The sequence below is a fragment of the Anguilla rostrata genome, chromosome 16, assembly GCF_018555375.3.
Source record: "Anguilla rostrata isolate EN2019 chromosome 16, ASM1855537v3, whole genome shotgun sequence".
In the NCBI taxonomy this organism is placed as follows: Eukaryota; Metazoa; Chordata; class Actinopteri; order Anguilliformes; family Anguillidae; genus Anguilla; species Anguilla rostrata.
Window position 1 is genome coordinate 15,274,475 of NC_057948.1, and position 144,179 is coordinate 15,418,653.

General features: G+C 41.9%; 1 protein-coding gene and 1 long non-coding RNA gene across 3 annotated transcripts; one reads left to right on the top strand and one right to left on the bottom strand.

Moving 5' to 3' along the window:
* Positions 1-11,634: 11,634 nt before the first annotated feature.
* znf507 (zinc finger protein 507) lies at positions 11,635-30,192 on the bottom strand. Of its 2 annotated transcripts, XM_064312279.1 has the most exons (7): positions 29,918-30,059; positions 25,116-27,454; positions 24,583-24,703; positions 24,074-24,185; positions 21,310-21,414; positions 17,929-18,063; positions 11,635-17,361 (listed from the first exon to the last, which is right to left on the bottom strand). In XM_064312279.1, the coding sequence occupies exons 2-7, from the start codon at positions 27,450-27,452 to the stop codon at positions 16,965-16,967; spliced, it is 3,207 nt and encodes a 1,068-aa protein (XP_064168349.1). In that variant the 5' UTR covers positions 27,453-27,454; positions 29,918-30,059; the 3' UTR covers positions 11,635-16,964. The 2 variants fall into 2 exon arrangements, with proteins under 2 accessions (XP_064168349.1, XP_064168350.1); XM_064312280.1 differs by lacking the exons at positions 11,635-17,361; positions 17,929-18,063; positions 21,310-21,414 and adding an exon at positions 21,474-22,000 and having other exon boundaries at positions 29,918-30,192.
* Positions 19,846-96,441, top strand: LOC135241698 (uncharacterized). Its single transcript, XR_010326088.1, has 3 exons — positions 19,846-20,297; positions 81,446-81,668; positions 95,775-96,441. It is a non-coding gene; the product is annotated as an uncharacterized LOC135241698 (long non-coding RNA).
* Positions 96,442-144,179: the final 47,738 nt, after the last annotated feature.

Below are 144,179 nucleotides of genomic sequence, written 5' to 3' on the forward strand. Positions count from 1 at the left end.
AGGTCATAAAAAAAATCAATCTTGTATCACAGTTAGACTTTTCCGGAAAATATAGGAATATTTATTTTTTTGGGATGGCATCAGTAACAGTGCCTGTAAATCTGCTTTGTTCGAATGGGATAGAGCTCTGCTGTGACCAAGAGGCTGACTGAGTCTACCCCTCATTCCTACAATACCTACACCTGTCTTTCACTGTGGGCCATTTGATTCCCATAATTCAATGCTAATTCAAATTTAATGTGCCAAAATTTTAGAATTCTCTATGGTTCTGTGATGCAGTGTCCCATTGCACTTCAGAATGTCTATGGTATAACTCCCAGGGCTAATCACCACATCTGTGATAAGTAACTATGAAATGCATTTGGTCTTTGACCTGTGCAGGGTGGGTCATGGGGTATTCTGGTCACTCAGGGTCACTAAACATGGATAATTACTGAATATTTTAGCAGGATCCTCTAGACCAAGCTGATTTACATCCAATTTTAGATATATTCTGCTATGCAAATGTCATTGTGTGTTGCCCTGCACCCCAGTGACATTATAAAACTTGATTACTGTCATTAATATTCCAGAAGAGAAGTTTTGCGCTGTGGGTAGTCACATATCTGTATTCATCTGTGAAACCACAGAATGAGACAACTACTGTGAAAGTCTATGGTTAACTTCTGATATGGACAATTCACCTGGACAATTCACCTGAATGACAAGTACTTTGTTGTCACATTATATGGTGGGGATTTCAGTCAGAATGTATCTGAATCTGTCAGCGATGTTGTGAAATTCATATTGCAAAATTGTAAGACTTGTTAGTCAGTTCACAATGCTTAGATTCCCAAGGGACCATGGTAAATTCAGGGACTGCAGTTAGTACAACATATCTAATTTGCCATGTATTCCACACACATGGCCCTTAAAGAAGAGCTGACACCAGCCAATAGATCTTCCTCATCTTTCTCACACAAATAAAATCACTGGGGATAAGAATTAAATGCAGTTTTCCTCCTTTGGTAAACCCACAAAGTATTTTTGCCCGATCTCAGCATTTGCAAGGCTACAATTGTGTGTGTGTGTGTGTAGGTGTTTGTGTGTATGTGTGTGCATAGATGTGCAACACCAAGGTCATCATGTGCAACACCAAGGTAATAATAATGTATCTTACATGCTTTCTATTAATTACAGCATCTAACCATGTTTGAAACACGCAATACAAACAGTGCAACTATATTCTTTTATTGCGTTAGGTGTTAAGTATACGAGACTTCTCGGGGAGAGAAGCTTTTCCATTGCACAAATGAAAGAGAAATATGTAACGCTGTTGAAGCAACAGTAATTAGCATGGAAGTAAAAACGGAGGACGTGAAGTCGTTGACAACATAATAATGCACATAAAGCTCATGAAAAAGCCTTTGTTCAGGCGCCAAATGTAAAAGACCAGCAACTGCATTCCATTTCCCTGAATGTCCCAGAGCAAACAAAAGACTTATTTGTCTTCATTATTCAAGAACAGGGCCGCACTTTTCAGAATTACTTGGCTTTTATGTACTATAGGCAACTGTGGCAATTTTCATAACTGAACAATGGAGTAGCAATGAATTGCATGGCAGGTAATGTTCAACATTTTAAGGGAAGATAACAATGCTTCAGAATTTTTGACAAAGACATAGATCACATTGATACTGAAAATTCCCGAATATCTGAAGTTCAAACAGACCCACGTCACTTAGTAAGCTCACCACTTTAGCTTAATTAAGCAAATAAGCAGTACACTATCATTTTGTACACTATTATCTTGTACACAGAACTAACATGAGCTACATATGAAAACAAGAAGAACTAATTTGTGAAACATGACCTTTGCTTAATTCGGCTGTTATCGTAATTATGATTAGAAGGGAAAAGAGGGTTAATCCGGATGCACCCGTGAAGGCTGGGTGACACTCTAATCTGTCTCGCAAATTGGATTTTCTTTCGGAGAACCTGTGTAATTTCACAGTGCCCCCCTGCCATTCCTCTATACATAACTCTCACAATGAAAAGTACGCTGGGTCAATTCACCTCAATCTCGAATCACATAAATCCAATGTTATTGGAACAGGGCTCCACAGTACACTGAACCACTGCCAACTGCTGGGCTGTTCCTAAACACTGATGCTCATGCTCAGAAATGGAATCTATACTTATTGTAAGTGCTCACCGGCAGCTGCATTAAGCATGGAATTTGATCTTAAAAAGGAGGTGATGTAAAATATAGGAGCTCACACAATTTTCAGGAGGATGTGACGCACTTCCATGCCCTAGTCTTCAGCTCCTCGGTATCTGGGTCACAGAATTCCAGGGGTTTTAAAATGGTGTCCGTGACTTTGGGCCAGAATTGTGGAATCGGAGTACTGGGGAAAAGGGCTGCTCCTGGCACCAGACACTGAGAACAGATTAGCATTGAGATTAGAGATGTGATGAAAAAAACAAAAAACACAAGAATACATGCATATAGCAATATTATCATAAACTCTATACATATGTACAGTACTTGGGCCATTATTTTTACATCTCTTAGGATTCATCACAGTAAGCCATTCACAGAAATAATAATATATGATAATTTGATAAATCTCTTACGGAAATATTACCAATACATTTATCACAATTATCATGTATTTAGACAGCATACTAAGAAGGCCCAACCTTTTTAAATGCTGTATCTGGTAAATTTAAGTGATATTACTATGATAAAAAAAATTAAAATACAAAGATTAATTCAAATCCTCAACATTGCATTTCAAAAGGCCTTTGATTGTTACCACATCCCCACCTAGTGGAGATGCTTGGTGTGATGTTTAGTTTGTTTCCTCAACAATTGCATAAATCTATATTCATGGGGATCATTTCACCAATATTCAGAGTTTATTTTCTCATTCACCATGCATTTCCATACTAAAATAAAGGTAAATGAAGTCATACTTTGTATATTAAGAAAAAACTAGTGGCATTTACATCAATTAATTAATAAACTTAAGCTTAACTAATAAAGAGTTTTTCATTGGCCAGGACAGAAATGATAATATCAATACCTGAAAATAGGCTATGATGATTAGTATATATGGGGCAAATTTATGGCTGTGGGCACTCCCACGGGTATACATGTCAGGTGTGAATGTGGAAAAACCTCTCCCTGCCACTTCACTGCACCTTGAATGAGAGAAACCAACTGTTGGCAATGCAAATATCACAACTGCTGACCGTTCCAATGCAAAAAAGAAAACCTAGTGTTAATTATTATATAGGATTTAAAGCATGTTTAGTCAAAAATAATGATAAAGAGTAATCTTTGACATCTTTGCACAGGCATGTTCCAGGTAATTTTTCTGTGTCAAGTGGGAGGATCGGGGGAGGTGAATGCGTCTGTTTGGCTGCTTCTTACCACAGACCGCTAAATACAGTACACTGCAAGAGAAGCTCAGTTATGCCCAGTCGTGCTACTGCCCACATTACCAGAGGTGCATTTGCACTGCCAGTGTTTCCACCAGGCACTCGAACATGTCCAGTATCAGCAGAAAGCAGACAAAGGTGGCCAGGGAAACAGACGGGAGACACAAGGCAAAAGGTGGTTGGTCAGGTCAGGTCACATAGACTGCTAATGGGACTCACTTAAAATGAAACATTGCCTCATTAGTCACATTAAGAAGGACCAAATAAACAAGTTAATAATGAAATGTACTTGTGAAATTGTCATTATAAACCTTGCCAAAATAAATGTCACAAAAACCTGGCTCATCTCCATGCCAAACTTTTTCTTCACAAACATAAAGACATCACAACTCAGCAGGGGTACTTTCTGTAGCTCAGCCAATTAAAGTGACAAAAATTGAAAGACAGAGGAAACAGAGGAAATTCTTTCGACATTTACAGTTTGGAGATTCAGTATTTGGTGTACCAAGCGTATATCACCGTTCTGTTGCAGGGAGGTGATATTTAATGTACAATCCCAGAGGTATCCGTCGTTGGGAGTGACAGAGGATACTGACTAAAGAAGCAGGGCTTACCTTTGTTAAATAATTCATAGTGAACACCAAACTGTGGATAGACAGGGAGTAGAGGGACAGCTCGTCAAACTTCACTAAGGCACTTCTTGTTTAACATTTTCCTTGTAAATAATGCACCAGCACTTACTTTTTTCATAAGCTTCATAACTATGAAGCATGATCGACAAAACTTTTTGATTAAAAGCAAATACAGAGTTTAAAAAACTAATTTACAGGAGCCTGAGACAAAGGTCTAGAAGGACCACTTGAGATATTATTATTCATCATTTTCTGTCATTTCAAGATCTTTCTTTGTACAAAATTAAATTGGTGCAGTATCTTCTTGTTTTGCTGTTCATTTATGTCCTAGAAAATCTTGTTTTGAATGAATGTTTTTCAAAATATTATCCTTTCCTTAAATAAATCATTATTTGATTGTATGCGAGCAACAGAACTGGTAAAAAAGAAAAAGAAAGAAAATGACAGCCCACGGATGAGGTAAATGCCTACCTGAGAGTACTTTGATATGAGCACTCACCCCCATACCAGGCTCACTGGGTTACATAAACAGACACTCACATATCTAGAGGACTACAACCAGGTACAGAGATATTACTCACAGAGTAGCACCACAAAGACCTTTCTGACATAATAATAAGTTCAGAGAGAAAAGTACATCTGTAATTAAAAAAAAAATGAATTAAAAGAATTACCAGTTTCCATTCGCTGTCTTAAAAGAACACTTTCCTTGAATATTTGCTCTTAATTATTTCCATTCCTCATATAAACAGATTGACTTCTATTGGAGTAACCACACTGAAATTTGATCTACAGCAGTACTGCCACCTTGTATTCAAAGTATAAGACATTCATTAGACACAGCAAAATAGAGCAGGAGAGACAGAGAAGGTGGCTCAATATCTGGAGGCATGCAGTGTTATCACTGAGGTCTCACCACTGGTGTCCAGCCTTCTCCTTGTTTCCTTGGTTCATTCATCTCTGGGTAAGATGGACCCTGAACGCTAAGAGAAAGAAATTATTCACACATAAAACTGTTCAGCCCTCTTTCAAACTGTGCCTTTCTCCTAAGCAGACCACAGGGAGGCTGCAGGTTTCAATTTCATCATGATACTGTAGTACCTTCACGCTGCTGTGTAATTCAACTGATATACATCCAGTTGTAAACTGATGAAACTGCATTAAGATTGTAGGTGCTTAAGTTACATGTAAGGTAGTCTGCTTAGGAGCTAAAAAGCTGTCCATACTGTATGCTAAAATAGAAACATAACTTTTTTATAGTGGAAGCTGCTGACAAATATTTTCAGTTGAAGATGGAGTCTTGTATTTTGTAATAGCTTTCACTCACGAATGCTTATACAGACAGTGCGCAGTGAGGAAGTGCTAAATTTTAGCAACAACAAATGTATTATAATGTGTACTCCACTTTCCCTGCCATATAGTATCACCTTTTAATGAGGCTGTTAAAATGCTTTTACTTTATAAAATGTAACTCTTTGCATAGGCTGTACAAAATTGGCAACTCGTAGCAATGTTTCCACTAAAATCAATATTCCTTTGCAAGATGGACACAGATAAATTCAAATTCAAATTTGACTATCTAGTGGGAAGCTAGGTTGTGTCTCCCCTGTGAATGCAGTCACATTGCAGTGTGAAAAAATAAGATTTGTTAAGCAGCCTGAAAAAAAAAGAAGATTAACCAAGTATGAAAACACCCTGCGTTCATCCCTCTGGCTAAAAGAGTGTTGATTATGAAGCCTGGCAGGAATCAGCATTTATTTTCACCAGCATCATTAGCCTTTCAGTTGCCATTGCAGTCTAATACTAGTAATTACTTCAGGTCACACATATTCACCACTGCGTCTCTAAGGACCTCTTGATATTACCTTCAGTCAGGCTTATGAGGGAAAATGTCATTGGATTCTTGATGAAAATACAAAAGTACGCAAAAAAAAAATAAACCCATCCTCATATGAAATGTGCAACTTCTTATTGTGTTTTCCTAGTTAACTATACAAACCTACATTTTGAAAAAAAAGCTTACCTTGGCTACAGCACATAGAGTTCGTCTAATAACATTTTGATTTCGGGAGCACTGGTACTGAATCAGAGATAAGATCAGATACAGTCCATTGGAGTATGTATGACGGGGGTGGGGGGGGGGGGTGTTTGGTTTTCTCATTTTAAATGAGAAAACCAGATTAAATAATTGTTCACCCTAATTTATAATTTATTTATCAGGACTCAGACTTAATAACCTAAACAAAATAAACCCTCTGATCTATATGGTCATTGAAACATGTGAAACCTGCTCTGCATTAACAGTGTTTTGGGGGTCACATTTTGAAGTCTGCATCCTCCACATAGCTCACCAATTATAGATTTCAACGTAGGAAATTTTTTAAGGGCAACTCGACATCATGACGCAAACAAGAACAGTGCATGCGGGGGGTCTTCAGGACGTGCAGCAGATTGTGAAGTAGCAGACGCTACAAAGTCCACCATGAGGAAAGAGAAAATGCCAGCAGCTACCGAACAGCCCAACATAACCAGAGAAGCGGCAGGAAATGTAATACCAGCAAGTGCAAAAACAAAACGCCCTACAGGCTTTCATTGCAGTTCAACACTTTCATCTATTTATATCTCCAACACATGAAGCTAAACCTTGCAAAGGTTCAGTTTCTTAGTTGTGACGTTTGTGGTTTTTTATTTCACTTCTTGTTTTTTTTATTTATTTAATTTTTCAGTTTTTCCAGGTGTATATTCAGAGGCAATGCCTGGGATATTTTGGTAAACCCTCTCCCAAAAAGTTTACTTCATTTTAAAAGGTTTTATCATTCATACATATTCATGTAAAATCAGAAGATGACTCAGAGGATCGTACACCTTTCTGAAGGTTATTTTTGCTTCGCAGCTTCAAGTTCAGGGGCTCTGGTGTTTTACACCCCATGTGTGATAAACTACACACAAGTCATACAACACATACATTGATCTATGAATTATAAGTTTATATTTTTGAAAAAAGCAGTGGCTGATCTTAGACCCCAGTGAGAGGGGGGACAGCAGACAGCTCTACAGGAAGCCTGGAGCAGAACAGAGGCTATGCCCAAAGATTTAACTCGCATGATGAAAGCTAAACTTGACAAAATCAAAACAAATATGGAACAGATTTCTTGAAGCCACCATTGCAGTGAGCAGGTTAGAGGGATAGAGTGAGACAGAAATACAGTCCTGTTGCAAGTTTTAAATTGTACAAAAATAATCGCTAACTGATGTTAAGCAAAGCTGGTGCTGGCTGAAGTTTACTTCTTATAATTACAATTTCAAATGAGGAAACTTGTACTTTCTCCTTCAATTAAGCTGCAGGTTTGCTTTGAATATGTGTTATTATGACTTTGTGAAAAAGATCTATTTTTAACAAACACACTCACACAGATACTTTCAACATAGAAAAAGCCTGAAGAGATGTTTCAAAATGAGAAAAGGCAAAACAATAATTATACAGAACTGCCTTCAAGCACATACGTTCATCCTGAACTCTTGAAATAGTATAGCTTTCAACTCTTTTTTGCTGTTTGCAAAATAATCCTGATAAAACCCTTCTGTGTGACAGAGTGACACATAGTTTGCAGGAAGCCATGTAATCCATTTGTTTGGGACAGCTTGCGTCCACATGCGGACACACAAGAGATTGGTTATCTTCTTATGTTTACATTTTACGCATTTAGCAGACGTCTTTATCTAAAATGACTTACAAAGTGTACATTACTTTATAAACAATCTCCTTTATACAGCTGGATATTTACTGAAGAAATTCAGGTCAAATACCCCTCTCAATGTACAATGCCGTTCCCGCCTCATAATCAACCCTACCTCTTTGGAGTTGCGAGCCAATATTTTGCTACACTTCTGCCCCTTATTCTTATACTTCTTACCAAGGTTAGTGTCCTCCTCACACTAATTATCCTCCCCCATGTCAGAATGTTGTACCATAGTTTAGACTATTCACTGTACATGTGAGTCCAGAGATGCAGACTTCGGGTTGCTCTGATCTGCCTGGTGGGGTGTCACCTGACACGAACACGTGTTTGTGGGTTTCACATGTGGAACACATCCTTAACAAGCACACAGCATCCAAAGAAACCTGCTATGATTTCCGCTGGTAAACGCTGAGCATCATTTTGCAATAACATTGGCAGAATAGTAATTCTGTAATTACAGGTTGTGTTTCAATTCTTTGAGCTCCTACCTGCACCTCTGTGGGACACCTCTGAAACTCACTTCTTTCGCCAGCACATGGATTCTTTTTCAAATCTGTGTCTCTCCTGAATGAACTCCTTGTAGGCTACACAATCCAGAGACATGTCCATGTATACCAAGATAGATAGTGATCTGTATAGAGCCACACTACTTCTGGAAAGAGACTATAGGCCCTCATCCGCAGTCTCCTCCTGTGTAGCACTGTTAACACAGAGGAAAGATTTAAAGATTATTTTAGAGTCAGATAATCGAGATAACATCAAATTAATCCCATTCCGGTAGCAACAGAAAAGACCACAGGCTTCTTCATCACTCAAATTTACTTCTGCAATTTGATGTGTCTGAAGGGATTCTTATATCAATAAGCAAATATTTTTAACATGAAGATCTGTTTCATTTAAATATATTTTTTGGCCTCACTTTTCTTCTCTTATGCTCACTATTATGCTTATTCACCTTGTATTGTTTGCTCAGATGCCACCTAGGAATGGAAGCCTGCTCATGTTCAGAGCACTAGTGTGGAAGAATAATGAAAATAATGGAGCCTGCAAGCCAGCGCTACACCTCCCTATTGAACTATTTTTTTCAAGTTATACATCGTTTATGTCTCCTTGGCTACAAATCTCAGCATTACAGCCTTCAGAATGTTTCAGCCTCTGTGAAAAAGACTTTGATTTGAATGGCCACATCTGATACAAAGCTACAGCCCTAAAGTGTAGTTAATTCCCCAGAATGACCACTTTTAATAACAACAAAATGGGAACATATCAATTATTTACCATGGCCACAGTTTAAAGGCCTACATATTGTTTAAAGGTGCTGTGCAATTTGTCAGCCTAAAAGGAATTCAAACATTACTTGCGCATGTATTTCATTATATGTCGCCAATGGTAAAGACCATATTGAATGCCCACTAGATAATAAATTTTGCGGGGACGAGGGAAAAATCTCTTGGTGACTGGATGAAAAAAATTCTACAGCTGACATGAAAGGGCCGTAGATTATCAAAGGGACTGAAGAAAATAAATTGGCTGGCAGATCACAGGAGAAAGGGATTGAGGAGGGAAGAAGAGTATAAATGTTTAATGGCTTTTCTTGGAAGGAGCTCATTTGTCTTGATTACTTCTCAATAAGTCCGAAGAAAGTAGGCTGTGGCTGTCCTTTGCCGATGCTTGTTATCACTGGCAAGTATGAACTGAAAAGTAGGACTGTTAGTAAGGGCCTGTGGCCTATTACTGTTAAGCCGAGATTTGCCTGAGAAGAATGGAATGGAATCCTTGCAGCTGACAGAAATGCCTTGTCATTTTTTTACTTAAAAGGTTTTAAATTTGGAGTGCTACAACATTAGCTGCAATAATTGTTAAAGTTATAGAACGACTTATTAATAATTATACATCCTTTCACTTTGTAATTTTTATTTTGTTCATCACTTATTTTTTAAATCTCCACTTCAATGTACTGATTTTTCTTGTTCACACAATCAATGGCTATCCAGTATTTTACTGTGCTGACAGCACTCACTCATGAAGGTGCCAGTAACTGTTTGAACAAGCGGCTGTCAAATACTCCACAAGTAAATCAATGAACAAACTGAAAGAACTGAGGAAACAGGTCCAGTTTTTTGTGAATAAATCAGTGAAAGAATAAAGAATTCTTTCTGGAATAAAAGGTTGTCAGCAACCTTCTTGTTGTCATTACGTGGCTGCAGAACATTTCAGTTGCAGGCTACAATGTGCACTTTTTTTCCTTTCCACACGTGGAAACTAAACAATGCATGCGCCTTTATATTACATAACAGTCACTAAGCAGACGCTCTTATCCTGGAATCTAACTTGCAGCTTTTAGGTTATGCACCCAGTTCCCTAACCATTGTACTACACTGCTTAACAATTCATAGTTATCAAACTTGGCCATGTTTCAATCTAAAGTTATCATGAGGTCAAAGTGTCAAAATATGGCTTGCTAGCATATTTGAATTGTAGATTGCTTTGAATAGTGAGGTGCCAGGAAGGGTAAGAGGAGTAGCCTCACACTCATATCTGCTCTGCTGTCTGTTGAGCACCTCAGGTGTTTCAGTGACCTCGGAAAACCGCAGGCCCATGGCCAGCGCTGGGCCCACTTACAGGCTGGGAAGCAGCTGTAACTATTTACCAATCAGGGAAGCCTAATCACTGGGCTTTATACCAGCCCTAAAGACAGACCTCTGTTTTTCCACCATGAGGGCTGAGGTGTAACTTTCGAGTCTGCTGTTTTTCCTTTTTTGCTATCAGTGCACTTTTGTTGATATTTTTATTCAATGGAGTATATTGTTGTTCAAGTTGAATAAAAGGTGGTAAGTGGATCATTTTGTTGTTCACTGTGCCTGTTTGCCACATGCTACAGTGCTCACCCCCTGCACTGTGCTGCAATTGTTATAATTCCATACTGGCACTGTTTCATGGAGCCTCAACTTGTCTGATCTGCTTAAAATGTTGTACTTTTAAAATAAGAAATTTAATTAAATGCTTGGGTAGACTGAAGTGTTGCATGGATCAAAGTAACATTATTCTGTACTATGCAAAATTTGGAGATTCTACTCTGCATAATATTGGTGTATACTATGGAGGGTATTCAAAACCAAAACCTAAGTTTAGCCAGTGGATTTAACTACTAGTCTTAACAATATGCTATTGAAGGCTCATGTGCAAATGCAATGGGTATTTTTAAATGTATGCACAAAAACTGATCACAACACAGTTAAGTGAAATGGTTGCCACAATTTAGCTTGTGGCACAGCCTTTGCTGCTGTAGTTGCTGAATGAGTTTGCGCTGTATGAGTCTTTTGTAAAGGAGACTAAGGGAGTATAACAATCTAGAGTGCGTGGGGGGTATTACTGAGCAGGATTATTGAATTGAGTAAAACCTGGAATGGCACTTTCAGTCCATGTTCCACATTTGGGAGGGTTCCAGGTTTCACAAACTAACTAATTTTGTAATCATGCTCTGTGAAACAGGGCTCGGTCAGAATCCAGTCCTGGAAGGCTGCAGTGCGTGCTGGCTTGCTGTGTTTCTGCACCAGTTATTAATTTAAGATGCTGATTGGCTAAAGAGTCAACACACATAAATCTCAAGGTCTTAATTGGCCGCTTAATGAAATGAAAGCACAAAAATTGGCAGACACTGGCCCTCCAGGACTGGAGTTTGACACCCCTACTTTAGTGAACTGAATCATGACTGGAATGCCTCATTTCTGTTAACTACTACATTCAACATTTGGTAAGTGATTTAAAGGTTAGATTTTACAAACTTGGACTGTACTAATCACCACTCCTTTTCCTCCAGAAATGATGCAAATGGATAATTTTTTTGTTTGTCTTTATTACCAATGAAATGTCATAACAATAACCGAAGACAGTCTATGCAAAATAAATAAATCTAACATCACAAACTTGAAGGCAGTTACAATATCTAAAAGGGTAGATTACTGGGTAAAAGATGTGATCAAGTCTTTCTTCACTGCTTTGGCATTAAGGCATGCAGCTTAATATGCTGAATTTAATTATAAATATAAACTGTTCAAGTTGCAGTGGGTATTTAAGCCTGCCATAATGGTTCTACACTTTGGCTAAAAAGCATTTGTTTTTTTTTTTGTTTAAATGTTCTTAGTGTTTTTACAAGACATTTTTAAAAATAGATTTTCTTTAAAAAAAAAAAAAAAAAGAAAGTTTCCAATAATATATACATTTTTATATAAGCAATCCTGTATAAATCCTTATAGTACCAGATAGGTTGGTGTACATCACAAAATCAATGACTGTCAAGTTTGAACAGAGTACATACAGTAAGTGAAAAGCAGACCTTGTGATATAAAACTGAAATGCTGGAGCAGGACATTCCTGCTTTGAGGCGTACTTACATATTCACTTTATGGGCATTCAAAAGGACATTCTTATGAAAGTCAGCATAAGAACATACAAAGGCACACAAGTGAAAACATTTCATTCACTACAATGTTCCTACTACATATGCTTGAATTTTAGTTCATTGTGATACAAATGGACTTGTCCATTAGCGATGAGGTTTGAAAATGAACTCAAAACAGGAAATGACACCAAGCGTTTTATCAAACCGCCCAAGCTATTGGATGCAGCTCCCTCAAATTACTCACACCCTGGATAAAGACGTGCAAAGAAGACTTTATAAAATACAGTTCATGACTTATTTTGTTTGGCCAAAAAGGGAATTTATGCCCCCCAATAAAACTTAAAATCCAACAAATATTGATGTCAGTCATGGGGAACTATACTGTGGCCTCACATGGCTTTGTGTTACTGGGGTATAGACATGATGGCGCAAGTGTAAACTCTGGTGGGTCATGACCATAAGGAAAAGCAAAGACCTCTAAGAAACAAGACAAAGGGTTATTTCCCTCGAGTCAGATGGTTTCAACAAATATAACCACTTTCAGGTAAATTCAGTTTAAAAACAGTGATAAATGTGCCTGGTGAAGGACACAATCGTATCTTCAGGTGAAAATTCAATATCACAGTTCGAGACCACAAAAATTGTTTAGATCTTGGAGACACAGCCTACAAATCTACCACCAGACATCACCAAGGTTTTCTTTTGTTTTTTAAAATAATAATTTTTTAAAAAGACAACAGAAGATGATTCCGTAATGTTTTCCTTATGAATAGAGGGTGCACAAAATACTGAAAAGGGTTTTTTGGGGAGGGGGAAATCTATAATTTCAGAAGTGTAACTTTGGTTCATTTCACAGAATCAAAATAAAAAAATGTTCACTTTTTTCATTTAAATACAGTTTGGTACTTTTCGCAGCAAAATGTAGTCTTTTTGTTCATCTCTATCAAGGGTGTAAATAATTTGAGGGCACTGTAAATTTTCTCTGGTTGACATATCCTAAATTTCATAGGCATTTTAACATGCTGTAACATTGTACAGGACCCATGCAAACTTTCATGAGAGCTTTGCATTTGATTATCGTACCTAGGATATATATCGCAACACTGACCCCTCATCTATCTCTCCAACTATACCTACTAAAACCTAGAATCAATCATATTCTACCACACTCAGAGCCACAGCCGTAACAGGAGGCACAAAGCTCTGCTTTAAAGATCAAAGGTGATATAAAGTGTAGGTTCCTAGACATGGATATTCATTTTCCACACACTTTACAACGCAGTCTAAAATCGAAACTAAATGCCCACAAAAATGGTCTAAAGTAAAGTCCCCCCCCCCCCCCCCAAACAGGGTCATTACTATGCCAGGTGTGCCACAAGGAGAAATTGTGGTTTGCACATGTCTGATTGTGTTGTGAGTGTTGAATTACAAAATGATGACCATTATAAATAACTATATAGTTATATTATTCATTCTTGGCCAAAAACTAAAAATCCAACATGAACAGACAGCAGAAGGTTTTGATTGATTTCCTACGATGACGTTTAAGGTTTTTTGAGTCTTCTGCATAATTAGATCAAAAATCAAATATTTTACATTTTCAGAGGTGACACAAAGGGCTAAAATAAAAAACATATAAAACATTCAGCATAAATGTAAAGATTTTCAAGGAAATTCTAATTATATTTCTATCTCCTGCCCATGGCAATGACTGGGGCTAAAGATGGTTTGAAAAACTGAAATATACCAACTTTCCTATGGAAGCATTCTAAATTACAAGGACAGTTAGCGTTTGGGAGCCTAAGGTTTTTATTCATTTGACGGTTTTTCTTGTCTTTAGCCAAATTTCAAAAGGACTTTCAAAAATTCAAACATTTTTAAACCTGCAGCATGACATCCCACAATGCAAAATGTTATTCCAAAATCTGTGATGGAAGAAGCTCAAAATCTGGCACACTAGGCAAGGAATGATTGAACACTGTTTACAACAACCATAGAGGGTACACGCTGCTCAAATGGCATACTCAAATAATCAAATGTTGTACAGGATTGCAACCACAGATTATAAAGCTTGTTATTTATTGAGCTGCATGGACAGGCAGGCAGGCAGGCATTTGCATTATATTCTGACACAACCATGAGGTATACCCGTGGCTTCTGTCTATACATATAGACACATACAATATCCCATCATTCTACAGAAGCCTTGCCATAAGCTGGCACATTACCATGCACGACAACACTGTCTGAGGCAGGCTGAAATTAGCTATTCTACTCTTCAGTCAGGATTTCAATCTGTTTGTGCATCGTTTTTTTTTTCCGTATTCTGCAACTGAGCATCTTAATGAATATTGCACTTCACATCTATGGTTGCATTCCTGTTATACAAAAACAAGAATCCTCCAATTAATTCCACGTATTTTCTTTATGTCCAGAAAGGTAACAAAGTCAAACGACACACACATGAATATATTCTGCTGCACTACAGTACACCCACTGCAAAAATAACATTAAATCAGTGATATCTACATAGATTTTTAATTTGTTGGTGACATAAGTGCCATTACAAGAGATCGGGAATATCCAACGCACAATGCCTGCAGAAAATGGCATAGACATCAACTTTCAGATTCCATTCAGTTTTTATGCGCCTATGAGGTCATTCAAAAATGCATAAAAAAGCTATAGGAACAAGTAAATATGCAAGTGTGACATAAAGTCAAGCTGTTTCACCCTGTTCTAAATTGTAAATTAAATAGGAAAAATAAAAATCAGCTGGTATTTTACTTATATTGTTTGCATGCCAAACAGATAACAATATTTCAATGCAATGCAGAAACCACCAAAGTATATCAGTCATTTTAACCCCCGTTGCTTGACCAAAAACAGTACAGGTATGCAAATGAACTAAAGAATATATTTCAGCATAAATAAGACTGAGTGTGCATTAAACTACATGGGGAGGTCATGTTTTACTACTTTGAACAGCCAACGCCCCTCACAAAAAAGTAAAAATTCCAAATTAATGTCAGTTAAATGATTTACAATGCAATTTAATTAGAAAATACATTCAAGTGAATCCAACAGCTGTGGAATATACTTATGCTTAGACACGCTAAATCGCGCACACATACATGCACACACACCAGACCCACTGATATCTGACCACAATTTTTAGATAAAGGGTCTACAATGTCAGACTCGCAATCCCACCACCAGTTTGTCCAACAAATGTTCCCTGCAGCAACAGCGTGTTTTTAAAGAGATCTTTAGCAAAAGGTTGACAGAAATAGTAATGTCAGTCATAAGTAAGCAGCTTAATAAAAATGATACAAATGTATTCTTTTTAAAATCTATCAGAACTGAAATGCTTTTGGTTGAGTTCAGACACTCGATAGCATTAACTGAGAATATGCTAAATATAAATAAATTCTAAAAAGACATTAATACCTTAATTATGAAATGATATAAAGATCACCTTTTTGGTTTTGAGATAAAATAAGCTATTTTGAAATCATTTGGGCTGGTAAGGTATCACTCTGAGCTATAAAGTAGCAAATGAATTGAAATATCAAGGTGACTCATATTTAATAATATACAGTACAAAACGCCTAATGAGAAACACTAATAGCTACCAATTACTTCCTCTGTAAAATAACCACTTGCGTATGATTGTACAAAATCAAACTTAATATAAAGTTATATGTTGTCACTTAGCGCTTGCCATTTCAAATTGTACCAAGATTACCTATTAGCCTGTCAGTCTGAGAGAACTACAAATGTACTGGTACGAATGTTGGACCACAGACCATGAGAATGTCACCGTTACATTACGTAGATGTGGTTCATGACACAAACCTACAAAAATGAGAAGCCATACACCTTCTAAACCGTTTATCCCACTCTTGTAGGATATATATGACACATTCCTTGAGTTACTTATGTGAACCGAGAACTTTTAGCATTTTACAGCTTAACAGTTCAATAGCACCATGCACACAATGATGTTTTATGCATGTCCTTTGTGCAGAAGTATCATAAAATGACACGTATAAACATAAATTAAATAAATATTAACGAAAATATAAATTGTGACTCATACTGTGGCAAGCGTCTAGTTTCCTACCAAGCTTAAAGGGGTGGAACCTTAAATATTGAATATAAATGCACGTGTGTGTGTGTGTGTGTGTTTATAGATTAAATATTACAGTGAAGAGTGATTCATAAGAGAAGCTGCCTTCTTACCATTCATACCATTTATGCCCAGTATGACGGGCTGAACACTATTTCTACTCAGAAATACTGGTTTAATGAGGTATTTGACTGTCTTAGCCAACGGAGATCCAAAAATGTATGCAACTGTTATTTTCTAAAAAAAATATTTAAGATTCCTTTGAAAATGAAGGTTCTGATGGCCTAGTTTTCCCGTTCGTTAGTTACAGACTGACCATCATTTGTCATCCATTCTATAAAAGGATGATCAAATTTTCAAGAGGAAAGGCAACGTAAAACCGACAGTCATTTGTGACTGTTAAGAGAGATGGACATAGAGAGGAAGGAGGGGACGAGTGAGAGAGAGACAAAGGGACTGTTAGAGAGGGAGAGAGTAGCAGAGATGGGACACACACGTACATTTCCATAGTGATACTCTCAGAATAAGTGTGGGTATATAATCCTGAGGGACGGTGGGGACCTTGGGGGAGGAGCATGGGGGCAGTGCAGGTTGCCATTGGGTCTGTGGGATGGGGAGGGGGCGAGGTTTCCTCAGTGGCCCGTGCCAGGGGCAGCTGCCTGGACTCCCTGCTGCTGCTCCTTGTTCAGGATGATGCTGATGATCTCCCCCTCATGCTCCTTCATGTGCTCCATCAGCCGCTCTTTACTGGGGGACTCGAAGCCGCAGATGCAGCAGCAGAACAGCAGCACGCAGTACTCCATGCCCACCCTGGGGTGAGCGGCCCCCTTCTCGGGGGCACTGGGGGTCCCTCCGGCCGGGGACGAGTGCTGGACGACCTCTGCCGATGTCACAGGCGCGCCCGCCCCACCCGTTTCCAGAGAGGTCGCAGCCGGAGGGTCCAAACTGGGCGTGGCCCTTTCCGTTCCGCTGGAGAGCGCGCACGCCTGCTCCAGCACGGCAGTGGATTTCTGAGGCATGCTGGGAGACCTGCACCAGAGCAGAAGCTGCAATGCACTGCCCCAGTAGCCTCCCTGTGTCTACAGCCATGAGCGTACACACTGTCTGACACACGCACCAACAACGTGGTCTACGCTAAAGTCTGCACACACATAAACACGTAAAATGTGCTCTATGCTAAAGTCTGCACACACATAAACACGTAAAATGTGCTCTACGCTAAAGTCTGCACACACATAAACACGTAAAATGTGCTCTATGCTAAAGTCTGCACACACATAAACACGTAAAATGTGCTCTATGCTAAAGTCTGCACACACATAAACACGTAAAATGTGCTCTATGCTAAAGTCTGCACACACATAAACACGTAAAATGTGCTCTATGCTAAAGTCTGCACACACATAAACACGTAAAATGTGCTCTATGCTAAAGTCTGCACACACATAAACACGTAAAATGTGCTCTATGCTAAAGCCTCCATGTGTCTACAGCCATAAATACCAGCACATGCACACACACACACACACACACCGTGCCTGGTCTGTGCTGAAGTATGTGCAACAGCAGAGGACTCCAGAAAGGGCTGGTGCTTACCTGCTGCTCTGCGATATGGCCTCGTTGATGGCTTTGTTCACCTGCTCGTAGTTGTAGTTCTGGTCACCCGCGTGCTTCCACATGTGCGACTTGAGAGACGGAGGATGACTGCACACGTAGCCACACATGGAACACCTGCAGGCAGTGGGAGCGCACTGGGTTAAAATCCAAACAAACATTTCCGTGTGCGCAAACAATTTTGTGTCATGGCACCAGAAATCAGAAAACCACTGTTCTGTATGGGCCCAATAGACTCATTTTCCAGAATCAATGTCACACAGCGCATGGGCAATGTCAATGGCGAGAGGCATAGGTGCACTGGGCGTGGCTAGTGAATGCTGGTATTTTCGGGGCCATAGGTGTGCGCAAAGCGCGTGGTGCACCTGGAAATTTTTTTTTTAAATTTGAGTCTGAACGAATCTCATAAATTCTTCCGTCAGACTTAAAACATTCCCTACATGTTTATTAAGGGCCAGATTTAATTTCCCATTAAACCTGCAGCTAAACAGCCTAAACAAACTATGCAATAACTAAGAAATAATGACAACAGTAGCTTGAAGTTTCAATTTAATTTCAATTATTAAAAAATAAAATAAAATAAAAAAAAAAGCTAAATGATCTTGCCTCTGGGATTTATATCAAAGTCAAATTGGGTCTCACTGTCTATAACTGTATATCAGCGCACACTAAAGATTTTGGTTCTTCATTCCAGACAATCCCTGTTAATTAAAATAATTGAATGAACATTTGAAGATGCTGCCAAGAAGAAATCACACCTTGTTTTGCGTTTCTGCTTTGAAAATCTAAACCGTCGCACTGCAGCCACATCGCAAATCGAGTTTTTCATGTAAATATTCAGCATTAATGAAGTGAGTGTGAGTTAGAAAGTGAGCTATTAAAACACAGGATAACAACTGATATTACTACACATCACTTCGCATAATTATTGGGGGGAAAAGCAACCGGCAATGATACAAACATTTTATGAGTTCAGATATGAAGTGGAAGACCCCTTGAGTTACTTTAATTGGCTATACAGCAGGTAGGTGGATATCTCACATGTGAAGGTGAGAACTTCACACCTTGAGAGCAACTGCTCAGGTGGTTAAGGCTGTTTACCCAGCGGTACAGTTCATTTTCAGCAGTAAATGCATTTAAAAAAAAATAAAAAATCAATCCGATATCGCTTTTTTGAGAACAATGGCGTTTTTATTTTCTGTAGCCAAATCCCCTTATCCTCAGGAGACAGCGGATTCACAACATCCCTGCGCTTATAAATAAAATGCATCATCTGCCAGTGCCACCATATTCCGACGAAGTCATGCAGTGGTTTTCTCAAGAATAATATTAAAAATAGCTCTGCTATTCAGAGGCTTCACCCAGCCCTTCAGCATGGGTTTCTCTGCATCCGTTGTTTTCTCGAATTTGGACGGTGTTCTCACATCTTGTTTCAGTGCCAAAAAGAACACAATTTGCTAAAGACTGGCTTAAATCTAAAGTGTCGCCATAATGTTACTTTAAATGGCTTGGTTTATTACCATTTGTTTGAACTGATTTACCATCGATAACATTCCGGATTTTCTATTCTATACACCAATATTTTATCAATCTGTCATTGCTCCACTTAATCAATCTTTCAAAGGCAGTGCCACAAATTAATAAAGAAAATGCAGTTATCTGGAAACTAATGAAAATAACATCTTTAATATAAATTATTATTACTTCATTGCACACATATTCATCTATTATGACATATGATCGTCTTGACCATCACCTGTAAAGGTGGGTAAAACCTGAAACATCGCATGCCTGTAGTAGGATTAAGCACACGATCGGAAAGGCTTTATTTTATGTCTTTGATTTGTGTGGGCTGTACGTATGCCTATTGCCTCCCCCCCCCCCTTTAAAAAAAAAGAAATTATGTCCAGTGGTTTTTCCCCTTATCCACCTGACCTAACGGGTCATAGGGCAACGAATACAGTGGCGGGAAATTGTTAAATGAAAAACAGGGAGGACGAAACTTACATGACAAGAAGACGTTGTAGAAGACTTGTGGAGAATCTTGTTTTTGCAGCTATCGTTTCAAAAAGGTCGGCTACAGAGTTAGAACCGTTTTGTATTGAGTGTCTCACCGTCTATTTTGTTTTTGGAATCTTGCGTATATCCCTTGTGTTTGTTGTGCTTGTTCACCGCTGAGGGAATCTCATTTATTTGATTTTTTGTTTTGCGTGTTTAAAAAAAAGCATTTGAACAACAAAGCTGGACAGAAAACAAACAATCAAACACGGCACCGTAGCCTGAATCTTGGGCAGGCCCAGAACAATCGCCATGCTTGCCGCTTCATGGCTGGATTCTTCCCACCGCCACTGGTGAGTGCGTTGGTTTTGTTTCAGGGTTTCTGGGGAGTTGGGGACCACCTCTACAGCAGTGCTTTTATTTAATGTACTAATAATAACAACCATCGCATCACGCTTTTAGGTTCTAACCCTTCTTAGTAAGTTTCCCAACCCTTTAGTTAAATGAGCCAAAGGATAAATTAAGTGGAGCTCGAGTCTAGGATTGAATTAGTTTATCTGACGTTAATCTTCCTGGCTGTTTCAAGATGTAGCGCTTCTGTATTTAATAAATTCATGAAATTAATGTGTATAGCTAATGTAATTGTCTCTTTGATCATCTATGATTTTCTGTATGGAGAATGCCTATCGGTTTGCTCTTGTGTTTAGCTGGTTTGGTAGCTTAAAGAGGAGTAACGTTATGGCTATCGGTTCGTTTGTTTTCGCTACAATAGCTCAACAGCGCGTCTCCTTTTGCTGTGTCGGCCTATCTTTATCATGACTTGATTCGAGGTTACAATTCATGTGAAGGGTAGCGAAGTGAACTGTGGCATACGAATTGGTATTGGCTAGCTAAATAAAAGCAAATTGATTGAACTGGCAGACTAACTGATATACAATGTCCGACAGACATCAGTAAAGCGAAGTCTGCATTTACTTTGAGTACGTGGCGAACTGCGTGCAATGGTGTGAAGTCTGCACGTTTTTTGTACAGTGTGTGTTAGTCTTGACGCTACCCAATCGGTGGATTATAACTTTGTGAAAACAGCCGCTCAGACTCATACCGGAGGTGTATCCTCAGCGGTTGCGAATCCTCCCCTCCCTCCCTACCTGTACAGCGCACAGCAGCTCCTTTCTCCCTACCTGTATAGCGCACACGTGCCCCTCTCCCTACCTGTAGCGCGGACACCTTCCGTGCTCCACTCTGTCCTGCTCCTCCCTGTACAGAGCCTGTTATTCTCACATCTGTGCAGTACAGGTGTCCTGCTCCTGCCTGTACAGAGCCTGTTATTCTCATAGCTGTGCAGTACAGCTGTCCTGCTCCTACCTGTACTGCTCCAGCAGCTGCACAGCCTGGTGTTCCTGGGGGTGCCTCCTCATGTGACTCTTCAGGCTGTTCATGTTGGTTGTAGCAAAATCACAACTGCAGCACCTGTGAGATACACAGGCAGAGGGGAGATCAGAGACCAGAAGCTCTCTGCCCCGACAGACATCACAATCCTATCCCATCAATGGGGGGTGGGCACGCTGGGTTTAGCAAATGATGCATGGGGTGTGCCTTAAATCAGACTTCCGAGAAGTAAAACTTGGGTGTGCTAGAAAAACCTTCATAAATAATTAGGTACGGCCGACTGAGCTGAACAGTGTTTCTGTGTTTGCGCACAAAAGGTGTGACTGGCATTTTTCCAGGGCCATTTATCGCGAAGCTCAGACCAAGCAATGCCCACAGGGTGAGCAGTGCAAAGGCCTCCAGACAAAACATTCAAACTGGCTTAATGGAGAACCCGCCACCCGGCTGCACTGTCTGACACTTCTGGAGTGAAGCCTACTGATTGCGACACAGACACAGGGGTGGACAAAATGGCTGGTATCTGGGACCACTGCTTTCTGGCTCCAAGCAACTGAAGTTGTTGAGAACTGCTTGCCTGGTAGGCAACCAGCAAAGGTTGTTGAGGCCTGGCATTTTCCCCCCCGCAATGCCTCTTCTTTTTCTCCCAGCCCTAACTGCACCTGCACAACTGGTCAAAAATAGTTGTTCAATCTGAGTTTATTTGTGAAAGGCGCAAGGAGCTTTTTATTGGCTGCCCCCTCTCCTCATTCGCAACCCGCACTCACGTGCCAATGGTGCTGGGGAGAATTTCTCTGGCACCTCAGCGCTACTCTGACAGTGGACAGAGCTCGTTCTGTATATCACAGGATTAACTCTGAGGCAAGACATCGTTCGGTGTATTAAGTAAACCATGTATGTTTCAATATTTGAGGCATATATTAAATGGGGAGAACCTGGGTTGTTGCATTAGCATCAAGTAGATGGATAATCTATTTGCAGCTAATATGGGTCGCTAGCTAAATTAGCCGGTTGACCTGACTATATCTAAAGGTGAAAAGATTTTCAACTAACTTTATGAAGGAACTTTTAAACGGACACTTTTTTAATTAATGGAAATTTTGGCCACGAGCAGAAGGCCTGCTGCTGCTTGTGACGAGCACGCTGCTGTAATATGGATTTGGAGAAAGGGGAGAGTCGCCAAGTGCTGCAGGAAACCCTGGATGCCGCACCCAGGCTGCATCAACAGCGTCCAGCGGAGCGGGGGAGAAGAGGGGCCACAGCACAGACAGCCACTGTTAATTTCAGCTACTGTTGCACATTGGTGATTGTCAGAGAAAGCAGGAAATTAGTTGTGTAAATACTTGCTGTCTTTAAAATGGTCTTGTATAAATTCTTTGCAAATAAACTGCAGTAACGTGTTTCTATTTTATTGTCTTCATGCTTGTAGAGTAGTGCTTGGTGTGGCCAACTGAGGGGTAAACCTGGGCAACCAGATTTGGGATATTGGTTGCCCAGTGGACAGCCATACGAATTCAACATTTATCCCCTCCTGAGACGATACTCCTGTGTAAGTGGCCAGAATGTAGTGCGTGCATGAAGAGCTCTGACTGAATGGTACAAGGATGCAGTGCAGTGTGAGCCCATAGGTGAGATGTAGCACTACTGCCCTCTGCTGGCAATTTGTGTTACATGCTTGCACCTCCAAAGCTGTCTAAATCTAGCTGACCATAGGCAAGGAGTGACTAGAATCTTCCATACAAATAACCATTTCTGTTAATGTTAGAGGCTGTAAAGGCTGAATAATTGTGCATAAGCCAAACAACTGATTTTCAGAACTGGTTTGCTTTCAGTTCTGTTATTTTTGTATTTTTTAAAGTCATGAATGGTTGAGGTGATGTCAGTATTTTTCTGTAGTGGGGGGAAGCGGTAGTGTAGTATGATGTTTGGGGAACTGGGCCTGCAGCTGAAGGGTTGCAGGTATTATTCCCAGCTGAGGTGCTGCGGTTGTATCTGAACAAGGTATTTCACCTGAATTGCATCAGTAAAATATTCAGGTTTATGAGTAGATTGTATATAAAGGAAAAAAAAAACCATAAGCAAAGCTATACAGAAAGTCAACAGAGCCTGTAGACTCTTAACTCAATAGTTTGACGTGCAAATACATTTTTATATTTTTCAGACTTAAGTTGACACCTGTGGGCATCTACTTCTGTGACTGTGGAAACTTGGTTTTGGTTTGCATTTGTGCTATAATGTAATCCAGGGTGTTAATATATGGCCAGCCAAATATTGGCTACTGATATTGGCTTTAGAAGTTGCATACCTTGTGTTCCTAGTTATGCACGTTACATGACCTTGGGGTAAACGCATCTATTTAACAGACTTTTAAAGGGCCCAATTAAATGCAATGTAAAGGTTCTCTATTACTGTTCAAGGGTTGCACCTGTGGTTGGAACAAAAAACCAGCATACAGAGGATACAGCTTGCATTCCTGAATCTGAATGGAGTAGCCTACATCATGCCCCTTGAAATGCTTCCATCTGCTAGGACCCCTTGGCCAGTTACACACCTGTTTGGAGAAACTCCTCTCTCCTGTGGTCACACACCGTAGTGTGATTAGAGGGGTGACTCCAGGAGCTGTGTACCCAGCTGTACAGTCAGTGTGTGTGAGCACGCTCCTGCAGAGGACTGGGCCCCACAGTCCACACCAGGGCCTCACAGGCCTCAGCCTGTTTTAAAGGGGCTCGGGCTCCGCCCGTACCTGTAAGGCTTGTCCGAGTTGTGGACCCTCCGATGATTACGGACCCCGACGTACGTGGAGCTGCTGTAGTCGCACACGTCGCACTTGTAGATCTTCTGCACGCTGCAAGCATCTGGAACGAAGACGTGAAGCGGGACCGAGTTTGACTGCGTTCAACTCCAATAGTCAAAACCGATTAAAAAGCTGAGAAGCAAATTTAGCCTTTTATTACAGTGGATTCTGTTGGAAGTCCTTGACTGAATGAAGGAAAGAATGGAAGGAAAACCTCAGTCTAAATGCATGCACGCTAATACTGAATAATTACATTCATAGCAGTGCATTCATATTACTTGCTGATGCTGTGAAATCGTTACTGTGGAATTTTTCTGAATGGTTTGAAGGGCGCTTCCACGATTTGTGTGAAGACACGCCCACGCTGAATTAGTTTTGTTGCCGATCTGTAACGGTCATATCAACCACCCCTATACCGTGTGACCGCGTCTGTGCATGACCACGCCTGCGGTCCTTACCCTCATCTGCGGCCTTCTCCTCAGACTCCTCCATGGCAGCCGTAGTTTCGGTGACGGGGATCAGCGTTGCCGTGGAGTCACCCAGCCCGTGCTGGTCCCTCTCGTGGTTCCTCAGCTGACTCTGAAGCATGAGGAAAACCGTGATGGAGCGAGCTCTGCACAAATAACTTTCCCGCAAGCGGAAATTAAACTCACGCACTTTCAAAGTGGAGAATTTCATTTTCACAAATAGCCTGGCTGCCGTCATGCCGAAATTTCAACAGACGTTCTTGGACTGCACGTACTAAAAACCTTGCGCTGCAGTGTAGCAGGCTCTCGTGAAAACCTTTTGGTTATAAAAAATAATAATAAAAATTGTCTCGCTGATGCTTTCAGACGGTTTATTTTGTCTTATCTTTATGACGAGGACTGGCGCAATAAAGAAGCAATCGCTCAACAACTCTAACCCTGAACGGCTGTTTCCCTCTGCAGCTCACAGCAGTACGTCTCTGTTGGTTTTCACTGCAGGTGAAGTAAAGAGTGGGATTCCTCACCTTGTAGTAGAAGGTGTCGGCGCACTGCTTGCAGTGGTACATTCGGGTCTTGCAGTGGTTGATCATGTGGCTCTCCAGGTCCTTGCTGTCCTGGGCGATGTGCTCGCAGATGGGGCACTGGTACGGCTGCCTCTGGCGGTGCACGCGCAGGTGCTGCTTGATGTAGCCCTTGTTCCCACTGCTGTAGCGGCACAGACGGCAGCGGTAGGGCCTGTCGCTGTCAGGGACGAACTCCACCAGGCCGGCGTCGGGCGCGGCGCCCTCTCCGCCCGGCTGGCTCTGGGCGTTGTCCTGGAGCTCCTTCAGGATGTCCTCGTCGGAGGCGTTCTGGTCGGTGCGCTCGCGCAGCTTCTCGATGACGGTCAGCAGGGACACGCTGATGCCCGCCTTGGCCGGGCCCTCGCCTGCCGCCGCCGCTGCACCGCTGTCCCTGCGCGGGGAGGCCTGCAGCTCCAGGCCCACCAGCGCCGCCGCGCCCCCCGCCACGTCCTCCACGCCGGCCAGGCCCTCGCCCGCGGAGGCGATCTCCACGAAGCGCGGGCCGGCGCCGGGGCCCTGCGCGCTCAGCTCCACCACGCCCTTGATGCCGGCCTTCATCAGCTCGGGCATCCGCGTCGGCATGGCGACCAGGGCCTCCGCGGCCAGCGAGTGCAGCCTGAGGGACTCGGAGTGGGTCCTCCTCCGGGCCGGCGGGACGTTCTCGTCCGCCGCCGGGTCCTCAGGGGACTCGGCCCCGCCCTGCTGCGGGTCGCCGTGACACCAGCCGATCACCACCTCCTCCTCGTAGTACACTGGGTGGGCCTCCTCCACCAGTAGCCTCTTGCTGGCCTGCGTGTCTGGGCTCATGAGGAAGGGCTTGCATGCCTGCGTGTCTGGGCCCATGATAATGGGCTTGCTGGCCTGCGTGTCTGGGCCCATGATAATGGGCTTGCTGGCCTGCGTGTCTGGGCCCATGATGAAGGGCTCTCTGGCCTGCGTGTCTGGGCTCATGACGAAGGGCTTGCTGGCCTGTGTGTCTGGGTCCATGATGGGCTCTCTGGCCTGTGTGTCTGGGCTCATGACAAAGGGCTTGCTGGCCTGCGTGTCTGGGCCCATGATGAAGGGCTCTCTGGCCTGCGTGTCTGGGCTTATGATGAAGGGCTTGCTGGCTCCGGGTTCCTCTGCTCCAGGCAGCCGCTCCACGATGACATTGACGTGGCCTGCTCCATTGGAGCTGCAGCTGATGATCTTCTGCGCGGAGGTGAGGAGGCTGTCCATGCTGGAGGACTCCTGTTCCTGCTCCTGTTCTGTGGTGACCTGCACCTCCACCACTGGCTCCTCCGCCTCAGGGACCTTGGGGGCGTTGGCCTCCTCCGGCTCCTCGGCAGGCTTCTCCTGGCAGTCGGCCGGCACGGGGCAGAGGCTGATCTGGAAGGAAGGGGCGTGGTGCAGGGCCTCTGGCGCGAGAACCACCACGGCTTCCTCGGCAGGGGCCGGGACCTGCGCGGAGGGCCTCTCTGACTCGTCCTCAAATATGGGGTAAGAGCAGTCGACCAGGCCGGCGTGCTTCCAGGCGTGCGTCTTGAGCATGCGCTGCTGGCCGCAGACGTAGCTGCAGATCAGGCAGCGGTACATGCCGTACTGCTCGTAGCTGTACCACTTCTTCCCGGCGGGCTCTCCCTCCGCGGCGCCATCGCGGCCAGCTTTGGCCTCCCCGTCCTCTGCGCTCGCTCGCGGGCCACTGGCCTCCTCCCCGAAGAACTCCGCCCCCTTCCCCGTGCCACCCCGCAACTCCGACGCGTCGTCTTTAACGCAGTCCTCGCCGCCCAGGTGCTCCCTGATGTGCGCCTCCAGCTCCTCCTGCTGGCGAGAGGTGAAACAGCACTCGGAGCACACGAGGATGATGTCGTTCTGCTGCTCGTCGTGCTGCTGAAGGTGCTCTTTGAGCTGGGACAGCGCCGGGGACGTGAACCTGCACAGGCTGCACTGGTAGCAGGTGACCGTCCTGTGGCCGCACGCCTCCTGCGCGCCTCCTGGCTGGAGACGGTCCTCCCCGGAGGCCCCGTCCGCAGGCCCCTCGCCGCCTCTGGCCTTTTTGGAGGGGGCGTCCTCGCCCTCCCCCCTGTTGTCCTGCGGCGGGACGGAGGCGCAGGGCAGGTGGGGCCTCTTCCTCCCCGACAGCGTGCAGCGCCTGGGCCTCTTCTCCACGATCTTGCTGAGCTTCTCGATCACCTGGATCAGGGAGTCGGCGGCCTGCCTCTGCGCCCCGATGGCGGCCCCCAGCTCCGGGGCGAAGGCTACGTCCTGCTGCTCCCGCGTGTGGGGGACCAGGAGCGCCACACTGCTGGTCTCCTCCATGCCTAAGGGCAGAAAACGCAATACAGCTGAGTGCGTATTCTGTATGTTTCTGAGACTTGAACGTAACCTTGGTCATGAAGACCGCACTATTTCAAACTATCATGTAGCAATTGGAAAGTTAAACTAAGTTCTGTGTGGCATGACAAGGTTTTCTGCTGACCACTATCTGGGTTTCCAGCAGGCATATTTGCCCTCCCCAGCATGCCAGAACCGACTCCTCATGCCATAATTAGCATTTTTATTTTTTCTTGCACCTTATACTGTGCCTGACTAGGCCTGTCGTTCAGTTAGCCCAAAGAAACGCTACTGTAAATCTGATACTGTAAAGCTGCATTTCCTGTAAATGTAGTTTATACATGACCCTCCCAGTCCTACACCCAGACAAACCTTTCCTTCGAGGAACTACAGTGTTTGCAGTGTGGGGCCAGAACATGGTCTCTACAGCCTTGCGTAGTCAAGGAGACCTCAATAAACAGAAACCATGATCTCCAGCCATAGTGTGCTACAGGAAATACCATCACACCTCCACCTCAGAACCAGTCCACCTGTGCATGCTGGGTTCTTAATATCACATCCGCAGTACATACCCTGCCTACCATTGTGCTAGAACACATCAGCTTACCACTGAGCATATCAAATAGCCTATTCTTCCCAGGCCTAATGTGCTCCCCACACTTGTTATTTAGCACCAAGTGTACAATAGGATAGGATGACTTCATCCTGGAGAATTTGCATTGTTGGATCACAGCAAACCCCAGGCATTTCTGTGCATTTTGATTGCAGGAAGTTCTCTGAGGTCTCCAGGGTCACTTTACCATTGTAGATGCTGGAGGGCGTAGTCCCCGTTCAATAGAGATGAACTTCCCCCCACCAAAACAATAACAGTCATCCTGATGAGCAGCACTAAGCCCCTGGAGTCCCCCCCCCCCCCCCCGAGTTATGTTCACTATACGTTTACCCCAGCTGTAAGCAGAAGCCGGGATCCTCCAGGACTGCACTGACATTTAAATGTATGTAAACCATTATATCATATATATTAAGTGGTTTGGAAGTACAAATTATTTGAAAATTAAGAATTGAATGGTTTGCACAGGTAATTTCGGAATATTTATGGGGAGGAAATGAGCAGGGATATAGGCCTACATACGTGTGCATGCACATGCATGTGTATTTTACATAAAATATTAATTCTGTCACAGATTCAACTACCCCTTGAACTGTAATTGCTGTACACATTATCCACAGATGAACTCGCATAGCATAACCTATGGTTACTCTTTCCTGCTCCTTCTCCAAATTGGAAGCTAAAAATGGTACCAAGTCTATTTGCCTAGGGTGTTGTAATATGTACTTCCTTTTCCAACATTGTCTTCCTCTTGCTGCCAAATTTAGCCTATCTTTAGCATGTATACAAGCTAATGAAACTTTCATCATAGTTTTTGGCGAATCCACATCATGAAGCAAGTGGATTCATCAGAGCAATCGTCTGAGGAAACGCTTTGGATTTCCTATGATTAAAGTTCTTATCCGCGAGGTTAAATTATTTTACACTTTCGACCACAAACCATGTTCCCGTTTTTATACTTTCTCTTTTTTGTTGAATGCGGCTTACTTTCCATTAAAAGACTGGATCAAGACTATTTTTATAAACATGATCATATCACTTCCCTATTTGAATTCACATTACTACAAGTAATCAACCTGTGATTTCGAAGACTGCCCTCTCGATCTAAAGCAGGAAAAAAAAGCTAATTGGAGCTCTCTGGCTTGCTATTCGTATTAACCAATTACTTAATCATCTTTACCTTGGCAGCTGGAGATGTCTGTATCCTATCAAACAAAACATACTGTACATGTGAACTGTCTGGCAATACAGAAGGAAGCCTAGCGCTCGCAAACGCCATCTAGATCTCGAACATGGGGAGAAAACGCTCGTTACCTACGGAGTACTAAGGTAACGTTAGCGCATCACCCCTTGTAGCTAGGTAACAACAGACAGCCAACTTACGATTTAAAGAAGCGAAATCGGCAGCCAGCAACCTCCCTGAACAGCGCGCCCAAAGAATATTTTAGCATAGATATGAGCAGGGGGCGTCGGCGGGCTGAACAGATTATTCTAAAAATACAATATCCTTAAATGCAGCTGACCAGCGAGTGTGCCTATGATCTTTCAACATATTCACTCCTGATAAGGCTTGTTACCCTATACCATACAACTGCTCAACAGTCATTAGAAGCTAGCTATATAAGATTTAACGGGGCATTGGGGTCCATGGAAACGCCAATGTTAAAGGGGGCAGAAGCATGGCATGACAACTGCATTGCCAACCATACAGAAGTCCATACTCTAGCAAGCTAGCTACCAAAAACACACCGAATATCAGCGCAATAAATTCGTTTTCCCACCAAATTACCAGAGATCCGAGGTGATACGCCTTTTATGTTTTGGGTCGGTGACTACTTACTGGTCCAGCAATTCTCAATGATCTTTGGCCTCAGCACATGAAAGACTTTGAGCTTTTTCCTTTTGCAGTAAAAGTGATCTCTTTCTCTCACGCTACACTCAAAATGGCGAGGATGGAGCAGTAATCACGTGACTCTGTGAAACGGGTCAGGTGACCAGAATTGATTTTATTGCAGTAGCCTCGATTTCATAAGCCGACTCGTTAACAGATGCCGTAGACAGTTGGGACGTATCGTTATATTTTCCTGTAAGAAGTCACTGCAGATAAGCGTGCTTATTACCCGGTTTTACGGTAAAAAAAATAATAGTCTCTTTGGTTCCTACAGTGAACCTATTGGGGGCTTCTGGGCACCTACGCTGGAATGATACCGTTGTAAAATTAAAATTCAACTGTTTTCAGGCTATTCTATTGCTTGTTTAAGGCTCTTTGAAACTGGAGATTTAGATCTAATTTACTTTGTAAACGAACACGTTTTAAATACCCGTTATCTATTGGTGATAAGGAAAAGCTTGACAATCGTACAGCTAACACTAGCCTACTATATAAAGTATTGATGGGCTATATGGAATTGATCATTTAGTTTGTCAGTTTGACGTGAATATTTGCTGACTTCGACAGGATTCTGAACTTTCAACTAAACTTGTGTCATTGTTCCACTTAATTTGAGTAATTTTAATCGTTTTTCTGACTGCAAAAAAGAAAAAGAAAAAAAAGACTGCATTAAGTGTGCAACTCTTTTTCTTTCCTATAGAATTCCTACTTATGCGGATGCTTTCATGACCCCTCCTTAATTTGAAAATCTGCAGTGACAGATGGCAGGATGAAACCTATATGTTAAACAAAGTGTTGATTATTCTTCGCTATATGTGCTGAGTAGACTTTTGTCCTTTACCTTATGTTCATGTGCTTTAAATGGGAGAGCAGGTTGTGCACGTTTAATTTTACATAACATTATGCAAGACGACTCCGAAAAAAATAAGTGCAAATTACCCCCTGAATCCACAGGTTAAGCCTCGGTTGGAAAGGCTTGCAGTTAACCCACAGTATGGTATTTGCACAGAAATTCAAAGAAAGGAGGTGCTCTGCTTATGCAAAAAGCTGCTTGACTCTTGACAGCGATGTACTGACCAAATAAAGAATGGCTTTTGTCACTGAGGCCCAATAAATGGCACCCATATACCCCCCCCCCCCCCCATTTAATGGCTTGATCAAACTGAAATGAGAGAGACTCCCAGAGACATGGGTGACTACCTTACATCCAGTCTAAGCACCATTATATGTATATATACCCTGTAGTATATGTCCGCTTTCCCCTTAAAATGTCTACTGCAGGTAGGTAACTGAACCTGTAATTCTAAACCAAGCACATTCTGGTTTGCAAATACAGTAGCAGCAAGTACACTGTCAAAGAAAATGTTAATTCAGTTACAAATAAATTAAAATGGAAAAAAGTAATGTAAAATGAAAAAAATAATATAAAATTAAGTGAATTTTTAAAAGCCAAGTGAAAGTGCTCCAAGTGTTATGTAGAGGAGGAATCAGCCTTAAAGGGCGTGCACCTTCCACAGTCAAAAGGACACGACTGGTTAGTAAGTAAATGAACTGCTTACCGGTGCGCTCCCTATGGCAGTGTAGCCCTGTCCAATCTGCTGCCTGACACTATATACTTTACCTGGATTGCTTCAGTAAAAATACTCCCAGAACATGCGAGATATCAGTATGTTAGAATGGTGAGTGAGCGTGAATATCTAGTGGAACAGTATTGTACTGTATTTAATCAATGAACTAATGTAGCATTCACGAAGGCTCTGTGGGGTCTGCACTGGCTTGGTCATTTTGCCACTGCAGCCTGGCTCAAAGGGGTGGAATTGTCCTTGTTTCCACCCTTTCCTCTCTCTCCTCTTGATATGGAAGTAATGATTGTTCAAACAGCCTTACATTTTATATAACACATACAAGGAATTCTTAATGTGTATTGATTTTTTATTTTATTTTTTATTTTATAAATCACTGTACTTTGATTCAACTTTAATTCAACAACCCCAGAGTCTTGCGTAGGCTGACTGACTTGGCCTTGCTACAAAACATAACCACACTGCTAAAGCATACTGCAAATAAATCATAAAAGTGGGTTGGGGGAGGGGTGGGGTGTGGTGACAGGAAACTATTAAGGAAGGAAAAAAGCTGTAATTTAATTATCAGGAAAACTCGGCGTGCACGGATTCACAGTGTACAACAATGTATTCAATCAGAAATCTTTTGTAAAGGACATCCTGTTTGGAAATGTGTGGTATATGGTTTGCTATTGTTCAGCATTGTTTGAATATGTATTCAGACTGCTTATTAAATAAAAACAAAAATATAAATATAAACTAAAAACCTGAGTTGTGGGCCAACATCAAGTCACTCTGTCTATCCTTATTAAATGTGTTCTGCATGATTTATTTGTCATTGTGTCTTGCTGTTATAATTGCCCTCTGCTGGCAGATAATGGAATGCCACTGACTTGTTTTGGCAAGCAATGATTTGACTCACCAATTTTCACATTCTTATGAAATCACCTGGTTCACAAGGAAGCTAATTTTCATAAAATGATGCATTGGATAAAATTTCAAGTGGGCTAGATTTAGTTGAAAGTGCAATAATTTCCTACATAATTTGAAATTCCCTAAGCGGTGAAATTCTGAAATCTTTGAATAGATTATAACACAATTATTAATAACTCCCTTGAATATTCCATATAATTAGGCGAAAAGTAGCTGTGTTCAAGCTGAGCATTAACTGCAGACCTGCTTTTGGGATAGAAAGCAATCAGAGGAGGTGGGCTGGACACAGCAGATGTAGAACAGGAAAAGGTTATTTGGTGTTTCTCCTACATTAGCTGTGATTTTGGTAGCTTGATTGTGTGAGATTTGAAAAGCCTTGTTTTCAGTTCTTTCCATTGTGAAAAATGCAGGAGAACTGGAAATTGAAAGGGAACAAAACGTCATTTTTTAAAATTTATTATTATTTATTATTAAACTATGAAGTTGCTTTATAAGGGTTTGCTCATCAAGCACAATATAGTGATGAGCTCTTTGGCCTGGATAGAATCGAGAGAATCTCAATACTGACTGTGCCCAGGGATCCAGTGGGCTAATGCATAAATAGCAATAGCTTAACCATATCCAAAACGCAATTGGCCATCACCTCACGTCATAGTAGCCTGACTCTTTGGTGAATCGGGTGTTGGGGATCTGCCTGCCTTAGCTACACAGTCCCCCATCTTAAGAGAACTGTGCACTTCACGCATATTGGAGGATGCACATACTAATTTTAATTTGCTTAACCTTTAACTAGGTGAGCCTCACTGAGAGTAAAACCTATTTTTCAATATCCACCTGGCAGGAACGTAGCACTGCATAAAAATGGCATTGTGAAAAGAATGGATGCATCATTATTAACAGAAATAAGGCCTCATGGAAAAAAATGACATGCACCTTGGTAAGCGTCAGAAATGACATTCATCAGAGATTACATTCATCCGCATAGTTTAATTGAAGCAATACAAGCACGCTTTATCCACGGAGCATAGATATTTGTCTTTCCTAGACTGAAGATGTTGCAGAAATGACCTGGCCTGAGCTTGTGGTTGAGTGTATGATAAAATGTAGAGAAGAGGGGGGGGGAAGAAGTGTTGTGACTCAGACAGCATTTGCGTGCATGTGCGCACGCTTCCCCCGTATTCTAATGAGGGTTGTGAAACAGTAGCTAGAGTGTGTGATGCCCTCTGATGAACCTCTTGCCTGTAAATATGACTCATTTTTTGGTGCAAACTTCTACGCTGGGCCCATGATATGGTGTGTATGGAAATGAAACCATGCATCATCTTAAAGAGGCTAGAGGAGTGAGTGGGGCTGACTCTCATGAATCTGCTCTGGTCACTAGTGAGCACAGGTATGCAGTCACCTGTCAGCCCGTTCCTTTAATTTCAGAGGACACGTCTGCCTTCCTGTCCTGTTAGGTTCCCAGAGGTCCACTGACCTTGTGGGGGGTTCGGCTGTGAAAACTAGAGAAAATCAGACGCCCAGTGTATTTCGTATTATTATTTAAACCAAAGCGGGCAAAAATACTGTCATATAAACAGATAAAGCAGACACACTAACAAACATTTTCATGTAATTTCCAAAATGTGGCATTTCTGTGTATCTGTAATTTTCAATTCCTGAGTGTTCCATTCAATGCATTCATTCAATATTAATTTAAAAACCCTCGATTCTGATAATTCTTGAATCCTTGAAAAAAGATGGCATAGACTGGTAATAGAGCCATTTTGTTATCTGAGTGGTAATAAAATTTTATTAAATTTTATACTTCATGTAGGCTAATAGAGAGGAAATGCATAAATTAAAAGGTGTTTTCAAAAGATTTTTTTGCTGATAATTTGATAGTTTGTTATTTCTCTGCTTCCTGTATTTTCCATATACTTTTTACAATATGTAAACTTATTAATAAATAATGAAATTATTTATTATTGATATTACTAGTTTTGTACTAATATAGCATTGGGGAAAAATAAAATCAAAACCAAATTAACAAAAACAAAGTAATTATGAGAAACATCATAACCGTTAACATCTGACAGTCTGGGAAAAATAATTTGATTGGTCTGAAGGACTTTTCTGTAAGGGAGTGCAGTACATGCATACTTTATAAGTTTTTCAGTATTCATCAGGTTTTTGCATAAACATTCATAGGTGTCGCTTGCTTATGTATTGTGCATGGATGGATACACTAACCGTTTAAGCAGAAATTCTGTTTTGTGTCAAACAGCTTGGAGCAAGGCCTTTTGTGTATCTATGGACACTGAGAGTGATGAGGCCATAGATTGGGTGCTGGAAGATAAGTTTAATGTTCCAGAATGTTCCACCTATATTTCAGTGGCTTGCTTTTGAATTGGGGTGGCAGGCTGTGCCCAGAGGATACATTAGGCATGAATGGAATCCTGTGCAGCAGGGCCAGACTGACAGAGATGAGTATGAACATGTCTTATATGCATGCAATGATTCTGAGCTAGTGAATTGTGCAATCTCTAAATGTGATTCTAAATACAGTTCTTTTGCTGCTAAATGAATTGGTTACTTCTGAAATCATTCCCATTATAAGGCAGATGGGGCCCAAATCCCTGGCAGTGCCCTTGAATACTGCTTCTGCTATACATAAATATGGTATAGGTTATCCCTACAAACTATTGCACTGTATGTCTGACCATTTGAATTAACCTATCTGCCTCATTTAAACCAACATAAATTAGCTATTTGGTCATATGTGTTTAAACACGTAAATGCACAGTTAAAAACGTTTATATTTCTCGGTCCGTTACTTGTACAAAGGCTCCTGGGCTGTTACTGTTGGTTTTCTATGCAACTAATGCAGCCAAAAGTTTATTCAAGGTGTTTTGTAAAATATAAATGATGGATGTTTGCTTGCATCCTGTAATCTTGCTATAATCATTTAATGATAACCTTACACCATCCAGTGGGTAGTAGTGGTAAGTTCTGCCATATTTAACAAGGAAAAAAAACCCCTTTGTTTTTGAATCGAAGTAAGCTTGCTTAGATATTTTACAGTAACAAAAACAATTTTTGCTTATACTTTGAAGAATGATTTAATCAAACTTGACATGATTTCCTTCCATTCTGTCTAGATGATTGTTCAGAACTTATTGTTTAATAAAGTAGCACGTACTATTTAAGACTCATTATGTAGTGTGCAGTCTCAGGATTTGGAAAGGTCAGAGTGTGCGGGTCCTTAGAACGAGCCCACTCTGTCACCGCATTGATCTGAAGAGGCACCTCCCTCATATTGCAACACCACAATTTTTGATGACCACTATCGCTCTCCGCTCCGTCTCCTCGACACAACACGCCGTGTTAAAAAAACACAATAAGCGCATGCTGTTTTAGCCCGCATCCCATAACCATTGAGTGAAATATGACCGAAATCATTTCTGAATGTGGAGAGTAATAAAGGCCATTTGCTTCGCCGTGTTCCCAGCCTGGTGAATTGAGGTCCGGTCGGAAGGTGAGAGAGAGCCTCTAATGCAGCGTCTCGACGCGGGGCCGGGCGAGTCGGAGGTCACGAGAGAGCCGCGGCGCTAATGCGCCCGCTGGATTTATTGTTTTAATTAAACACCCCGGCACTACATCATAAAGTGTTTACGGGGGGCTTCTCGCCCAGTGCGGCGATTTTTAAAAACCGTTGTTTGTTTGAATACCGCCCTGGCTGCGCGCCGCGCGTCTGCCTGTGAGAGCCAGCCTTTATCCCGCCTTCCGCACCTTTTCCGCGCTCCCGGGTGCACCCTCCCCACCCCCCCTCCCCCTCCAAATGCCTGCATAAATTCAGCCTGGCCCCCATCATGGCCTGGATACAGTAAACATCATGCTTTACCTTTCACTTACAAATTAGGGCAATTTTCAAAATCTGCCTTCAGGAACAGCTTTGCCAGTTGATTTTGATTACTATTACTGAGCTCCACTAACTGACTTTGTGAAGAAAAAGATGAACACCATAAATTTTGAATTAAGGACAGTGTCGATGTTGAATTCACCCAGGTGTACAGTATATATTCCCAACCTTAGCCTCTACCCAAACTGCAGAGCGCTTTGTGTTTAATATTTAATAATTGTTTGTTATAAATAGGAGTTTTATAATTTTCTTAAATGCCTTTTCTAGTGAACAAAACGTGTAATGCCGAAAATGGTCACTGTGTTTAGGAGACAAAGAGCACTGTGAGTGAGGAGCCTGTCTTTGTCTGGTTGTCAGGCAGTGGGCTTCTCAGCATACCTCCAAGTGCATTTTAACACACCATAACGGGTCATCTGAGATTATGTAAACCTCCAAGCGCCCATAGAATACAGAAAGTACTCAGCGCAGCTCTCTACAGATTTATACAGACACAGACCTGCCACATTTGAGGAAAAACACCGTGTGACAAAATGTAAAAAAAAGATAATGTATGGACTGATTCTCCAGGCTGGGTCTGAGAGAAAAGCTGCATTAAATGTACACAGTGTGTGTGACCCCACAAATACCCATGACATATTGTATACATTATTTCTCTCAGTCCCACTGTGGGGAAAATGTCATTAGAGGTTAGGCTCCAATAGTTGAGTGAACAGGCTAATGCGCGTCTCTCCCCATGCTATACTTGGTCAAGTTGCACATACATCTTCTTCCACATTATTTTATTAACTCTAATATCTACACTTCCTATTACCGGCTCTGCCTTTCATTCAAAGGCACAGAGGCACAGTTCTCTAATCTGAAGTGACAAGCTATATACTTTCCCTCAACCATTACGCAGTAGCCTAGAGCAAGGAACCTGTTTCTTTGAGAATGTTGGAATTAGGTTATTTCTATTGAAGTATTAAAATAATACTTCAGTTTAAGCTATTAGTTCAGAATTCTGTTTTTTTTGAGGACTGAGGGGATTGATGTAGGAGAGGATTGAGGGTGTGATTGTAATAACCTGCTGAGTATACACCGTTCCCTTCTCTCTGGCTATGTGAGAAACAAGTGTTCTATTTGTGTATGTGTGTATGAGCATGTAAGAGAGAAGGGCTGCCTGGAACTCAGTGTGTCGTAAATTGGAAGTGCATTTGACATCTGTAATTCTACAGACTATCAGTTGCTAAAGCTCCATACGGTTCTATACTGGCACTGTATCTCATTATTGTTTATTTTATACAATAAATAGAGGCAATATACACAATAGCTAGGCCTATATGGACTTGCGTGGTCGCAGATGTGATGTAAAATATGAACGCATTCCAAAAACAAAGCTTGGTTTGCAGGCAGCATGCTTAACTGAAGGATGAGATGTAGGGCTCAAGGAGCAGTGTTTTGCGCCATGCAGATTGCACGTGCGGTGACTGCTTGCTCTTTTCATACCCAGAATAAACTGCAGAGGGAATCATGGTGAAACGTATCGGCTCCCCTTTCTTGACAGCCCGGTTGACGTTGCTTTCTCATTGCTATTGTATTGTAATGTACTGTTATGAGGACACGGCAAGATTGTGGAGCCAGTGCACATTGAAAGGCCATAGCGCTGAAATGTACCATATCTGCTTGTTTGAACGCTTGTAATTGTCACCATTTTCTTGTTACACACATTACATTTTGGCTTTGAGTTAACGCTCTTCTCCAGAGCCATTTACACCATTACATTTTTACATACAGTCTATTTATAGGTGGATAAGGTGGATATTTTACTTGAGCAGGTCAGATTAAGTACTGTGCTCAAGGGTACGTCTGCTGCCCCCCAGCTGGGCATCGGACCAACAGCCTTCGATGGAGCCTAGTTCAAGTCCAGTTCCCTAGCCATTATGCTACACTGCTACATAGAGCCAGTATGTATATTACTGGAGAAACGCGAGTGTCAGGCCTTTTTTAGAATATGGGAATTTAGTCAGACCAGTTCTGGCTTTATTTGTTTAGGCCTATATCAGTGTCTGTTGGCTATTAATTCCTGGGTGAAAGAAATGCAAAGTTCACCTGTCCAAATGCAAAAAAGTTCAAATGCAAAGATGTCAATATATGGCATCTTCACTTTCATGGTAGGTGTGCCACAGTATTTATAAATATCCATGTACGTGAAGTTTATACATCATATTTTACAAGAGGCATCATCAGCACATTTATGCTGTAATTTATGGACAGATGATGTTCTTATTGTCATTCAGTTGTTTATTTCATTGAATATGGAGAGCTGTTTTGAGAGCCCAGTGGATTGGATGTAGGTGAACCACAGGCTGTAGTACTGGGACTTTTCTCTGTACTCAACATTAGAAGCTTCTCGCTCTCTACTCTGCTCTGCCGCGCTATGGTGTACTCGGCACTCTGACGCCACACCCGTACACTTTGTACTGATAAGAATTCTATTCCAAAATCCCCGTGCTTCATGTCTGTCAACATGTGAACGCCCTTGCTTGCGTGTGCGTGTTTATCGGTGTACGCTCCCTCCCGCACACGTGCGCTGGGAGTCCCAGTCTCCTGGACGTGCACGAGCGCTTGTTAGCCTGAGAGGTGCGGCACGGCGTGCTGGGTCAGTGCATTCACGCTGACAATAGAGATCTGAGAGACAAAAGAGGAGTGGCAGCCCCAGAGGGCTCTCTGATCCAAATCCTGTCTGATGATGTCACTTTGTTGCAAATCAAGGCTCACTCGTCGCACAACTGACAGCACTCTTTAACTGCGTCCCTGCTCCGCTCTGCTCTGTCCTGGGCCAAGTGATAACCCATCTTTAGCTCCATCACAGGGTCAGGACCTTGAGAAAAGGGCAGAAAGTTTAAGTGCATTTGAACATGCTGTATGGCTCTATATTGTTCTGATTGATGGCAGATTATGATCTCAGATCCCTCCTTGGTTATTTTTATGCTTTCATAGGTGTCAGGCAAGATGCCTGTGCAGTCGTCATACAAATAATTGTTTATGAAATATGGAAGATCTATGTGAAACTAATAATATCAGTGGGAGGAACTTCCAATAACATTTTGCTCAACTGACGACCCCATGACTGTGTTTTCGAATTTCCTCAGTGATTTGTTTGCTGACACATGTACAGTTATGAACCTTTAATACATCTAGTTTTAAGTAATTCATTTATTTCTAGGCAGGTGGAAGGGCACCTCTTTTTGCAGCAGCAAAATCCATTTGGGTGCAGTATTCCAATTGGCCTGTGGGCGGCAGCATAGCCCTATGAGCTGCAGCAGAGTAAGCAATGGGACTGGCAGCAGTGCAGGGACCTTTGTGCAGCTGCAGAACCTTTCATTTATCGCCACTGACGAACGGCCGTGCAGCCGAAAGTATTTAGCCGTGTTTTACTCCCCATTTATATTGTATCCGTGTGGCGTGTGAGGAAAATGAACACAATATTGTTTTTACAGGAAATTGATGTGCACCATCTCATCATGTGACTTTTGTTTCTCTCTCTGTGTGTGACCACCATGGGACTGGTATTGCACTGTAGGTCTTAAGGCAATAAGGAAGGATGTATGTTTCCCATTTGACTTGGAAAACAAATAAAATGTCAGTTGCGGTTGATTTTTCCCTTCTCCCTTAGCCCTCTCCCTGGAAAGGCGTCTGCAGTGTGCTTGACCTCTGTTAAAACCATTTTGTTGCGCGCTGCTACTTTGTTTGTGTTCCATCAGATCCTATTTCATTCTCTCTCAGCCACTCATAGGTGTATTACCTCTCTCCCCTTTGGGTGAAATGAATCCTTCAAGAATATTTAAGCTGAGAGACATTCCCAGCATTGTTACCGATGAGGGTTGCATTGGAATGCTGAAGACAATGTGAATTTTTCAGTGGAATAAATATATTCTGCTACTGCTGAAGAAGTATGAATCCAAGCAATTAAAAAAAAAAAAACCCTGCAATATTAGCAATATGTATTTCATTCGGTAGATCATAAATATTTTTCATTAGTGAATATATGAGTCTGCTTTATATAACACTATATTGTAACCTTTTGATAATGACGATGATAATGATTGTTTTTGAAGCACTGTTTCAAGCCGATATCTTCAATAACATTTTGACTGTAAGAAAATGATAATTTTGTGTAAGGTATGTCCATGCAGCAGAGAATACGTGCGCAGCGCTGTGTGCCAGTGGCGTTCCGTGTAGCCGCGGTGGTCCTCCCCTTCCTGCTGCGTGTTTGCCACGCTGTGCCCCGGTCTGGCTGCGGCTGAATCAAAACGAATGAATTCCCCATCGCTCTTATTGCATTAGGAAGGAGTACGCCGAGGTCATCAGCTATTCTTTCCCCACAATCGCTGCGTACAATTGTTATGTATGCTTTATTTCAGAGGGGCGAGGGTTTCCTTTTTTTATTTTGCTCCGAGCTGCCAGACGTGTAATGGAGAATTATTTGGATAAACAGGGCCGTTTGCCTCACTGTGTTAGGATCCGAGCTGATAAAGCCGGGCTGTAGATCAAGTTTGTTTATTTGTGCCAGGCGGGAGAGTAGCGCTTCCACTGTCCCGCCTTTCTCCGTAGCTACGCCCGTCCCATGGTTTCATTGATCATTAAAATGGCTGACCTTCACAAAATCTCTTGAAAGGGACTCGTGCACGTACATTCACATTTCACGTTTCAGAACATATTTAGGGGTATGTGTTCAATGGAAGATGTTCATGCTAGAGTATGGTAAATATACACAAATATGGAAAATATTTTTTATTTGCTTTTATTGATAACATTTTAGCTCTGGAATTCCTTATTTCTTATTATTTGTTATAAAGTCCAGTAAAATACAAGACCTCCTTCACTGTTTGACAGACTCCCTTAAACCTCAGTGTTTATTTTCTCTCTTTCTCCTTACCAAAAGCAAAGTGTTCAAACAAAAACTTACAAATTACTGCAACATTCCCTTTTGATTGCTCAAGCATGGAACTATTTTCCTTTAGCCTGTAAAATAAATTACTTATTGATCAGTGAGCAGTTGGATAAAAATAAATAAATAATTTAATTAATAAAGTGGAGAAATTCTGCTGCAGCTACCGGTAAAATTAGCAGGTTCTTGAATTTTGTACCCAGCAGCATTCTTTTTTTTTCTTTCTCAATGTAATTAAAAGGTGGGGATGGTTTGGGCCTTGTGCTTGACCTCAGCTGAGGTTCAAGTTGAGGCTCTGGCCAACCCCATATGTGAAACATTTCAAGCAGTTGATGTGATCTCAGTACCTAGATGTGTTCTGTTGGGTGAATGGACTGGTAACACTTACCTTTATGATTTGGTATTAACAGAGCAAATCAACATTGATTTAATCTGCCCTCTGAAGCCTGGACAGTCCACCGGGCTCTCTGCCGTGTAAGAAACCGATTTTGCTGAAAGCCTCTTTGCTGTCGTGTATTCCTTCCACTAATAACGTTCTGTACACTTTATAGCCACCACCACTAACTGCTCTCCTGATTTCATTCTCACACTCATTTTCCTTACAGTTTAGGATGCCGCTGTCGTAATTGTTTTTGATTGTATTCACAAAAACCTCAGTCGTGGTCGCAGTGTTTTCTTCACTTCTTAAGTTCAAAGTCAGATGGGGGAAATTAAAAGATAAGAGAACTATACTGTGGACAGTTGGTTTCATTCTGTTAAATGACGTGTGTATTTTAATGGAAAAGTAGATTACCCAGTCTACAAAAAAGAAAAAGAAAAAAAAATGCTCCCTGATTGAAATCTTACTGCAGATCTCCTTAAATAGATTCATTAACACTTGGGACAGGATTGGCCAGCTAATAAACAATTATTTATAGCAAATTATTGCCTAATGTATCAAATTAACAACATGCAGCAACCAAGATTTATACATGATGTTATCCACATTCATTACATTTACTTAAAGTATTTAGCTGAGCACATTTTCGTATAAAACATATTTTTTATAGATTACAGTTTATGATAAAATGTGCAAGATTAACAACTCATGGTATGTTTTTGTTTGGTTGATTTATAGATGTAATAAAATATGTTTATTAGACTGGTAAAAAGAATGAAATGGTAGCATTTTAAGTGCAATATTCACCTAATGTAAGGAAATAATGTGAGAAAATATTACCTTATAAAGATGAAATTATCACTGAAGTCAAAGAGTCAAAATATTTACCACAATAAATCTGCTTTTGAAATCATCCAGGTTATGATCGTTGGATCGCTCAACAGTGTTCCTTTTGTACTTAAAACATGAGATAAGGGTGCACGAATAGCCAGTGCTGTAACTGAGCAGAGGGGCCAGACCAGAATACCTCCCTACACATGCAATACACATAATTGACTTGATTTATGATTGGGTATCCTTGATCTCGATTATCCATTGATTCTCTTTAAAAAAAAAAATCTAATTCACAGGTCTCTACAAATTCTAAATCTCTTCTATGGCATTTCATTTATTTATTTCTTTTGATTTGAGCCTTTAAAACACCGTACCATAGTAGGATTCCAGAAACCATGCCAAGAACAAAATGGATGTATTTTGAATAGGCTACCGTAGAAGAAAAAAAAAAGAGGTACAAAGTGGTTCAAAAGATGTACAAATGCTTCCTTAAGTTTGGGGATTTAAATTGGGGGATAACATTTTTTGCTGCTTGTTAAATCTGATCTGATTTGCTCATTTTCACACATTTCATTTTGTTTATTCCAGACAAGTTCCTAATGAGATGGCACAAAATTGAATGCGGCTTATTGCTGTATGTATTTTTTTAGCATAGAGTTTAGCTGAAATGGGTATGCAAAATAATTCTGTGTACACAAGGAAAACAATTCTTGTCTTGAATAATTTTATAATGTAGGCTATGTTTTGAGTTGTGTGCATGTATGTGTGTGATGAGAGAGAAAGTAGTTAAGTAAGAAATTTTGTCTTGGTTTGGTGTCAGGTTGATTTTTTACAGTTAAAATTTCACACAGCTCTACACGTTCATAATAGAGAGAACAACAGATTTGAAATTCACTTGAAAAAGTAAAAGTGTACAAGTTATTACTATGTACCTACTATCTGTGATCACATGAGGGTGCCAGTAAGCAGCAGACTTGGCAGTTGGCGATGGACAATCATTGAGAATTTTTAGAGCAAATGGTTAGTAAGTTAATGATGACCCACAGTGGCATCCAGTCACTAAGCTACCTGCCAGCAAACTACCTGTTAAAGTCTTTACAGTAGGAAAGGGCAACTAGTTATCCTGTTAACCTATTAAAGATACCAATAACTAAACAAAAGAAAACTATACAAAACATACTGCAGCATAATAATGATAATAATAATAATAGTAATAATCATCATCATGAAAATCATGAGCATCATTATCTGATGACAATGGAATTATCTTTATACATAATATATAATTAAAAATATTAATATAGAATATTATTGCAATGAGCTGTTTCTCATAGATTTGTATTATAGATATATATATATATATGCATTATATAATTTCATTCAAAGCTTCATATGTTTGTGTAGTTAAATCATGAACCTTTTCCTCAAAATATCAAAAGCAGGACTGTGGCAAATAAATATTTTTACCTGTATTTTACTTTCTGTTTGTATAACCCTTTATACAGTGGGGACACTATTGAAAATAACACAATTACAATTAAAAGAATTAGAATGAAAATTGAAGTGCACACACCAAAATGGAAATCAGATGTTGAAGAATGCCAGAGATAAGCTGACTGAGCTAAGGCCAGGGCTTAAAGGGTGATAGTGTTCACAAGAGTAGTAGGACTATGTGCTGTGGGCCACATCCATGTGTAACACATAGCTGGTCCAAAATGTGTTTCTTCCAAACAATCCTGGTATGGTGTCCACATAGGGACATTTTTCAAACTTCCCAAGTTGCATCAAACATCACTTGTGCTCCATTTAAGGTTTCATGGTTTCCATGTATTATCATTCAGAATTGTAAATATGGTCACTGGGATTTCCCTTTAATTTTGCAATTATTATTGTGATATTCCCCCCCCCCCCCAAAATAAATACATAAAATAATAATAAAGAAAATACAAATATGACGTGACTAATTCATCCTGGTCCTGGAAGGCCAGTCTTGACAGCTGGTTTTTGAGCACTGTTCTCTTTATCAATTATTTGATAAAAATGTATTTGTGGATTTAATTTCAGTCAGGATTTTGCTACTGAAGAAATGCCCCAATTCTAAATGAGGTGTATTTGGTGCTAACTAATATGTTTCTTCACCTTTCCTTAAATGTTTTGCTGCTCATGTAAACAAAAAAAAAACTGTCTTTGTTTAGGGTCCGATAATCAATCCATAAAACATTTAATCTAACAATTTCATATCTGTACTAATTTGCTGAAGAGACACAAAGGAAACAAACTGGTATCATATTTATATTTAATGTTTTCCCATGTTTAATAAAGTGTCAAAATTAATTGTTCTGTTGTCACAAGACAAAATGTGCATGTTATCAAAGAGAAGCCAAATAAAAACAAAACAATGACAATTATATATTGCATCAAAACTTATCAGAATTTATCATCTGTCTTTTGCTGCAACATGACTATTTATGAGCTGTGACCCTCGTAGTGGCATACTGTGGTACTGTAACGGGTTTTTATGTTCTCGCGTATTTATATCGCACACGCTTTTCTCTGTTGACTTTTTTGAACACGCGAGTGCTGTCACCAGACAGCTGGGAAAGCGAGCGGCGGAGGGCTTGCTCGCCCGGGATGTTTCGCTTCTGACAGACACGTCAGCTCGCGATCCGCGCTCTGTTAAGAGCTCCATCAAACCTAATTACCTGAGCCCCGCTGGAGTGAGAGCCAGCACATGCCACAGTTAGCCAGGACCCAAAATGCGCTTCCCTGTAAAGGGCCTGATATGTCCCTGGGTCATTTGCACCCTGATGGATATCGCAGTTTTTTTGGCAGTTATTGCTTATATATGCATTTTAATGTTCATTCTAAATGCACCTTTTGTTTCCCATTGGCACAGCTTTGCTTGTAGTTGCTTCTTTTGTAGTTGCCTATGTAGGTACACTACACTGACAGTACTATCTGTGGTTACGACCCAGGAAAACTATGAAGTCACAGAGGCCGATAAACTGTGCTAGACTCCACTAAGCACAGTATGATATGGGTCAGCCCCCACACTCGCTCTCGTTATTCCATGGTGAGCCCCCGAGAAGGAAGCACAGAACACATGGCCAGACGGAACGGTCTTCCCATCACCTCTATACAAATGCTGATTGATTACTGCTGGACCCCATAAGATGGTGCGGCTTGGTGTTTGATACGTGGGTTTTGCTTTGGTTACGGCGAGGTTCTCTTGGAAGACCTCTTACTCCAGGGAATAGCAGGACAGGTCCTCCGCCTTCAGAGAAAACGGGCGAGTTCACGCACTGGCACGGCTCGAGTGTTCCCCCTTACTCTCGGGTCATCCTTCCGCAGCAGCGTCCCCGGAGCTCCGCGCTGCCTCCGTGAGGTCAGGACCTCGACGTTATTAAAGCGCACGGCACTTACTGCATTTCCCTGCGTTACTTTGAGCAGCCTGTGTTCCGCTCTTCTTACTGGATTTAGCATTGGGAAAAGTCTAACCATACGAGTCACTCCTTTGAACCCGACTGCTGGCTTTGGCTTAAATTGGCGAGTTAACTGGAAGGTCGTGTCAGTATGATTTGAATATTATGAATATGAAAGAAACAGGCTCGCTACTTCAAAATCATAAGTGCGAGATAACCCGAACACAGAAGTTGCATATGAAAATTGTTTTAATTAGAAATAATATTAGATAGGCCTTTCAAGGCCTTTTGCTGCTCAAAAAAAAAAAAAAACGCAACGCAATAAAAGCTTAATTATATGCACATGAAAAACAACAGCAAGAAAAAAAAGAATGCATATATATTGGTTCATTTAAAACATGGTTGGAGCTATGCATCATTCACACACCTCTCTTACTGTGGTAAAAGCAGGGAGGAAATGAGATTCGGGAGCGTCTGCCCTGGCTGCATCCTGCGTGCTGCTCAGCCCAGGTGCGGCGGCGCGGTCTCGCGCCCGTGCTCGGCCCCTGTATAATTAGGTAAATGGCCAGATTAATTTAGTGAAGTCCTTCCTGGCTGGTAGAGTGTTGCCTGAAACAATTTCCATCCTGATTGAGGAGGGGGGTGGAGGTGGGGGTTGTGGTGGGGGGGCCAGGTTTGCCCGTATCCCCCCCTCCCCCGACTCTTCCTGGACTGGAGACGGTGCTCCAACAGGAAGATAAATGTCTCCCTGTGAGAAATTCAATAAAAATTCAGATGCGTTACCAATTAGAAAATCAAAACTTTTCTCATGCAGTTTGTGTTAGCTAGGATGATCTGAACCAGTGGAAATACCATTTGAAATCATTCGGCATCAGATCCATACAGCCTGGACCATTCTAGGGGAAAAAAGGCCATTTTGTTTGGATCAAGCCAGTTTCCAGCTGAAATGCTAAGATGGTGCTATAAAGGAGAAACCCCATTAGCTGTAGTTCATGTAGTATGTACATTTAGAATAAAAACTAACTTACAATACCCTTAAAATACATGCCAATGAAATGCCTCCAATTTACCATGTACAGTAAATTACATTAATAAATGAGGTACAGTGACTGGCAAAAGTGTAAATGGATTTATTTCAGAGATGTTGATTTCCAGTGATACCACAGTGACTATTAGGCTACTTGTTCTAGACAGAAAATGCACATTCATTCCCCAAACAAGGCAATATCGCTGGTGACACACAAGTATGTCTGAATGTGATAGAACCAAGTTCATATTTTTCCAGCACATAAGTATCATGCCACACTGCACATTCAATGCCACATCTATGTAAACTCCCGATTTCTAAAATATAGGACCATGAAAATAAATGTCCTGGCTAATTGATATCATTTAAGTTCAGAAGGCACTTTTTAAAGAAGATTCCATATTTGGCCATCTAATCATTTCCCTGGATTAATTTGCGAAGTGAATCACTTCCTCTGCACCTTGGCCAATGCGTGTTGAGAATTGTGGTGCAGTTCTGGTGCATTGTTGCCGTGTCACACAAGTGTGCTTCACACTGGTGATGATTCAAGTTAGTCTCCCCTCCCCTACTTATTACAAAGTACTGAGAGATTCAACAAAGGTACTCCAGAAAAAGATAATAATCATCATCATCATCATCATCCTCCTCCTCATGCCTATCACATCTTATTCTCATTCTGTCCAGCTGTGTACTGTGTTAGCTCAGCAGCCAGTGCAGAGGAACAGTGTGGGTCTCCACTCTGGAGTGCACTTTCACTGTGAGCCTGCAGCTCTTCTCTCTAAATCCTTTTTGTTGTTTTTAGGTCAAGAAAAATAGCAGTTTGTCTATCTCAGGGCTAGTAGAAACAGATGTTTATTCTGGAAAACTCAACGTAATCCTATAGGGAGCCCCAGTGAGATATATTTATAGACAAGTGCAGTACACAATCAAGAAGCATTTGTCCTCAAGTGAGAAAAATATGGTTTCAGCAATATTTTGTGGCACGAATAAAAGTAATGATTGATTATAGCCAGAGAGAACACTTTGTACTAATTTCATCACGGCTGAAAAACGACAGGGGTACTTCTCTGCACAATAGACGCCATTGTTTCTGTAAAGTTGTCAAGAAAAATTAATGCAATTAGCTTGCCCTTAGGTGTAGGGCTGATTTTCAAGTTTGTCACATTGTAATTCTTTTATCCGCTGACTGAGAAAACACAATCTCTTTTCGCCGTTCTCTTTCTCCTCCAACAGGATTTTATTCCTCCAGTAAAAGTCTTTCTCTCTTTGAAAAGCGAGCAATATTCCTGTCATGGCGTCCATTGTCATCTCAGCTCAAAGTGGGACGGCCGCATCGGCACTAAAATCACCGTTAATGCGCCTTAATGAATCACAAAGCCTGCCGCTCACTTTCCGTGTAAATATTTTCCCACCCCGCTTTACTCCCCTCACATCTCCTCGCTGGAAAAACGAGGGGGTGGGGGTGGGGGGGGGGGCGAGGGGGGAGAAAAGAGGAAGCGCTAATCAGACTCGTTGGAGTAAGCACCATCTGTGTAATGAGAGGAGGACGTCTTTCTGCACCCACTTCACACACGGCTCTCCCTCTTCCCCCTGCCTTTACCCTCCGCTAGGCTCATCTCCATACGCGCGCTAACTGTAAATACGCACTAACTGTAAAACGGCCGCTCCAAGGCTCCTTTTGACCATTTTCAACAGTGTAGCGAAATGTTTTCTTAATTTTTTTTATTCTGAGATTTTCTGTGTTAAAATAAAATTGTATGCAGTTATCTTTACTAATTTTCTTGTGCATACAAAAAACCCCCCATAGCTCCATAGATGGTTTTCTTCAGATACTTTGTAAAATATGAGATGCATCCGAGGTGACTGGGAAGTGTAGTCCGTTTTTGTGAAAGGTGGAACTGCTTTAATGGGGTCTGCCACATATGCATCCCAGGGGCCGTGTAATGAGGAATGAGCGGCGTAAATGTACGAGCTTTGACTGATCAGTAGTGCCGTGCAGTTCACACAGTCCACTGATCGTGTTTCCCTGTCTCGCGATTCCTCTTGTAAATGTGTGGGGACAGGAAGGCATCGCCATCTTGGTACCTGACAGACTGATGTCACCTCAGTGTTCAAATTGACCTGAGATGTGCTGACCTGACCCAATTCTGTGCATTTCCGACCTAGAACCCCTTTAGTAAAGTGGTTAACTTCATCATTTTCCGGTGCATGTTTGTTTACTTTGAAACTGGACTTTCAAAGCTACTTGCAAGCTGCATGTGTGAGATTTTAATTTTTACATTTTTTACATTTTTATGTATGCCTTTTATGACCCATGTATGCAGTGAACTCTTTAAAGAAGCAATTTAGATAAAATTCCTTGGGATTTAAACCCATGACCTCCTGGTGCGGAAACTAACCCTGCCACACTGTTCTCACACTTTACCAGCTTCAATTTTACACATTCATAAAAAAAAAAAATTGATCTGTATTTTTTTTTTCTGCGGCTGGCTCTAAATAGCTTCACGTAATTACATTCCTGTATTCACAATATATAGGCCACAATTTAACAAAGGGGGTTTAAGTTTAATTAGTGTTTAATTACATTGGGCACAAACTATTATCCTTTAAGTATTATTAAAGGACTCAGCCATTAGCAATCAGCACCGGCCAATCTGGGAACCACAGAGAAACAGTGATTCAGTAATGCTGTAATATTAATGAAGGGACGGGACAGAGGAAGGTCAACGGTCTATATGGGGGGTGGGGGGGGATGAAGATGTTGGAGTTTTAATGATTCCTACACATGATTTAATTGTAAGGAAGGTATTGAAAATGCAAAGTGTAATTCTAATATCTTACATCAGTATCACAACCCTAAGATTATACTCTAATACCATGGTCAGGGTTTGCACACAATCTCAGTGACAATTTCTAGGGAATGATACAATTACGCAGTCATCGAATGAGATGTATTTCCGAGATTTTAACATTCAGCGCATTGTGAGAGAAAGAGAGAGAGAGAGTGAGGGAGAGAGAATCCAACAAAGTGCTTTATGAAATCTGTGTGGGTGTGTGTGTACAGAATAAAAGACAAAGTGGTATAGTACTCTATGCTATCATGGAAATGATATAAATTAATTGGCTGAAGCAACTTGGTATGGTGAATCTGCTTTACTTGTAATTAGTTTGAGATTATTGCTGACTTAAAAATATATATTTTTTCTTTTTTTCCACATTTTTTTCAGTAATATTTAATTTGTCATGAGGAAGGGAATTTTTTAAAGGGCAACTAAACCTGTTTTAATTGGGGTGAACTAAAAGGCCATTAACCATTATGGGGATTTCACTGATATTGAGTTAGTGCTTGATGCTGCTGACGGGAGCCTTTGCCGGCTAACATTACTGTGCTTTCCAAGAGGGCCACCAGCCCACAGACATGAACTGTACTATACCTCTGTAACGCCAAACACCTGCTTCCCTCCCTGTGGTTGACAAACAGGGGTGCCTCACTTAACCCCCTTTTCTATCTATTCGGGGTTTGTTGTCTGTTTGTTTACATTGTGCAAAATGGGTTTCGGTGCTTGTGAGATATTCAGAGCCTGGCAGAACTGAATTGCACATTTGAACATGGTGATTTGCCACATGAGTAATTTAGGACCGGATCAGGGCCAATGAAGTCTAGTTTAAAGGGCCTGGTTATGGTGCATCATCCTGAGGACACCTCTCTGTGCTTTCAATTGACCGGGCAGTGATTCCAAGCTTCGTGGAGAGCTTTACTCGGTCAAATGTGCAATAGTTGTAATCATTTGAAATTCACCTGCAGCGGTTCTATGAGAATGCAATGGTCCACAAATAGTTTGCTTAGCTGTACCAAGCACATACAAACCCAGTGCAGTGCGTCCCACTGACTTGGTGTGTCTAAACACTTTCCCCCGTTTTCATTGTAAGATTTATGAACTTTTTGTTTTACAGCAGACACGAGATGAACTTAATTTCATTACAGATCTCAAAGAGTAGCTTTCAAGTAGATTTAATATCTGTTGTGGGTAAGAAATAGTTCAGCCAACTGTGGTTTTAAGTGTTTAAGCTCACTAAGGATGGGGAAACCTGTCTGTCTCTATAGTTTATTGTTCAGTAAAGTCTTATCTACCAGGATGAGGAAACCACACTGGACAGTTAAGGGGCAGGAGACGGGGGCTGTCGGTGGTGTCAGTAGGAGGACTTGACGGGACTGCAAAACATTGCGAGAATGAATGGTGACATGACTGGGGCCCAGTCAGTCAGTCACTACCACAGCGGCCAGGCCCCCAGTTTACCCATGTCACCATTTGGGGAGGGGAGGGAGGGAGGGCACAGTGGGGGACGGGGGACGGGGGACTGGGGAGGGGGGCGTTCGTTGCCCGGGGCTACGGATCCAAGGATGTGACATGGAAGCTCATACCGCGCCAGTTGCGCTGCACAGAAGCATTTATGTCAGCTTTACACGCTCAGATCTGACTGTCCTGATCTCCAGCGCGCTACATTCTTCCCGCTGTCCTGGAAAAAAAGGACATTCCTGTATCGCAGCCAAGGAGACGGCGAGAGAGGCTACCGTTAGCGTTATCGTTTAACGAGCGTTAAACGCAGCGCGCTGGTGATTCATGGCTGTGCTCCTGGGACAGATGCCCGAGTTGTTAGAATTTGGAACAGAGCACACATTTTGCACTGCGTTCGCAGTACCACAAACGTGCACCTTTTATACTGGCCCCCTTCTCTAAACCTTCATGGAAGGGCAATATTGAAGAAACAAACAAAAGAAAGCTCTCAGAAAAAAAAGTGTTGAATACTTTGCCCTCTTAATTTAACACGCATGTCTATTTGGGGCTATGAATTAGTTTCAGGTTTTCAGGAAAGATTCAATAAGTGTTTAAAAATGAACCCCTGGGGAAAGGATATATCTGGGCATAATGAGCAAACATCCAGTAAAAGTCCCTCACAGAAGGCTAAGTGTGTACTACACCCAACCAAATAATATATCTGCTTTCTCATTGAAAACCCTTGGTACCCTTTAATCCCCTCAATTTTTATCCCCAGGAAGACAGGCTCATTCCGCACTGCCAAAAGGTTGGTAATGGTGTACAGAGCAGGGTGACGTAATGTACAGTACCTAACGTATATGTTTTGCAATGTATTTTTCTATTGAAGCAGCAATTAACTAGATGCATAAAGGGCACCAGATAAACAACGGAAACCCTCAGAGTAAAGCTGAATTAATAGAGTAAATCAGGATTTAAAATGCAGAAATGTGCATTTTCTTCTACAGTAATTTCCTACCTGTAAACTGTAAAGTTCCTGGATTCAGTTACGTGGGAACCTCATGTAAGTAGATCCTTAGAAACCGATTTTACAGTCGATCTACAAATCATTATACCTGCTGAGGTTTTTGGACAGGAAGTGTTTGGCGGCTGGAATCATCTTTACCAAAAGTGAGACTGAAACCATGCCAACTGTGCAGGCTGCATTTAGGCTGTTGGCTGAACTGGCCTTCACAAATTATCAGGAATTTGATTTTTACATTAAAATGTCTCTTGGAATTTTGAATGTCATGTCCAAATATAATAACAGTTTTTTTAATGTAGATAATGTGCAGTGCATGCTGAGTACAGTGATACATAAAGGCAGGCGGTTGTTTTTATTATTTAACATGTGAGCTAGTTGTAGAGAGATGTCATGCTGGAAATGCAGGTAAACAAGTCTAATGTGATGGGAGAGTTTTTGACTCCATTTTCCATTTCATTGATGCACCCACAGAGGGCGCTGTTACCCATAAGTGAAGTATTGTACATTACTGTCCTTAGAATTATCTTTTTTCCCAACAATAAAATTAGGCTACCTTATGTTTTTCTTTACTCCTTTCCAGCCCCTCTTTTGCTTAGGTTGCTACTGTGTAAATTGTATTGCACAGATATTTTTAAAAAGTTAAGTGTAAATGTGCAATATTGATTTGGAGAAGTATGGCCAGGTAAAATCATGAGCTTTGGCTGGTATCACAGTTGGTATCAGCTGTCTAATCAAGGAAAACAACTGCAAAAATTTCACAAAAAAAACAAGCGAAAATCACCTTTTCTGAAGACGACAAACAGTGATTCCGCTGTCTTTATAATCTGTGATTCAAACATGATTTTTATTCACACATATACCTTTTTTTAAAAAGAAATGTCTTCAGGGGGGAAAAAAAAATCTTCTTGATTTCCATTTCTTCTTGATGTTTAGGATTTCACGGCGTGGTCTGTGATGGCTGTTAAAATCACCGGGGAGAGTATACCAAAGAGGGACCAGACACCAGAGTTTTCAATCGCAATATTTCTCCCATTGAAACAGTAACGCGGCGGAGCCTAATTTTGTGTTATTGCCGCTGTGTAAACAGTGGTGGAGCTGGCAGGCAGCTGACATGCGCTGCGCTTTAATCAGTAATCAGGCGGCGGGGGGAGGGCCGAGCCGCGGCTGAGGAGGAGAGGAAGGCGCTAAAAGAAAAGGCCTCAGATGTGGCGCCTGAAAGCGATGGTAAACATTTGACACCCCGCGTCTCCGCTGTCAATAAAGGTTTCCCCTTGATGTCTCGGCGCCGGTAATAAACGGTTAAAGCCTCCCGCTATACCGCCGCGCCCGCGCGTCAATCAGCCGTCAGCCCTCCCTGCTTAGCTCCCCACCCAGCGCACCCGGCAGCTTCCCACCTAGCGCGCCCCGGCGATAGCGGGGGCGGCGAGGCGGAGTAGCACCTTCGCGGGCTTCGCGGCTGCACGTAGCCGTGCGCTTTTGCACGTTGACGCGTTCGACGCGTGTGCGCAACCGACGCACGTCCGCGACCGCGCGTTTCCTCCACATCACTCTTTGGTCTCTGGGAAAATCCCTTCTCTTAATTTGTCACGGGGCCCGGAGGTGCTGGGGGATAATGAGCTTTGTTTGAATAGACTTTTTCCAGTTCATCACACACACTTTGCCATGATTATTGGGGGGACTGCTTGCTGGAGACGGAGTGCCTGTGTATACGCTGGAAGAGCTGGGACATTATTAGCAGAGGTGAAGTTTGAAATCTGTGCGCCCACACGTGCATGAGTGCACACACTGATAAGTACACCTGTCCAGACTGAAATCCGAACAGAACACACACACACACACACACACACTGAGTAGAGGAGTCGTGGTGCCGTTTACTGTGGATCTGTCCAGGCTGCGGGTGCGCATTACTGCTGCTTCCTTCCTCTCACACCAAAAGCATTTTTGTTTCCGTAATAAGATCTAGCGCTTTTTCATCCTGTCTGTACCAGTGTCTTATCAGTGTGTTCCAGCAAAGTCACTACTCTGTCACACCTTATCAATATGAATGCATTCAGATTTCGCTGCTTTCTGACTTAAAAAATTGGCAGTTGTGCCTATTGATGGTGAAAAGATTTAGAGGCAAGGCAATGGTCTCGCTACTTACGAATATTCAGAAGCTTCTGTCATCCCTTAAGCTCTGGGTTCAAAAATCTGTGGAGAGAACATAATGTGCACATTGTGTTATATCTCTCCAGTGAATTGAAAGTCTGCTTTATCGTTTCTGTAATGGACAAGGCCTCCTAAAGTAGCTGTCGGCTTTGCTTCTCTATTCACACAAAGCGGATATTGCTCTGCTCAATGTTTAATTCCTTGTACCTCAAAAGGGATAAAAACGGACTATTTCTGTGAGTGTTCTCACTCCCGTTAACGCGTGTACATTGCACTGATGGATTACCGTCAGTAATGAAATCACCGATTGTTCACTCGCCCTCTTTCATGTCGAACACAGCCCTGTCCTGCCCTGCGGTGCCACCAGTGAAACTGGCCCTATAAAAGGCATATGCCCAGCTGATCGCTCACTCCGCACGTCACAAAAAGAAGGTTGAGGTGACCATCACTCGCCAGACCAACAGACCGCCCCCCCCTAGGGAAAGGCCCAATTAATGACTGTACTGACTGTGAGTATGTGGTACCACTCCCTGCATGTGCTATCTGAAAGTCTATTTCTCACTTGTTTCCTGTTCCATTATTTTGTGGTACCTTCCAGGAACTGTCTGTATTTCCATCTTTCTGTTACAATCTTAAAATAAATGCTGGATTTTGAGTAGAAATCAACAAACGGTAAGACTTCACATTCAAAATACACCCTAAAATAATAATAATTTGAATGCTTACAGTATAGATAGACAGATAAACTGTATTTTGCTCTCAGTACATTTAAATGGTAAATGGACTGCATTTATATAGCGCTTTTATCCAAAGCGCTTTACAATTGATGCCTCTCATTCGCCAGAGCAGTTAGGGGTTAGGTGTCTTGCTCAAGGACACTTCGACACGCCCAGGGCGGGGTTTGAACCGGCAACCCCTTGACTGTCTTACCTCCTGAGCTATGTCGCCCCACATTTAGATTCTTTTACATTAAAATAGTTCTGTTTTAACAACAGGCTTCCAGCATAATTAAACCTGCGGTTGAACTATTATATATTGAGTTTTTTTCACTTGCCTGATCCCACCACACAACACGGCAACACTTAAGGAAACAGCAATAAGTGTGACTATAATATTTAACGGTTCAAAAAGAAGTACAAAAAATGGATTTGTTAAAAAAAAACAAAAACCCTTCTGAATTTTAATGAGTGCAAGACTGTAATTGGCATCTTAAGCTAGTGGCTGGATGAATTCAGTTTGCATATTCATAAGACCATTGTGAGGGAAGATAACCTGTATGGATCCAGATTCATTAATTGAGAATATTAGAGAGAGGGAGACAGAGGGCGGAAGACGGAGATAACCTGCATGAATCCAGATGCTTTAATTGTGAATATTAGAGAAAGCGGAGTGGGTAAGCTGGAAGAAAAGGCAGCATATACAGAAATGTATTGTTTTGCTAATGCACCATTTCTGAATTGAAAACTACATTCATTATTGGTGGAGTATTGAGAAGTGGCACTCTTAATAACAATAACAATAACAGTAATAATAATAATAATAATAATAATAATAATAATAATAAAGTGCTAAAAATGAGGCCGTCAGGCCTCTGGGTGGCTCGTCCTGTGTAGGGAGTTTTAGCGCGTGTTTGGGCCCCAGGGTGTGGTATCAGATCTGGATGCTGCCCGTGTTGACTGTGACCGGGAGGGTTTCCGCTGCTCAAAGCCCAGGATTACGGTCACCAGAGATTACAGCGTCTAATCACTCGCCAGCAACCCGCACGGGAACGGCCGGGCGCCCGCCACCAACCCCCGCGGGACGGCCGGGCGCCCCCCGGCCACCTGTTCAGCTGCACCTGAACCGTACTCCTCTCACTCACGTCTGTGTGAGAGCCCAACCGCTAGCCTGGCGGCGCATGCTTCGTAGAAGAGCGCACGCTTGTCTGCACTCTCCCAAATGCAGTGAGCACTCCAATTGAGTATGACTGGGCATTGCAAAATGGGGGAGGGGGGGAAGTAAGAGGCAACACATTAAAATGGTATTTATTTATTATTTAATTTTTTCAATGAGGAAAAATCTTTATTGCTCATTTCTGGTTAAGCAAAGCTTTGTTTTTATCTATGCTTGGTCACAATGTTGTAAATCAGACAGAGGTTAGAAAAGTTTCCATCAAACAGGTTTGCATCAGAAAGATCAATGGTCCAGGAAATTATCACGTTTGTCAAAATGGAATGAAATCTCATTAAGATGCAACGCAGGTTGAACATTGACATTTTCTTCATCATTTTTGACATAAAAGCCCCTGAGTGGCACATCCTCTTGGGTGCCAATGATGTTGTGACACACTGTACGGGTTCGATCAAAACTGTGCTAGTGTGCTAGTGCTGGCTGTGGTAGGGAGTCTCACAGGACAAAGTGTAATAGGAACGAGCGCCCCCTGTGGGTAAGGAGTTCAACAGGAAATTCCCCTGGTTGACCAGGCGCCCTGCTTCTCTCTGTACCAGCAGTCTGCAGTTGTCCTGCTTAGCTCATTCACATGTGGCTGTCTGCACGTGCAGAGACTGACTGTGCTTGCTAATGCATGCTGTCCTGAATTGACATACTGTAGGACAGGGCTACTATTGCAATTGGGCATTCCAAACTGGGGAAAAATTCCCTTTCTGGGTTCATGTACAAGATTTCTTGCTTTATATTTCATACCCACTCATCATTTCTGGCCTCTGGAGTAGAAACTGAACCACAGTTTCAGAACCTCAAGCACAAATTCTTACTGTCATTAGATCAGTCTTATAAAGTCTCTTATACAGGGGTCTGATCAACCTCTAGTCGCAACGCGGTAATTTAAAATACGTAGCTTAGTAGCCGCTTGCACGCTCACACGCTCACACGCTCGCGCACACACAAATGCGCACACACACAAACGAGCACCAGACAGCAGACCACGAAGGCCAATATGACAGGTGTTGGACTTTGGCCAGCGAGGCCTTTGGTCTCAGGCCTCCATATTGACATTCAATTTGCTTCCCCATTTTTCCTCTCTCTCTCTATCTCATGTTGATCAGTGAAGATTGATGCCTTTGTTTGCCTTCCTGGCTCCGGGTTTATCACGGGCCTATGAGGAGCTTGCAGAAGCGATAGTGTGGGATTTGAATTATGTCCTCAGATGGAAGAAACGAGTGAGGCGATGGGATTTCTCTTGCCCTCCCCTTTCAAGAAAAAAAAAGAAAAAAGTACAAAAAAAAAAAAAACTGGGGTTAAAATGAACCAACGGTGCACAATAAACCTATTTGCTTGCGTGCCATTGCCACAGAGCACCTCAGATTAAACCCAAGCAATCCCAGTGATTTAGGGGACATTGGATTGGGAAGTTCTGGGGCTGTGCCCTGGGTATGGGGTAGCCAAGCACATTCTTCTCTCCGGGGCAGATTGCGCAGACCCGCTTGGGGTGGCACGGCGCGCTGTAGTGCCAGCGTTGGCGTCCGGTGACCCAAAACGCCGTACATAATCTGCTGTCCTTTGTACGTGGTGTGCGAGAGATGCCATTGTCTGCTCCCTGGAGGTTTCATTAGGGCTGGTGTCAGGAGGCCCGCGTTGACGAGGTAAAAAGTCATTTATCTCTCCCCCAACCCCCCCCCCCCCCCCCCAACCGGCTCACTCTCTCCTCGCTTCCCCACACTGTTGAAGCAAAAATGAAAGGAGGGATCAGGCGAGTGTTTGACTGTTTGACGTGCTCCAGACTCGCTCGTCCAATGAACCAAACGTCTTCCGCAAGATCGGCTCCACATTTTTGTGTGGCCATTAATTAGAGCTGTCAAAACTTTTTTTTTTTTTTTTTTTGTTCCTTCGAGCATTTGAATAGGATACCGTTAATTAAAAATATATCAGATCGGTATTCCTGAGTGCTAATCTAGATACATTAACCCTTAGATTTTGACATATGAAAATATATGCACACTAACCTTAGTTTGATACTCTGTTTAATATGATTTTTTTTCTCCAAGGTTGATTGCATTCAAGTTCCCTGGCTGTACAATAGACATTTAATTTAATTACACTCGTCCTCTTTCAAGTATTTGAACAAAAAAGTAGATTTGACATTCTTTCCTAACAGTAATATTGAATGAGAATTAATCTACTTTGTACAAATCTTTTTTTTTTTAGAAAATCAAAGTTGTAGAAATGAATCAAAACTGTTGACTGAAAGTATCAACACTTCAGTTCTACCTCAGCAACAGCACTGACTACCCATTTAAATTGCCCCCTTGTGTATGTGTGCAATGGGACACATTTTAAGATTTATTTTATTTTATGATTTATTTTATGGTTCATATATATCGTCTCTTTCATTTTTTCCCCCTTTTTATTTCCCTAGATGTACAGTCCTCTTTGAACAGTCAGAAAAAAATATTTTCCCATTGAGTGCTTTTGGGGAGAGAAACACAACTTCGTATTCATAACGATTTTGATCACGCGGCCCGAAGGAAGAAAAATGTATAAAAAACGAGGTTTCGGCTAATTGTGCATTAATGCAAATGAAGACGTGCGATGCCCGACACACACACACACACACACACAGTGGGCATAAGGGCACCCAGCAGCGAAGGGGAGAGAAGGAGCAGGAGGAGGAGAGAGAGAGAGTTCGGAGAGGAGGAGAGACGGAGGGAGCGGCGTGCGGAGGAGCCCGGCCCCGTCGTTGCCATGGCATGTTGCCGCGGCGAGATGCGTGTGCAGTCTGTCAGCGCGCGTCAAGGCTGATTTTGATGAATGGCTGTAAATCTGCCCCCTCTCTCACAGTGCCGCGAATCGCGGCAAATGTCCCTCCTGTCGAGGCTGTTGTAAGATCATTTGAATAATTTGGAGTTAATCATTTGTGCATCCCAGACCCTGATAGGAGGGCGAGGTACTTGTGGGTGAGAACAGATCTGGCTGTTTAATGGCGGTGCCGTGTATCGCGAGGCGGGAGACAAATGGGGCGACCGGCAGAATCCACCTCCATGCCTCTGATGCAAAACTCTAATTAATTTTGTGCAGTGTTTCAGAATTGATTGTGGTCATTTCTATTGCTAATTTTTCATCCGTTTCAAGGGCTCCCCCCCTCCCCTCCTACCCTCTCTTTGTTATTCATAATGTAGCGTGCGTGCGTGTGTGTGTATATGTGTGTGTATCGCGGTATCAGCGTGTGATATGGGGTCTGTGTGTGAGTGTTTACGTATCTGTGTGTGTGTGTGTGTGTGTGTGTGTATGCGTGTGTATCCATAGTAGGCCTATCTGTGTGTGTTATGATTTCTGTGGTTGTGTGAATGTTTGCATGTGTGTTGTGTGTCTATGTGCTTGTATGAATTGACAATATGCATGTGTTTGTTTCATTGTTGTGTGTGTGTGTGTGTGCGCGCATATGAGAGAGTGAATGTGTATTTCGGTATGTTTGTAGGTTTCTTAATGCTATCAATACATGGCAGATTTGTTTGTGCAACAAAGGTTGAACTAGATTTGGTCTGTTTGTTGTCTCCTCTCTTCATAACGCATAATATTGAGCACCACTTCAATATTACTTTCTTCATTTTATATAATAAAGCGTGTTGTGTGCATGGTGGGGGCACAACAATCTTTAATTTTGTGCAGGTAAAGACATAGTGCAAATCATGTGATCACTTCCAGATTCACCTACAATGATGTTGGTTTTCTCAACAACAGATTCCTAATAAGAGCCATAAAAATGTAATATGTTATTCATTTACGTACTAAGCTTTCGCTCTTGCATATGGTTTATGCAACTTTAAAAAAAAAATAAATAAAAAATTATCACCCAAAGATAAATTTGATTGCCTTCAATTTGATTACGCCACTGTCAAATAGCTTGCGTATCACAATTTCTTGTTTTTAATCATTACTGTGAAATCCCCTAGCCCTAGGGCAATTTTTTAATTTTTGTGCCTTACTAACGAAAGGGGGGAAAATTGTTTTGCCAAGACTTAATAGAAGCAATAAAAACCAGCCAACCACTTTTTTTTTTACCTCCGTATTCAATCTCATTTTTATTATAAAACATTTTTAGTCCTTTTTTTTCAGATTACCAGCGAAGATATTGAGAATTTCGCTAATAAATATTTTAGTTTGCTTATGAAGGCCTAACGCTGTCACATGAATATGAAATCACGCTTCTCTCACGCTTCATTATCATTTCATGGTTGTAATGACAGCGAGGCGATGGAATATTTACGGGCTTTTCACAAGACATTTATCCACTACATCTCCCAGAAGGGCACCTGCTTTTTAAGGCGCGCCGTCCTCTTTTAACTCCGATACCTGTCTGGGCGCGGCGCGGCGCGCTCGCGGGTCGGCGGAGGCGACGTTATGGAAAGCGACAGCCCGGCTGCGGCACTCCGGCAAACGCGCTCGGTTTCTCTATTTGTGTCTTCTGACTTTAGCGCCCGACGCCAGCTAGCTTAAGCCTCGCTCACAGCCATGTTGTTTTTTCGCGCCGTCCTCGTAATTATCGCTAAACGTTATCCTGAGACCACAAAGTTAAGGTAACGTTGTGAGAACTCTACACAGCAGTCACTGCTGACGGTGCATCGGGGAATCATTTTGGCGAAAAATAAAAAATTAAGATATGATCACCTCCAGTATTATGGATGTGTGCGTGTGGTGCAATGTATTTTTTTTACAAGTATAATGGAATGGAATCTGTAAGGTTTCCAGCAGATAACTAAGGCTTGGTGAGCTATCTCAGCCGTGCTTTTGTGCTATTCTGTTGGCGCAGTGTTACATGCTTAATGTGATGTTATGAGAATGACGTGTCGGCCTGGCCATCGACCCAACAGGACCATCCATATTGCACTCATTTGAACCGCGGCAGGCCGTGCACCTCCCCTCGGGGGACAGTGCAGGCGTGACAAACGCAGCGGTGGATTCATGGGCCGGCCTGGAACATCCTCCGGCCCAGCTGTGAATACTCAAATCATCCTGTTTCACGGCCGTAACACCTTCGCCTTATTTCATCTTTTTTATGGACACGCGTACTTTGGCCCCCTCGTATTTCTCCCTGGGAACCTTTTTGAAACATCGGCGTGTTTGGTGCCTGTATGTGTTATTTATCCCCGCTGCCTCCCACCTGGCTCGGAGCTTTTCAGGGACTGCGTTTCCCTGCAGCCCCCGCCTCTCTGGGCTCGGCGGAGGGGCCGCGGGCTGGACGCTGCAGCTGCCTGTAAAGGCCTTCTCTGTAAGAGCCGTGTGTCTGTGAGGAGTGCTGGGGCAAGGGCTCCTCACTAGGCCTCCCTCCTCTCACACTGGCAGTGTGTGGCTAGTGTGCACACGCACACACACACACAAACAAACACATGGGAGTGTACACACACACACACGTACATACAAACACAGGCACACAAACACACAGGAGTGTACACACGCACACTAGTACATACAAACACAGGCACACAAACACACACAAATTCATGGGAGTGTACACGTGTGTACACACACACACACACACACACATGCATGTGTGCATGTACACGCACATGCGTGCACTTGCACGCACACACACACACACACACACACACACATAGACACAGGAGTGTACATGAGTGTCTATCCTGGCACATCACACACATTCCCTTCCACAAAACATATCCTGACAGCCCTCTGTCTGATTATGTGGGCACTTTACAAGCATAAATATTTATACCACTCCATTTTATTCAGGATGTTGGCCTTTCAGTACGATGCTTCTGATGAGAGTGTACTGTACTTTACTGTTTAAAAGGGGGGCGGGGTGTGCGTGGAGGAGAATATGGGGTCTGAGGGAACATTACTGCCTTATTTGCACTTATTTCATTCTTTCCATTTCACAATTGTGTTAATGTATGATACTCGCTTTTCATGTTATCCCTGCCAAATGAATAGAAATGACCTTTAAACTGAGTTTCCATACAGTCAGTTTGTCCTACATTCCTTCAGACTTGGGGTGTCCATTTTGCATAATCTTTTTTTCCAAAAAGACACTTAGGCCTGGATTCAGTTAATGTGTGCTTATTTTGTGCTATAAGTATATGAGCTTCAGCACACACAGCCATTACTTTGTTTTGTTCGTTCGTTTTGGTCATTGCTGAATTCATGATGGGAAAAAAACAACACTGAGTCAACGTAAAGGACAAATGAACAAATGTTGACTAAATTCAGGCCTTAGGCCCGAATCCAGTCAGGCTGCAGTCTCTTTGTATAGATTTATGCTACATACGATCTGAATCATTACAAAGCAGGAATTAATTTGTTTCGCTGAAATGAATTTAGAATGCCATGTACAAATCAAAAGCCCTGCGCTTGTTCAGATTCATTTGTCAAAGTTCAGGAAAAAATACAAAAAAGTGAACTGAATCATGCCATACAAACTAGCCACAACTCGTGCATTGTTATGGGTGCGTGCATGTTCTATACAACGAGTGGTGCTGCCCCGCAAAGATGCGTTCTAAAAATAGATTCTTCCCTCATGCTAGGAATCGAGCACATCATCCGATCACTAGATCTGTGAAAAAATGAAAAATCACCATCCCTAATTTGTGGTCATAGGATTGTCAGTGTAAGCTATTTAAAATTTTCTGTACATTCTTTAAGGAAAAAACATGCATGGTATGTTTGCCATAAATTGCACATGTATAGTGACTATAGTGACTTATAGGCACTCTGAATACTTTTAATGTGGCAGGTCCCCATGGCCATAGCATAGTCAGGTCTCTGGATTCTCTGAAAAAGCAGCCGCGGGAGGCTTGTCAGTACGGAAGCTCTGCGAATTAGAGGGAGAACATGGAAGCCGGTTTGCCTGGGTAGAATCGGTCAAAGACAATTACGACCGGGGTGCAAATCATTGACAGCGGCCTGCTAACGGACAGGAAACCTCTCAATATTTCAAGGCCTCGATGATAAATGGTCACAAACACAATGCAGAGTAAGCAAATGACTGTTTAACGAACTCTGCGGTAACTTTTGTGCCTTTCGGAAGGAGACGGTCGCTGTTGTAAAGGCAGCCTTTTAAAGGTGCATGCGGCTTAGGGGTCTGCTGTGGATCATTACTGGCTGCTGGATAGAGCACTTTCAGTGATCCTTAAGCACATCAACTGAAACTTTAAAAATGTATTTGATTTCACAGTTGGAACCAGTAAATTTTCAAATTAGAAATTTGAAGGAAGAAAACAAAAACTCCCCAAAATCTCAACAGGTGCCAGACCGAAAACGAATCATGATGAAGTAGAGTCCGCACACTGCTTTCACACACTTTTTTTAGACAAAAAAAAAGTTTACACCCACATCACTTCATCCTTCTGGAAATGATATGGATATTTAACAGCGCCATTTTCAAACTTTCTTTTGTCTGATGAAGGATGATGAAGCTTGCAGCGTGAAGCATCACATCCATGGAATTACTAAACTTTTATCTTGGCAGCAGTATATAGTGTGTGGACTCTACTTTATCTGTCTTGATGCTAATCATTACCTTTGGATGTAGTCATGATCATATTTGGTGTAACAACCACCCCCCTCTCCCCGCTACACTCTCATACCTCTCCCCTTTCCCCTCCCCAGGGCATGGCAGGGCACTGAGTCTCTTTGACCCTCCCGGTACTAAATACTGCTTACTCGCAAACATCAGCTAAAGTGCTTGAGCGTGGTTTCAGGAGACAGATGAGTGACTATGAAATGATATAAATCGGTGGGTGATGTCACACAGCGTTGCCTAGGCACCAATTGCAGAGCCATTTTTAATTCCGAGCTGTCAATACCGCCCAGCAGATTGAGAGCGTGCTGAGGAAAAATGGCTGTATCACAGATCCTTTGTTCACCTTAATCCTACTGTGAAACTGAACAATGCTGGCAGAGTGCTTGACCAGGCTCCCACTCTCTCTGCGTGTTGAGGAGAACCGACACTAATATGTAGGCCTAGACAGTGTTTGGGGACTGCAGTTGTGCTGCTGTCATACTTTGGCCTTTGCCAAAATCTGCACCCTTCTAACTGCAGAGTTCCAGCCTTTTGTTTTCCAGGTCATGGTCCAGGGCATAAACACTCTCAAAAAACTTTTTCTCTATTTTGAAAACAGAACATTTAGATCACTAAATACATTTTGAAGAAACAGATTAACCTGAGTTGTTTCAACAAATACCGAGCTGTATTAATAGATTGTATGTAAATAATTCATAAGAAAGGGTGTGAAGTATTTGTTTTGTTTCCGAAAAAAGTTCCAGTTCAGTAATATGGAACTGGTTTAGATTTTTCCAGCCGGACAGTGCTCAAAGCACAGTCATTTGCAAAGTTTGCAGGGATAAGGCCATGCAACAGACCTTTTTAAATGCCTGAACAGCAAGCACCCCAAAGAGCATGCGGAGAGTTTAACATACGGGATCTCACGTTCGTGCATCCAGCCATGGATTTTTGTCCATCTCTTTTTTGAAACTGGTCATTCTGTTTCATTTTGAGTATACCGCAGGATATACAGTTAAAGGTTTTCAGAGCACCACTTAATTGATCTGCGTTACGATATACCCAGCTGATTTATGGTTTAGTCGTACATCGCTTTTGAAACTGGTTTATTTCTTAAAATCCCTGACTCAGAATGCATGCCATTTTTGTCTGTTATTGTTTTGCAGAAATGCTCTTGAGTGCCGTTTACATTTTAAAACTGGTGTAAAATTTAAAATAAATTAAGAAAGAAATTAAGTACTTTGGCCTGAGTGGTCTTTCTGTTATTCCTTCACTTGTGTTTTAAATACTTAGCCTAAACTTTGTTTACTTTTAGGTCTGTATTTTCTTAAAATGGTGCAGATGGAGTAATTGTATAATTACCAGTTTGGTTGTTCTGTTCAGAAACTTGCGAGAGTCTTAGAAAAGCAACATGAAAAAAAAAATTCTGATCCGTATCGTGAATCGTGATATATCCTAAAAAATTGTGATATGATATTTTGGCCGTATCATCCACTCCTGCATAAGGACATAGTCTAGATGTCACAACCAAGCTGCTGCACATTGGGTGACTATATTTGCTTTAGAAGTTTCATTCCACATTTACTCTTCCACATTTAGACTCATGCCTGGTATCCCTGAATGTCGAATGAGTCATAATACTATCTCTGTGTCCTTATAGGCACATATACACGGCGACTGGCAGTCATTTAATTAAATACTGTACACTGTATAAATACTGAGGTCTTATCAGAAAAAATGCCGTTTAATCTGAGTTTAATCTTGAAAAATGACTCCATACCATTTCTAATTAGAAAGGGCATGGAGTATAGTAGTGGTATAGGCTAAGTAAGGAGATTCCCTATTCTTCACTCATAATAATTCTCTCCAAGTATAAGACGGCAAGCTGGAGTAATTCAAAAAAAGGTCCAATCAGCTCGGGGTAGGAGCATGCTGGGATTGTGACATATTTCCCCGGAGTGTTCCGCACATTCTGTTCCTGGCTCTGTGAACACTGGGAAGATCACGGGCAGGGGAGACTCTTAATGGGTGGTCGTGTCGGCTCCCTTCCCCTCCGCGGAGGAAATGGCCTTCCCACCATGCTTCCGCACGTGAGATCATGTTGTGCACCGCCATGGAATGCACGGCAGATGTGTGGAATCGGCTGGGGAAATGATATTACAACAATCAGATTAAACAAGCACTCACCCACAGGACTGTACCACAGACACACTGCCAAATAACCCACTGCTCACGTTCTACCATAAGTTTTAAGAACATTGAAATTACTGCATGTATAACAAGTTGTAAATGTGGAGAATTTCAACAGCTATTTCTTCAAGTCATTCCTTTTCTAATTTTACTTTATCTACTGGTTTTTAAAAAAAAGGTTATTAGTGATTAAATCACAGGCTTTGCTTTTTCGCTTTGCGACGGCTAATTGAAAAGTGGCATTTGGCTCCTGAATTGGAGCACTTTGCTCCCTCCTCACCTTTATTGTGACTGTTGGAGGGTTCCTGAGCCAGCAGGTTCCCAATGCGTTAAGGGACCCAATGGTTTGCTATCTCCAAACAAAACCGGCTGACACACAAAAACACCAATGAAAATATGGCCAGCAATTTTTTTCTTTAAAAACAAAAGGAAAGAAAAAAGAAAAGTGAATGTGGCCCATTTTGCTTGATTGTCAATTCAGCTAGAGGAATTAGGTAAAAATTGAAGGTGTGCCGTTTGTTGGCTGGTTTGAACACTGCCAGCCCCATGTCTGCCACCTTGCTGATGCCCGATACTGAAACAATGGGCAGATGAGCTGTGTTCAATTATGCAGCGCATTTCAAAAGACTGTTTGGGGCCAGGGTCCTAAGCAGCAAAGAGCAGAAAGCACATCGTTTCCTTCATATAGAGCACTGAGGATGCCTCCCCGTGTCCTCTCTCTTTGCCCCGACACACTCGTGTCTGTGAAAGGACACAGAGGACAATGCAGGGGCGAAGGAGAGGGTGCAAAGCCTGTTCCCGCCCGCGCCCACGCGTGCGTTCCCCACCGGTGAGACGGGCGAGCGGCGCTGGAGGTACGGCGTCGCCGAACGCGACTCCTCCTTCGCGCCTGCGTCCGTCGCAAACGTATCGATTTGTTTTTTTCCTCTCAGCATTCCGAAGCGTTGTTTGTAGTTAGGGAGCAGCGGGAGGAACCCGTGCAACAGAATTGAATCTACTTCTCCGGAAAGCCCTGGGTTATCAAACTCATTAATCTACATGTCAAGGGCCTGGGGATGAATAATTGTGTGTGGAATTTATCTGCCAACATGATAGCTACTTTTCAGCTTTCTCTCCAGCATCCCTCCATTGTGCCAGGCCTTTAATTATTATATGCTTTGTCTTTCCCGTTTCTGGTCTTTTGGGGGAAGGCACAGAAATATGTACCTCAGCATTCGGAAGGACAATTTCTCCTCAATATGACACTTTCGTTGCCAGCAAAAAAAAAAAAAAAAAAAAAAGGCGCTTCCCCGCCCCCACCTCCCAGCGCTCACAAATTGGTGTATAATGTTAGGATCCATTTCTGCGCCCTCCCCAGTCAGTTGGTTGCTATTTTCTTTACAGGCAGGCAGAATTTAGATGCCAAACACTCACTGTAATAAGGAGCTGCTCAGATGAGATGCGCGGGGCTTGACAATGAATGATTCCCAAATCATTACTGAAGCTACGCATCCTGCCATCATCAGCCGCTGCGGCAGCTTCACTTGGAAACGTTTTCCAAATTGTTAGACGGTAGGCTTGAAGTGAGGTGCGCATACACGCACGCACACATGCACACGCGCACACACACACTGTGAGCTCCATAATGTTTGGGACAAAGACCTTTATTTTTTTGTCTTGATTTGGCTCTGTACTCCACATGTGGCAAAAGTGCGCATTCTCGGTTTTTATTAAAGGGTATTTTATACATTTTTATTTCACCATGTAGGAATTATTGTGCTTTTTATACATAGCCCCCCATTTCAGAGGACCATAAAGTTTGGGACATATTAATGTTTTGTAAATGAACGTAGTCATGTTTAGTACTTTGTCGCATATCATTTGCGTGCAATGACTGCTAGAAGTCTGTGACCCATAGACATAACCAGGTGCTGAGTATCTTCTCTGGTGAAGCTCTCCCAGACCTGTACTGCAATCATCTTGAGCTCCTGCTTTTTTTTAGGGGTCTTTGCATTATGTCTTCTCTTCAGCACATGAAACACATACTCACTTTGATTTGGATGAATGACTTGGCCGTTGACTTGGAATTTTCCAGTTTTTGGCTTTGAAACACTCCTTTGTTGCTTTAGCAGGATGTTTGGGATTATTGTCTTGCTTGTAGGATGAAGCATCGTCCAATCAGTTTTCAGGCATTTGTTTGAGCTGGAGCAGATAAGATGGTTCTGTACTATTCAGAATTCATTCTACTGCTGCTATTAGCAGTTACATAATCATTGATGAGAAGTGAACCAGTATCTGTGGCAGCCATACATGCCAAAACCATAACACCCCACCAGTTGGATCTAGTAATGTTACGAGTGCACTGCATTGCTACACAGTAGCACAGTAGCTGATTTTAGTCATACACTTCTACAGTCAGAGAATAATTACACAATAAGCAGAAAAGGAGAAAGGTTAACCTTGTCCCTGCTTGTAAAAAACTTGCCACATACGCACGCACACACACACACACACACACACACACACATATAATAATTTGAGCCTCTCACCCCTCTTTGATATTGCCGCATTGTTACTTGATTCTGTATTTTTAAAGATGAAACGAACTGAAAAAACAACAAAGTGTATGACAATGGGGAGAAAGCCAAATGTGACAAACAGCACTCGGGAACAATTTGTTTCACACGGGAATAAACTGCCATTGAGCTTCCTCCCTTCTTTTTCCTCAAATGTACAAAGCACACAGGTCTCCAGGCTCTTATTTCGTCACCTACTGAGACTGACTTTGACTCGCGTGAGACTTGGACAAGCTTAGAAACAACTGATGTTTGGCCATTTTTGCATACTGAGTTATCTGCCATTAAACAAATTTCTGATACCAGATCATTTCTCACAGTTCACATTGTATGGTAGCGCGGTTATTTTCAATGTTTTTTTTTGGGGGGTTATCGTCTTCAGCTGAAAACGTGGTGCCAAAGCATGTGATCATACCAAACATAAAGACTAGGTTCACCGGTGTATCTTTTCTCCTCACCTGACTAAATTTCATGTCCGTGCTCTTCATACCTAAAGTAAAATGGAAATCCACAATGAAAGAAAAGGACTCAAAGTCAACCTTCAACCTTCTTCCTTTCTCCCCCTATATCTTGCCCTCTCTCTCCATGAGAGGACCAGTGATTTATTTTAAAAAGCTCTGCTGACCTGTGGGTGTCCCAGAGACCGTTTGCTTAAATGGACAAGCCATAGTTTTAGAATGTGCTTTGTGTAGCAGATTTTGAAATGCTTTAATACATTTAAAGGACACGCGCGCACACAGCATAGGGCAGCCATGTCAGCCCAAGGTTTTTGGAAAGGCGCTGTTGGCAATTTAGATCCACCTCAGCTGGTCCCCTGATGCGTTGTAGTGTTTTAAGAATGTACAAGTAGACCAGTGGAGGACGTACAGTCAAAAACACTCGTACTTGTAGTATTTGTATTCCAATATTGTGACAAATTGAGTCCGGTGAGTTGTTGTTACAAAGTTATTTGCAAAGACTGTCTATATGCAAATCGTAACCGAATATGAAAATAATGACTTTGTGGAAACCGATAGTGGTTGTCCTATTTTGCATGAGATTGAAGAATAAACTTTTCTCTTATGACATCACTGTAAAGCCGTATCCATCCTTAGGTCAAGAATAAGATTGCAGATAAGATCACAAAGGCAGGTGAGAGGGGTTTGGGTAAGTGATATAGATGGGGCGAACAATGGAAGCTGATGTGGAATTTAAATCAAGTCTTCCCGATGGCCGCTGGGATTGACACGTTGTAAATGTTTCTAAGATTGGGCACTGATGGCCATGGGAGCCGTTGCCCAGATCCAAAGTCAACCGCGGAGGTGATGGTCATCAACATTGTTTAGGGCTTTTCTTTTCTTTTCTTAAAATATGGTATGAAAGAGATTCATGAGTGCACATCTTCATAGGAAATTACATTCACTGGGATTTAAATCAGACACAATACAGACATACATACAGAAAAACAAACAAAAAAGTTTTCAGTTTTAGTGAGTTTTATGAAAAGACCGTTCAAAAGACCTTGCTGTATGTGTCAGAATAGGCATGATGGGCTGTGCTTTGTCTACTTACTGATTAATGAATGAAGAATTTGGTGGCCTAATTATTTTGTGAAGACTACACCTCTTCAGCTCAGTCTGGGATATCCACACAGCGACGCTCAGCCTCGTAGCGACGCTGAGCAGCCATCGGAATTACTGTGAAATGATGTAGGAAGCAGCCATAAAGAGGCAGAATCCTGGGATTTTCTCCTCCCTCAGAGTAGTTTGAAGTCCTGGCACTGATCATACCTGTCACAGATGAATCATACCTTTACATATATATGACTTGTGTTATATTTATGAAACGTCACAACTGCAATAATTAATTACAATCCCAGCGCACCCCGTCCATTTTCATTTTGAAAGTCAGAAGGTGCTTTTCTGAGGGAGGCAAAAAATATATCCTCGCACCCTCCCCTCCTGATCCGCTGTCCACAGTCCCCCATGAATCCCTTCGCCGCTATAAAAAAAGAGCACAGCAATTTATGCCATTAGTTAAAATGGAGGAGTTGACACCGGCTGTGGGCTAGCTGTGCTGTAAGTCCCATTCTCCAGGAGGCAGGGGGAGCCGGGCCCCTCCCTGGGGCACAGGGTCCACCACTGCTGCCCTGTCAGCTGCATTTATGATGTGCTCATAATTAAATGTCCACTGAGCTTGCTGACCACGGAGGGGCCGTAAGCAGGAAAGATAAATGAGGAGAGAGGATGTAATATCTTTGTACTTGGGGGACTCTTCTGATGTAAAAGATTGTCAGGGATAATTATTAATATGTGACCAACCTTGTTCTGTAATATCAACACGCGTACGCCCGCACACGGCACGCATGCAGTTCACATACACGCACAAACACTTTTACCAAGGCTTCCCTTTCTAGGACTATGGATTCATCATGGCTTTGTTTGAATAATTTGGTAGCTGATTTCTATTTTTTGTGCTTAATGTACAAAGTTTATGGAATGAAAGTGTTTCCACATGATCACACATTTATGCATCTTTATTATACTGAATTAAAAAAAATGTTTTTACCCCAAATGTTGTGTGCATGAGCTGTGATCATATGATTTTTTTTTGCATGTAATGTCCAACTGGTAGCCTAATGGTTTTTGAACTTAGGTCTACTACTGTACAACATTTACAATGAATATATATAGCCTATATATATATATATATCCTTTTTTCTACTGTCATTGCACACAACAAATCATGTTGGAAAACTGAGTGCTCTTTTTATCACACAAAAGATATACAAGATATAGTAAATATTTTGGTATACCTGTATTAAGTTTTGCACCATAAAAGCTATTTTTCCCCATAGGGCACAGATATATACAGGGCATACAGAGCCTGGATGCTAGCAGCAATCATTTTTCTCAGAGAAGATTAGTGTGATGTGCATCTAACACCACCATAAGGAAGGCTTGTAGAAAACACGCACACAAAGTAACAAAACAAAAGGAACGAGGGAGAGAGAGAGATGGAATAAGGAAGGAGAAGAATGCAGAGTGGAAGTAAAGGATAAACAAAGCAGACACACAAGGGACATAAGCTCTTTGTGAGCCCCTTGTTCTTTCTTCAAAAATCAGATAGAAAAGAGAGTGAACTGGGCTGCTGCTGGCTATGCAGGCATATTTCATTGACATCAGGCACATAAAATGCACAGACACACACACACAAGCGCACACTTACCAGACTCACAGAGGTGTTTCTGAAACTAGGCCTGCACGGTTTTGCCATTGTCAGCGCTGAGCTTCTACCTAGTAATGACAGCAGCCCTCCAGAGGGTTGGTGGATCTAAACTCGCCGGAATTGGACTTGACTGCATTAAAGGGGAATTACATGACACCGGCTTTAGATGAGTGCTTTATCTACTGGCTGTTGCTCCTCCAGCAGTCAGCTCGCCTTTACATCTCTTTACGCTCAAGACCTGCCGGGTCATGCCGGAGTCAGCTGATATGTCACTCTGTAAATAATATCAAAATAAGTTGAGAGGATTAACGCAAGGGGGACGGATTAAGACTTCACTCACTGGGGCGGCGGTGTGTCTGACGCCTGAGAGAAAGCAGAGCGTCGATTTCCACGTCCCCCAATGCTGTCGAATGTACTGCCTGTAAACGCGTCACCTCTTTAAATGATGAAACACAGAATGTTTTTGAATATATATATATATATTTTTACAGCAACTGTGGCAGGGGTCAGGAAGTACATTTGTTTGTCGATGAAGATGATGTCATCCCACGGTGGACAACTGAGAACAGGGTTGGAATCAATTCTGCTTTCGATTCAGTCAGTTCTCAAAAGTAATTAAAATTCAATTAATGAATTGAAAATGTGTATGGTGTTCTGTGAGGATTTTTAAATTTGTTAATTGACTTTCAGTTACTTAGCTGAATTTGCTAAATTCAAAATGGAATTGACCCCAACCCTGTTCTTGAAACTGCCAACTGGTTACCCATCTAGGAATGAGTTCTTAAGTGGGTCCAGACAGTTATGTAAGGCCATTTATAGCTGATTCTGTATCATTGTCAATTTTTTATGGCTGTGGTTTGGATTTGGGTTGAATCTGATCTGAGAGTAGACAATATGAACATAAAATAAGTAGAGCTAGCTTGGTTCCTTTGTCTTCTCAGTCAACAGCCAATAAACGGAAAAAAGAAATCCCTTGGTCCTTGGCTCTTTTGACCTGTCGAGATGATATACAAGAACTGGGGACTGCTTCCGTTTACCAGTTGCATGGATTCTTATGGGAGCTGCTTCTTGGTGCATGAAGCCAGTTCATGAAGGCTGCCATGTTTGACTATAGGGCTTTTTGGCACCAGAGCATGTGCACTTGGTACCTAAATGTGAGGGATCATGGTAAACACAGAGCATTGATGTGAACGACTAAGCACTCTGGGGGCTCACTCTGAGAATTGAGAGCTAAAGCTTCCACGTTGTCTGGCAGTTGCATCTAGCAGCTAGCTAGCTACATTATTTTATGATTGAAAATAAGTGACTCTTTGTGACAAGGACATTTCTAATGTGGTCTTTAATGTTTCTGCAAGTTAAAATAATAAGAAAGTTGATATTTTTCATGGAAACATTTGCTACACTTGACTGTAACATTGCATTAGCTAGCTGCTTATGGAAAAGCAGGTAACCTAGGTAGCAAGGCTTTGAATTACAGTGGGAAGTTGTGGTTAGCCAGCTAACCAAATAACTATTGTTTGACAAGCTATCAAGCTGTAGCTAGGCTATACCTAACTGGCTAGCTGCAACTGGCCAGCTAGCTAGAGAGTTGAACTTTGCTAGCTAATAGTAAGTAATCCTGTAAGTAGCTGGCTAACCACTACTTCTGACTGACTGAAATCCAAATTCTTGCTAGCAATCTTACCACCTAGTTGTGCTGGGTAAGATTATAGTCAAGCTACTGTTTTTAAGTAGATAGATATATGACTTCCAAAATAAATAGAAATGTGGTCTGTAACTCATGTAATTTAATTGGCTCATTTTCATTATTTACAGGAAACACAAACGTGATGTTATTACAGAAAACAGAGAAAACATTATTATTAATGCTAATAGTAATGATATTAAAACAATATAATCAAAGCAATATTGACACTGAAGGTGGATCCTGAGGTGGATTGATCCTAGCTCTCCTCAGTAGATTACGATACACCTGTTCTGTGCGGGCAACTTAAAGTCTCAGCTGGCTCAATCCCCCCTCCCTTTAGCTGTCACAGCTTCATGCTCGTTAATGCACCTGTGTGTCCGTGTACGCAGGTGCACGTGTTGTGACGATAGAAATTTAAAAAATCCTGCATCTTTTGTCCTACATCTTCTTAGTCCCTGGAGAATACTTGCGGTGTGAAAATTTATTGAATTTAAAATTGCTGTCCAAAGTAGTTTAAATTGGCCAAGGTAGTTTTGAATGGGCTTCAATGGGGGCATTTGCTTTTTTGGCATCTGAGGCTTACTAAACTGCAGAACCTATGGTAACCACTGGAGTCTGTGAGCTTCACGGAGAACACCAGTCCCTGGTTTCCTGTCTTGACCATCTTCAGCATTTTTGATGGAAGTCTAGGAGGCTATAATTACATAAAAAAAGAAAAAAAAGAAATTGACCTGCTTTTATTCCTGAAAAAATTAGGCATTTATTTTTCAGAGTGCAAAATCAATCGTATGATGTTCTGTTTTACTTTTCATGTTCATTCTATAAAAATGTAGCTGTACCAAAAATCCTCGTTGTTGTTGGCCACCTATGTAGCCATCAAACTTAAAATAAAATAAAAAAACAAATAAGCTGGAGCCAGAGCACTAGGTGGTTTATTTAGCAGAGCACATTAAGTGGGGTGCATGTGTATGTGCATGTGTGCGCGCACGTGTGTACGTGCGTGTGTGTGTGTGTGTGTGTTTGTCTGTGTGTGTGCGCGTGCTATTTGTCACGTTAGCAATGCAAGGAAGAAAAACATTACCCCACTGAGCGCAGAGACAAATACAAGCCTGAGTAATGCTTGGCCTGGATACCTCTAGAGAAAACACAGAAAATGCTTTCGTAGTTAGTTTAGTAGGCGCAGTATTAAAAGGCATTCTTGAGTGTTCCATTTTCTAATAAAATGATTAAAGCAACAGACAAAATGCAGTAACGGTATCTGTTACCTTGACATTGCTGGAGTGTTTCAGATGCTGTTTGAGTAGAGACTGGAGCCCGCCCCCCAATCCCCAAACCGACCAGAATGTGCAGAATGCGTATTGCTCCATCTCTCTTTACACAGATGGTGATGCTATGGGCAATCACACTCTGGAGGGGGGATTTTTTTTTTTTTTTTACAATTGTGTGCCAACATCCAAGCATTGCAGTATATAAATATATTTGTAAATATCCATTGCTGTCTCATGCAATCATGCAATCATGCAAACCTTGCAACTTGCGATTTTAGTGATTTGTGTTTTTTCTCACAAATGGAGAGCACGAGGTCCCCTTTATGTCTGGATGAAGGTTTCATGTCCCCCGGATCAATGAAATGCATCCAAACTCTCAACTCAACCGGCTCTCAAAATTGTGCATCATAATTGTATCTCCGGTGGTGTGCCTGAGTCTATGCTCTCTTGTGGTGAATTTTGTGCATATGTGGAGAAAAGACAGGTAATTCTGTTGTAATTACCTTCATCTATGGAAAATCAGGCTTTTATATGACTGGGAAATACATCACTCACACTGCAAATCTACTGTTAATTTAATGTTTTGTGTGTTTGATTGCCAATTACAGTAAATGGCTAGCCAGCTAACTTTGGTTAATGTAAATCCAATTCATTGAGTCAGACGGCCTAATTTTAGCTCTCCATTAACAATCTCTACTGGCTAACTTAGGTGTTTACTAAATCAGGTGTGTGCATCTGTAGTATCTTAGACAACATTACCTAGAACAAGTAATGGGCTAAAGGTTGCACCTACCTAGAGATGGGATTATGAGAAGCACAAGTTGCTAGCCTTTCCCCTCATTTCTCTTGTAGTAATTACGAAACTTACAAAACGATAGGATCACAATGGAATATGAACGTTAGGATTGTTCTGTAAAACCCTGGCTCCTAACTTAATGTGCCACAAGATAGGACAGGAGCACTTGGTATTTTATCAAACCTATCCAATGTCGTGTCCGGTCTGAGAGGATTTGGCAGTTTGGATATTTCTATAATACAGCCCTTGGTGCAGGCCTTGTAAAGTGTAAAGAAATATAAGTGACTGTGTTGCCAGAAATTATTCACATTAATACAATCTTGATTTTTATCTAGATATATGAAGGTATATGAAGAAAGAGAATCATTACAGAAATGAATCCAATTCAATTTTTAAATAGGGGTGGTGGGGGAAGTGGTTTGATTAAACTGGATCCCCCTATCATTCTGTTTTGGGAGCGGATGGGTTACTTGGTGGAAGACAAAAAGGAAAGATTCATTTCATTCATTTAATTACAGCTTAAAACCCTGCATGAAAATGTTTCGTTATTGAAACATTCAAATGTGGGTAGTTCCCACAGCATGGTGGACAGCTGTGGTGATCGCTCCACAGGAAAAGGGACTTGTACGCATTAATAGTTCATGTGGCCCCTTACATCTCAGTTATCTCGGTTCACACTCTCACTGGCGCAAATCATTAGGGAGGGCTAAGTACAAGCCGCATGGCCGGGGGTGCGGGTGTGTGTTTGCGAGGGGGGCCAAGGCTCACCGGGGTCCACATTCGCAACATTCATTTGCGGTTGGAGGTCATGTGTGAGACTGCATGTGTGAGACAGCTACACTGCACTGCATTGCCAGCCTCCATGTTTGTCTGATGTATACACGCAAGAAGATCGTAATGAATTTAGTGTTTCATGCATGCTGTATTTTACAGTGTACTGCCAGGTTTTCTTCTTTTAAACTATATGAGGGTATAAATACCAAAACAGTGTACCCCCCTGCCAGGTTTCATGAGCAAGAATTGTATAGATCCTGAAAATATTAAACTGTAATTCTACACATACTGTTCACGTTTTCCATGTTTGACATTTTGCAGACGCTCATCCAGTGAGGGTTATGCTACTTAGGCCTACATTCTTTTACATAAAATCAGTTTACACAGCTGGATATTTACTGAAATAATTCTGTTTAAGTACCTTGCAAGGTCAAAAAACCCATTCAGAATCTGAACAGAATAACGAGCACTTAATATCATAGCATTTAAATATATTCTTCTATTAACTATTCCTAAATAATGATTTTGATTGCACATGGTCTTAAAAAACTACACTGAATAAGAATCCGTCACACCACCTTTTGTTCACCTGCAGCAGCCTTCCTCAGTGGCAAGACGAGAGAATCACCATAAAATTCAAATGACGAATGTACAAACAATGTGGGGAAGAAGTCCAGGATTTCCATTGAAAATCGTACTGTTTGGCACAGTGGAATACAAGATAGGATAGTACAGAATAAAAACCATTTCTATTACCACTGAAAACATGATTCTGTACATGTTTCCCAGAGCTCAGTACCGATGTCCATGTTTTATATTTTCCAGGAATGAAAGCAGGTGTAAGTGAATTTAAGATTTACGATCCACATTGAGAATGGGCCATAACTGTCATGGCAAGTAGAAAATAAAGTCAAAACAATGTTTTGATCCATCCAACGTACATTGTATGCATATGAGAGCACGAGAAGATCTGAAAAGTTTCCCTCCCATGACTCCAGACTTTCTTTTTTCCACTCTTGTTTTCCTCTTCTTCATTCTTTCCCCTTGTTTCTTCTGCAGAAAACTGTGATTCAGGGCTCTGATTGGTATGCATTGTTTAGTTTCTTTCATTAATGCTCACTGCCACTCCAGGTGCACAGATGAACAATAGCAGGGCCTTGTGAGGATCAATACCAGATTGCTGATAGTGCCCCGTCCATTCGCTCACTAGATTACATGATAAATGGCACGGCCCATACGTTTTGACACTCTTTTGGCTGTACAACCCAGGCGCAAGCCTACAGCCTCTAAAACCCCACCACCATAAGGACCTGGAGAAGCAAAAGCACAACATTTCCCCATTGCAAAGGCCAAATTGGTAATCTGCTGTGGCCATTGTACTGTAAAGAAACTGCATTATGCTTTTTTTGTCTTTATTTAATCATAGTTGTAAACCGTATCTATCCGTATATTATTCTGTCCACACACACACAAACACGCGCACTCACACACACACACACACAAGCGCACACACTCACAAATACAAAAATGTTAAAGTTTAATTTTCCAGCTTATATAAAAAATACTTTTGATAAAACTGGAATTTTCTGAAAATATTGTGCTTGATAAGTAAAATAACAATATGACTTAACATATTTTTATGCTCCTGAACAAACTTACAAATTTCATGGAATGTTCTAAGATTAATTTAAATAGTTGGTGAAAAAAATAGAAAATTCATGTTGTTCCATACAGCATTAGCCACCCAGTACAACAAGCTTTATGCAATCTAATATTCATTCATTCATTCATTCATTTATTTATTTATTTATTTAGATCACCATTAGCTAAGTAGCTGTGCCAGCTACTCCTAGCTACTCTTTCTGGGGTCCAAAATGTTAGCTTAAAAATAGTGTCATGACATGACGTTAGTTATTGTTGCATGGGGAATATTAAACAAGCTGTCTGTATGGACACATGAAAAGATCATTTGCCAAATCTTGACCCTGAAAAAAATAAAAATAAATAAAAAGTACAAAAATAAATTGGAATGGAAAAACATCCTTCAGATAATAAAGTCCTCTTGGAACATCAGAGGTGAAAAAAACTTACAAAATCTTTACAGCATGGTTTAAAAAAAATTGGCTTCTGGTTATTTTAAAATATTTCCAATGAGTTCAGAAATGTCATTTTTCTGTCCCACCTATTTCACAGCACTGACTGAGCTCTGCGTCTTTATCTAAATGACGTCTTTATTTATTTCTTTGCACTGGATATGTCCCCATACTTTTATCTCAGGGGTGCCGCCACTTAGAATTTATGGCTTTTATTTCACAGCTTACATTTGGCCCTGAAGATATTCTCTGGCCAAATTACTGCACATTCTTTTTATCCGTCGTGCCCTCCTCCTCCCCTCCTCCCCCAAATACAGTATCTATTTTCTTTAAAAAAAATTAATAAATAAACATAAAAATAACATCATAAAAAATACAAGCTAAAGAGTGTGAGTGTGTGTTTGAATTTGAGAAGATTTGACAGTTTTGATGGAACGAGTAGTTGGCTGAATTGGCTCCAAATTATGCAAAATTTTGCTGAAAATGGTCTTCCATATATTTCTGAGTTAAACGAATATGCAATTAAAATAAGAGTAGGAACAGGAATCATCCTTCCTATTGTAGTCTCTCAACACAAACCAACTGTGTGGGTAGCTAGCTGTAACTGTATAGTTATTTTCTATGATGTGCTACTGTTAATGAAATGCTCGTACCATAGTTAACAGCTATGTTGCCTACAAGCAACTTATGTTACAAGTGTAATAGCTAGCTAGTGACACTTTCATGGTGAAGTAATTTGTAATGAAGTATCATATCATAGTGTGCTAACAATAACTGCTTAACTTTAGCTACTGTAACTCGAGCTTGCAATTTGTGTTTCTGTGTGTAGCTACTTTATAGGAGCTGATGAGACAAAACTTAGATGAGCAGTACTGTCTTGCTGTTGAGTACGCCAATTCTTGCTAAAAACTGCCATACTACCGAAGTTGGTAATTGGTTGAAGTTGGTGGAGTGGGGTGATATGTTCCTGGGTAAAACTAGAAGCCAGCTCATTCCTTTGCTGTCATTTGATAGAAGTTAGGAAATTAAGTCCTGTTGCTCTTTCAAACTCAGACAAGCTTAGTGATCAGTGGTCTGGACACCTGTTTCTTTCGTGTTGCTTTGTCATATTTTTGAGAAATCATATTCCAGTGTAGGTTGGCCATATGGATACTAATAGTGTACACATTCTCTTCCAGCTGTCTGAACAGTAGAGTGACTCCACACGCTCTGACGTTTGTATCGGCACATTTTTGGAGGACTAACTTAAAAGTTACTTGCATGCAAAGATTTATACTTCAGTACATAATTCCTAAAATCTGTGAATCTTTCACTAATGTTTTATTATTGCCTCAGAATTAAGTGTCTCCATGTTATACGCACAGCATATTGAGGACAAAAGAGTAACCTAATAAATAATTTCAGCAAAATGTATGTGACATTTTTCCTGAGTGTTTTCTGGTCTTTCAGGTAATTTATGTATTTATGTATTTATTTACTTATTATTTATTACATTTTGAGAGCATGTGACATTTTGTTAGGGGGTAAAAGGGTGAATTAGAGTTGGAGACAGGAGAAACAGATTCTTTGGACAAAAGCCCTCTTCCTCTTCTCCTTGAGATTTTTTGATTAAAGTCAGTCAATTTTAAAAATGACCCTTAATGCCTCAGAAGCATATTTTACCGATCTATGACGCATAACTACACATGCTCTATTTACTACCTAGCTGCAGATAACAGACTTATAGCGTCATTTACAAAAAATAGCAACTTCCTAACCCCATTGTCACAACGTCCTCTTTAATAACTGAAGGACTTTGCATCCAAAGACAAATGATCCCGGAAAATGTGTTGCCATTAAAAGAGAAACAAGCGCCCCCAGCCATGGGTACATGATGGCAGGCATTTGGCCCCCGCCCCACAGCATTCAGCTGAGCCTCTCTTCCCCTGACTCCTCATTCCTCAAGCGCAAGTGATCGGACCAGCCATTAGCTCAAAGTGCAGATATCAATTCCTGCCTGCCTCTAAATCTCTTCACCGTGCCGTCTGGCAACAACAAGACAGAAGATTTATGAACACAGAATGATTTTCCATAACAATTTTAATAATAAATATGCTGTCTGCTCAGGCTCTTGGAGTGTTATTAAAAGGTACTTTTAAGAGTGCATGTCCTTTATTTGGAGGGAAAAAAAGTTTAGCCTCACATGTCTTCCACTTCTTAAATTGATCATTCTGTATTATTAGAAAGTTATGTGCTTATTTTTTCCGATATCTGGAAAGAACATTGCATTTATACTTTTGAGGAAAATAAATGAATGGCTCCCTGACATAATATCAGTGTTTAAAAAAAGTGTTTTTTCTGAATTTCATGTAAAAAGGCCATTTTAGTTTATCTCTAATCTATCGGCTAATTTCAGTTACTCAGAACCTGGTATGTCTCTTCACAAATCAATAAAAATAGTCTTGTCAGGCATAACTGAGAATTGTGGATATTTTGTCTTTTTTAAGTCCCATTAAATCGTATTTAGTCGTATTTAGGGTGCATGAGGCACCTGTCTTCGCCCAGAATAGAGAAAAAAAGATGGTATTCAAATTGTAACATAAACATAAAAATTAGATTACCCTTCTCCACAGGGAGTGGACAAAAGTGTACTCTTAAGACTAAATGCTGTCACCTTGGTTAAACTCGTTTCTCAGCATGTGCACTGACATGGCTAATCCTCTAGCTTTTTCAGCATCCACTTATTCCTTTTACTTTATTTAATCTTCATACAGGTGACCATATTTAATATTCCCAACCTTTATATCTTGAGTTGCTTTAATGTTGCCTTTAGAGCAAATTAAACCGGAATCAAGCCTGTGAAACGCCCAGTTGCGCAGTAAAGGGTATCGATGGGGTTCATCACTATTTATTTTATTAAAATCGAGGGGTCTGCTACTTTAAATGTCAGTTTTTTCCCCCTATTTCTACTGGAATGCTCGCCTGGAGACAACAGAAAATAGCGGGCCCTACCTGTGTACTCCCCGATGTGTCCCAGGTGCCAGCGTGAGCGGTGGAGAGCTCATGTCTCCTGTCAGAAACGCTTGGAGAAAGACAGGGACGGCATGACCAGTGGGCCCGGCGAGCTGAAGGGGTCAGTTTTCAGGAGGAGAGACAGCGGTGTGGCAGTGATCTCCCCGTGACAACCTGTCAGAGCCATCAACACCGCCATACTGCCCTGTCATTCCGCCTGACGTCTCGGCCAGGGAAAGCAAGCCAAGGTATTTCTGAATCCCAAACTTCACTGTGGATTTCTCTCTCTTTCTCTCTCTCTCTCTCTCTCTCTCTCTGTCTCGCTCTCTTCTTCTCTCTCTTTCTCTGTCTTTCTCTCTCTCCCCCCCCCTTGCTTTTTCCTCCCCTTTCCCCTCTCTTAGAAAAATTGTTTTCAAATTATGTAACACTTAATATTCTGTAGTTTGTGGCGACAAGCCATAACTACTCCACTGCTCACTGATATGGGTCATTTCAGGCTGAATATACACGAAAGTATCCTCTTGCTTTTGGTATGAAAGACCACACTGATGCTGCTTCATCACATTTGCACTTTTTTTATTAGTGTCAATTTTGTTTATCAGTTAACTGTACACAATACCTCAGGCAGATTTGAATATGTGTGCTGGATTGTATAGATTTGTGCTTCTAGTTTTGCTTTAATTCAGCCTCTGATGGGTGCTGTGTAGCTGCTAATGACAGAGAAAAGAAAGGAGAAGGAATTCTATGAAGTACAGCGGGTACATTCTGTCCATTTAGAACAGTCCAAGTCTGATTAACATAAACTATGGAAACTCAAGATAAGAATTCCTTGTGGCTATCAGTAGAGTGGCCACAATTTTGAGACAATCACGTGAGATTAGTTGCACTTGTTTTCCTAATTCCTTCTTTTTAAAACTGATTTTTACCAATGACAGACTTTTGGGGAAAAAAGTCACAAATGGTGAAATGTGAAATTCATAATAGCCCGGATATCCATCTGAAAGCTAATTTTGAAAGTTTTTGTAAAAAAATATTTTCCATAATAAAGTCTGAACTGGGCCAAAAGCTGAACTGGAGCCAGTAGTCTGACATGTATCCCAGACATGTAGTCTGACGTGTATCCCAGAATGCACCAGTGACCTGAAAGTGAAGCCACCAGCTGCGCCTTGATGCAAAATTAGCTAATTCATCTCTTGCACTCCTGCTAGAATTCATCTCATGGAGATGAATCACATTCTGTCATATCACTCAGAATGTGAGTACAGGATATGCCTTTGATCTCAGCGCTCTCTACCTTGATAAAGGCTTTATTACTCTGCTGCAGGAGGGCCTCGGCACAGCCGTCACATGCACCAGACAGAGAGCAACTGCTCAGTGCCCAAAGCCCATGGAAATATCATGAGCAGGAATAACATCTGGCCACACAATGGACTAATCCTTAATTCTTCATTTAAACTCACCATTGATATGAGTTTTAGGTAAAGAGTTTTAGATATGAATCGATGTTCAACAGTGAATTTTTTCCAGCTTTTTGTTTTTACCCCCCCCCCCCCCCCAGGAGCAGTTTTCGAAGTCATTCGTTGAGTGATTTACATTACTCTGGAGGGCAGCTGCATTTGCAGTGCAATAACCAGAAGCATATGAAAGAAGTAGCATGTACAGACACTTTTAAGATCCTTTTATAATCCTGATGATGAGAAGAAGAAAAAGTGCACGTCGCTCGCTGCGGGTAAATTAAATAGCTCTGGGACATAAAAGTAGTTTTCGGTTTTCAGTGTCAAGAACCGGGCTCCGCTATCCAATTCCAGAACCTTCTTATCAGTGGCCCGGGAGAGAGACAACAATCTGGGAGATTACTCGGTGCACAATGCCACATGCCCCCTGGATGAACAATCAGGGGACTGTCCTCTTGAAAAGTCACACTGTAACATATTTACTTTTAATATCGCCAAATCCCTCTTCACGGAGACGGAGGGAAAATAATGGTCCGCCCAGTTGCCATGCTGTGATGTAAATATTAAAGAGGAGAGATGGGATTAAAAAAGGCGTATGCTGCACTTTCAACCAAACTTTGTGGCAATATCAATAAACTGATACGGTATATATAGCTGGAAATGACAATGTGATACGTGTCATATTTGTTATTTAGCAAAAGAGCTGATTGAGAATTCAGGAATGTGAAATAACTTGTTCAGTTATAATGTGTGTTGTTCTGCATTCTTTCTGTAGTGATTTTTCTGCACTACATTTTAAATCAATTTCATTTGTTGTTTAAGATGAATCCCTTTTCATTGAGCAAATAGTTCATCAAATTTTCTGTCTCCTGGTCTTTTAGACAGGTTTAAACAAACACAGATGGAAATCCAGGAGTCAAACTGTATGTGAAAGGCTCTTCCCAGTACTGTGAAATCGTCTAATGTGGTTCAAGAGGAATTAAATTTACTGAAATACACAGGTTTTTGATGCACCACTTTTGAAACTTCTCTATTTACTGCTCTCTTTATACTTCTTTAAAAAAATTTTTTTACCAGTAATTTAATAATCAAAGCAATCGATTGGTTGTTAAATACTGATTGGATTACTTGCTCCATCCGTGCAGAGGGAAACAAAGGAAAAAAGTGTGTGTGTGTGTGGCTCCACAACTGCTCCCCCCCACGCCCCCCCAACTCCAGGGTGACAGGTGACATTTTGAGCGCTGCTGGAGACGAATGTGGCGTTTGCGCGGCCGGCCGGGTCAGGCAGAGTGCAACACGTGGCCCGGAGGAGCGGAGAGGGAGAGAGAAAGAGAGAGATTCTAATCCCGGCTCCTGATCGATATTACAGGCCCAGAGTCCTGATCGCTGTCTATCAATCTGGCGCGTCCGTGTGGCCTCGGTCCCCCCTCGCCGTGGTTACGGGGCCCCGGCCTGCCTCCGCCGCGTCCTCCTCGGGCCGCGGGGCCCGGCTGACAGCGGGGCCCGACCGTGACACGCCCGTACGCGGCCTGCCGTCCGTCAGCGGCCTCGCTGCAGGAGCCATGAGACATTAGGGGAAATCTGCCCTGCCAGGCAGGGGTAGGGGGGAGTGGGGGAGGGAGGCGCTGGAGCCCAGGACATACTGCAGACAAACGGAAGAAAAAAAGTGACATTGCTCCCCACTACAGCCACTCCAGGAAGACTAACGGGGATTTCTAAAAACAGGCTCACCATTCTGCAATATGACAGGTAGGGAAAAAGGAGCTCTCTTAAAAAAAAAATAATAATAATAAATAAATAAAAAAATAGGTTGAAGTGCTGTAGTAATAATAATAATAATAATAATGTCATTATTATTCATTCATCAATTATCATTTGACACAAAAGGGTCACAACACGCAATTTATTGGGATATTTCAGTTATTCCATTGAAAAAAGGGTATTATTGGAGAAAGTCAAATCTTTTAAAAAAAGAAGTCCTTATTGTTTTGAAGGCCACAGCTATATCTGAAGTCCCTCTGGACTTCTTCAGATCACATCTTTATGACACACAGGATCAAGTCTTATCCTGGAAACCCAGAAGACTCGGGAGCAGAATATAATTTCTAATGAAAAAAGAAAATGGAAAAAAGTTCATTTTTCCTTTTTTTCCTGGTGAGGAAGAGGGCTTATTATCCCCAGCATTTGCATGATGAGAGAATACATCTCGTATTCATCTTAGTAAAGTTGTAATAAATGGTTTCAACAGCATTATCATCAATTTTCCACAGGTGCAGCTGTGAAAATCACTCACTTCAATCAAAAAGCTGCCGCTCGCCTGTGAAAGAGTCTCATTTTTTATGCTCATATACTGCTGAAATTAACAGAAAAAAAGAAGAAAAAAAAGAAAAAGCATAGCAGCTTCTGGTTGTTGCTGAGAGGGAAATCTGCCTTTGGGTGGAGCCTGTGAGCAGCTGTGTGCTGGGGAGAAGTGAATGAGAGAGAGAGGGAGTGAAGGAGGGAGAGAGGGCGTGAAAGAGGAAGAGAGAGTGAAGGAAGTAGAGAGAGTGAAAAAGAGAGGAAGTGAAAGTGATTTACTCTAACAGTGTAAAATGTGTGGAGCTCAGTAACGTGCTTTACTCTAACAGTGTAAAATGTGTGGTGCTCACAGCAACGTGCTTTACTCTAACAGTGTAAAATGTGTGGTTGGAACACACATTCTGTATTCAGCCATGATTTCTTGATTGTTGGGGGCTCACACTGAGCTTTAAATGTGTGGGACTAATGTGTCTCTTATTTCCACATTTGTGGTCATATTAGATGGCACGTGGGGAAATGAGCACTGAAACACATGGCCTTTGAAAGGAGTCTGGAGTCATGGCAGATACAGAAACCTGCCTCCTACTGTATCCATCACGCGCACATGAGCCTGAACCGGTCATGGCTCTTGCATTCTGTTTGCGTGTCTCGTGTTCTGTTTCCTGCTTTCCTTCGACGCTCCACCGCGAGCACACACCAGTTCAAATTCTGTTTAATCTGGGTCAAGAGGGGGGAATGAGTCGGCTCGTCTTTTCTCAGTACGCTGGAGCCGGGGGAGGGCTCTGCATCGAACATCCAAAAAAAATAAATAAATAAAATTGCGCGCCAATTTGGGGACATAATTGCAGAAATTGTCGACGTATGTAGGAAGAGCGACGGGGCGCGCGGAGGCGCGGAGATAAAGAGAGAGAGTAACCCTCGGAGGAGAGGGAGGTGACACGCAGGGGTCAGGCTGAGGCAAATTGACTGATCAATGCGCAGGGGCCGCGAGCAGACACCGTACACGCCGGGGGGAGAGGGAGGCCTCCCGAGGCTCCCCCGCGCCGCCAGCTCTAATGAGCTGAAGGCATCTGCTCTGTGAAGCCCAGAACCCAGGGGTTAACCGTCCCCGCCGTCCCAGGCTCAGCGCAGCCCCCGCCGTCCCATGCTCAACACAGCCCCCGCCGCACGGCTCAGAACCATCCTACCGACCAACCCTCCAGCAACCTGAAGGACGTCGGATCGAAACCCTAGATGGACAGACGGACCGCTCTCTGGGTTGGTTACTTTATCTGAACCGCTCCAGAATCCGGCTTTATTACAGAGTCTGCGTGATGTAACCTGTCAAACCCGCATCTGGTTCCTGAGTCATATTTCAGAATGACACATTTTTCCATGTTGCGCGATGTTGATGGAGCGGGCATATTTTATGGATGGACCGTATATTATAAAAAAACATTCCTTTCCTGTGTTGTGGTGCAGTGTTTTGGCATTGCAGTATTTTGATGGGCAAGGAACTGTGCCAATATTTTGGCCTAACTTATGTTTGTTTATGCAAATATATACTTGAAGATTCATATGAAAAAAAACATACATGAAGAAAAATTTCATTTTAAAAGCATTCCCTATGCTGTTATAACAGTTGCACATAAAACTGCATATATTACATCTCTGCAATATCAGGATGCAAAACAGCCATAATATTGGAAAATTTCTTCAGAAGATTCAGAGAATTGATTTCTGATTTTGAACTAATTCTCTCAGTAATTCTTGGATGTAATTCTCTTAAGTAATTCTGAGGCAGTAACTGGGCTGGCGCTTGTATACAGTATACTATACAAAGAGCAGCTGTTAATCCCCTTGATACTTCACTCCTTTATGGGCAATTGTAATTCTTGTAACTGATCAGCTGGCTAAACATCCTTGTCATGTAGGTAGGTAGCCTGGGAAGCTAGCTAGATAGGCTGGTCAGATGGCTAGATAGCCTGGTTAGCTAGATAGCCTCGAAAGCTAATCATAACTTTTCCTTACCGTTGTCTGTCACAGAATTTTGCTGTTGTAGTCCCCATTAGTTGAATGTTCACGGCACATTAGACACATCAACTCGGATTACATTGTGCCTTGTAAAGAATAGGCATATTTCTTGCACAGTCATAAGAAAGCCTTGTCTGTAACAGAGACTAGCTTAAAAGCTGCTTGCTTTCTTGTCTTCAGAAAAATAAAAATGAAAGAGGTGGTGAACATTAGAGATGAAACAGTACCCACTCTTAGTATACAGTACACTTCAAGTGTAGGGCACTGAATTCAGTGTGTGACATTCTGGAGGTAATCATGAGCAGATGGTAGCCCTGTGGCTTTTACTGTGACCCAATACAGTTTAAATTCTGATATTAATTCTCCCTGTCTTTTTCCAAAATTTGCAAGCTTTTCATGATTTTCTACCCAATTTTCTCCCCAGTTTGGAATAACCAATCATGTACCGCCATGCTCATGCTGCAATCGTTGTAGTCGATGCTGGAGTGTGTAAATGAGTAGCCAATCCCCTCTGAAGTGCACGCTGTTGACAATAGCTCCTTTTGACGCCACAGTCCAAGAGCCACGCTTGCGCAGACATGAGTCAGAGAAAGACACTTTGTGTCCAGCTTTAGCAAGCAGAACTTTAGGTGCCAAATCGACCGGTGGAGGTCCCTAGAGAGCGATGAGTCTTGGAGCCAGGCTGACTGGGGAAATGCTACCATGGTGACCATATATCCAATAAGAAGGGTGTGACCATGACATCATCCAGATAGTAATTTTGGTTGCACAGTTCGTAGTGTGAGCTAAGCCTAATTAATATCCTATTGCAAAAATAGTAGTTTTTTGCATTATTTACAAAATAACAAATTACATTTATTCCATTACTTACAATCCTAAGATAAAAGCCATTCAAAATAAAATGACTATTTTAGGATTGCTCTTGTGTGGTGAACAGCAAGTTATAGGTCCCCATATCAAAGAGTTATATAATGAGGTGAACTGCAAAATCTACAAGTGTTTTCAGAAGAGCATAACCCACATTTAAAACCGTGGAAGAGCAGAATGAGGCTTTGAGAGGAACGCACCGTGTTGGTTTCATTAACAAGCATAACCATTCCACAGGGTGGAAAAAGAGCTCTGCAAAGCACTTGTTTCACAAGGACGTGCTAGTGGTCTTTCACGGCGTCCTGTCCTGCACCCACACAGCAGGTATCAGGTGCAGCCCTTGACAACAGTCAGCCTGCCTCCCCGTGTCATTTCCTTCCCTAACCCCCGACTGATGCGCCTTTAAGCCAACGTCGTTCGGATTATACGTTTTAATCAAATCAGCCGTTTCTAAAATTGTATCGCTTGAAGAAAACAATTACTTTCGCTCCATCAAAAGCGACGTGATTACCCGCTCATTTTTCACTGTTTTGCTGTGTGGGAGGCTGGAGCGGGCGGTTGAGAGTCGTCCCTGTCTCTGCTTCAGAAAGCCGAAAGAATGGCACGCTCCATGCATATTTATGAAACGCTCGCGTTCATTTTCTCAGAAGCCAGGGCGCTAGCCATTTGGGCGAGGCGGCGGCGGAAGGGCCTGGTACCGCTGCCCCCTGTCCGGACCTGTGGCGGCTCCCTCCGTCGCCGGGCGCGGGCGCGGGGGTGATCTGCGTGGGGCGGGCGCTCGCACGTCCCTGCTGTAAGCCTGGCGTTCCACGGCGAGGCTGCGGATGCAGGCACCGGGACATGCCAGTGCGCCACACCACACCACGGGAGGGGGAAAGAAAAAGGGGGGGGGGGAAACTGATTCTGTTGTGTCTGCTGTTCCTTGCCGGCTGAGCTTTATTGCCTTCAAACACTTGAGAACGATAATGTTTTCTCGCTTCTCTTAAGTATCGCCAAACGAATTACTATGAGGATATCTCCGTATAATTTTGTAATATAGCCGAAGAAGTGCATATTTTCTTGGGAGGAGGGGGGAGGGGGGGGGGGAAGTGGCTCCGTGCACGTCTTCATTAAAGTGTCATCCTCTATTATTTTGTTCCTATCTCAATTAGCAGTTGCTTTAATAAAGGGGTTTTGCTGGTGTCTGCCTGGTGGTGGGAAGATGCACATCTGTGCTGTTATTAAGGGAGCGGCTGCTACTTTCCCCACTGAGAGCAATTAGGGGGAGCCACCGGTGACTGGGACCCAAACAGAGATTTAAGTACCGCAGCCAGTGTCTGCAGGCCCGGATGCTATATAATCACCGCTGAATCGGAGTAAAACGCTTTATGGCTGTCCTAGGTTACAGGGGTGCAGTCTCTGAGACTGTGCCTCTCTAAAACTAGCTGCTGTATGTAAGAGAGATGGGGAGAGAGAGAGAGAGATACAGAGAGTATGTAACCCTGATGTACATGTAATAGTATGACATTGCAAGCATGTACTGTAGATCCATCCTCACGGTATCACACAACAGAATGGCATCCCTTGACCATTAGCATGTGCTCAGATACCATTTTACATTTAGGCCCCGCTTGCCCAGGCTGCATGCTATAATTGACTGCATATGTCTGCATCTAACGGTGACATTATGTGACATCCACTCCACATGTTCTGTATATGTCTGGCTTGTCTATTGGCTCATCTTTCAAATCAAACTCTAATTAGGGAATATTATTCAATATATTATTATATCTAAAATTAAGTCTTTAAGACGGTGATTCATTAATATTGGCCCATATGCACATGATACCCACGCTAAACAAAGTTTACTTTTTCAGGAAAATATATCTTAAAATTAAAACATATTTATATTTTTTTGTGTTTTCCCTCCAATGCATACGTATTCAATTTGCATTTGCTCTCAAAATAATTGAAACATTCTTATTTCACGGGCTTAATTCTTTGAAGAAGAAAGGATGTATTTCTCGCAAAAATAATTATCTTATACAGTCTTATTTTAAGATAAACACGGAATACTTAAACACACCGACACGCTGAGATAGTAACAAAAATAATTGTAATATAGGCAGAACCCACTGATAATAAACCAGCAGATAGAATAAATAACCAGCGGAAATCAATGACCCTGTGTCTCTGTTTCTCAGGCTCTACTCATAAAAAAACATATCCTGTGCATATGCATCTCATATTTTAATCACTCTCTTTATTCCAAGACCATGCTCTCTGGGCCAAAAAGAAGCGGTAGAGATCGTACTTGTTTTCTCTGGGTGGGAAATAGGTGGATATTATATTCATACCAAATGGGGGTTCAGACGTACAGAATTTGTACCCTGTGGGTAAAAAAGAAACCGTAGAGATTGCATGTGTAACCTACAGGGTGGAAAGTGCTGGGGGGGCGGGGGGGTGTGCACCATCCAGGTGATGGGGATACAGGGGGCAGTCGTATTGCATCTGCAAAAAAAAAAAAGAAAAAAAAAAAACGAAACCAGGTACTCTGAGGGACGAGGAGAGAAGGCGAGCAAAAGTGTCGAGCAAGCAGAAAGGACGATGAGACAAATGTCTCCTCTTTGTGAGAGGCAGGCGTGGCCATGATAGATGATTTCCAACAACAAAGCGCAGCTAGCAAGACAAAATTAGTGTTGTTTTAATTACCAGCATCTGTAGTGTTATCTATCCATAACTGTCTTCAAATGGACAGCCAGAGAGTTGAGCAGGAGCACTGGAGAGGGATTGATAGTAGGCCAAGGTTTGTGGTGTGTGTACCTATGCACACATAAAATGAATACATGTGCACACATACACACACACAAAGTGAGTACACATACACACATACACATGCGTAAAATAAGTACACATGTCCCCATATGCACACACACATGTAAAATGAGTACATGTGCACGCACACACACACATAAAATGAGCACACATGCACACACACACACTCGCATAAAATAAGTACACATATGCACACATACACACACACAAAAAGAATACACATGTGCACACGCATGCCCTGAAATAAAATGAATACACACCCAGAATGAAAACATGTATGCACACACAAACACATAGAATGAACACACACACACACTCAAATGTAATGCATGAATACACACGTGTACTGTATATGTAGAATGAACACAGGCATGCACACGTGCACACACAGAATTCCCCTTCCCCAGAACAGTAAAGATGTATGCAGGTGCACGGTCGCACTAGATGTGTGCCTTGGCTTTTTTTTTTTTTTTGCTTTTATTTATTTGTTTACAATTATTTATTTATTTAGTTTTACTGTACTGTTAATGTACACGGTACACTTTTTTTTTTTAAAGAAGTCAGGTGGCTCACAGCCTAAGTGAATATGAAATGCTTTATACTCTACACTCTGTTTACACATGATGCACATATTATTCACACATACTTTATGCATATGCAGGGGGCATACGTGTTTGAGAGAAGGCGTCACAGTAACTCTTCATGTACCTCTCTGGGGAGCTAGGTGATTGAATTCTAACAGTAAGGGTGTGCTTGCAAGTTTTTCGATGACATGTCCAGTTTTTACTATTGGTAATACTGTTGATGATACATGTATTTTTATTTTTTATTTTTTTGGGCGGGGGTGGTACATGAATATTATTAAGGAAGCATAAGGAGGCATAGGGACATGATAATTATAATTGCTGAATGAAGCCCCCTCCACCTTATCCATCACAGGTTGTCAAAATGCATGCCTGAGTTTTAATGATAAAAGCTCTCAGATTTTAGACTTGAGTCCTCCTATAAACAGTCCCATATCGTGTACAGGTACACCATTCAAGTAGGTGAAAAGCAATGGAGTTAATAGATTGCAGTAATTATCCAATCTTTGCCTAGTTTGTATTGGCAAACAATAAATACAGTACACAGTAGAACAAGGTGCTTACTAAGCGCACATGAAAGGTCAATGCAATTTGCAAATGAGGTAGTCATTAGAATATGTTAAAACCATTGCTTCAGGGTTGAGATTTTAATGATGAATACCCTGATTATCAAACCAAGGATATATGTTTTTTGTGCTTTTGTTAAAATTACATAACTAACTAGTCTATGATCAATCACCCTGTTTTAGTCAGAGTCATGGGGTGTGAAAGGGGGTTTATAAAAAACCATGATTTATAGATCTGCACATTCAAAGAGCTCTCTCTCTTTCTCTTTCTCTCTCTCTCTCTCTCTCTCTCACACACACACACACACACACACACACACACACGTGCGGGTGAGAAATCCGTGTATACACAATCTACCGAGAATAGGAGGTTCAAGCGTTGGAAAAACATAATTGGTGCAAGGAAAATTCCTGGGAGGAGGCTGACACATATTAAAGACAAAAAAGTTGAGACGTGTCTGATAAGATTACTAATAAATCTTGTCTAGGATTTAGACTCCTGACAATAACAGCAACAGAACACTTTATCTTCTTCAGGCTCTAGAATTTAAGATCAGTCACAAACCATATGAATTCCGATGGATGTGAGACTGATGTACTTTGCTGTGTACTCTTACTCCTCATAAATCTCCCCTTCCTTATATGCAAATTGTGTTCCATTTTTAATTGATCATTTCTCAAATAGCTCAGCACTTCTGAAAACTCAAGTGGTCTAATAAGAGTCGGAGAAACATAAAGCATGTTTAACTCTGAATGAATCATAATTGGAAGTGGGGTAATTATTTATGTAAGAAGCGTGTGTGTTTGTGTGTGTGTGTGTGCATGTGTGAGTGTCTGCGTGTGTGCTTGTGCATGTGTTTGTGTGTGCGTGTGTGCGCGTGCGCGCAAGATAGAGATATGTCTGTAGTTGTCTCTAACTGTATGTGGGTCACAGCTGAGGACTCTAGAGCTGCCCAAGGAAAATAAAAGAACAGTGTTAGACACATAATAATAATAATAAATGTGTTGAACGTTTGCCTAGCATTACAGCACAGGGACACTGCTGTTCTGAACTGATGTCATAGCATTATTTATAATCTGATTTGATTCCATGCAAATAATAGAGTTGGATGGAGAAGATCAAAAATTAATGTATAACTTTAGAAGCCTTATGAATTATTAAGAATGATTAATTCTTAATATGCTCCGTCAAAAATCACCACCTACCACTAATTCTTGTTGAACCATGGTAAATATCTCTAAAATAGAATGATGCCACTCTTTGCAAACATGGGAATATGAGTTATAATGCTAGCAGTATACAATTAGTTTCCTTAGTTCTGATTTTTAGAAAATCTTTTGTCATACTCATATTGTTCCTATAGTCAACAGGTAATACATATGTCTTCCTTTATTTATTATATTTTAACAGGCATCTTTACAAGATAGTTCTCATACATGCTGTATCTAATTGGAAAACTTCTTTCAGACAAGAAAAATGAAAACAAGATGCTACTCTATCAATATATAAATATGTATCTGAAGGAATGAACTCTAGGTATGTCTGTGGGGAGAAAAGCAGGGAATTTTCATGACTTCTAGTGTCTGCAGAGTAAAATACGCTTCTCTATACTGTACCTGTATAATGTATATCAAAATGCATGGTATTTTAAACACTTTGAAAAAAAAAAAACTCAAATGTTGAAAAAGAAATATGATTATGAAAAAAATAAAGAAACACCCTCTATACAGACAAAATATTAATATAGACTGATTTTTTATTTAATAATTTTTTTAGCAAATTTTATGAGTGAAGGAGCTTTTAACTATATCTTGGGATATTTATCATTTTTTACATACATAATGCACTTTGGTTATCTTGATTTCTTTCTGAAAGCTTACATTCAAATGAAACACACATTAATAATATAGTATTGAATAATTATATTAATAACTGAAGCACAATTATGATTTTGCACCAGCAGGGGGAACAGTGTCCAAAGGAACAAACATTAGTGTCATATGTAATCAACAGCAACCTTGACTGAAAGGGTATATTTAACACAGAACATACACCCAGCATGCTTATTTCTCATATTATTGTCATTATTTTTGATTAGATGTTTTTCAAGCAATTTGTGTTTGCTTTTGTGAGCCTGACATTGTACTATGTTTAACATGCTCAACTGTAGGTGGTGTACAAACGTAATACAGATAATACAGTATTTCTTTACACTTTTTCCCCAATAAATGAGTTTATTAAGATTAGTACTCATAAGTGGTTAATTACTTCCATGTATCTCTTCATTCTTATTAACATCACAAATAACACGAAGAGAGAGATCATGTTTTTATACCTGGAATTAAAAAAAAAGAAAATGTATTGCCTGTATGGCATTCAAGATGGTTCCAACAACACTGAATTGCAAATGTAAAAGTATGGATCGTGCCTATGTGTTTTATACTTCTGCTTGGTCAGCAACAGAAACTTGGTGTTTGCAACAAAACCCATCACAGTCATATCCTTTCCTGGTTAAAAAGTCTGATCCTCTGCAGACAGACTCAGTTTGGTTTCTCTCTGTTGCTGTAATTGGCTTCTTACCTGAGTGGGAAGTGTGAATGTGTGCACCAGATGCAGCGGTGAGGGTCGGTGAGCGTTGTTATAACCGTGTTGTGGGAGCGTTGCGTCTGCACTGTTGCTCTGCAGCGCCTGTATCTGTTGTGTCTCGGAGTCCCACGCTCGCTCTTTGTCTCCTCGTTCCATTAACAGTCCATGCACAGAGAACGTATTAAAAAACCAAACTGACATGATTTTCTAAAAGGGTTCAACAACTCGCTTGTTATACAGCAGAGTAATTAGCAGCGCATGCTCGTATTAATTAGCACTGAGTGTTTTCATTTTATTAATATATATTAGGGAGAAAAAAAAATCGTGCAATGTGCAGAGGAATTTTGGTCGGGTTAATTTGGCGGCCCTCTCTCTCTCTGACCCTCCTCGGAACCAAAACACGACTGGAGGATCGCACCAAATCACAAAACCATTCATTAAACATTTTATGCAAATTATGTTTGTTTATAAACAAATTAACGGCGGGGATTTTCAAAACAGGTGCTGTGGTGTGAATGCGCACTAAATGATGTGGTACTGAAAGAATTAATTAGAGCTTCAGTGGTAATTAGATGCAATAATTTGTGTGATTAGTGGGCTGGTTAAGAAGAAAGACACACACATTGTAAATGCGTCACGGAGTCGCCGCAGTAGTGCTGTCTTCCCTCACATGCAGATGAGCTGCTCTTGTGTTTCGGAAATTTTTCATAAAAACTGCTGACATGGCTGGAGCTAATTACAAAATGAGCTGTGGGGGGAACATGTGCATTTTATTTGCCTTCCTGTTCCTTTGCTTTTCGCAAGTGAAAAGGCTGTCGCTCACAGCAAAGGGGAGAGCTTACATATGCAGAACTTCTAAATTTGGAGGAAGCCGCATGATAAAAGCAAGAGCATTTGTGTTGCATATTATTAAAAGCATAAAGTGCATAATTAATCTCCTCAGATGTGGTGTATTTGCTCCTCTGCCCATTTTCTGAAAACTTGGAGGGATATGAACTGAACTGGTGGAGTGGGCTAGAAAGCGTAAGGTGGCCTATGCTGTGAATTCTCTTTTTTTAAAGTAAACTGCATTGTGACAGAGCAGTAGCAGCAGGTGTCATAGCTGAGTTTGGCTGGCTTAAGTTGGACTTGCGTTAAGTGTCTTCTGGTGTTTTTTTTTTTTTTTTTGAAGACCTGTGGCTGTCTTCTTTGGTATGAAGAAATAAGATGGCATCAGCTTCTGTTGGTCTGCATCACAGGACTACCAACAAGCCGCTTCGAGGACTGCTGCTGCACGCATGCACACACACACACACACACAAACACACACACACTGAAAAACACATGCACACGCACGCACATGCACACACACACGTGCGCACAGATGCACATGAGCGTGCTCAAACACATAGAATGAACAGACAAATTAAATCACAAATAGAATGTACGTATATACATATACATATACATACACAGGCTTAGGCATGTATGTACTCACACTCATGTGAATAAATATAAAGACTCATGCATGCATCTGCATGAGCACACAGTTTTCTGGGAGCTTAAAAATCATGAAGTGTGGGTGGGGGGAGGGGGGAAATCTTGACAGCAAGGTTTAGCTATAAATGTTAAGTTAGGTTGAAGTAGTATTAAAATATTACCAAAATGAGGATTAAAATAATACAATGTATCCAGTAATCAGAAGATATTTAACTAGTGTTAGGCTGCCAGTTTTTTTGTGGGTTATAAATGTTTTTTTTAATATGAGTTCTGGTGAACCACAGTGTGTGCTGATATTTTCTTGTGTTTAATTCACTGAACTTGGTTGATCTTGTAATTAAATACTGATGCAGACTTGACATTTCCTGGTGTTTATTTGATTTACATTAAAGTTGAATGAATGTATGGTCAGAGTTGTGTTTGTGGAGCTAAAAATCCCAAGGTAAAGCCATCTCTTTATTATTTTTATAAAATTTGCCACACTAACATATTTTGAGTGGAGGTTTTGGATTTGTCTTAATTGTTTAATTGTTTTAGGCTCTATAACAATCAATCAGTATAACTAATCATAATCACTTAATTTGAATGTAATCTACATTGCTAAATTGAGGGTTGCAAATGATAAAATTGAGCCCTGAAATACCTTCACTTTTATCTTTTCACAACATAAGCACATATCCAGCTACACATTTATTCCGCAAATAACTTATAGCAGTTAATTGTCAAGAGATTTAAAATTCTGTTCAGCGTGTATGTATACAATGGCCTACCAGGACCAGGCCTGAATGAGACTGGACTATGAAAAGGTATCCAGTTGCATCCTTGAGATTAACAATGACTTGCACAAATTTTCACTAGTCAGTTGAAAATCCTAGATCATTATGAAAAAAAAAGGATTTCCATTCATACATTTATAGCAGAAATTTAGTATGAATCAACCATGTACTTCAGAATACCTGAGTTCCCTTTCTTATGAGTAAAAGTTCAGATTGCACCAGATTTGATTTTTACAAGCTGTCCCATCATCCTCTTCTGCCATCGCCCATATTTCTCTGTTACTGTAGCAGAATAATGCGCTGATTGGAACCACTTGCTCGTCAGTTTGTTTCTAGGGACAGGCCACATGGCCCTCCTCATTTCAGTTGCTCTGAATTTCACATGGCACTCAATAACATGGAATCACCCCATGCCCCCCTCCTTCCCACCCCACCTCCCCTCCCTTCCCCTCCCTGTACTGTACCAGACAGTTATTTTGTCGGAGAGGCTGAAATTAATCTCCTTCTCAAAGACAAAACCACAGGGACAACAAAGGCCTGTGTGATTAGAGTTACCAATTCCTTTTTCAAAGCTTATTTTGCGATTAAAGTTATAATCTATTTTCCTGGCAAATGTTAGGGAGCATATTGTTTCGTGGCAGAGAGGGTGGGGTGGCGGGGATGAAAGTGGCTATGGTAGTGATGATATGAGTCTGGGCTGGTTCCCTGATTTCCTTTTGGTTTATTGTATAGATGGATTGTGTTTTTTTTGACAATTTCTTTTAAAATGGTTTTTAACTATGGACATTTCCTTTCACTGTAGAAAATGTCACCTGAGGCAGGGCACCCATGTTTTACAATTAAAGACTGTCTCTCCTGTAAACAGTGTTTTTTGTTAACCATAAAGGCATGTCTGTACAAAGGAACATATGAATGTACAAACATGTCCAGCCTAAAGTGCACTTCTGTTAGAAAACATTTTTGAAGGTTTAATAGCTTAATGAGATTTCGGAGGTCATTTGAAGCAAAGTCACACGCTACGATGTCAGATTGCAGCACTAGAGTGGACTGAGTGATTCCTCTCAACGTGCAAAGTTCTTACCTTCACATGCAAAGCAACTGCCTGCCTAGGTTTATAGCCTACTAAAGCAACATGGCTACCATTCATCACTACATCAGTAATCAGTTACTTTCCATGATGGCTTCTGGTGGTTCTGTAAAATGTGTGGTCTTTGGTTGCTACATCAATAAGTGCAACATTTAGAATTTGCTGAGCTTTTATTGCTATGCTGACTTAAACGTTTTCGCTTTCAACACAATATGCGTTTGAATTTACTGCAAATAAACACTTTCACCTTTGCCCGGAGAAGGCGATTTAGGAGTCTTGTGTGTCATTGCTGAACCCGGAGGCAAAGCTGGAATCACTGTCAGTTTTCATTTGTCCATGCGTGATGCAAAATGATCTCTCGTAATGGGATCTGAAATAATCTATTATTTTGCCGGCTATCTTGATGACACACTTTGGAATGCACTTGTGATTGCACACTACTGAATATTAGTTTTACATATACACTTGTGTGGTCCCATGCCCATACCGACTATTCCTGTATGTCCAAGTACAATAGAATATTTTTTAAAGGCCATGATGTGGGCCGGCATAGTGGTGCAGTGAATACCTCTGTCGTGTCACAGCAAGAAGGTACCGAGTTTGAATCCCAACCGAGGACCTTTCAGTGCGGAGTTTGCGCGTTCTTCCCGTGTCCTCGTGGGTTTCCGCCCAGTCCTCCAGTTTCCTCCCACAGTCCAAAGACATACAGTAGGCTAATTGGAGACTGTAAATTGCCCATAGGTGTGAGTGTGGGAGTGAATGGTGTGTGTGTGTGTGCCCCGTGATGGATTAGCGACCTGTCCAGGGGGTAGTCCTGCATGCTGGGATAAGCACTATAAGAAAATGGATGGATAGATGGATGGATGGCCACGATGAAGGACTTTAATAGATTATGTAACAATTTCCAGATAAACAGAGCCCCGCTGGAGCAGGTTCCTCCACCCAGATCAACATTTCATTCAATTTCAGCAGTTAGTGGACACTCTTATCCCTGGGGATTACATAGATTACTACTTACATTTATTTGTTTACTATATTTTTTTGCATACAGTCCATTAATACAAATGAATCTTTTTGCAGCAATTCAGGTTTAATACCTTGCTCAAGGGTTTGATGGCACCACCCTAGCTGGGAATCAAATCCACAACCTTTGAGTTACAAGGTCAGTTTCTTTACCTTTATTACTACTCTTTTGCTCGTGGTGTTAATTTTTGAACCCAAAATGAATGCAGTAGATTCTTTATAAATACCTGATACTTGGGAACCAAGGTTCACCACATTATGATGTGCTTTTGATCCTTTTGTACATCAAGTAATGGTTCAGGAACTGAACTTGTATGCAGGGGTTTTCTAATTTGAACCCAGAGAGGGTATAACCATCTGAATTGATTCGGTAAAAATGTATGCGTCTACCAATATTAGTGAGTAAATATGTAAAATGTGAATCCTGTATAAACTATCCTAGAAAATGACATCAGCAAAGAAAATAAATAATACAGTAAAGTGAAATGGCTTCTTATGCATGTTTACTTTTGAAATGGACTGATATCCACTCTGCTCTATAATCTCCACTCTGTCCAAGGCATGGGATGTAGGCTCATGATGGGACTCCCATGGATCATTTGGAAGACTTCCTGTCTTTGTAACTAAGTAAAGCAAAAACAAGGTTTTGCTCATAATTGCAGAATAATAAGCGGGGGTGTAATTTATTACCCTGCACATAAAATGGACTGGCAGAGAAGAAAGGCACATGGCTTTATGATTTAAAGCCCCGCCGCCCCAGCCCTGCCTTCCCCTTTGCTTTGCTACACCCTGCTATCTGAGGCCTCTAATGATAAAAGATGACTGTTCCTGGTGAAAATTTACTTCATTAAAATATTTATGCAAGAGGATAAATATTGTAGTCATGTAAAAAAAAAAAAAAAATCAGGTTAAAGAAGTACTTTTTGGATTTGAGCCACAAGCGGGAGTTAAATGCAAAGCAAACGGCATGGCTTGTATACACCTAAACACCCTATTTTGAATTTGTGTCAGACTATAAGAGAGAACCAGACTGGATGTATTCCCAGAAGAAGGTTTGAAAAGCAGGGAGCTTAAATATGCATAGTATTGAAATTATACTGGATTCCTACGGATGAGTCAGATGGGGACTTTGTAGCTCTTAGGGTCCGCAACATAAATTATTACCAAATATAATTTCTGCTATTAGTCTTCATTTCTGAATATCACTCGTGAACATCGGAAGTGGAAATGAATATTTTGTTAAACGTAAAAGGGTTGGATTGAGAGTCCCTTACAGTTTTCAAATAATAATATGACTCATTCTGCGGAGGAAAATGCTTTATGACAGATTATCTGTGGTGAGCATTTTGGAATGGTGAATTAACGTTAAAAAAAGAAAATGGAAAAAAGGGATTGCATGCATTCAATTTCTTTCCTGTCGGTAATCTCGCCAGGTTAAAGTTTTATCAGTGCAAAATTTTAGAAGGAAAATCACCCTTTATCACAACATGGCAGCCATTAATTTGCTGCCTCCTGTCGTGACTCCATTTCATATTTATCTCCGAACATACCAAGCCATATGCATCTTCAGGCCGTGAGCAGGGATTATGTGTGGTTTACATATTGTAGTAAATAATAGAGTAACTTTCATTTTGTATGGGATTTGAAATGCATCAGTTTCCCATGGTGCTACATCGAACAGATAAACCGCAGACTCGAAGGCAAGCGGGACTATGGGGGGGGGGGGGCGGTGGCCGAGGGTCCGTAATCCCCCCCCCCCATTCCCACAAGTGCGGTATACAGACCCCCTTCAAGTCAACGCCAGCGTGATGACCCACACCAGACGGCCATTGGAAAGTGGGCTTCTTGTCAGAAATATGTCATTCTTAAGCACAAAATGAAGTCTGTCCTTGGAAGAACAGCCCCCATGGAAGCATTTCCACTGGTATGTGATATTGCTGAATTCAGTCGGTTATAGAAAAAAAGAGGGAAATGGTAGTTCTAGTCCCTTGCATCTTTACCCAAGTTGTGACCCCATACCAGGAACGGGGCGCTTAATCCGTATACTTCCCGTTGTAATTAGGGGGACGTCACGAGTTTCCAGTGTTCTCAGAACTTTAATGGCGCTCCTACAAAACAGACCGTTACTCGAAACATTAGCCTTTGTTCGCCACTTTTGTTTTGCCAGGGCCGGAGAGAATAGGAAAGAAAAAAAAAAGTTATTTATAACATTAAGAGCAGAGGCTGTTAGGATCAAAGTTAATGGCCGTCTCTTGTTTGCCAGTTTGTATTTGTTTTTCGCTGTGCACAGCGACCTCTTGCACGGCGGCGGGTTTTCCTCTGGCGAAGGGTTACTCCGCTGCCTTCATTTCCCCCTGATTATCTTGAAGCCTGTCAGCTCTCCGCACCGCTCCCTCCCTCTGCACTTTCTCCCTAATAGACGTGAAACACTCCAGTCAATAATATTTTACTTGTCTTCCCTGGCGCGCGTCTCTCTCTCTGATCGGTTTAGGCGGGCCTGACTGTAGGAAAGTCAGGAGGGAGGCTCGCGTCTGAAAGTTCAGCCAAATGTTATCAACCAGCAAGACGTTGCTAAAGGAAAGGCCTCTCGGCCCCCTAGACCACAGCCAATAATAGCCGCGCGTTACTGATAACATCAACAGCTGTCAAAGATCCAGGGGAGAGCGGTTGTCTCGTAAACCGAAACACCTGTATTCTCTCATGCTTTTGATTGTTATCCTGACACCACCCCCACCCCCGCCATCACTCACGTCATTTTGACTCTCCTGTCAATGGAGTCTGCCAGGATCCTAGGAGCCAGCGAGATGATTTATAAAGTGAGAGAGCCTCTTCAAAAGTTTGGCATGCTTTAAAAGGCAAAGGGAAGCCCACAGTGCATGTCACTGCCACCATTGTTGCTGTGCACCACTATGGAGGGCCTTCTTCTTTCATCGTTGACAGCTTTATCGGTTAAGACCAATGTCTGTCTTCCACAACAGACCACTGTCTCTGAAGCAAAGCATTCTGGGTGTGAGGGCACCAGCACCATAGCAAATTTTGGGCCTGGCCCAAATCACAAGATGCCATCTTTCTTCTTTGTGCGAAAGAACACAATAAATTTTTGCGTTAGCACCTCGCACACACACACAGCATTAATCACGGCAATGATCTGGCTCTGGTCTGAAAGATAATATGTTAGCAAGAAGGATATGGTTGCAAGAAAACAGACTTAAGAAATGGGTTAGAGGAATTTACATTTTGGTAAATAATTTACCAATGTGATGTTCTTGAGGTGTTTCTTTACCAAAATGAATTTAATGTTTAAAAAAAAAATTTTTTTTACTCTTGATGAAAATTTAAGGCTGATAGAATATGATACAAGATGTTAAGTACTTTTGTTAAGTTTAAGCTGGTAAAGGAAAGTACGATTTACCAGTAGAATGGATAACTTTGCCTTCTGTTCAATACACAAGCTTATGAATATTCATTGGTAGGTTCTGACTGTAATCAGTATGGATCTATGTGTAATCCTTCTTAACTGCCAATAATTCAAACAGAAAATACTTTCCGGGCCTGATTACTCATTAATATTCGAGGATACATAGATAGTAGAGTTTAGTTTAGCACAGACCGGATCTCTCTGTCAGGAAGACAGGAAGGCACGGCATCTTGCCTTTGCAGTGTCTTGCCAGGGAAATGGAGTATCATTGGTCTTGCATTCCTGCGAGCAGGGAGCCATCTTTCTCCCTGCCTCCCCCGGTGGAATAATGAAAGAGTACGTAGCCGGGGTTAGCGCATGGGCTGTCTCTCATTACGCAGATTTATGCGCGGGGAGCATTAACGATAGAATGCCATCCTGCTCTCCTCCAGCCCTCCCAACATCTGTTTTCCCCTTCCCAGGACCACAGCGGGAGAGGAGTAGGGAGTGAGGAGAGTCTGTGTACTGTCACTCACAGGTCATCTGCCACAGGAGAGCTCTAAACAAGTGGACTGCTTAAAAGGAGCAGGAACTAGTTACCTCTCTCTCTCTCTCTCTCTCTCTCTCAGCTTATATACTGTAGATATATTATGGAGAGGGAGAGGACGAGAGAGAGAGAGTGCTGCTGCTATGGCAGTGCAATGCTAAGGTGCTGTTGTGCTTTCAATCCTGTTTAAGATGAGGATTAGCTAACACGAATTTGGCAAGAAATTTCTTTCCTCCGCGATCATAAAATATTATCTCTGCAATTTGACATCACCTTACAGTAAAAAAAAAAAAAAAAAAAAAAAGAATGCAGACACAGCATCATCCAAGACTTACTTTACAAAGTTGCTGTTTTGAAAAAAAAAAAAAGCAGCATCATCGTCTTTGCTTTGAAAGCAATGCGAAAACCACACCACTGTATTTTCCCCTGCAAAACGTTAGCAGTTGCGTACCGTGAACGTGCATTAAACAAACAAGGTATTTCTCTCCGCCAAACATGTAATTTGATAGTTGGGATTCGTTCCCTCAGTGTTTTATTGCAAGACGTGTCCCTGACTGCTTGCACCAGGGAAAAATGTGCTAAAAAAAATAATTATATAAAAGTGGCTGAGTCTGGATTGAAGTGTTCCTGTAAGAATTCCGGTGGTGTAAGCAGTTTATTTCTTAACACATAGTTCATATTGTTTAAGGCACACCATATATCTGTCAGTGATGACACAAAATATGGCTTTAATACAGCATCACACACAACGGGGGACACGAGACATATTTTCAGTGCACTTCCTAAAACTCTGAGGAGATCCATTTTTTTGCCAGAAAACAGCTGAACCCATTGCACACAGCCTATTTCTACATCCTCCCAGTGTTTAATAAGCATTTCAAAACTTAAACCAAACAAATGACAGAGAGAAGAACGCCATTCTTTTGTACGTTAAGAATCGCAAAAGCATCAGCCAAGTCAGCTCTATTGATCGACTCTCGTCTAATTTCTGCCAGAAATGTCAACCTTCCTTTTGAAAAATGAATGTTTTCCGTTTTAATTTATTCATTTTTTGAGGAAAAAGGGAAAAAAATCACTCTGATCCTCCATAATACTTTGGCCTTCAACCAACAGTTCAGCACCAATGTGCTTCATTTGAAAATATGGATGGGCAAATTAGGTAACAGTCTCATTGTTTTAGCCTACAATATTTTTAAGTTTAGTTTGTGGGCACTAAACTCAGGAGATTGCATTCATAATGGTTTGTGATACTAGAAACAATTGTACTGTTGATTAGCGATGTGTAAATGCATACTCCGGGAGGTTTTCCAGAACTTTGTGCCATGAACACTAACCAAAATGTCCATATTCCTCATAACCATTAAATTTTAGCCCGTCGTAAATAACATTTACAATATTACCACAGCATTATTGATCTCGATCGGACAATGACTGGGGGACCATGAATGTAGGTGGGGACAGTGTGTAGGTAATATGCCTTTTGTGCTATTGGTTGTAGACCGAAGACTGCAGAAATAAAACATGAGTATTGTTATAAACTATGATCAAACTAAATATATGACTGCACGTCCTCAAGATGCCCAAAGCACAGACCACAGCTATTCTCTGCTCGCTGGGTATTGTTATATAATTTATTGTACTGTACATCATATACATACACAGTTGCACTGGATACATTTCTGAAACCAGCACCAGGACTATCATTTCAGCCTCCATAGTAAGACTTTGGATATTTTTCTATGAACCACTTTTTAATAATATGGTGGAAAACAATGATTAAGATTATTCTGGACAGTTTATGCATATAGAGTACCCCATTATGTTGAGTGAAGAACAAAAAAAAACCTAACACTTGACTAATTTCATTATTCACAGTTATGGACAAAACACATAGCGGTAATATTGAATCCGAGCCCGAACAGTCATTCCCCTACATCATGTATGAGCTTTAAAATGCCCAGGTAATGCAAATGAATGCAATGGATCAGAGAAATCTGTGTCACACAACAGTGCAGCAGTACTGCTAAACTTGCAGTAGACTATAGATGTATTCCCCCAGGGCCTAAGCACCACACTAGCCTGGTGCATATCCAGACTAGATGATGATTTATCCTAACAGAAGTATGCATGTATAAACAGCTCAAATAACAATTTTTTTTTTTGCTTCATTGTAGAGTATATGCAGACTCCCGGTGTTGCAAACATACTGTACTTTGCTGACGCTGTCATGACAGAGAGTTAAAGTGTGCCGTACGTTTTAAACATAATACTAATTGGGAATGAATCCAGCGCCGGCTCGGCGTTAGATTGTCGGATAAACACACTTTTTAAAGAAAGAGGTTTGCTGTAGGCATGCGTTTGAAGCGCATTTGCTGGATTTTCATGCCTCAAAACACCACGAGAAAGGGCTGCTTGCTGTTGATTTGACACGTGAGAAAGTGATGATCTCGCTGCGTTTGAGATGCTTATAATCTGCCAGACGCCGTGAAGGAGCGGTTAGAACACACGACTCTGGAGGTGATGCTTGTGGTTTTAACCCACCGGGGCTCTCTGGGGGCTGGATCCAATAAATGTCTGTCCGTAACTTTCAGTAACTTTGAATGTAACTAACGGGATTTGAGGCTTGTTAACCCTTACTTTTCTTTTTAAAATCAAAGTTAAGGACAAATATTGATTTAATCCTGGCCTATTTCTCCACACAGAATGCAGGTTAGAGAGTGAACTGTAAAAACAGTCAATTTTAGAAAAAAGGGGTTAGCATTCAGCATTCAGAGAGCCTGGGGGACATGAGGTCTGATTGCAGGAATAGTGATGATATTTGCTTTAGCATTTAAAGGTGTACAAAAACAACATCCTTGGTGTCTGAATAACAGTTTCACAGTGAAATGAATGTACTTGGGACAGTCCCTAATTCAGGGCAACCTACAGTACGGTACATATAACACTATGTGCAGTAAACCAGTAGGACAACATCCAGTACAGCATACTGTACAGTACATATAACACTGCACGCTCAGTAAACCAGTCCAGTCACATGGGAGCAGCTGAAGGGAAATGGCTTGCTCAGAAGTAGACCAGCAGATCCAGTCAGGATTTGAACCCACCAGCCCGAACACGGACATATCCATAGTGTTCTTATTTGTGCATAAATTAATGAGCATGCGTGTATGTCTGTGAGTGCAGTACCTACATGTGTGCGACTAATAATGCAGAAGTGAGACTAATTCAGAGTCTTCCCGGGGTGGGGAAGTCAGATTCAAACGGACAGGACGGCTCCTCTTCATCGGATTGTTACTAGCCATCTCTGAGTGGTTAACGGTCAGGTCGATGCCGGCTCCTTGAGCAATAATAAAATGACTTGGACAGGATCATCCCGAGGCAGTGAGAACTGCGTTTACACGCATTGATTTTCCCGGGCCTCGTGGAAGCCATTTACCTATTCAGCTAGCCCGTTAGGGAAGGTTTAGGGCCGCGGGGTCCCCCGGGAGCAATGATGCCTGCGAACGGCTGGGCGCATACCGAAAGATGTCTTAATCTGGTTTACCTGACTGCCCCGCCGCTGTGTGGCATTGACCTGGCCCCCTGCTGGGGCACATGCAGAGGGGCGAGGGGCGGGGGGCGGGGGGCGGGGGGTGGCGGGGGTCGCCTTGCCCTGTTTGTGTCATGCACAGACTGGAGCCTGCCAGGCAGCGGTCTGAGGTCGTCTGGCATAATGAGTGGGAGTTTGCAGGAGTGTGCAGCTTTTCGGGTCACGGGGACCCGAGTCTTTCAGCGCGGCAGGTCACTGTTCGAGACGACCGTACGAGATCACCTTTAGACCAGAGCCGCTCGCCACGCCGCCAGCAACGGCAAGCCCGGTCCGCATCGGCCTTCCTTCCCTTAGGAATCAGACAGGTCTGTATTATTACCAAAGTTTTAGATTCAACCCAATAGGAAAGAAAATGGGGGAGGGGGGTAGAATAAATACAAAGTAATTAGGAGCAGAGAATATCAGCTATCATTGCATTTTTTGTTCCGCCAAGGACTTCAGAGGAGGCATTTATTTATTTTTTGACAAGTCAGCCACTCCGCGCTGCCGTTTGCAGGGGAAAAGCTACTTGGCTGCGCGGAGCTCCTGCACGAGGAGCTCCAGGCGTCTTAATGCCAATTAACAGGAATGCCAATAACTAAGGAACAAAGAAGCACTTATAGAGAGGAACTGAGCCACGACACTGCCCAGGGCTGGGCTGATCTGCTCATCCCCCCACCCCCGAAAAGAACAGAGCCCTGCATTTTTAATGGTCTGTGAATGTGAAATTGAATTAGGTGTTTTAATTGTAGAATACAATTTTGCTGTTCACGCCCGCGTTTTAATTGTCAGAAAACTATGCGTCCTCCAGTTTTCATTTGTGTACGATGGGTTTTTTTGTTAAATTCAATTTGCTCACTGCGCCTATTGTAATTGTTACAACACCTTCCTCTTTGTCATTTTCTATGGCCTGTGATCATACTTATATAGCCCAAGTGTCTGGAAAATTAGATGGAACATTTCTCCAATCAGGTAAAAGAATAGTTTTACAATCATTAAATACCTTTTTTTCAAGTGTGATGCTATAAATTAATATACATTTGTCAAAACTCAAGGCAAGAACAGTTTACAAAAATCAGAGGTTGAGTTTCATGTAAAAAGAGAAAAAATTGTATTTTGCTTCATACTTGAAAATGGATATGGTCCAAATAAACATGCTGTAATACTTCTAGTAGCAATAATAATAGTAAAAATACTACTATTAGTAAAACCCGACTACAATTACGGTTACTATGAATAATAAGTGGGCATGCATAATATATTATCTGGGGTTCTGTTAGAAACCGAAAATTAATTGGCTACCTATTTACACACCCATATATCGATCAAGAAAAATAAAGTTCCAGAATAAAGCTCCCAATGAAAGTGTAATGGACAGTGTATTCATGAGCCGGTTCTGGTTCTGTCCATATTGCGCGGTGCTGGAGCGGTCTGCGGCGCTGTCCTGTCCTGTCGTGTCCGGCGAGATGCCATGTCCCACAGCATTGGCAGTAAAATGCTTTGATTGTTTTAATAACGGCACAGCCGTCCTAAACTTAATTAGCTTGCTGCAGGTTCTCTGCTGCAACTCATTTGTGTCAGCGGGGAAATAATTGTGTTGTAAAATATTCGCCCGTGAATGATGGTCAGAGAAGGCCGGCTGATTTGTGGGGCCTGCTGCACATTACTAAATAATCCCCGTGTATTTATTCTTCTGGAATAAAAATCAAATCAAAAGACAGCTTTAGTGTGTTCACCGGGAACAGACGCGTGCCGCTGGGCGGGAGGAGAGCCGCGGTGGGGTGGTGTGTGTGAGGAGCCGGACTGCGGAGAAGGCCGGTGTGTGCCATCTTTGGCTTTGGCTTGTGCTGCGCTGTGTTCACTCGGCTGTGTGTGTGCTGCTCTCACAGCCATTAAGGTTGTGCACCTCTGACGTGTGTGTGTTTCAGATGGACATTGATAGTTATTTTGTGTGTGTACATGTATGTGTGTGGGAGAGAGAGAGAGAGACTGATAGATTGTATGTATCTGATGAAGACTGATGTTTCATTGCATGTTTCTGACATGTGGATGTTATGCTCTGTGTGTGTGTGTGTGTGTGTGCTCGCGCGTGCATGCGTGTGTGTGTGTGTGTGCGCGCATGTGGGTGCGTGTGTGTGTGTGTACGTGTGTGCATGCTTCCATCTGATCTCAGTGTGTGGTACCCCTAGCACAGGAGTGAACAGGAGTGTTCAATGCTGTTCTGATTTTAGGAATTGTGTGACAACAGGGACTTGAAGCATGCCTTCAGGCAGCCCTCGGGGAAGCATAAACAACAAGGAGAGACAGACCTGCTCCAGGAGAACATGTTCCAATCTCTCAGCAACACTCCAATCACACTTTTCTGATGCACGTTCTGTTCGTCTGCGTTTTCAAACACCACCGCGCGTACACATTGATGCCTCGCATACATGTATGCAAACACACAAAATGCGCGCACATGCAAATGCACATATCCATAACCACACACGCACACACGTTCAGGGCCCAGAAAAAGACTGATTAAACTGAAGAGACATAAAATAGCGGAAGGGGCTGAAACGTAGTTATTAGCACCACATAGACTATTATTATAAGAAATTTTAGGTATATTACATTAACAAGATGAAGTTGCCCACATGCATTTTCCTTCCTTTGACATTGTATTAGGCCAAGGCTCTCATTATCACAGCCAGAAAGTATTTTGCTTGAATTTCATGCTTTTATATCTGAAGGTGTCATTAGGGCTGTCTGTGACACAGCCTGTTTGTTCAAACAGCCCTTTCAGTTCAACAGCAGGGAAATCAAATCCACTGTGGGGGGTAGGGAATACTGTATATGGTGTGTGTGTGTGCATGCGTGCGTGCGTGCGTGCATGTGCTTGCATGTGTGTGTGTGTGTGCGTGTGTGTGTGTGTGTGTGTGTGTGTGTGAGAGATCGAGGGTTGATGGTGTGGTTACTTTATAAAAACCTGATAAACGGCACACTCTTTAGCCATAGAAACCACTCTTAAGCATGATCTCCATTTTGTCAAGAATGAATTCATATTACTTACAAAAATAATTTGAGTCTTGTTTCTTTTCTTTTTTAAATGCGCCTTCTTTCAAAGTTGAAAGGGCCCACATTTTACTGGAGAAAAAATATGAGAATGCTCGGTGGAAGTATTTGGGTGCGCAGACGAAATTTTAAGTGTCATTCATTTAATTCATGCCTGCCAGGGCTGCCTCTGCCACAGGGATTCATTTTCAGATTCTTAGAGAATTTTCCCTGAAAACACAATTTAAGCATTTCTATTTCTAAATCGACTGAATCCATTGAAAATTTTCAGGTGAAATGGCATTTTATTTCTTTCTAATGTATGCTTATACATTAAGTATGTGCTCACTCATTTGTAAATTTGTGGGTTGTGGCTGTATGGTGGTAAATAAGCAGGTTGTGGCTGTATGGTGGTAAATAGGCAGGTTGTAGCTGTATGGTGGTACATAGGCAGGTTGTAGCTGTATGGTGGTAAATAGGCAGGTTTGTGGCTGCATGGTGGTAAATAGGCAGGTTGTGGCTGCATGGATAGGCAGGTGTGCTGCATGGTGTAAATAGGCAGGTGTGCTGTGTGGTAATAGGCGGTTGGCTTATGGTGGTAAATAGGGGGTTGTACGGCGTGCTATGGTGGTAAATAGGCAGGTTGTGGCTGTATGGTGGTAAATAGGCAGGTTGTGGCTGCATGGTGGTAAATAGGCAGGTTGTGGCTGTATGGTGGTACAGAGGCAGGTTGTGGCTGCATGGTGGTAAATAGGCAGGTTGTGGCTGCATGGTGGTAAATAGCAGGTGTGCTGTGGTGGTAAAGGCAGTTGTGGCTGCATGGTGGTAAATAGCGTAGGTTGTAGCGTGTCATGGTGGTAAATAGCTGTGGTGTAGGGCCTGTATGGTGGTAAATAGGTAGGTTGTAGCTGCATGGTGGTAAATAGGCAGGTTGTAGCTGTATGGTGGTAAATAGGCAGGTTGTAGCTGTATGGTGGTAAATAGGCAGGTTGTAGCTGTATGGTGGTACATAGGCGGGTTGTGGCTGTATGGTGGTAAATAGGTAGGTTGTAGCTGCATGGTGGTAAATAGGCAGGTTGTAGCTGTATGGTGGTAAATAGGCAGGTTGTAGCTGTATGGTGGTAAATAGGCAGGTTAGGCTGTATGGTGGTAAATAGCGGTTGTGGCTGTATGGTGGTAAATAGGCAGGTTGTGGCTGTATGGTGGTAATAGGCAGGTTGTGCTGCATGGTGGTAAATAGGCAGGTTGTGCTGTATGGTGTAAATAGCAGGTTGTGAGCTGATGGTGGTAAGAGGCAGGTTGTGGCTGCATGGTGGTAATAGGCAGGTTTGGCTGCATGGTGGTAAATAGGAGGTTGGGCTGCATGGTGTAAGAGGCAGGTTTGGCTGTCATGGTGGTAAATAAGCAGGTTGTGGCTGCATGGTGTAAATAGCAGGTTGTGGCTGATGTGTACGAGGAGGCAGGTTGTGGTGCATGGTGGTAAGAGGCAGTTGTGCTGCATTGTGGTACAGGGACGGTTATGGCTGTATGGTGGTAAATAGGCAGGTTGTGGCTGCATGGTGGTACAGAGGCAGGTTATGGCTGCATGGTGGTAAATAAGCAGGTTGTGGCTGCATGGTGGTAAATAGGCAGGTTGTGGCTGCATGGTGGTACAGAGGCAGGTTGTGGCTGCATGGTGGTACAGAGGCAGGTTATGGCTGCATGGTGGTAAATAAGGAGGTTGAGGCTGCATGGTGGTACAGAGGCAGGTTATGGCTGTATGACGGTGGAGTGTTTTCAGGTGTTTTTGCTTGGGGAGGGTTCCCGGGTTCATGCTCTGCAGTAAAGGAAGCACTTTATGCTTTATTTGATTTGCTATCATAACAGTGATTTCCGTTTGTCATGCTGCACACAAACACCCTCTGCAGATGCCCTGCTAGTTAAAGCCAGGATCAGCGTGCTGATGGAAGGATCCAGAAACCTTACTGCTGCCTCTTTCACTCTCTCTCTCTTTCTGTCTCACTCTCTCTAACTCTCTCTTTTTCTGTTTGTCTGTCTCTGTTTCTCTCTCTTTCGCTCTCACACTCATTCTCTCTCCCACAATCTGTTTCTATTTCTCACTCCCCCCCTTCCTCTCTCTTTCACTCTCTCACACTCTCATTCTCTCTCTCTCTCCCACAATCTGTTTTTCTTTCTCACCCCCCACCCCCTTTCTCTCTCTCTCTCTCTCTCCGGTGCATCTCAAACAGGCAGAGGGGAAGTTTGTCAGAGAACTGGAAATGAATGCACACTTTAGGCCCATCAGCGGCAGAAAGCTGTCAGATAATCCTGCTCTCTCGTCCCCGATACACCGAATGAAAGATGCAAATGACTTCTCCCTTTTCTTCCCCCCCTCCTTCTCCTCCGCTCCTTTACTCCCCGTCTGCCCCCCGTCCGCCCGGCTCTTCGCCGACATCCCGGCAGGAGTAAATAATCAGAAATGCACCTTGTTTAACCTTATCTATCATCCCAAAACGCTCCCCCCCCCACCCCCCCTCTGCCTGCACTCCTGCACGAACACTCAAATGAAGGGCTCTCCTTTCAATAAGGTTTGCTTTGGTTCCTGGGAACGCGGTGTGCAGAACTATTAAAAGAGGGCTGTGAATTCTTAATCACTGCCTGGTGGTAGCCCTTTTCTCCCACCCCTGCCTCCTGCCTCCCCCCTAGCCTCCTTTCCTTTACACTTGGCTGGCTTAGTTATATCAGGAAATGCTCTTTTCCCCAAAGTAAAGGAAAGGCCAGGTAGGATGGCAGTGCATATGTCACATTGTATCTGGTGACAGGGCGGTGAAAGATACAGTATTGCCGCTCTGTTCTGGCACACTCAGCCATGCTTATCTCTGGTACACGAGCGTACATTACCTGTCTGCAGGGCCTGGATCACTTTGGACAGTATCATTAAATGCCACGTCATTACCTGTTATGGAGTGATGCTCTTAGTTGAGGTGCCTCCTGGGATAGGAGAAGCTGGGAGGGGTGATGGGAAGGGGGAAGGGGGAGGTGGGGGCGTGGGGTGGGGTGGGGTGGGGGGGGGGTGACGGCGATGGGCGCAGAGATGGAATTGGCATTAAATTTTCAATGCAGGCGCGATTGACTTTGACTGGTGCGAGAGCGAGCGCTGTTAGCTTATCTTTAAGGCCCTGTTTGTCACCGGCGGTGAGCAGCAGCCGGCGCACCGCACCGCACCGCCGTTTGGAAGCTGAACCGCCGGGCTGAACGATATGGATAGGTGAAGGCTCCCGGCGGGACGGGCTGCCCGGCCGGCTCCGAGCGAGAAGGGCTAAATTGAGGGTTTATTTATCCAATTCGCTGTCAAGGTCGGCCTGCTGGAGAGCTGTCCTGTGTGCGCTCGCAAAATGCCAAAATCCAGACAAATTGTTCAAAAAATGGGCTCCGGAATCAATGACCTTTGTGCATTAGGCGTGCACACGCCAGAGTCTCTTAACACTCTCCTCACTGACTATTACAGCTGCTTTTAAATCAGGGGTATGGGGGGAACTGTCCGCCGAGACTCCTGCCCTCCGCACGCACGCCGTTCCCTTTCCCTTTCCCACCGTTTCTCCCCTCAAGAAATTATTTCATATCATGGGGCTCGTACCTTTTTTTTTTTGTTTTACTTTGTTTTTATTTTTCCTTTGTGGAACATCGTTGGTACTGAGGCACCACGTGACCCTTTAAACCGCCTTTAAGATTAGGGATGTGAGAATGATTTTCGAGCGAGAATCGTCCATTTTTACATCTAGGGAGCAGTTGCTTATTACAGAGAATTTAGGAATCTGTAATAAATGCTACTTTGCATCAAATTTTTATCTAGGTAGGTGGTTTGAATGAAGACATTATGGAAACACTGGCTGTTAAAAGGGAACCTGGAATAGCCCTCTAGCTTCTGTGTGATTAAATCCTGCGATAAGATAGTTAGTGGTTTCAGATTATAGTTCTGTCCATTTGATATGTAATAGGCGTTGCTTTCAAGTTGAATGGCGTGCTGTTGAGGACAGTAGAATTTTGGAACACAAGAGTTGCCACTACTACAGCATGATGGCTGTCCCTAAATTTTAATAGTGTTCCATAAAAAAACCATAATATTTAGTATCATCATTGAACACCAAGTCATTAATAACTGGAAAATGGCAGCCACTCATGGCTGTCAAGCAAACAAAAATTCAAATTTTCATCTGTGTTTTCAAGTGACCAAGAATAGCATCCTTCTTTGCATAGCAAAGTGTCCAAGTGTAACATTGTCAAACCTAATGATTACATTCCTCCAAGCCAAGTGTTGTTGAAGTCATTTCCTGACAATGGTTCTGACTGTTAAAAGATGGACTAGCTAAGCAGGCTGATTTTGCCGTGCATTAGATCTGTCCCTTAGATATGTACTGGAACTTGGGGGCGACTCAGAATAAGACTCGTCTATGGCTGTTAACCCTTTGCCCCTGAAGGCTTGTTAGGTGCAGTGGGATCCGGAGAGTTTGAGTGTTCGATGCATACAGTCCTCAGCCCACCTCGCTGCTCGCCGTCCTCAGTATAAAGGAGCCAAGCGTGCGTGTTTGTGTGTGGCGCAGGCCGTACGTCTGCCTCTGTAGGATCCGGGGAGAACGGTTTAAGACAGGATTATTTTATTGGAGGTGCTGAAGTAGAATGTGCACCACTTTAAAAAAAAAAAAAAAAAAAAGACTGGACTTGGAAGGTAACAGATGACCTGAGCCCATGTTAATCTATGGATTGTGCAGAAGCTGTAAAAACGGTAAAAATTATGCCAGGACGTACGAAAGTATTGAGTATATATCAAAGGAGGTGTTAAACAATGCCTTTGTGAGACTACATTTACATTTGCTGTGTCAAGTTCTGGGTGCCACAATAATATAAGAATATAAATTGTAAGCTCTATAAAAAGTACTAAGAAGGGCAACAAGACTAATTCCAGGTATTAGATGTAAGTGAAAGACATTTAAGACACTTAAATGCTTAATTTCTGGGGGCCATTATGCTCTGAGTGGCCTGTTCATGTGATTAAACTTGCATATGTTTGAAGAATCTCGGAGACATTGAAATAAAAATAAAACAATATTAAAATATGAAGGAAAACCTCAGTTTTTTAGGAGATTCATATCTTTATCATAAACTTGTGCATTATTATTCTTTCTTCGCTTTCCCTGCTTGCTTCACTCGTGTCAGTTACCGGCTACCAGTTTATTGTTTTCAACACAAAATCATTGCTGACGCTGATATGCTGTCGGTCACAGAGCAGGGCAGTGCAGTTCCTGGCTTAGTTTTCTAATCAGTTTACATGATTGAACTGACACCAGCTTGACACCGAGCTTAATTCCTTTTCCGTTTAAACGGACGGTGCGATTCTTTGGAGGGACCCCTCGTCAAAGTTTTGGAAGGCCCCTGTCAGTTTGAAAAGAACATGACCTTTAAATTGTATCAGCATGTTTGCTGGTGCATAGGGGAGCAGAAAAGGTTTCGCGGGCCTGATGAAAAAGCTCTTTCTCCAGATGAACAACTAATTCACTTAGAGCGATTTGAAGGAGCAATTTGTTGACACTCCATGATTGGGCTTTAATGTCATTCAGAAAAATGTAAAAAGCTTACGTCTGTGTAAAATGTTTTTCCGCTTTTAATTTTGATAATGTAGACCGTAGCGGACCGCGTTTATTACACGGTGAGATAAATTTGAAATGCTTAGATTAAGATGTGGTTTCTGACACACAACATGAACTACTTAAACAAGAGGTCATTTTTATATCTTCTTGCAGTTTTATGGTTAAATGATGCATCCTGTACTACAGTAAAGCGTTTGGGCGGTACCCGTGACTGCATCTCAAAAGCATTTTTAAAAATCATAGTGGCACAATAATGAATGTTTAATCTGGGATTTTTTCAGCTCTTCTTTGGAGGACATAGTTAAGAATAATGTTTTAGTAATGCATTCTCAATTAAAACCAGGGCAATTATTTCCATAGTTCAAAATGAGAAGATCTTTGTGACAGCATAATTACTTTACAATTAAAACAAGACAGAATGAATGGCAAAGCTGTGGAAACAAAGAAGATGAAACATTTGACGGCTTATTATATTGAATATGGTAGGAGGTGGTTTACGTTCAATATGCAAAAATGGAGGCAGAACTTAAATAATGATGTAAGAATGTAGCAATAGGAGAAATTATTTTTAAAATGATTTTTGGGTTGTGTCAAATTTCTTTCATTCATCTTATTAACAGACACACTGATATTATATTAACATTTTTGATTAACATGTAAAATCTTCAGATTTCAGAAACTAGAAAGATGGTTCAACTCCTAGACATCCTGGGTTGGACAATCAAAGATATGCCACAATGCCAACAATACTGCAGTTGTCTTACTATTTAGTAAGACATGGCCATGTCGCAGATTCATGTTATTAAACATTAAATGCTCACATACGCGCTCACAGACACACACACACACACACATACACATACGAACACACTCACCTTATCTGACACCACCACTGTGCTTTCAATTTGAAATAGTGTATATTATAGTCTGATTTCATACATCTTACTCTAAAACGGTCATGAAGAACAGTAGTAAGCACTCTGGGTCCAACTCTCAACTGCATTTATATTCTGCAAAAAATGCTTAATTCTTACAGCTGACTGGACTACAGTCAGAGAGAAGATCTCATTAAAAACTTAACTGGACAATTTAGCCATGCAATTACATTTGATTTGTATAAAAATATCATGCAACCTATTCCTTCTGTCCTTAACATGGCATAAAATCTCAAATAAAGCCCCCATCTCACTAAGGAATTATAGCATAAGGAACAAATATATGTCCTAATGTATTTATATGTTTATCTTCCTAAATATTTATGTATTGAACCCAATATGGCCAAATAATAATGTATAAAATAATGTACTTTTTTAAAATATAGGACAAAGTCAAAAGAAAGTGAGCTTAAGGTACACTGCAGCTGAAAAGAAAACAAATCAGACTGCTTTAAGAAAGCCCATAATGGGGACAGCGAGGTAATCACTACACAAGGAAGGCCTTGATTTTCTACAGTTCCACACAGGTTTATTAGATTTGAATTCAATGCCCTGTAGTGTGTTTGTTTCTCCCCTACGTGGATTAGCATGGCTTGCACTTTATCTGAGACAAAAAACCTCCAGCACAATGGATGGATCTGCTGGCTATTTCGCTTTGATAGATACACTGGAAATGTGATACAGATTGCGATTATAAAATGCTTGGGGAAATACACAACCATGAAACGGTGTGTTTTATTTTTTTTAAAACATGCTGGGTACTGCACTTTTATTGGAGGTCCAGCCCAGCAATATCTGTTCTTGAGAACCCAGAAACCGGTTGTGTCTGTGCCTGGGAAACAATATGCAGACAGTGATCAGGGAATGCTCAAAGAACATTATGCCTGGAAAAAATATGCGTTTTATTTTTTGTTCCTCTTAAAACCTGTTGTGTTTTGCAGTTTTAGCCTTACCTAGAAAAATGCAGTCTTAATTAATCATAAAAATACTGCATTCTTGTATTCTGAATTTGGACTTACCACATTGAGGTTTGCGCTTAACTGAATAATCACTTAAGTTCTACCTTTTCAGTACTTACATTTTCAAATTAATTTCAATGGCATAACAGTACAAACAGAAAAAAAAGGTACTGTCGGCTTAAATTTGTCAAAAGGCTGAAATCTTATGGACAACAAATGATGTGGGTTTAGCACTGAATCTTAAAGCTGGTGAATTGGTTTCTGGGCAGAAAGCGTGAGGCTTGTGAGTGAGGCTGTGCTTTGCGCCCTGTGTGCGGTCTCTGATGGAACAGAGCGATGCTCTGGACACCTTGTGGGTGGTGACTGATCGTCAGGACCGCACACGTACCAGGTCTCCATAAAACTCAATAAAGCTGCGGGACCTCACGCGCGTGCGGCACCTGGACCAGGTTCAGCGTCGGTTGTTAGGCTGCACGCGATGCGTTTACTCAGCCTTATTCAAGGTGACTTTAAGCGCGCTGCACTTTTACATCTTCCACATATTCGGTCGACCCGTCTGCACCTCTGTGTTTTCACCGGAGCTAATTGGGTTAGGGACCTTATCCAAGGGTACCATCTCAGTGGCACGCCCACCGGACCTGGCTACGAGTCCTCGGCCCCGCCTCTCCACTGCACCTTGCCCTTCACACAGGCGAGCGTTGGCTTGGTCTCACAAGCTGACTGAATCGCTGTAAAGCCCAAACCCCGCTTCGTCTCCCTCCCCCTTTCTCCTATTTGGAAAACGGCAGTTGTACTATTCTCTAGTATCACCGCTGTACTGACTGCATGTACAGCTGAACACACGCGTTCCTCTCGTACGCTCGCCTGTGAGCTGGTGAGTAGAGCGGGAGAGGAGAGGAGAGGAGAGGAGAGGAGAGGAGAGGCCGGCTCTTACTGAAGACAGTCGTTAGGAGGAGCTTATGCAGTAGAAACCCGATGCTTCCTGACTTAAACGCAGCGTACCCCTGGAGAGACGAGGCTAATTGTGTCCCTCCGCTGCAGACTCCCGGCTGAAAAGCGGCGTGGCCCAGACTCGAACCAGCGATGCAAAGGCTGCAGGGCTTAGCCCGCGCGCGGGGCTAGCACCACTGAGACACGCTGGAGCCCCAGATCCCTGTTTGAACCGTTTTATGGTGTTGCACATCATGATTATGGTTATGGCTTTATGATTATTACAAAAATGTTAAATGGCAATGGCACTCTATTGTGTTATATTGCAATCGGAGAAAGAGGGGAAAAATGAATTAATGTGCATACTGGATGCTGTCTGGATGAGAGCAGTAGAATGGTAGAGTGCAGTAAATGGAGGAAGCGGAGTAACAGGCTCTTGCTTCCTGTGCGCAGCGGAGACAGAGATGCAACATGTAAGCTGAGCACGCTCTCAAGGGCAGACCACTACCAAACCAACAAGTCCAACCCACTCCTGTGCAGATACACGCATATGTACTCTTGCACACGCGCACACGCGTATGTTCTCATACACACATGCACACGCGTATGTTCTCATACACACATGCACACGCGTACGTTCTCATACATGCACACGCGTACGTTCTCATACACACATGCACATGCATACGTTCTCATACATGCACACGCGTACGTTCTCATACACACATGCACATGCTAGTTCTCATACATGCACACGCATACGTTCTCATACACACATGCACATGCAGTACGTTCTCATACACCATGCACACGCGACGTTCTCATACATGCACACGTGTACGTTCTCATACACATGCACAGCGACGTTCATACCATACACACATGCACATGCAACGTTTCTCATACAAACATGCACACAACGTCTACACATGCACATTCACATAGTACACACAATGCTAACCGGGAGAGAATCTCGTGACTGGGGACAGGCGCTGATATACATTGCACATGCATCTAGGGTTCTTCATCACCTGGCATCACGCAATCCATGTTCAATCCACATGCACATGCGTACGTTCTCATACACACATGCACACGCGTACGTTCTCATACACACATGCACACGCGTATGTTCTCATAGACACGTGCACACGCATACGTTCTCATACACACATGCACACGCGTACGTTCTCATACACACATGCACACGCGTACGTTCTCATACATGCACACGCGTACGTTCTCATACACACATGCACACGCGTACGTTCTCATACACACATGCACACGCGTACGTTCTCATACATGCACACGTGTACGTTCTCATACACACATGCACATGCGTATGTTCTCATACATGCACACGCGTACGTACTCATACACACATGCACACGCGTACGTACTCGTACACACATGCACACGCGTACGTACTCATACACACGCGTACATACTCATACACACATGCACACGTGTACGTACTCGTGCACACGTATACGTTCTCATACAAACATGCATACACACCTGTACACATGCATGCATTCACATAGGTACACACAATGGTAAGCCGGGGAAGAGAATGCATCGGGTGCTGGGTTGGGGGAATGGCGCTGGTATAATTGCACTGCATCTATAGGTTTTTAAGCACTCGCCCTGGCTAATCAGCCTCTGACACATCCACTGTAAATCAAAGGTCCAGAGAGTAAGGATGCCAGTGAATGTTTGATCTTTTTCCAGGGCCTTGAAACAACTTGCTTATTTTCTCCTCAGTTTTGGCTGCTGACTAAAATAAAACATTGAGAGATGAATGCTCTGACGGGTCATTGTGTGTCAAACTGTCACTCTGTAATGGGTACATCTTTCAGCTGGAGAGGTGATGGCTGGGGCGGAGGGGGGGGGGGGGAGGCAGAATGAAAGATACAGAAGGAGTGAGAGAGGGAGAGATCTGCAAAAAATAACAAGATTTTTCTCTTCCCAGCTCACGGCACATCTTCTCTCAGACCAAACACTTGTCATGTTGAGGGAAAGTTATATAAATTTTTAATGATATTGGGTACAACTGGTGCTTTGAAAATCTGCTGTAGTTAATTTTTTTTTTCTTCGTTAGCTAAGGCTCGCTAATGCATTAAAAATGCTACCAGCATGTCCTGGGGAGGCCATGATAATTGTGTTGTTATAATATTGCAGCTCCCCTAATGTTCTCCTGGTAATCAAGCCAAGATATTTTTTTAATATATTCCGTTATTGCATCATATCTCATACAAATCTTGTCAATTACGATTGCCACTGTATGACAGTTAAAATAATTATATACATTTCCAGAATTTCTTCATGGGCTTGGCTAATCAAGCCTTGAAAAAATCATTGCGCTGTTTACATAAATTCTAATTTCAAATCTGCGTCTTCACTCTCAGGTTCGTGTCATTAGTTTTCCCTTCTCATCTTTAAGCGTTATAGGCAAATGAATATATTAGCTGGCAGATGGCAGTTCCTGATGTAATCAAACAAAGTGTATAAAAAACACACACAAAATGGACTGCAGACCTGGATGAGAGCAGGGACATTCCTCGTTATCAACCTTCTCACTGGATGCTGAAATTGGAAAGGAACGTCACAGCAACCTTATGGTAGTTGAAAAACGGAAGAAAAGCGTTTCACATTTTTTTAAGTCTGGGTTTATGAGCCTTTGATTTAAATAAATGAATTGGAAACATTTGAAGTGATTGAGGGGGGGATTATTATTTAAATTTGTGGCCTAGAGCTACAGTGCCTGTCCTCATTCCAAATCTCTTTAATGCATTTTTACGGCATGGAGGAGCTCCCAGCTCCTGTTTTCTATGTGACATTGGACAGATGAGAGAACTCGAAAATAATATATCATTTATTTATTGATATGAACTACTTCGGAGCAGTCATTAAGAAAATGACTATTAAAACAAGTGAGAGCACCATTAAAAGTGTATTTTTTTACAATAAGATGCATAATTTTATTGATGTTTGATAAAACTGTGAATTAATACACAATAACTTCTTAGAATAATTCATGGTCCAATTTATTGTGGCTGCCACTATTTTTGAGACGGCCCTTAAATAGATCCACTTCAAGAAGTTTGAGGTCTCCTTATTATATGTTAAAAGACAAGGCAAGGCTAGTAACAACATATTTATATCAATAAGCACACAACTCATTATTTTTCTTTTTACCCTAGTGAAAGACCCTACGTCAGACGTGTGCAGGGTGTACATTAGTAAGAAGTAATAAGAAGAGTTCAGACACAGAAAGTGTGAATAAAACTCAGTTCAAAAATAGCTGCAATTAATTAAATATCCAGAAAAAACCCTTGCTCTGCTACACCTCAGTAAGTTTGAATCTCGTTAGAGCAGTAATTAATATTATTGTTATTTTGGTTTAGAAACGAGACGAGATGAGAGAAATGGAGAACAGGGGAGGGGGGTGGATAAAAAAAGTCGAATATTGGAGGGAAAGAGACGGATTGATGAAAAGGGTTTAAGCGATAATTGAATGCGTTCTGCTAAGCTAGCAGGCGTCATGTCGCGTGCTCTGCCTATGGAGAGACTCGTGCACGACTTTGTGTGTGTGTGTGTGTGTGTGCGTGCGTGCGTGTGTGTGTGGGAGAGAGGCTGTTGGGCCAGGGGTCGCAGGGTCAGCCCTATTCCGAAGTGCCTGAGATGTTTAACCCCCTCATCTTGACATGGGCCCAACACAAATCACATCTGGGAGCCCTGGTGAATTTATTCCTCAAGTTTTTGCCTGGAGGTGAGTATGGGAGGGGGAAAAAGGCAGAGAAAATTTGGCCTGGAGAGTGCTGCTGCCCATAGAGAATGAATGGTTTTAGCACTGTGCCCAGACAGAAAAATCAATGCTTCATATCAGGAGGCTTCGGGGGTTAGACTCCCATGTTCATGTCAACAAGGCTATTGGTTTTCTTAATACTCCAAAGTTGGCGTTTCCCTGCTGCAGGAAGCCTGCTACTGTGACTTGTGTGGTCAAAGCTTAACAAAAGAATTCTGCCTCAAACCCACTCCTGGGGTGGTGAGGGGAAGCCGGAATTAATTACAAACACGGATGACTTGACACTTTTTTTTTTTTTTTTACCCGCTCTGTTGTCAAGTGATACCACAAGCAGGCCCCGCTGAACCAGATCCATTAGAAAACTTTGTAGTTTGCACTGAGATAATATGTGGTTTTGACAGAAACTAAAGAGGAAATGCTAACCATGTGTGCTGCGTGTGAAAGAAAGTGTACTTGTGTAAGTTACATTGGTCTCGCGGTTTGGGTACAGCACTATTTGAATCATTCAGGATGGAACAAAACCTTTTTCTTTAAATGCTGATTGCATAGAAACATATTTCTTGTTATCATGCTCATTCGTTGTCATGAGTTCTGTAATCTTGCATTTGAATAGTCAGTTCTACTAGTAAATTAGGATATGCTGTATGGTTTACAGGTTTGATTTTACAGTTCGTAGAAGGAAGTAGGACCTAGTTAGCACTTTTTGCATTTCATTGGTTTTCATACAAAGACGGATTGCACATTTTTTTACTTGTATCAAATGCTAATTCATTTAATGCCTACTAGTCTAATTGAAATCCACAGTAGAATTCAATGGTATGTAAAATGCGAACCATATTATTTCAAATATATTGGAAGTATGTACGAATTTAATCAAAAACAGAAGTGCTTTGTAAACAGCCATCAATTGCTATAAATAATTTACAGGATTAAAATTACATTTTGCACTTCAGATAAACAGCTAATAATGTTTCTTGAGTCTTGGCACATAGTTAATAATTTGAATTTGAACTAGTATCACACCTGTTAAAATTACATGACAATATTATGTTTATTACAAAAATATACAGAAATAAAAGAGTAAAACATGTAATATCAATCCCCATGACATAAATTAGTTCAATTCCACCTGGATTAGAATTCAAAGATATGACAGTTTTATATGTGGTAATTACATATGCAAATCAGAATATTAATGGAATTCACAGTATATTTCTCGGTATTTAACTGGAGATTAAATTTTGAATACTTATAGATTATTTAAAAAAAAAAAAGAAAATAAATAAAATGTAAAACTACAGTACGCATAAAATGTGAGGCACTCAGTGCTTCAGAAAGAAAAATAGGACCAGGATCATTCTAATTGGATTTCACCATTGTTTAATGTGCCAATGGTGCATTTTCCTATAGGCGAGGGAGGAAACCAGCCAGGTAATTATTGGAGGTACATCCCATCATTCCCTGTTTTCTTTCAGCTACTTGAGCTTCTTCTATAGTATTACTAATTTAAGCTTTCATTTGCCCTAAGTTTCCCTTTCATTGCCATTGCCTTGATCCCCCTCCTGGACCCCCCCCCCCCCCCATACGTCCTGCTGCCGTCGTTAGTGACACACTGCTAGCGGTGGAAATGCTGGAGGCGAGAGGAGTGAGCATTGCTCACCCGGAGCAATCAGATGAAAAGGCAGTGCAGATGTAATTTGTTTTCAATGGCTGTTTCAAAAGAATAATTGTGGTGACATTGCAGGATCGATATTATGGATTTTTGTTTTCGAGTGCACTGTGTGTGTGGTGCTAAGGGGAGGCAGGAAATATAACACTGCAGCCAGAATACAATAAAAATGGATTGAGGTCTGTGGGTATTTGTGGGGCTGGTAGCCATCACGGGGCGGCGGACATCATTGGTGGGACGACTGACCCGGTCCTCTGGGCTGGCTGCTTCATTGTGGATGTGTGGCCACATTTACCACCGTTCTTCTCCCCCATGCTGCTCTTTCGGGGGAAAACATTGCCAGCACCTGAATAAACTCACTTAAGATGAAACGCAGCAAAAAGTATGGGTTCCCCAGCAGCCTGAATGGCGGTGACAATGGAAAACGGAGATTAGAAGTGTACTTGGATATTCCAAACGCCACTTTTTTTTTTTTTTTTGCCTGTCTCTGCAATGGGTTGCTGTTTGCTCTGAGAAGTGAATTTAAACTAGTCTTGAATACTGAGGGTTTGGTGATTATTTGACTCCTCAGAGCCTGAAATAAGACTAAAGAACAGTCTTTAATTATATCACTCTGCTTAACCTGCGTAGTAACTGATTTGCTCTTTAAAGATAAGTGACTTTTTTTTTTGGATGCACAGTCATTATTTAAGAAGTTGTACTGTAGCATGTTCAGTACTCATACTGATAAAACAACTGACAGTCATCGTACCGAAGCAATATAGAAACAGTTATAGCATGTCCCATGCAGTGTATGAGGTTTATTTTGAAGTTCCAAAATGACATATCCGATTCCAGAGGGGCAAATGCTATGTTCTATCGCTGAGTATTTTAATTTAGTAAATAATGACAAATGTCAACACAAAAGAACAACAAAATAGGTCAATAGCACAACAAAACCTATTAAAAGTCCAATATCTGTTTATTAAAGAAAGCAATGTCATTACTGTGATTCAGCCTGCCTGGACTGGGGGAGCCAGGGAGGGAGATGGAGTTTGCTTCCCTGTGATGGATTGGGCGCCACTTCTGTAAATTACACGGGAGTGATACCCACTGAGTGCTTTACTCACAGAGAGGAGCCTGCATCTATTGTTGTGCTAGTTGCCGCACCTTCCTCCCCCAGAGAAACACCTACTTGTTAACCGCACACCTAATGCTAGCGCTGCTAGGTGCTCCTCAGAAGGAGAGGCACAGTTTAAGCAATCTCATATTTTATACACGCTAGCCTTGGAGATGCGAAAATGGGGATAGCGTACACTGAAAAGCAGGCAAGTCCATTCCACCATGAACAGATGCTAAGACCTGAGACATTCTTTTGAAGGCCATATTCATAATGTCATTTAATGTAGGCTATGTACTGTAATGCCATGTGCCATTACAGTCTGCGTATGTTTTGCACACATTTTTACTCAGAAATATACTGAGTTTTGTTTTAAAATGCAGTCAGATATGATCTTTTTGTGATGTTGTCAAACCTTTGACCTTAGTGACGTATAGCTTTGTGCAATGAAAGTGTATTCTAATAGGTTGTTAGTTCTCAAGACTCTTTAATTATAGTTTTGATATCATTTCAATTATCTCTGGTGATGCATATGTGGGTAACAGAATGGAATAGGATTTACAACAAAGCTCTGCAGATCTTCGCTGGTTTGAATCCCACGTAGAAACTACTGTCATACTTTTGAGTGTGTTATTTAATCGTTCCAGATAAGGAATTAATAATGACTTGATACTATTTTTATGAATGTAATTTGAAAATCTGTCAAGAAGCTCTCAGAATCTGAATAAGTATTTGTACAGTGTTTGTTGTAATAGCGTGATATTAGTTGGTCATATATATATATATATATATATATATATATATAATTTTTTTTTATAATTTTTTTTTTTTATAAATAGCTGACACATTTGAATGCATGGTGATTCTAATACTGAAGCCACATATATCTTATTATCATTTCAGAGATATGGCTGTACATTTGAGTGGTAGTTAATCAAAGCAAATCATTAATATAAGAAATGTAAGGTGACATTAAAAGAAAACCTTTCATATTTTATTGATGGCAGGTGCACCCTAATGCTTCTGCTTGTAGCTGACGTGAATGTCTTATGGTCTGTCTTCCGCTGGTTGCTTTCCTCCTCTGGCAGCCTGGACATGTGGGGAATAAGAAAGTCAGAGAATGCATTATGAAAGTTGATCTATAATAGCAACGGCGCTTTCTCTGCCATAGAGTGCGCTTATTGAAGTCAAGGTGCTTGTTTGGTGGGGACCATTTAGAGAAATAAAAAGTGACTTTTTTTTATTATTTTCTATTTTTTTATTATTAACTTTAATAAGACTCCCATAAGCTCAAACGAGGTATTTTCCCCAGGGTAGTTAGCGGTGTTGGTGGCTCCAGATGGGGGTCATTTTTCAGGCACGCTCAGCCCTTCCCCTGCGCCGCCAGTGTCCTAAGGCTCTCCTATAAATGGCCTCTTTATGCAGTGAGATAATGGCCAGTTTGTGCATTGCTAAATCGGACCCTGTTTTTGTCGCAGGAGCAATGCGGTCGGGGGCATTTCTAATTTGTCAGAGGAGGGGAAATGTGGAGGATCTCTACGGGGGGGCTGTTTAAGAGAACATCATTTCTCGCTAAGCTCCTGCTTGGGTCAACGTGCAGCGTTGCTCTCTGCAGAATTCCCCTGTTGCTATCTGCCACCAGGGACCGAGGGCTGATTTATTAGGACGGCCGAGTTCCTGTCCTCCGCCTGACTGCATCCGCAATGTAGAAATTTCCTCTTTTTAAACAGCGCCAGAATCCGGAGAATGGAGGTGCATTATGGAATACTCCTAATACACTGTCTCGGCACCTGTTTTTCCCTGTCTCACTCTCCCGCTCTTCGTATGTTTTTGTTTCTCTTTTAAACAATAAGCTTCGTGTTTTCTCAGCTTGTGTTTTATCTGATTAAATCAAAGCTTAAAAAAAATAAAAATAAAAAACAGAATTACAGTGCGTCTGTAGAAATGACATTTATCGCCTCCTTCCTCTGATAGAGGATTAGTGCGTTAGAGACACCATTTTCCATGCACATTCCCCCCTGCTTACATATACATTTCTGTTCTAAAGCAAATATACAGAAGCACAGGCTTTGTGCTGCTTAATAGAATAAAATGTGTTTTTTTTTTTTAAAAGGTGAAAGTGTACCATTCCCTAGAGTGTGTGTGCATGTGAGAGGATATATGTGCACGTGTGTATGTGCTTATGCAGGCATGCATTCTGAGTGTGTGTGAATGTGTGTGTGTGTGTGTGTGTGCATATGCACGTATGTGTATGCATTTGGTGTGTGCGCATCTGTGGAGAGCAGAGAGTTAATGTACTTCTTATAATTGAGAGACAAGTGGTTGGGTGTATTAGGTGCTTCTCAATGAGTGAATTCTGGAGTATAATCAGAGTGCAGGGAACCAGCAAATCTAGATTACCTTGTTATTAATCTCGTTATTGGTATGTTCTCTGAACATTGGCATTAAAAAATCATTGAGATTGTCATAAAGCCGGGAGGATAATGGTCTTTCCCAGAAGGATGGCCCTATCCACCTTCACAGCAGGATTTCTTAAAAGAGAAAGTGGATTAATAATGGAAATTAGAATGGGCGAAATCACAAGGAGTAACTACGGTATAAAAGATCAAATGAGAGAGAGAGAGAGGGGGAGAGAGATGGAGAGTGAGAGAGGCAGAGATTTTCTGCAGTTAAATTTGAGTATTTGTTTCATTCAGTATACATGTTTTACCTTTTTGCAGATGAGGTGTGTGGTTTACGCAACTACCGCCTGAAACGCTTGTGATGTTACAGAGACATTGCGAGAGTGTTTTTGGTAGCGGCAGCATTAGGCACTCTAGCGGGTTGCACCGGGTACAGGCAACGCGTAGGTCTTCATCAGCCACCATCTCCTGTGCAGGATGCGCTCTTTGCCTAATTGTGAGCCGGATGAGATGATTCTAACATGGCTGACAGGTGAGAAGCAGCTCTTGCGTGACCGGTGTGTGATTTCTCCAGTGGCCAGGGGCCATCTCGCCTGGTTATGCACACACAGGTGAGCCTCTCCACCTCGCAGCCGTGACTGCTTGGAAAAACAAGATGTCCTCTCTGCTTATGCATTTAACTCTTGTATGATCAGCCCGAAGCCAATTAGAGGCACCCTGGGGGTTGTGGCGCAGATGCAGGCCCGTGAGAGGCGAGAGTGTGATTAGCCCCCAGTCTCAGGGCACTTGTTCTCTGTAGTAAACGCTGGCACATATAGTATTGATTTTCATTTAGATAACTTAATGTCGGCGGACAATCCGTGCCCCGATGTGGGCTGAACTTAGATCTACGAGCTCGCCTCTCCGTAATCTGCGGGCATTTTTCTTGCCGTTTTGTTTCATTTTTCCTAAACTTAACTGATTCAGAATGGGGAGATATAAATGAAAAATGCGGGCCGCGTCCATCAATCACAGGCCGCGCAAACATCCCCACCGGCCTTTCCCAACATCCTATTACCACCGGGTAGTTGGCCAGTCAAACGGGAATAAAAATTACACCGAAAACATCATAAGTTAGGCTTGATTTGTCGAGCAAGAAGCCTGACAATTCTCCGAGACTTATATACCCAAGCCGCACTGAAAATCAGCCTTGTTATGGCTCCGGTACGTCTATAAAGATTGTTCATTTCATATAAAACAGCTACCTGCGCTGAAGGCCCTGAAAGGAAGACTGATGCGGGTTATAAATAAAGAAGAAAATCTATTCGTCTGGCCGTGGCACGGTTAGACCAGGGAGGGAGCGGGGCCGGGCACGGCCCCGACGCTGTTACTAGGCAGTGGGGGGGTGGGGTGTGGAGGGGGGGTGTGCGGGGGGGGGGCTCGTCCGGCGGGCCGAACGAGGACCATCATCTCTCTGCGTCAGATAAGATGAGATAAGGCAATGATGTGTGACCGCTGCCACCGCCGCGCACCTGCCCTGCCGCCGGAGCCGTAACGAGGGGGAAGGAGCGGGGACGCGGCGCGACACGCCGCCACGCGCCGGGAGAACCCCGGTGTGCAGCGCGGGCCGCTCGGCTTCGCCTCCCCCCCAGACGGGGCCCCGGCTAATTACGCCGCCATTCTCTGCGTTTCCCAAAGTTAGCGCACACCCTCTGTGTGTGCTCTGTGGAAGCACGCGCGCGCACTGAATGCAAAGCCTTTGTTTAAAGAACGTGTTATATTTGTTCAGCTCGTAATTACGGTGATCCAGCTGACACCTCCCTCTGACCTCATCGGCAATGAATCCAAAAACCGATCTAATGTACAATCATTTTGATTAATATGGCCATTAATCATTATTTTAATTATATAATTAATTCATACATTGAAATTACCCAGGAGATGTCTAATTCGGTTTGAAGAGACTAGATTGGTTTTGGGTTACTGCAAATATGTCTGTTCAACAATGCCTTACTTTTTGTTTTGTTTCTTACCCTTGGTATTACTTGAAGCTGTTGTCAGTTTCTTTCGTGGTTATTTTTAAGCTATCTCTGTTATTTGAATGTGAGAAAGAAGTCTCCCACAAAATCAGAGGGGTGATTAGTCCGTGACACAAAATGTTGAGCAGACGGTTCAAACCAGGTCAGAAACCTTCAATTAGAGAAACGGCAAAGAAACCCTTTCAGCATTAAAAGTGATTCCTGTCCCTCCATCACTAAGGTCTCCAATGTCACACGCTGCATTTATTATTTAGTGTTATGTTGCCATTACCTATCTCACAAGACAGCTAGATTAATTTTGTTACAGTTATCGTGGAAAAAAGACAAAGAGTAGAAAATGTTTACGTAGCAAAACCGCTTTTCCTCCAGAGATATGGAAAGTGCTTGTTTGTGCATGTGTGTATATGAGGGTGTGTATTTGCGTGCATGTGGGGAGGGAGTGAATAAAATATGACTGAAAATACAGGAAACCGTGAGAAAATGCTCCATGAATTCATAATATATCCATGAGTAGTTTATATTTGACTAATAGTTAAATCTTATAAATTCACATAAATGCTTAATGGACTCTTGAGTGAGTTCATTTGACATTTGACCAAGCCAAAATGGTGTTTGGTTTCTAAAGATTTTTTTTTTTTTTAAACAAAAATAAGACTAGTGCACCTAAAGATGATGTGCGGTGATCTGTCCGTACTCACTCTGGGCCTGACCCTGGTTTGAGATGCCACGCTTAACTTGAGTTTTCACACAAGTTAACGGTTTTTTCCCATAAGCGAGTTAGCTGGGGAGATAACATGCACACTTTGGGCGCAGTCTCACTGAAAACAAGGTGTGTCCCGTTGAATTCCGAGCTAACGTGAACCCTAGCTTCAGGCTTTTATCTGGTTTTGTCTATGCAGTATTTGCTTGCATAAAAAGTTAGCATACATAGGGAAAATCTGTCACCCTGCATGTGGAAATACGGCTCTGGCTTTTGTTCCATGTGGATAACAATAGTTTTGCACGCAATATGAAATTGATGCAATCAGTGTAGATTATCATAGAAATGCAAACTTTTGTGTTGAAACAAATAATATGAAGACAAATTAAAATAGCATAAATGTTTTTTTAAATGTCACTACCTTTGCTAGCCGATTCGGCTAATAACAAATATGCCTCCGCTGTTCAAACCCAGTCTAATTGGAGCATTCTCAGAATTGTTTCAAAGAGCAGGGTCCTGGCCGCCTTTTTATGAGCCAGCCCTTCAAGAGCTCAGTGACTAGCTACTATTCACACTTTTATGATTTTTTTTGCCTTGTTCTTCTCTTTGTCATTGCCAAAACGCAATAGCATGGGAAATCTGAACTTCACATTTTCCATCAGTGGGAATAGTTAGGGAGGTGCTAATATAATTATAGTGGACTTCAGGTTTAAGTGGGGGTGCACATCTCAAGTGAGAGTGCACATGTCTCAGACAATACAGTCTTATAAGGCTGGGAGTGCATAAAAAGCCCCTAGAATTGGGCTTTTAGAATCAGGATTGGGCCCTAAGTGAGCTTCTGATTGGTCTGTGCATCATACTTGTGACTGCTGTGTGTAATTTGTTACATTTGCAAGGACTAAATTCTTACAAGTAATGTAATTACTGAAAGCATTACTGAATAACTGACAGAATAACTTCTTTTTTTGTTATGAAAATTGCTTGAGGCCTCGTGTTGCTGCACCTCAGGCTTGTTTCTGGTTAGTCATGACGATGCCCCTGTAAGTATGGCAATGCCTCTTAACTTTATTCATACACTCATTCATTCACAAGATGTAATAGTTATATTTATGCACTGGTCTTGGCTATAGATAGTATTCCCTTCATGCATCTGAGAAGTGAGACTCTTTATGTGATGATCATAAAAGAGCTAAATTTCACTTTCAAAACAATAAGAAAGATTCATGTATATTCTTATTTGTGTTGGAATGATTTTGAAAGGGAAGGACCTATTCTGCACAATTTGAGTGTGCCCAATACATATTCAGCTGATAATCCTCTGGCATAGCCTTGTATTGAGTAAATCACTATTGTGAAGATATTTCAGGCAGTAGCATAGGTGTCACATTTACACCAAGGCCATGCGATATGAATTATTTGGGTCATCACTGCTTGTCGTCAAATGAGGTCATCCTGCCCATAAATCCCTCAGCGAGGTGGTGACTGGCCCAGTCGCGGGTGCGATCCCGCGCCGTTCAGGCATCTCCAAACGCTCGGCCCGCCCGCCCCGCTGTTCGCTGAGCATCCTGAGCCCCGCTCCTAACCGGAGCTGACCAGCTTCTCTGTCACGCTCCCCCCCCCGCGCCTCAGAGTGTCAGCGAAGGGGCGTCGTCTTGGCATTTTTCTTGGCAGCTGTCTGCCATCGCGGCGCTAATGAAAGATGTGTTTTTTCCTTATTCCTGTCCCGGAACGCCAGAGAGGCGCGCGGCGCGTCTTCGCCGCGCGCATCCTGCCGGGCCGGGGCCGCCGCCGCGACCGCGGCCCCCTCTGTCACCTCGCCTCAGATCACAGCTCACTTTAAATGATACATTTTGAGAAACATTAACCGGGTCAGAAAAAGCTCCGGACGCCATTGCGACAGGGAGTGGGTCACAGACGTGATGGGCCCTGACATGTGACGTGGGGAAAAGGTCAGTTTGCTCGTCACTAATCGACAGGAAGACAGGCCGGCTCAAAACAAAGCCGGAGAAAGTGGAGGGATGTTAAAAAGGGGGTCTTTCAAGACGCCGATGATAGACACATGGCTTAAGCACGGCCTTCTGTGAACTGAAGGCATGGCTGGGGTGTCATGCTGGGAGGTGTACCTTTTAATACCTTTCAGAGACCGATGAGTGTTTTTGATTTGCAGGAATGTCAAATGAGATCATGTTAAATAGTCAAATGAGAATACAGTATACTAAAGTGCCGCCATGGGCCTTGATAATCAGAAATGGCAATGGCTGAAAGAACTGCAGGCAGGATAACAGGGCTTCGCTGTTTTTGGGTTGTAAATGAACGCTCTAAATGGCTTCAAGGAAGAAAAGGCACCGTTCCTTTATCATGGGTTTAAATGTGTGACTGACTGTGAGGGAGAGCTACAATGAGGCTCGGAGGGTCCCCAGGGTGCTATTACCAGGCTTACCACTGGTTTGTGACATCCGGCCAGATCAGCGGGCTCCACAAGGCTGTAACTCCCTCACAGATCCACTCTCTCGTGCAGTCAATAAAGAAACTCACACAGTTGGCTCTTTACCTCCAGGGGAAGTCTTCATTTGAGGAAAAAATGTAGACTAACGTAACAGCCCAGCATACATTAAGACCTCTAATATAACGGATTTTGAACAGTCTTGTATTCGTGTTTCCAAACCAACCTGTCTTTATCTGGTTAGCCTGTGTTGCCATCAGTGCCCAGAGGCTGGATTTCTGGAGGTGTTTTGACTTGGGAACTCGTAAAAGTGCATTTCATTCTCACCTGTCTTGCTGTACACTTGGAAGCGTGTCCCAAGCACCTCAGAGTTTGTGTCAACATAAAACAGAGAGCTTTCGAATGCTCATTTGCTCAGGTAGGCATCCAGGAGGACTCAGACCTGAATAAGCTTTTAGCTCCCATGTAGATGGTGCAGATGTTAGCCTATGCTGTCATGTAGTGGCACACGCGCTTCTCTATTTATTTATTAAAATTCTTTTTCACACCTTTGTTTCGAGATGGCCCGTCATTGGTGTGGATGTTTTTTGGCACAATGTGTTTGGACAGAGGGACAGATCTGTCACTTCTTAAAGAGAAAGGATGAATACCTCTGAACTTTTTAACCCTTCTGCTTTCCACTATATCTTTTCCTCTTCTGAATTATTGGTTACAAGGTCATATAGTAAGTGATTTTTTTTTACCTTAGAAGTAGTAATGACTGCACAAAGATGAAAACAATGCACTTTTCTAAAATGATTGGACATAAAGCTAATTGACATTTTTTTGTGCCGAATTAATATAATTATGAGCAACAAAATACAGGGAATAGCCAAATATTATGAAATAATAAAGCCTTGAAAAGCATCCTACTGAACAAGTAGATTACTCTAGGATTAAATAGCTTTTCAGCAGGATTCTGGGGGATTTTCGCCATCATTGGGAACATGCTGCCATTTCCTGTGCTTCTTGTCTGGCTCTGTGGTGAATGTATACTCTAGGGCTTTGGTGAAATACTCAAGGAGGTGGTTATGAAGTTCTGGGCTTAGACAAGGCAAGGAGGGGCAAAGTACTGCCACTGTTTAAGCATTCCGGATGCCAAACAGTTAGACAGTCCGCTAACGGATGCTAGCACACTTAACCGCATTACTCTTTAAAATGTTACACAACTCAAAGACATTCCTGACAAGGAAACATTATTCTTAGATTTACAATTAATTACCCCCACGTCTCCAACTCGCATTTCATTTACATATCTTAACAAAAGAGGGATCCAGCGCGGGAAATAAAGGTTAGTTATACATGCAAAAACAAGAAAAAAGTGCAGCATGGCAAATAAAAATGAAAATAACATTTTTATTACTTAAAAGTTTATGGCTGTTGAACTTTCTCTTTCTGGTAGTTGTGGTAAATATGAATCTGTTTTCACTTTTTTATCATTTTTTTTTTTTTTCCCTGAGCTGATGTTTTTTCCCATTATTTTTGCTCCTTGTTCCCTGGTGCCCTCTCATTTATAATCCGGTGAGGAAGCTGTAGATAAAGGAGCCGGGTGTGGAGACAGAGTGAGCGGTCACATTCTCTGATGTTATCTGTTTCCCAGAACGCACTGGTACTGGAGGCCTGACATGTTCTATACATCTTTTCACTGTTAGACTCATTAAACAAATATGGCTTGATATATAGCTCTTAAGAAATGAATTTTTACCTCTGTGCGCTGTATCTGCTCTTATGGGAACACCCCCTCTGCCGCCCCCCCCCCCCCCCCCCGCCCCCCAAAGGAAAAAAAAAAAATTAGGCTTTTCTTTTGAAAAATGTAATCTGAAAATAATATATTTCCATTTTGGTTGGAAGTCCATGGTAAATTTTCAAAGGCTGAAATATAAAATATAATTTGATTGACAGATGAAATAAATCAAATCAGATATTGCACATATGTATTTGAACAAATGCCAAAGTGTCAAAAATGGTTCCATGTCTCTAATTGAACCCTAGTAATGTTCTCCTATAAAAATGTACATTTTTACCTTTTGGTATCAGTTCTGTTCCTCATAAAATTTAAGCACCAAATATAGTGACATTTATACATTTATATAAATAATTAGAATAAGTAGTCCTCCAATTTCCTAGGTAATGTGATCTTTTCAGTACATTAGGTATCAGCTGCTGGCTCCTTGGCGCTTTCTCATTTGTGTTTGAGGTAATTATTGAATGCCTTTATATGCATAAAGCCTAATTAAAGTTATAATTTCATTTTCACAATCAATTGACATTTTAATAGAAACATCTGAAGAGTTGCAGTAAAGAGGAGTTTTGCTAATTTGCTGCATTTGCCAATTTCATGAAGACCTAATTATTTGAAGGATCGATTATACTCAAATTAGATGTGGGTGATGGCTGGCAGACCTGTCCAGGAAGTGAAGTCAATAAGCCAGGCCTCTTACTGTGCCTTTTCCACCCTACGCAAACTTTTAAAGTTCTAAAATTCAGTCATCTCAAGAAGTCTGTTTACGTGGAATAATATGTAACACATTTAATTGGTTATGTATTATTAATTTATCTCTTGTTAAATCTTATTTTTTACATTTTGAGTGGTGTATTGTTTTAGAATGATGCTAATAGGCACAACGGTTATTGGTTTTCATATTCATTTTTGATTTCAGCATTTTCTTGCAAGCCTGTAAAAATACCAGAAATATAAACGAGTGTCCTCCTAATATATAAGCAAACTGAGAAGAGACCACTGTGTCAGTTTAAGCATGCTGATTTTCTGTAATCTGTCACTATTTGTATTTGTAATATCAGTAATGAAAAAATGAGTGCAAACTATATCTGTAACTGAACAATCAACTGAACAGTTATTGCATTATAAATACATTGAGTAAACGTGAAAAAATTACGGACATTGGGAGACAAAAAAGTGAATTTAAACTCCTATGCTTTCTTGGCCATCAAGACATCAACTAAAGGAATATGTTGGTATAAAAATGTTCTAGTTAGGATGTTAAACCATTACAACTATTACTTTTACAACTAACCTTACATCCTGCATAACTTGTACCTGTTATATAACTTGCTGATTTAATTAAATAAAGCTAATGCACTTGTAAAATGGTCAACAGTGACAGTATATGAGAGAGAGAGAGAGAGAGCAAGTAAGAGAGAGAGAGAGCGAGCGAGTGAGAGCGAGTAAGAGAGAGAGAGCAGTCCAGCAGGGAGCGTTAGGCACAGAGCGGGTGAGGTGGATGCTGGTCAGTGGAGATGGCTCTGGCCCATAAATCTTGGCCCCTTCCTGCCTAGTTATTGTGTATTTCTTTTGGCGAGAGATTGATTGTAGCAGGAGGAAGATGAATTTGCCCACAGACCCTTTCTTCTTTTTTTATACTCCTGATGCTTGGCCAAGGTGATAATGCTCCTTTTTTGTTTCTCCCTCTCACCCCTTTTCTCTGCAATCATTTGTTTTGGATTAAAAAACAGCATGCTGAACAAGGGAGCTCGCACGAGCCTTATTCCGGTGTAAATGGGGGCCGAGGGGCGAGGGCATGAAGATGTACAACTGTCCCAAGTGTAAGCTGGAGACGCGCTCCCCCCTCCTCTCCTCTGCTCCCCCTCTCATCCCCTTCCCAGCACAGCCTGCCATTTTTTATCCTGCGGGAGAGTGAGTCTCGGGCTCGTCACACATACTTCAGCATTCCTATAGATGCAGACGTGTCGTAATTTACTGCCCTTTGTACACCAGCACGAGCAGCGCTTCAGTAGGGGCACCTCTTGAGACCGAGGCTGGCTGGAAACCCCGCTAACACAAAACACAGATGAACATTTCTGCTACATTGCGAACATGGCAAGAACATTCTTTTTTGTGGTTACAACAATCGAAAATTGTTAGCACAGTTAGCAGTTAGCACTCGCTCAATATCATGATCCATGTGTTAGTCCAGAAATGTGGGTCTTCCGTGATTTTGTAAGCTCCGCAATATTACGTGCATAAGACCTGCATATGTTTAAACAGGAGATCATTTAAGCACACCCCTAAGAAATGCATATATTTGTTTCCCAATACATAACACCTCTTGCTGAGAAAAATTATTTAATCTATTCATAGTATGGGGCAACAGGAGACTCAGAAAAGTAATCAAAACAAACAACTCGCATGTACATAAATGGGGCACACACACACACACACTCACACACACACACACACACACACTCACACACACGCACAGAGGCACAAAACACTCACTACCACCCTCCTGATTGCGGGGGCAGGGTCTTTTTTTTTTCCCCCGCTGGGTGAAACTTTGAAAGTCATGCGAGGTACTTTTCAGTGTTGACCTTTCTGCAAGGCTGCCCCGTATTCACTGGTTGTCAGCACATGTTTGTCTGGAGCCATCCGTCTCTGTCATCCGTCACTCCTCTCCAGCTCCCATCAGTCCCATTATCTGGGATCAGGAGCGAGCCGCGCCGCTAGCCTGCGGGATCATTAAGGCTCCGGCGCCCAGGTACCGCTGCTAGTCCAGGTGGCCTGTTGTTATTTATAACAAAGAAACAACACAGCAGAACCGGCTGACACCGGGCCCAGGAGGGCCCGCGCCGCGAGGACGGGAGGGAGCCCGGCGATGTCATCGCTGAAGGACAGCTAAAAGTGGACCTCCTCTCTCCCCTCCCCAGGAAAAGGGGAGGACTTATTGAACAGCTGTTAGGTGCATCGCCGGGAAGATTGATTATTTTAATTGCCAACACTTTGCTTTAGTAACATCTGAATACTTAATGTCAGGTTTGAAGGATGTTTCGGCACTCTCCTTCCTTTCGGGTTTCTTAAAGAGGCAGCTCTTTGCTTTTGGGCCACCTTCGCCCATTTTGTTTCAGCCACCTTCGCCCATTTTGTTTCAGGTGCTTCCACAAAAGGAGTATTTCCTGAGAGTGTACGTGAGAGTTCAGGGTTACAAACTGCACTCTGTGCCAGTATCTGGACCTGTTTTTTATCCTCCATTTGTGCACATACTCAATACTTGTATGTGCATCTTCGTTTTGTACGTGTGTGTGTGAGAGAGAGAGAGTGTGTATATATTTATATATTGGATGTAACTTTATGGAGGTGTCCATATTGTGCAATTTATGGTTAGAGACTTTATTAACCTCTTTCTTGCCAAATCTCTCAAAGGTAGGCGTAGTGCTCCTCTGCAGTTGGTCACGTATATTAAACACTTAAAAACATAAACCAGTTAGGTTTTACACTTTTTCTATTTTTTCTGTTCCAGTGTAGGTATTTCCAGGCATTGGTGTCAAGCAATCCTTTAAAAATACATTTTTTATACATCCAGGCATTATGGAATGAAATATGTACAAAACAGTGTGGTCTGAAGCTTCATGCTACAGCAATCAGCTAAGGCTTTATTGAGACCAAGAGTGATTGCCTTCACAAAGAAACTCAAACTCCCAGCTGTAAAAAGAGGACTGTGCAGATTGAAACCTGGGAGATGAGGGCTGGTTGGGGGGGGTGGGGGGGTGGGGGGGATTGCAGCAATGTAATCTGTGCGTGAGTACAGACGGTGAGCAGGAGATGGATCCAGTGCACTGTCATTTGTCCTGAGTTCCTCCTATGGCATGAGAGTATTCTGCTTTGGGGACTCCAGTGCCGGACCACAGAAGGAAATCAATGAACACATAAAAAAAGATGCATAAAAAAGTTATTTAATTAAAACTATTCTGACGAACAGTGGAGTTTTACATGAGAGTTATTGGGCAACCTGGCTAGCAGACCATGATGGGCCAATGAGGTCTCCATGATTATATAAATCCTCTTCAGTGCTTTCCTGCATCCACATTACTCTCAGATTCTACCTCTCCTAAGTACTCTTTCATGTTCTGATTTCTATGAGGTGTGTGTGTGTGTGGGACGGGGGCTAATTCAGCAACCTCCTCCTGACAGCTATGTGGAATCCGGTCTCCAGTCTCCAAGGTGAAGATACCATTTCTATATGTGACACCCTACCTCTTGTATATCATTCATCAGTAAATGCCATAAACACGACTTACTGATGTATTTGTATTTCCATGTATACATACACATACATGCGCATATACTGTGGATTTGAATCTCCATTTAGATTTAACAGGAAACATGGTCAGTATTCAAGACACAACAGTAAATGCATATTTTGGTGTGTTTTTAGTGTAAAGCAGTATTTCTTTTTTCTTCGGAAGCAAGAATCCTATTTTTACCCAGTTGATATGTAACAGCACAGTGGCCAGTGGGAAAAAATACAGGTTTTTTGTCTTCTTTTTTTTTGTTGTTGTTGTGGTTGTTGTTTTGCAAGCGCTGCCCAGGAAAGTGACCATGTACCATATTTCCTCCCTGGCCTCGGGCTAGGCTGGGGGTTGTCAAGGCCAGAGGCAGGTGCCTGTGTTACTCCCGTCCCTCCACATCCGTCATAGGGGGGGAAGGAGGGAGCAGACAATTAATCCTGGAGCAGAATTGAAAGTCAGAGGCAGAGTGTGAAAGAACAGAGTGACAATAATAAAGTGGCCCTACCTCACATTAATCTCCCTCACACTGCCGGGACTGTCAGGGGCGGCCGGTCTGTGACTAATGCCAAGCTTTGCATACAGTGGTCACAGACACGAGCAGCATGCTCTGCTCTGCTCTGCTCTGCTCTGCTCTGCGGCGCCAGGCGCTCCCGCGATCCGCTTTGTTGAGTTTCTGACTCCCGCGGAAACATCGGCGAAGGGGGGAAAAAAAGGAAAGGGAGAGAGGGAGCGAAAGAATGAGAGAGAGAGATCAGAAAGAGGGAGGTAGCGACTAGGCGAGGGAGGGGGGAAAAAGACAGCTTTCATCATGATGTCACTGATGAGGAGGGTGGGGAATCGGGCCCCACGATTCCTCAAACTCCGGGTGAGTCTTGAGAAATGATCCTGAGCTTCAGAGTAAGGAAGTCAGCTCAGCGGAAAAAAAGGGGTCAAAACTACAGCACCCCTTCTTCCTCCTCCTCCTCCTCCTCTCCCTTTCCTGTGGAGGAGCGCGCTGGCCCTCGCCATTTCAGGTGAGGGAGATTGGTATCGCTAAGTGAACGCAGGGAGTGGGCTGCAGGCTCGGTTAATCCTCTTACACTGCAGAACATTTTGCGCACTTTTGGGAATTGTTTTGAATTGATTTTATTGTCACTTCCTACACCGGTAGTAAATGGGCTAACATTTAAGCTACAGTGTAATTATTCCTGAAAAACAAGACATCAATGGTGAATTTATAGTCGCTGACTAGACAATTTGGCAGGAAATCAGTTCTGCCCACGAGTGTAAAAACAATGGTGTGACAGAAAAGTGTAATCATTAAACGAGCATATAACAGGAATAATTCCAGCAATAAGAGTGTAAGGATATACGTATGTAAAATGATGCCATAGCATTTTCCTGGATTCCTCCTTTTCGTGTTATGTGTGCCTGCATGTATTTGCTGATGGAGAATTCATTATATAACAAAAACTGGTGGTCATACAGAAACTGTTGTATTGTATGAGGTGTAAGTGCCCTGTTGGGTATAGATGTTAAATTTAGAGACATTTTTCACACTTTGGGAGGTAATTAAATTAAAATATAATGCTGCCACCTTGGTGCTCCTTCAACATAGGCAGGCCTTGTTTACTTTGGCACGAGGGGTCAGGGTATAAAGAGATGTGAGACATTAATAAATTCTGCTTTCAAAGCACAGTGTGGATCTGACCTCATACCATCAACCTATGTATGTTTTTTCTGCCTTTAAAATAACCCAACAAAGCAACTGGGTTCTGTAATTACACAACAACTAAACTAAAAAAAAAGAAACTACACATTCATTTGTTTTACCCATATTTGTGAGATAGCAGCTGTAGTGATTTGTTGAAATAATTTCAATTTGTTTCTCTAACGAAAAGGCACCCCCATTTTCAAAATGATTGAAATCAAGTTCACATAGATACTAATGCAGTCTTTAGGTGAGCTCTTAAATTCTGCTGAACGTATCACTTAAGATTGCTGTTTCACATTGACTTTAAAAGTAGGAGATCAGATTATGTGGGGTCTCCGCCCTTGCCGCCGAGGCTCTGGATAAAGTCACGGAGTGAGCTCAAGCCATGCACCCATGACTCCATTCCGGTTCACTGAAGACGTTGCCTCACTTCCTTCATTTGCCCTCATTCACTTGGGGGGAATCCCACTGAGACTCAGATTTATGTCTGTTGCAATCCTGAGTTTCATTAAAATCCATATAATGCGAGTGAAGGGAGCGTTGTGCCGGCTCTCAGGCTTTGGTTTTGCATCCTTCCACGTACTCTGCAAAAGACACACTTAAGTGCGAGGGAATATCCCATAAATCTTTCTGAGGCTGATAGCTTCCTCGAAATGAATGGTGAGTTTACTCGTGGGAAAGTAAACTCTAGCAAATGTTATCTCCAAAACGGGCAGATAAGCCAGCTTACAATTGTATAAGTGATATAGTGGTTTTGGAAACATTGTGAAATAAAACAAATGCATGTCTATATTCCACCTTTGGAAAAGATATAGCTAACGACTTACAGAGAACTTGTAAGCCAGTATTCTGTTTGGAAATATTTGACTGTAATGAACATACTGTACAACTAATAAGCATTAAAAAAAGATATCTTTATATTTGTATTCATAAAATACATATGCACACACACACATGCAGCCATATATATATGTGTGTGTGTGTGTGTGTGTGTGTGTGTGTGTAGACACAAGATCTTTAGACAAAGGGAAACTGAGAGCACAAAACACATTTTAAAAAATGATTTCATTTATTTCATGAAAAAAAGTTATCAAGCACCCGTACCACCCATGTGGAATTAGATTCCGCTGATTGAACACAGCCAGGCTTGATTGCAGCCAGCCCTGTTGAATAGTAAACCTCACTCATATTGAACCTTACCATCAGAGTGAAGTAGTCACCACAAATTTTCAACAAGCATACTATGCCAGTCAAAAAAGTTGTTCACAACCTCTTCTTCAGTCAGTTTAGTTGGTTCCCCATGTGTTGGTATATAGGGGTCTCCCTCTTGTCAACTCTGTTGACTACATGTTATCAAACATGCATTCTAGCAAGACGGTTTGAAGTAGGAAAGCTCAAGCAAGCTGACTGGTTTTCCTCTTTGTCCTCAGGTCTGCCAGTCATGCCTCTGCCAGCAAAAGAGCCTGCAGGTAAGTACAGCAATCGTCGGCGATGCAGTTTAATACACAGTAGCCTACATGCCAGCGCACATGCACGGTGCACAACTTGTTCAGGGATGCCATTTGATAGGAAGAGGTCAGTGCTTTACTAGACAACCCTCAATAAATTTCTGCCCTTGCTAACACAAAGCTGGCCTGCCAATGTTGGGTTTGCACCAGATATAATGTTTTACATTTGGAGTAGACCAAAAAAGTTGCGGTTATGTCTCATCTAATCGCATAACCTCATTAAACGCACAACATGCTTTGTTGCAAGTTTTTTTTTTTTTCCCTCCAGTTACAGCTTCCTTCTTGCCACTGCCTTCAGGAAATTTCTGTGACTGGGATATTTATGTCATATGCATGTGTTTACTCCACATCAGCTATTGAACTCTGTAACCTGTCAAAGTGTGTCTCACGGTGGCTTCCTTATCCACATTCTCCCTTGCTTGGCAGCTGTGTTTTGAGACAGTCTGATGTATACAATGTCCTGGTAGTACAATGACCCTACCCACTCCTTAATGTTCAACTCGCTTGTCCTCAGCTTTTCTGAATCGTACCCCGGTTCCTGTCTGTGCCTGTCTGTTTGTCATTACAACAACCAGCTAGCTGGCTAGCTTCCAGAAGTTTACTGACAGTAAAAATACTGAAGTGTAGCTAGCCATTAACATATGACACTAACAGTGTTCCCTGGCAACTGTTCCCTCTGCTCACCTGTCTCACCCACTGAGGTCACAAAGCTCAGACATTGCTACAAGGATTTCTACTACAGGTGGGGAAAACAGTGCATACTTTAAAGCTACATGTTAGTTTGAAAAAAGTATGAATAATATGGAAAACAAATGAAATGCACAGTAATCAAGAATCACCAGCTGTATTTTCCATAAGCAAAGACCACCGTTTGCAATGCTACCACAATATGAAAATTAGATGTTTTACTGTTGATGTATGACTATGTTCCACTTCCCAGACATTTTCATTCCAAAATCAGTGGCACACAACAGAAGCTCTGTGTCTTTTCTTTGATCTTTGATCATGTTATATTACATTAGTGGATCGATATATATAGGGCAATACACATTTGCAAATTCTGCAGTCATGTTGTCCTTACCTCATTTCAGGTCTGCAGTTTGCTCACAGTTTTAGGTAAAAATTTACCGATGACATCAAAACCCTTTTTACAAACTTGTTACTACTGACAGATAATAAAAGATCACTCTATTTCTTTAAATGCATATGTTACTTCTGCTTATTGTGATATACCAAATATAGCTTAATTCATTATTATTATTATTATTATTATTATTATTCAACTGATCAATTCAAACACTTGTTTTGATGTGGCTGCTGGCTGTGCTGCTCTACTCAAACCTAGTCAACTCCCAGGTAACTGCTTTAGTACCACTGCATACTCATGCGAGACATAGGGGAAGGTCAATATAAATGGTGCTATCTCACCAAGAACACTTAGATATGGCCCTGTTTTGCTGTTGGACAGCAGTACACGCAGTTGTCAATAGCTGGTTTTGATCAATGATATTTTAGGGCCACAATTGCCATCATACATCCCGCACTAATTATAAAAACTCGGCAGCGAAGCGTCAGGTCCCTGATAATGTATGTTTTTCCTTTTCTTTTTTTGCCTCTAAAAGGCTAAATCAAAGAGGGGGGCATAAGGACTCCCATCAGCCAGGCTCTGATAAACCGGGGAGCTCACAGAATTGGAAAAGTCACCGTTTCCATCATTCCTTCTGCTGCTGTTCATTAGACTTCCTCCCAACCATCACAGGCATCTCTGCAAAGGAGCCATTTATTTAGCTCCTCTGCAAAAACATAAATGCCGGCCCAGGAGGGGAAGGAAAGCAGTCGTGTGCTCCAAGCTCCTCGGCCAAAAGAAAGAAAGAAAGAAAGAAAGAAGGGAAGGAAGGAGAGACGGCACAACGCGTGCATGGCGGCGCGGGTGTGTGCTTACGGTAGAGCGGCCAGTGACATATCGTTACCGTTAATGTCATTAGGACTTAATTAAACTGGAACTGCATTTGGGTTTCAATATCCCAGCCACTTAACTGAGGACCACAAATTATATCAATGCAGTTCATGAAACCTGATTGAAACGATAGGGCTAAAAGCTGCATGTGGGTTTGGGGGGGGGGGCTGGGGGGCGGTTGGTGTTTCTGTGGTTTCTCAGGCTGGGACTCTGAACACTCAACACTCTTTCTCTCGCACATACATAATGGAGCCCCCCCCCCCCCCCCCCCCCGTTCGTGCTTACTGGCGGAAAGCACTGACAGGTCAACACCGAAGCACAGAATCATCACATTTATGAGTCTCTGAGGTCATTCAATCTCTACCTGCTCGAATAAAAAGGCTGTTCCGGGGGGTTTCATCGCAGGTGTTGCATTAAATTACAGGTACTTGCTCATTAAAAAAAACAACAGAAACATGTCTGATGCGTTTTTCTGTGAAATTATTAGTACGTATAAAAAATAGTCCATAGTGGATATGAGCTATTTGCTAATACATTATTGTCTCAGCCAGGAGAAAGGTAACAGCAGTCTATCCAAAGGATTGCAGAAATTAATTGATTATATAATCATAATTTTTTTTAGTCATGTGATAATCTGTGTCAACTAAAGTGCTGCAAAAAGTGTAAGACTATGATTAGATTATAGATTTTCTCCAAATGTTGGAAAAGTGGCTCCCTTGAGAATTAAATTACAGGATTAAATCTCCTACGACATACAGAGAATAAAAAACAAAGAAAGGGGATGTGATGTCACAGCATAATTATTTGGGTGTTGTGTTGCACTGCTGTGCCAAATAGCGGCATTACTGATTTGTT

What these genes read in the sequence shown, in the direction of transcription:
- znf507 (XM_064312279.1), bottom strand. Translation starts at nt 27,452, where the DNA reads ATGGAGGAGACCAGCAGTGTGGCGCTCCTGGTCCCCCACACGCGGGAG. An exon ending in GGAGAAGGCCGCAGATGAGG is followed by an intron (nt 24,186 to 24,582) that starts GTAAGGACCGCA and finishes TCTTCGTTCCAG; the next exon opens with ATGCTTGCAGCGTGCAGAAG. An exon ending in GCCATATCGCAGAGCAGCAG is followed by an intron (nt 17,362 to 17,928) that starts GTAAGCACCAGC and finishes GCTCTGGTGCAG; the next exon opens with GTCTCCCAGCATGCCTCAGA.